We start from the raw sequence: 113,756 nt of genomic DNA on the forward strand, positions 1-113,756 counted from the left end.
TTAGTCGGCTCTTTCACAGGGAGCTCTTAGGAAAAGCGGGGCTCCGGGTGTGCTCCAGAGAGGCACCTGACGCAAGCGGCCTGCCTGGCCTTGTGAAGCAGCCTCAGTGCATGGGCCCCCCGACGGCCCAGGTGGTGTGGCGGAGCCTGCTGGGCCGGCAGCGCAGAGCAAGTCTCCGTGGTCCGCTTAGACCCTTTGGATGGAGGGTGTGGCTGTCCCCACACTGTCCGAGGTCGTCACTTGCCAGGCTGCTGCGCCCGCCCTTCGCAGGCCTTTGGCTGGGTCTCCGCACGCTCTTACCACCGCCTCGGGTGCACGTCCTGCCCACTAAACTCAAGTCCTCGGTCCCCCCTGGGCATCTCCAGTTATCTTCAGAGATGTGACGAGATCCTCCCAAGAGAAGGCGTCACTCTTACGTGCTCCTTTCTGTCTTTTCCTCTGGAGGAACCTAAACCCAGGACTGAGCGGAAGCTGAGGCCGCCCCGCACCCCCGCCTCCCAGCCCGGTCCAGGCCCTGCACGCAGGGTCTTGAAAGTACAGGTCTGGGGCCCTGAGAGCAAACGTTCCTCTAAACATGTGCTTGTGCCCAGAGCTGCTTCTGAGTTGGGGGAGTTCCCTGGAGCCCGGGAGAGCCCGCGTGCACGTTCCTCGGAAGCCCGGCGCTCTGGTGAAGTCCGCGTGTGAGAGCAGCGCCGTAACCACGCAGGAATTTACCACAGGAAGAATCCCAGCTGTTGCTTATTAGCATTAGGACAAATTACACAAAGCAAATTGTTAGCAGACATGTTTCCGTAATATTTGACTGGTGGCCATAAATAAGAGAGATTCTCTTTCGAGTGAATGTTAGATTCCCCAAAATCCAGCTTCCAATTGTCCATGAAGGAATCGTCTTCCATTGGGGGAGCCACGGGGGGCGAGGCCTCCCTGGAGGCCGAGGCTCCCAGTGCTCTTCCCTCGACAGCTCGGCCGGCGCGCGGTGGCTTTGGAAGGCGCTGGAAGGCCTGGGGTGTGTGAGGGCAGCGGGCGTCGCCCCTGAGGTGACATCACCAGACGGAAACAGGAATGACGGCATCTCGGGACGTCTGACCAGCGGCTGGATTCACCTCCGGGGGCTCTCAAGTGGCCTTCTCATGCCACCGGGCCTAGGACACGCAGTGCTTGGAGTGTGTTCATGACAGAAAATAAGCCGCCGTCAGGTTTTCGCCGCTCTCCTCAACAAAACATGGCAGCTCTGCAGAGGTCATCTCATCTACTCCCTCACAATCCCATGTCTGAGGTTTAAAAAAAAAAAAAAAAAAAAAGGTGAGGCCCACCCCTCCGTCCTGGTACCCCGCTAGGGAAGCGCTGAGGAAGGGCCCCGTCGGAGAACCTTCTCCGTGGGCCCTCACCTGCTCACAGGTGGGAAAACTGGGAAAACCTGGCCAGTTAGAAATAAAGCGGGATCTTCCCACCTGCTGAGACCTTCTGACAATGACTAAACTCAAGTCCCTGGTCACCCCTGGGCATCTCCAATTATCTTCAGAGATGTGACGAAATTCTCCTAAGACAATCTCAAGAAACAATTTAAAAAAAATGATTTTAATCGAAAAAAAAAAAAAAAAACTGTTCCACACAGCCCAGAAATACAAAAAATAGGTTATTGCCACTTCCAGGCTTGGGGCTGTTAGGCGAGGTGCTCTTTTATGGTTTTCCTAAGAAGTTTATAGTTGCGCCTTCCCTCTCCCTGGGTTCCTTCTCCAGCAAACCAACCTCAGCTCAGGACTCCTTCCCAATACATCGACTTAAATAGCCTATTTGGTTCTCCTGAGGAGCTCTTCGTTCCTTTTTCCTGGAGAAAGGAAAAAGAAAAAAAGAAAGCTTGGCAGCCCGGCTGAAGGGAAATGATGGGGGCCTGGTGGACGCTCTGGTGGGCGCTAGACAAGGCGCTCCAGACGTCGGGTCCCTGCCCCGGGGGGCTCCCAGGCTAGGTGTGCCACCTCGGCACAGAGAGCCCGGGATGGGCTGGGTGGGGGCAGGTCAGCGCCAGAAGGAGGCGGGCCCAGAACCCCCAGAACCATCCCCGGCTGCCTCTAGGGCACCCCCTGCTCACAGTAGAGGGGGGCTTCCTCGTCCTAAGAGCCCAAAGCGGGTGCTGGGGAGGCGTCTACACCAGATGGAAGAGCTGATAGGCTCTCAGCCTCTTCCTTAGGCTCTTCCAGCTCTTCCAACCACTGTTGGACACACACACACACACACACACACACACACACCCTCTTTTACCCGAAGCCTTCACAAAGGGATTCAGGTACTTATGAAATATTTAAAACGATTCAGGCAATAGAATTGCCTCTACAATTTTTTTTTTCCTTCCCAGTGTTTAACAGACACGGGTGATTGGAAATGTCTGGACATGAACACACACACACACACACACTCTAATTTGGAATTATGCAAAACTATATCATTATTCACCACAACCTGAAGCAAAGCTACCGCCACGGAATGACAAGTACCCTATCTGCACAAGTGTGAGGCTCCCCAAATCAGCTCACATTTGGACGAAAGTGACACACATGGCCTGACTCTTTAAGGTCCATTTAGAGGAAATGGCCTGGCATGTTTTACATTTGCTAAGCTATTTAGCTGCCTGGTTTGACAAGATTTTTGAAAGGGGTGAAAATTAATTATAATTGCAATATTGCTACAATAATTTGGTTGGCTAATTGCATTTCAGTGCAAAAAACAGGCAAGGAGGCATTTCCTCCCTGGGTTATTTTCTGATATGGCAGCGTTCATTTTAAGAGTAATGAGATTTTTAAAAAGTCAAACCTTAAATATCATGGCTCCAGCAATCTGTCCTCCTGCTTCAAGTTTCACGCAAAATGAGATCGCACCTCGGTGACAGCAGTTACACGTGAACATGGATCCAGTTTTCTCCCAGACTTGAGATGAGAAAATCTCTCTCCCCCAAACACTACTCCAAGTATCTCCTTGACCTTGTTTGGGGGTGATTTTCATTCGTGGGCGGGGGCACCAACGTTCATGCTTTGTAGTGAGGGAGGCACTCGTGAGGGTGGGTAGGAAGCTTCGAAGGTCTCTCCAAGAGGTATATGTTGATGGAAGAGGCAGGAGCTTCAGAGGCCTGAGCAAAAACGCCACAGGTGGAGACAGTGAGGATGGGTTGTCGGGGGGGCTTTCTGGATCTCACCATTTTCACACTGGCGGTGCTGAACACGTAACCTAGCCACGGCCTTTTGAGGGAACTTATCTAACTCCGGACCAGCCATGAGCACTTACAATGAACAAATATTTTATCACTTTAAAATCTTGGAGGGGATCCCTGGGTGGCGCAGCGGTTTGGTGCCTGCCTTTGGCCCAGGGCGCGATCCTGGAGACCCGGGATCGAGTCCCACGTCGGGCTCCCGGTGCATGGAGCCTGCTTCTCCCTCTGCCTGTGTCTCTGCCTCTCTCTCTCTCTCTCTCTCTCTCTGTGTGACTATCATAAATAAAAATTAAAAAAAAATCTTGGAGGACTCTGTCTGGGGCCTGATTCAGGGTAGTTTTGTCAGGTGTTGAAAGCAACAGACACCAAGCTCTTGCACAGCCTGATGACTCAAGCTCTAGTAGTGAGCACATTTAGGACATTGTCCTCCTTCCTGTCTCTGTCATGCTTTAGGTCCAGCCACCGTTTGTGTGTCCAAAAAAGTTATTTTGCTATGATGCGCTTTCTCAAATACTGCTCATCAGAGCGGGTCTGACGGCATGGCATGGACTCTTTCTTCTGATCTTCCTCTAAGTTCTAACTGACTTCTAGAAGATCCCTATGCAAATCTCTCCTGGCTGCCCTCAAGGCTGTACAGCTCCTGTCCGGCACCTGGTTGAGGGGTGAGGGGGGTGAAAGCCCACCCTGCTCCATAGAGGAAGGTGTGCTTCTCATCTGCATTTGGGCCAAGGGAGGCCCTGCATTTTCTTTGATTGTCACCCTCCCAGAGATTGCAAGGCCTAGTTTTCATCCCCTCCCCTCCAGCACTGCAAATGTTTTTAAGGAAGAGGATATGCCCGCGTCAAAGGTGAATTCGTTTTGAAGATATGTTTCCTCTTCAGCAAGGGAAGATGAATAAAAGAGGGAAAGAGAGAAAGGAGAAGGATAAAAAGAGGAATGAGAAAAAAAAAAAAGAGGAATGAGAGATGAGGATGCCCTCTGCCTAGTAACTCGGGGATTCATCGTCCTTCCTTAAACACAACTGTGAAGGGGTAAAAAAAATCAATTTTTTTCCTATTATTCACGGTGAAGAAGGAAAACCTATTTGTAAATGGAATTAAACGCACTGATAGCATATCTGTGTATTTGTTGAGAGCTAGAAAAAATAGCCAGCGATACAACTACATAATCCAGCAATGTCACTAGAAATCACTCTCTCATTTCGAAGCTTATCTCAAACATTTTTTCCTTCTTCTTCTTCCTCTTTTTTTTTTTTTTTTTAAAGAAACACCCGTGGCTAAATGTCACCAGGACTCTTTAGCGTGCCAACACATCCACACCCCAGTTAGGACTCTGAAAGGGAAGGAACTCCCTTCAGGAAGAACAGACTTCCAAATTCTTGCCTTTGCTGCTTGTGCATCTCAGGTCAGTCGATAAGGACTGGCTATGAGCTAGAACGTTCTAGAAGAGTGTTTCTTCCCAAGTTGCAATCTGTGGTACTGACTGTGGAAGAAACTCCCCGTCTGCGTAGGTTAGATCTTACTCACCGAGACCCTAACCCGGCCACCGAGAGCCAAAGCAGCAGCTACTGCTGCAGGGAGGGTCCTGAAACTTCATTTGCAGTCTGCCCTCTAGCGAGACAACACAGTACTTCAAATAACAAGGAATAGAAAAGATTTTTTTTTTTTCCCTTTCTCTTTCAGAGAGCAAAAAAATTCAAGTTTTCCAGATAGTGCAAGGTGAGGCATGTTTCCTCAGAAGACAGCTTCCAGAGCTGAATTAAGCAAGGCTCACAGGGATAGGTCCCCGGGGCTGAGTTAAAGACAGGTGGTGCTGTGGTAGTGTCCCTGTAGAGACAAAGATCTTTCTTCTCACATCGTTGGAACCCTCCAGGGTTCTCCTTGGGCGGTGGCATTGGGTTTCCTGACCTCTCATCATAAAAATAGGACCCATTCTAAGAGCAACCAACCTATCAGAAACGCTCAAATAATAGGCTTTCCATTATTATTATTTTTTTTTTTGGCAAATCATTAACACAGAGGAGCCTTTCAGAAGGGCCACGTTGAATTTTTAAAAAGGCAGAGATGCACACGTTTAATAAAAAGACCAAGTCTTTGTGGCTGTGATTTTTCAGGTGAAAATCCATCTTGTGGAGGTGGCTTGGATGTTGGTAAGGCAGATGATCTTGAGACCGGTTGTCTGGACTTTGCTTCTGTCCTTTTAAAAACCTTCAGAATTTGGCTTGCTTCAGTTTATCAATATGGTAACAGAGTTTCAGTGCGGGTCCCAGTTTCAGACCCAAGTACTTCATGATCATATCACTCTTCAGCAACAAGAGAGCATTGCCATCGATCTCCTGGTGGAACAGGATCAGAAAAAAAGAAAATCCAGAAGATGGTCAGATTAATCCAACAGTGGCTATGGTTAACTCGTGGTTGGGGGATGAGGTGATGGAATATGGATTCACTCGGGCACACATTCTCTTAGTCCCAGGGCTGTATCTTCTTTAAGAAAATAAATTAAAGCAGGCCAATACCATGTGCCCCTCTTCCCATAATCTCCCTGAGGTCATATGACACACTGGATATTTCATATTCCTGCTCCCTCGATTGAAGGAACCAAACCTAAACCCAGTTATGCTCCCAATGTCCCCCATGTGATCCTTCTCTCCTCATCTCCTCTAGGGCTAAAGGAGCAAAACATCTGCAATGGACTGAATGTGTCCTCCACCCAAATTCAAATGTTGAAATCCTAACCACCCCCCTCTGCCCCAACCCCCGAGTGATGGTATTTGGAGACGGGGACTTTGGGAGGTAATGAGGTCATGAAGGTGGAGCCCTCAGGAATAGGATTAGTATCCTAATACAGCAAGATGGTGGTCTGCAACCCAGAAGAGGGCTCTCACCCATCTTGGACTTCCAGCCTCTGGAGCTGAGAAGTACATTGCTCTTGCTCAGGAGCCAGCCAGTCTATGGTACTTTGTTACAGTAGCCTGAACGGACTAGACCAAGTGTCATCCGTCAGACCCCAAAAGTAGCTGTTACTCTTCCACTTCAGGTGCTGGTGTGAGGCCCTGGTATTCCATCCATCACCCTAGTCTCTTGTTTCTTTTCTTGGTAAGCCCACCGACCTTGAGCTGATTACCGAATTGCTAATTACACAATGACGGGGGAGTTCAGGGGTTTAATAATACCAGGTGGCATACAACTAACTCATGCACCTGCTTCATCCCAGGGTTTAGCACAAAGAACTACTAAGGGGATGCCAACCCCTCAAGGTCGTGGTCGAGGTCATTCCCATTTGTCTGAACATGGTAAGTCTCCAGAATGCTTGTTGAATTCATGAACCTAGTAAGGCTGGGTTTCCTCGATCACCTATACTGTTATTTTCAGGTCACAAGAGACAAAAGGTAGATAGTTTGGGTTCTCAGGTAGCAGGAAGAGGCAGTTACAGGACTACTACAACTGTGCGAGGGCCATCAGCCCCTCTCATGTGTCTAGCCAGCCAGCCGGAAGCACCTACTCCGTATCACTCACTCTCTGCGTCGTTGGCAAAATAGCAGAGTGGACAAATCTCATTTGCGGACCTCATCTTCTCTCTTTACCCCACCCCTCCTGGTCTCCCACCGTCCCCTACCACTCTGGAAGAGGGCCAGATCTGTCTCAACAGAACCCACTCTGTGCTCCTTGCTTGCAAGGCCCCACTGTCCAGCGATGTCAGATATATCCCTAATGAAATGTGAGTGTCGGGTTAGAGGAGGAGTCTCCCCAGATCTGAGAATATGGTTTCTATGACAGAAGCACCAAATAAAGACAGGACAGACGAGAAAATATCGTGGTAACTGTGCTAGGCCAGAATAATGCTCCCATCCTTCCCTGCAACGTGTCTATGTCCTACTCCCCGAACCTGTGAGTATGTTAGCTTCCCTGGCAAAAGGGAATTATGGTTGCTAATGAGCTAGCTTTATTTATTTTTTTAAAAAATTTTATTTATTTATACATGAGAGACAGAGAGAGAGAGAGAGAGAGGGAGAGAGACACAGGCAGAGGGAGAAGCAGGTCCATGCAGGGAGCCTGACGTGGGACTCGGTCCTGGGTCTCTAGGAACAGACCCTGGGCTGGAGGCGGTGCTAAACCGCTGAGCCACCCCAGCTGCCCTGAGCTGGCTTTAAAATCAGGGAAGTATCCTGGGTTACTGGGTGGGAGAGACCGTGTAACCACGGGGATCCTGAAAAGTGGAAGAAGAAATCAGAAGAGAGAATCGGAGTTGGCAGCCTGGGAAGGCCTCGCCTGCTGCTGCTGGACCAGAGGCCCAAGGCCAAGGCACAAGGGCCAAGAAATGAGGGTGGATCCAGATGTTGGAAAAGGCAAGGAAACGAATTCTCCCTGGAGTTTCTAGAAAGGAATTGTCAGCCCTGCAGAGGCCTTGATCTCAGCCCCACAGAGATCCCTGTCAGACCCGTGACCCCCCTGAACTGGAAGATAATAAAGCTGTGTTGGTCTAAGCTAGATGTTGGTGGGAACTGGTTAGAGCAGCCATAGCAGCAGATGGGCAGAGTAATCCTGGCAGGTGAGGTCTTAATTATTACCTGTTTGTTTTGTTTTGTTTTCATTGACTGTCTTTATTTCAGAATCTCCGAAATAGTTTTAAGACTACGTGCCTACACGCACTGCTGGTAAAGGCCAAAACGGAGGAATAGATGGGACAAAGCTCCCTTCCTAAAAGCCAAACCAAGTGGCTGGCCTGGCGAGGGGCGCCCCCAGGACCCTGCTCCCACCCCCCTCCTGCAGCCCCGGCCCTCCCGCCCCCCAGGCCCGGCCCCCACCCCGCGCCTACGTGCTTTCTGAAGAGCTCCACGTGAGGGCCCAGGGCCTGCGGGTCAGCGTCTTTCACGAACCGGACCACATCCTCCACGGTCCAGGTGGAAGGGTTCCTGCTCCTCGGCCGCCTGGCGTCCTGCCCGGCCGGGGAAGGGTTCGAGGCTGGATGGGTAGGCACAGAGGAGGACGTGAGACACAGGACGAGGCCTTGCGGCCTACCTGGTGCTGCCTGCCCCCCACCCCCGGCCCCAGGCCAGGGCAGCGGCCTGAGCCACCTCCTGTGACAGGCCCCTGACACCCCGTGACACAGAAAGGCTGGGAGCGGCTGCTCTGGCCAGGAGCCTGGAGCGCACAGCTAGGCCCCTTCTGGAGGCAGGGCCTCCCGTCCAGGCCTAAGTCCTCTGTTCTCCCAGGGAGGGAAGTGTTAGAAAATGGATCTCCTTCCACAGGCTGGGATCCTCCGGGTCCACGTTGGAGATCTGCAAACCCTTCCTGCCCAGCTCTACCTCAGTGAGCCCCGGGCCTCCTGGAAGCGGGTACTTGGTGACCAGAGAAAGCTTGCCAGGATCGATGTCCACTGGGCCCCTAAAGTGCTGGGAGGCCAAAATGAATGCAGATCCTCTCGGCCTCCCCTGGTGACACTGAGACAATACAGCCATGGCAGGATTGAGGTGCATTCTGGTCCCTGTGCTGGGTCCCTGTCCGTGAGGGGCCGTCCTCTGCTCTGCGCGTGTGACTGCTGCAGGCAGGCACCGAGCACCTTCACGGCCCCCTGCTCTCCCGCGCCTTTGCTCCAATCTACCCCACTAGGCTGGGACGTCCTTGACAGCGAAGGGCCTAGTCCTGTGCCTGGTGCGGAGCTGGCCTTGACGAACGGTGGCTGCGTGAGGTGCACTGTTGCACATGTAGGTCTCCCACATGGCAGATTAAAAGGTGCAGGGCAAGTGAAGGAGGAGGAAAATAAGGAATCAGATGTCCAGCACTTTTTAGGCATTGACTTTTTTTTTGTATGTCCCAAACTACCTCATCCTTTTCCCCCAGGCTCAGCATCTCCTCCTACCCCTCAGGTTTCTGAAACCGCAGTGACATCTCTATTTCCACTCTATCTCTCCCACCCCTATCTGCTCCCCACATTGAATTATTCTAAAGCTCTTAGAAGGATGCCTCTGATCCCTCCCTTCCACCTGGCTTCCCCTATCTGGGAACCTCTTACCCAATCCCCTGCAATGGTTTTCTATGGACATCCTTGCCCTGGGATCTCTTCCTTCTACAGAAAAACTGTCTACTGGCTCAGTGCGTTCCCTAGACCCAGCTCTGTCCGTGCCTTGCCTCGGCATGGATTCCGGAGTCCCCTCTCTAGGTCAAGGTCAAGGATTCTTTTTGATCTAAATCATATCTCTCCTTCTGGGACAAGGGGAAGAGTTTTGGTGCCAAGAGAGACCTAGGAACAATCCCGCCGCCCTCATTGTTAGCAATTTAACCACGACTCAGCTCATTAGCTGTAAAATGCAACGCTGTCCTCCAGGAAGGGCAAGTGTCAGGACTGAAATGGGATCAGGCCTAGCCCTGGAGCAACCATGCATCAGATGCTCCAGAGAGGGAAGGAGGCTCCCTGCCTGCCTCCACTGCCCTCCTGCACCCTCCCTGCCCCCACCCAGGCACACAGACCAAGTGTCTCCCCAGCTTCCCTTCTCCATCTCTAGCCGATGCTTTTGGCTTTTCTCTAAAAGCATTTACCCTGCCGCTTTTCCACAGATGTTCCACCAGCCATCAAAGCCCAGGTGGGCTCCTTTAGAGGCAGCATGTCTGTGTCCTGCCACCTGGATATCACTTTCCTCTGCTTTTAACCCCCACAACTTTGTGCCAAGATGCTGTCCACGATGGCCTTATACTGCAAATAGGCATGCCTGTAACCTCCAGTTCGGTTTACATTTCTTGAGGATGATCATTCTCATCCCCCCACCCCTACCCCATTCATTCCATAAACATCCACAGAGGGTCTCTTCTGTACCAGGTCCTGGGCAAAGTGTTTGGTGAAAAACAGGATCCTCTTGTTACTGGGTTTATAATCACTGACTCCTCCACAGTTCTAAGTAGATGTGTTTGTAAATATGGGCTCGAGAAGTGTAAAATGAATCAATATATTTTTTAGAAACACTGTACATAACTCCTACAAAAACCTTGAGCAGATAATCCTTCATTCTGTCTTTGGACCAGAAGAAAGCAGAGGCTCGAACAACGAAGCAGTTTCCCTACAGAATCATCCTATGGCCAGAAGCTTCAGTTTCCCTTTGCCTCCTCCAGCCTCAAACTGCAGTGATTCCCTGATGTCTCCTACTTGCTCCTCTTCTTAATGAGCCCGAGAAGGGCACGCTTCTCCTTCAGTGCTGAGCAGTACAGCATCGTGTTTCCAAATCTGCCCTAAACTCACCACGGTTTGGCTGAGAATTGCATCTATTTGGAGGTTTCCCCCCGCCTCTTCCTTGCTGGGCCTGGAAGGGTCCCCGAAGGTGGGTTGGCATGGGGCATTTGGCCGGGCACCTGTTAATGCCCCCTGGATGCTGATGCATGCTAATTAGAGAGATTTCACCGCATTTAAAGGCATCTGCACTCAACATGGGGACGGAGGTCCTATTCGCCTTGGATCTCACCCCATGGGAGCTCTGGCCCTAATCGGGGTGACAATAAAGGCTCTGATGACAGAGGTCTTGGGTGCCGAGAATGATTCTAGAGGGATCAGAGCAGAGGTCAGAGGGAGGTTCCTGTATCATACAGGAAGGAAGTGTACCAGACCGATTCTGCATCGTCCCGGGGAGCCCAGGCCCCTTGTGCAAGGTCAGGGTGCTACTTTGCTAGGGGGCCAGAGCGGGGGCTGAGAAGGAGGGGCGGGCTTGCCCTCAGTGAGGATGGCTTGTCTTTGCAGTCCAGGTGATGGCCGTGAAGGGAGGCAGCGCCGTTGGAGGCGGCTCCGCTCCTGGAGCCCGGGGCCCGCTGTGGGCATCACTGGCCCTTGCTGGATGCAAGGCAGCAGCCCAGCCGGCATGGAGCCTGTCTCGGGGCCCTCTGAGTCGTGCAGGGCAGAGAGCAGCGGGAAGCCTGGCACACCTTGGGAGTTGCTCAACATCCAAAGCACATAATGTCACTGTAGAAGGAAGAGAAATGGAACTTTCCAGTGGCAGGTTTGTAAAGCCTCTGCAGTGGCGTGTGCTCTCAAAGATAATAAATATGCCAGCACCCCCTCCGGTGGCGGGGAAGGTGTCAGGAAGACGGATGGGTCGGGCCTGACACCGCCAGGCCAGGCAGGGGTGATTGGACAGCAATAAGGCATGATGGATGTGAAAAGAATCCTGCTCGTGGAGCACCAGGGCGTGCGAAGCGCTCACCGAACGCCTTTATGGGGAGGCAGCGGCGTTCTCCAGCTCAGGGAACTTTGTGCACGGCGTGTCCCTTTACTGGAGCTGCCGTGAAGAGTGAAACCCGGTTGTGAGTGGATGTGTAGTGGAAGATGGGGTGGTTGTTTCTAAAGTCGATCTCACACGTGCCAGGAACGGAGTGCCCATGAGTCAGTGTTCAGTGCAACCCCAGGCGTTGCCGCGGCCCAGGTACTTGCACTGCTGTGCGTGAGTCCCTGTGTCTCACACATGCCCGCAACCACACACATCATGTCCTTTTGCTCATCCATAATTCAAAGAAAGCTTGTTAGCTAACCGTAGCATCATGTGGGAAAATGGAATGAGCAATGGGCTGGGGGTCAAAAAATCCCCACCACCCACCAGCTGTGTAAGAACCTTTGTGCTTCTGGGTGTGAAATGAGGGAGGTGGGAAGAATGTCTAAGGCTCCTTCCCTCTCTGCCGTTGTTTTGGGCCCTTTATGCCACAGGCTGTCCCGCATGACACTGAGAGAGTCACCTTCTCATGCATCAGAAAGCCTCATGGTTGTGTCCATGTGCAGAACACACTTAACCAGGTGCCAACAACCCCTTCCTGGCCCTGATCATTCTCAGTGGGCTTCGGTTCCTTCATCTTGTTTCTCAAAAGTATTGTAGGACTCAAGTGAGTGTGTGGCTTTGGGTTGGAGCCTGATGACAAGCATCTTGAAGCACATCAGTCTCCAAAAGGACCCCTTGGCCCTCTCAACCCCTCTAGCAGCTGGATCTGGTTGGGAGGGATGGGGGTGAAGGCAAGAAAAGGGTAGATCCGTTCTCAGCAACTCCTAGCCACCTGGTCCCTGTAGAATGCGTCCTTCCTAGAAACGAGGCCATGCAGAGTGTGAGAGGGGCCCAGGCTAGCTGGGCAACATAGTAGTTTAAAACAATGTTGTTTTTCATTATTTCTATCATAAGAATTTTCAAGACTCCGTGAGGTGAGAAAGATAGGAGATGGGAGAGAGTCTGACCAATCCTCAAATTTTAATCAGGTTTTTCTTTTTCCCCCTAAAGATTTATTTATTTTAGAGAGAAAGAGAGCATGTGAGCTAGGGGAGGGGCAGAGGAGAAGCAGACATGGGGCTCTATCTCCTGACCCTGACCCGGAGATCAGGACCTGAGCCGAAACCAAGAATCCGATGCTTAATCAACTGAGCCACTCAGGAGCCCCTCAGATTTTTCTTTTTTTCCTTCAAGAGCAGCAGATAAGAGAGAGAGGATGCCCCTAGAGGCAAGGAGAGTCCACAGGTCTGAAATGAGGCCAAATTGGGCTGGATCCTTCTCTACCACCATAGACACTGGACAAGCAATTTGACCTCTGCTGAGAAGCTTCCAGCCACTCCTTCTCCCCACTGCCCCTGCCCAGTCAACACCGGCTTCCCTGGTCCAGCGGCTCTGCCGTCACTCCTCAGGGAAGCCTTTCTCACCTCCCTGGAGTAGGCTCAGTGACCCTCCCTAGCTGATTCTCTCATAGCATCCATACTTCTCCTTTGGAGCGATAGTCTCAGCTGTCATTAAGTTGGTGCGATCCTGCCATTGCACATGGTCCGAGAGCAGGGCCCACGTGTGTCTTGCTCACAGCAACATCCCTGGACCTGAGAGAAGCCCCGGCATAGTATCTGCTGGCTGAAACTGAGCAAAGCCTCCTTGAGTCTCCATTGCCTCACCTATCAAACACCTGCCACGTTATGAGGATTAAATGGGATAATGTGAGGCATTAAACAGTAAGAATTCATCAAAAGGTAGTTGCTATTCTTCTAATCGCTATTATATGTCATTCTCCAATGGCCAATAGATTTGTCTTCCTAAAGTCCATGGCCATCAACTTACCTCCCTCTTCAGAAATGTCTGGTTCCCACAGACTAAAGCCCAATTTGCCTGACCTGGACCCCAAGTCTCCCAGCGTGCTTTCCCTCAGCATTTCTGTACAAACTCTCTTCTTGCCCTGGAATGAATAAGCTCTTGCCCTGCCTTTGCTCACTTCAGCCCCTGCGCATTGAGCAGGGGCCCCATTCTCCTTTCTTTTTTCTGACTGAGTGGTCTCTCTGTCTATCCACCCAACACCTCACCTGATGAAGCCAACTCTAATCCGTGGGAAGCATTTGGGGGGTCCTACCAATGTCATATTTACTTCATTTCTTGATTCTGAAACTTGGACCTAATTGTGGTTGGGAATCCTACAGCATGCAAAAGTTAGGAAGCTTTTGTTATTTGAAAACTTTATAGCTCTTGGTGCTATAACATCTTGGATGAGAGACGGGGAAGAGCTCTCAAATTTTTATCCAAGTATCAGCACAAATGAGGGAAATGTGTCCTGTGACGACATCCCCTCAGAGTCCACTGGCAGAGGTCATAGGTACGATACGTCGAGACAGCAGGAGGCCAGGGTAAGCACTCCTCAGAAGGCTGAGAAGTTTGTCGTGTCATCTATACCCACTCTCCTGCCTGCAGCTCGTGCAGTTTTCTGGCTTCCATGGTTTTAAACTATTTTGATTAGCACCACAGGAGAAAATCCATTTTTAGGTCCCTTCTAGGGTTTATGACTTGGGTCAAAGTCAAACCCTCTTAAAGAAGTACAGTTTCTTTACATCAACTACTTTCACTTGGGATGGAATTCCAGAGCAAGACAGAACAGTTCCTTGGGTGAGGGAAAACTTAATAACCCTCCAGAGGGCCCACAGTAAGCGTCCACACTGTCAGCCAGGTGACAAATGGGCAAGGAAGCCAATGGTTTTCTCTCCTACTTTAATATACTGCCACTCAGTTGAGCATGGCTTATCTCCATGGGTTCCAAATGTGTTTAGCTGTGCAAACTTGGTTCGAGCAAAGCATATGCAAAACCCCACTCTGCAAATGTGAAGAGGCCCTGGTTAAAGACGGTGGGGTGTTGGAGTCCTATCTGTTCCCATCCCCTCTTCCTTAGCCCCCAGAACCTCAGTGAGACCCCCTGCAGCCCACTGACTATAGCTTGGAAATCCTTGGGGTAATTTTGAAAGACGCAGGCTTTGGAGCCAGTTAAAGTCAAATCTTGGCTCAACATGTGAATGACCTTATCTGGATCTTCGCTTTCTTTACCTGTGCGCTGTATACGATAATACCCACTATAATAATTATATGTACTGTAATAGTAAGTTATAAAATTAACTGATAAAAGTCATAAATGATGTATGGCAAGTGTCTGGCTCATCGTAGGTGCTCAATAAGTAGCTATTTAGTATAGACCTCAAATAAGCAGGCCCCTTTTCTGGGGCTGTGGAGGATTCAGGGATGAGCAAGGGACCTCACAAAGCTGAGGGGCTGCGTCCTACCATGGGACAGGAAAGAGGAAATGCTAGAGATGAGGGAACAAAGTGCTACAGAAGGAAATCGAGGGAATGAACATTTCTAATCTGAAGGTGTGGTTGGGACTGTTGTTGCCTCCCCAATATCTTTTTTCCACTTCTTCCTTTGTAACGGAATCCCTGATTTCCAGCTGGGATCGTGGCTGCTTAGAATGAAACCGTATTTGCAGGTTCTCTTGCAGCTGGTGGCCATGTGACGACTTCTGGCCAACGAGATGTAAGCAGAGTGGAGACCTCTTTCAGAGAGGTCAGCACTGCCCTCGGTCCTCATATTCTCCTACCACCTCCTTCCACCTTGATGCTAGAATGATAACTGGGTGGCTTTCTGGTATCAGTGGTTCCATCTAGTGTACTGGTTAAAGGAACTGTTGGAGCATTTGAGAGGTAATGTACCTACAAAGGGTGAATAATTTTCTTTTTCTTCAGTGTAACATAGAGGCTTAACAATGGCCTTCAGCTGCTACATCCTGCAGCAGCTTTACTCTGAGGAAGCTGGGTGGCTGTGTGATTTTTTAAACATCCTACAGCCCAGAGGGGTCTTGCTAATTGTTCATAATTTACTCTGATTTGCTGGGTATCAAAGTTCTCACTAATATTTCTAAGTTGTTTAAGAGACGGTCAGTCTTCAGGAGATAGTTGGCAATTTGCTTGGAGTGGAAGTTAGCAGGCACTGGTGGGCTCCAGCTCTCTGATTTTACCCAAGATCCCAAGAGGAAGAAGTCCTGAGTGAGTGGGGCTCTCCTGGGAGCAACCAGAACTCTAATAGAGAGAGCTCTTTCAGAGCTGGTTCCCAGGGAGGGTCTGGGCCTCCCCTCAGGCAAACTCCTCAGACAGCTAATCAGGGTGTCATTCCAGAGAACAAAGGGTTGGGTTGGAGATGAAGATGAAAGATAAGAAGGTTATTAAGGCTGGGATGAGAGGACCTCCCAGGGCTCCTCTAGGAAGAGACAACAAGGGGCTGGGGAAGGGAAGCTACCTTGAGATCCCTTTGAAGGGTCCCAGATTCCCCTCATCTAGGGCCACCAGATAGACTGGGATGGAGCATATAATTCTTCAGCTAAGGATAGAAGTTCTCTTCATCCAAATCACGCCTTCTTCTTACTGCTTGAATCCTATAGTTAAGACCTAGGGCCAGATACCCCACCAACTTGAATGGAAGAGACAGTAAATATCTCTTTAAAAAGTGTTACCACTCATGGGATTATGAGTCAATTCAATCAGTCAATTCAATTGTTCCAAGAAAATGGGAACTGGGTTGAGGAGAAGGGGTTGAGAGGAAGAGACATATGAAGGCCAGAGGGACACCAAACTGAGGGTTTTGACAAGCAGGGACAACACGAGGCCACTGGCATCATGATAGGAGCACAGAGACACACGAACGCTTACTGACCAGACTCTACCAGACGTTACACAAACTTGGGGGATAAGCCTAGGAAATAACTGGGGCCCCCTCATTTACTTTAAGATGTTGATTTATGCCACATCTTGTTCTCTTTTCTTGTTCTTAAAAATCAGGTGGAACAGTGTCTCTCTTCTTTGGAAAATGTGTTTTGTCCACTCAAATCTTCCTCCTGGCCAATGGCTCTATGTGACCATGTTGGGAAGTAGTCTGTAGGGTGCCACTACACTGGGCAAGAGCCCCTGTGGCTGAGGGATCCTGTGCTCTGCTCCTCAGAACTGCCTTCCCCTCCAGGGCTTCCTGCCCACCTTTCTATCCTCAACCAGGAGAGGCATGTGTGGGACCGGGGAGGTCTTTGAGGGGAGCATATGGACGATGTTGGATCAAACAAAATAGCTCATCACTGTGGCTTCTCAGGCCTACTGGGAGAGAGATCCAAGGCTCAGAACAAAAATGTGCCTTGCCAGAGAAGACAGCCAACCCACTCAGAGGCTCCAGAGGGGCAAGACGAAGATTCCCTGACTCCTCGGCCTGGGGCCTCCTCTCTTCAGCAGTTTTCAGGTACAGAGCTACTGGGCTGTGATCTGTTGAGAGGTGTGCTCACATGATCCGTGACTAATAATGTTTAGTGAGCTCTTACCATGTCCTAGGTCTTCCTAGGTCTTGCACTAAATAGATATATAAGCTTATTTACTCCTTCCAACAAACCTATGAGATAGATGCTATTATTATCATTCCAATTTTACAGGTGAGGAAACTGAGGCACAGAGTAGTCCAGACTTCCAAAAGGTCATACAGTCAGGAAGTGGTGGGTCCAGGATTCCAGTCCCGTGCATCTGGCTCCACCGTCCATGTGATTATCCACTATGTTCTACCGCCTTTGTTCATTAATGCAATACTGAAACTTGAAAATAATTTTTTAAAAACCCATAATTCACAACGGATGCCAAGCTATCCCTGGAATGAGAGCACTTCCATGCATTGCGTCCCGACAAGGTACCTTTAATGGGTGAGCCAGAGGTGGTATTACAACCAGCACTATGGAAATGTTTAACTCCGGTATTTGTATCCTGCAAATGTCACCCACTATGGAAGAGAAGATGCTTTAACTGGTATCTGGTTCTTCTTTCTCCTGGCACAGAATTTGATCTACATCTTCCAGATTCTCTTAGAGTGAGGTGTGGCAAGATGGCCACTTCTTGCCAATGAAATGTGAGTGGAAGTCGTGGGCATCATTTCCAGGCTCTAGGGAAGAGCGTGTGCCTTCCCTGCTTACTCTTTCTTTTTTCTACCCGCTAAGTGTTGGGGGGCATGGAGGCCACAGGGAATAGCAGAGCCACTCAATGGACAAAGCTGAGCTCACAAATTGGGATGCATCTGCCAACTGAGAGCACCCACCTTGGACTCTTGAACAAAAAAATAAATTTCTGGTGCATTTGAGCCACTGTACGTTTTGGAGTCTACTTATGCCTACAGCCTAGCCTACTCTAATTTACCATTTTCTTTACTGTGTTCAAAGGTTGAAATTAGCTGCCTTTAAAAACAACAGACATCCATGAAAGGGCTTCTGATTTCCCAGTGTTCTCATGTTCAGACAGCACGGTTCCCCCCTCCACTGCCCCCCGCCCCTGTCCCCCTACATGCAGTGATCCCAGGGCAAGGGCCGAGGAGGTTCAATCGTGGGGAAGTCAGAGCATGCATTACATTACCACATCTGTTTCCTTCAAGAGAGGTCCCGTTTCTCTTGGGGCTGGAGCCTGGGGGCCTCAGCCCAGGTGCCAAGAGGCCTCCAGAGGACATGGGGCTGGAGCGGGGACCACTGGCAGTGGTGACCAGGCCTCCCCCAAGATGGCCATCTCCAGAGTTCTGCCTCTTGCAGTACAGCGAGGAGGAGGTGGGCAAGGAGCCCCTGTGGCTAAAGGCAGAGGCGGATGGGTCCACACTGTAGCGGTTCATGCCTACAGGGTTCGCCAGGCAGTCCTCAGTGGTGACTGTTTTTGCTAAGTGAGAAGGCAGGACAGAGAAGCAGAGATCAGAAAGCAAGTCAACAGGCTACTTGACAGTTTTGGCAAATGTTTCCCCCCAGCACAGCTGTCACCATCTGCCGAGATGAGAGATGAAGTAGAATGGACCCCACATCACAATCCCAAATAGTTCACCTCTCAACAGACCGAGACCCTTGCCTCACCAACAAAGCACATTATAGTAGGGATGGGAGATGTGCCTCCCTGTGTTCAGAGGAAAGTGATGATTTTGGCTATTGATGACTTGAAAGTAAAATTCAACGGTCTTTCTCCTTGCATGGTCTTGCTCTTCCAGCAGTCTCTCCCAGCTTGTCTCTGCTCTCTTTTCTCTTTGCCCACTAACACTGCCCTCCTCACCTGGCCCGGGAGGCTTTAGAGAGATCAAGCAGGAGTCACAATGTCCCTGAGTTAAAGAAACAATTTGACCTGGGTGGAGATACAGGGGCAATGGTGCTTCCTCCCCACACTTTTAGTCCCAGAACACATGAGGGTACTGTCCTTCCTCTAAAGCTAACAAATTGGAGACACAAATGCTGATCTGGTAAGCCCCATGGTCCTCCCTTTCACCTGCAGGTAAGAGGTAAAGAGCCAATCAAAAGAGCAAGAGGAGTAAAGGACCTGAAGAGTCAGCCAACCTCATCATCAGCTCCCCTTTGTCCAAGTAAATCATGACTTTCTACACTTTTAAGGCTCAATCTCAGTTTGTTGAACTCTGTCTGTGAATTCTACCTATGGTCAAAAAGTGTGGGGTGTTTTGTTTTATTTCTAAGGACAAAGTTCAAGGGCATTATGGGGATAGAAAGAGAAAGAAAAATATTCTACAAATTCCCTCCCATCCCAGACAAGATCATATATGCCTAGTCTCATCAATAATCGTCCCTATACCACATATGATCAAAACGGATCTTGACACCCACAAAGAAAATGTGCTAGAGTAACAAAAACAAATAGATCCTTCAAGGTTGGCAATGAGGAAAAACAAGATCCAGATGTCTTCTTCATGCATGGATTCCTCTCATAATGCAGATATTGAAAGATTAAGATTTGATTTTAATCAAGGAGCTAGCAATTATTCTCATAGATGGGGATAGATATGGAACTTGCCTGGAAATAAAAGCCATTGCATACAGGATGACACTAAAGTAGGGCTTAGAGCAAAATTTATAGCTGTAAATACTTACATTTAAAAAGAAGAAAGATCTCAAATTGATAACCTAAACTTTCACAATAAGATACTGGGGGAAAAAAGAACAAACTATACCTGAAGCAAGCAGAAGGAAGGAAATAAAGATTGAAGCAGAAATTAAGTAAAGACTAGAAAAACAATGGGGAAAATCAATGCAGCCAAAGCTGGCCCTTTGAAAAAAAAATCAACAAATTTGATAAACTTTAGCTAGATTGACCAAAGGAAAAAAGAAAAAAGTCAGATGACTAGAATCAGAAATGAAAGAGATGACATTATTACAAATCTTATAGGAACAAGATGGATCATTAAAGGGTACTATGGACTACCATATGCCAATAAATCAGGTAACTTAGAAGAAATGGACAAATTACCAAAACTGACTGAAAAAAATAGACAATCTAAGCAAACCTGTAACATGTAAAAAGCATGAATTAATAATCAAAAACTATTCACAAAGTAACCCCAGGCCCAGATGGTTCCATGAGTGGATTCTATCAAGCATTTAAAGAAAAACTAAAACCAATTCTTTACAAACTCTTCCAAAAAATAGAAGAGGAATGTTATGGACTGATGTGTACCTTCCAGAATTCATATTTTGAAGCCTTAACTCCCAAAGAGACTACATATAAGGAGATAATAAAGATTAAGTGAGGTCTTAAGGTTAGGAACTTAATCTTAGAGAACCAGTTAGGCAGATAGTACTCACAAGAAGATGAAGAGACATAAGACAGGGCATGCACATGCTGGCTCACGTACATGTGCTTTCTCTCTCTTTCTCCCTCTCTCCTTGTCCCCCAGCAACACAGATGCACAGAGAAGAGGCCAGGAAGGGACATAGCAAGACAGTGGCTGTCCACAAATCATGAAGAAAAGAGAGCTTTCAACAGAAACCAACCCTGATAAGATCTTGATCTTACACTTCTGGCCTCCAGAACTGTGAGAAAATAAATTCTGTTGGTTATGTCCCCTAGACTATGGTATTCTGTTATGGCAACCAACCAAACTGATAAGAAAGGGATACTTCCCAACTTATTCTATGAGGCCATTATTATTATTACCCTGACACCAAAACCAGAAAAAGACATCTCAAGAATAGAAAACTACAGATTAATATTTCTTATGAATATGGATGCAAATATCCTCAACAAAATCCTAGCAGATCAAATCCAGTTACATATAACATGACTTATACACCATGACCAAGTAGGATTTATCCCAGGAAGGCAAGGTTGGTTTAACAGTCAAAAATCAATTAATGTAATATGCCATCTAGATAGAATTTTTAAAAAAAGAGCACAATCATCCCAATAGTATGACAAAATTCAATGTCTTTTCCTGATAAAAACACTCAACACACTAGGAATAGAAGGGAACTTCCTCAACTGGGAAAGGGCATCTACAAAAAACCTACAGCTAACACCACAGTAAATGGTGAAAAGACTGGATGCTTCTCCTCCTAAGATCAAGAAAAAGACAAGGATGCTTATTCTCACTGTATCTATGCAATATTTTGCTGGAAGTTCCAGTCAGGGCAATTAGGTAAGAAAAAGAAAGCAAGGGCTTCTAGATGGGGAGGAAGAAAGAAAACTATCTCTTATATATAGAAAATCCTAAAGAATCCATTAAAAACATTATTGGAACTAATAAACAAGTTTAGCAAGGTTGCAGGATGCAAGATCAACATGCAAATATTAGCAGCTGTGTTTCAGATTAAACAGTCTGAAAATGAAGTTAAGAAAAACAACTTCACTTATAATAGCATTAAACAGAATAAAATATGGAGGAATAGATTTAAGTGTAAAACTGAAAACTACAAAACACTGTTAAAATAAAGTAAAGAAAATCTAGGGGCACCTGGGTGATTCAGTTGGTTAAGCCGCTGCCTTTGGCTCAGTCTTGATCCCGGGTTCCTGGGATCAAGCCCTATGTCGGACTCTCTGCTCAGTGGGGAGCCTGCTTCTCCTTCTCCATCTGCCTGCTGCTCCCCCTGCTTGTTCTCTCTCTCTCTCAAATAAATAAATGAAACCTTTAAAAAAATAAGTAAAGAAGATCTAAATAAATGGGGAAAAATCATGAATTCATGAATCCGAGGATTACATATTGTTAGGACGGCAATACACCCTAAATTGATCCACAGAGTCAATGTGATTCTTGTCAGTATCTCAGCTGACTTCTTCATAGAAATTGACAAGCTGATTCTAAAACTCACATGATTTTCGAGGAACCAAGATTAATCAAAACAATCATGCAAAAAGAACAAAATATAGCCTTCACACTTCCCAATTCCAGAGCGAACTACAAAGCAATGATAATAAAGACAGTGTGATACTGGAATAAGAATAGGCACGGAGATCAATGGAATAGAATCGAGAGTTCAGAAATAAACTGATGGGTCTACGTTCAGCTGATTCTCCACAAGAGTGCCAAAATCATTTAATGGAGAAAGAAAAATCCTTTCAACAACTGATGTTGGAACAACTGGATATCCACATGCAAAACGATGTCATTGGACCCTGACTTCATACCATACACAAAAATTCACTCACTACGGGCCAAAGACCTAAGCATGAGAACAAAAAGGTATAAAACTCTTAGAAGGAGACATAAGAATAAATCTTTATGACCTAGAATTTGGCAAAATAGTCTTACATTTGGCACCAAAAGCATGAGCAACACAAGAAAAAATAGGTAAACTGGACTTTAACAAAATTTAAAACGTCTTTGCATTGAAAGCACCAAGAAAGTGAAAAGATTACCCATGGAATTGGAGAAAATACTTGCAAATCATATATTTCCTGAGGGACTTGTTTCCAGAGTAACCCAATAAGAAAAAGACAACCTAATTTAAAGATGGGCAAAGGACTTGACTAGACCTTTCTCCAAAGAAGATATACAAATGGCCAATAAAGACACGAAAACATGTTCCCCATCATTAGTCATTGGGAAATGCAAATCAAAACCACAAAGAAGCGTAGCTTCACACTCACGAGGATGGTTATAATAAAAAGTCAGATAATAACAAATGTCGATGATGCTGTAAAAAAAAACTGGAACCCTCATACACTGCTGATGTGAACTGTAAAATGGTTCAGCCTCTTTGGAAAACAGTCTGGCTCTTCCTCAACTGGTTCAAACAAGAGTCACTCTACGGCCCAGCAATTCCACTCTGAGGTGGAATTCACTCAAGAGAAATGAAAACATATGTCCACACAACCATTGGTACATGAATATATACAGAAGCACTATTCTTAATAGCCCAAAGGTGGAAATAAGCCAGAAGACTAACAGCTGATGAATGGATTCACAAAATGAGCCCTATCCACACAATGGAATATTATTCAGGCATAAAAGGAAACAAATACTGATGATACTGCTACAGTGTGAATGGACCTTGAAATATTGTGCTAAGTGAAAGAAGCCAGTCACACAAAAGGCCACATATGAAGTGATTCCACTTACACGAAATGTCCAGGATAGGCAAATCTATACATCTATAAATGAGAAAAGGTAGATTAGTGGTTGCTGAGGGCATGGGGGCGGGGGGATAAGGGGTGCGAGCTAAAGGATATGTGCTTTTTGAGGTGTTGAAAGTCTTCTACCGTTGTGGCTGCACACTTCTGTGAATACACTAAAAACCACCGTGTTGTCGCACTCTTGTACGATACGTTACATCTCACTAACGCTGTTTAAAAAATTCATTGCAGAAGCCTGGTGCTAGGTGTGAACACGTCCTCGAGTGTTATATGGGCAAGTCCGACAAACGCTGCTTTGGCCGCTGCGACACGAGTAAGCTGCGTGGCCTAAGTGTGTGCATGCTCTGTGCTTTGTGTTCTGTGGCCAGTGGAGTGCTGCAGGGTGTCTTCAGGAACCTGGATGTCTACACCTTCACCTCCCACCTGAGCCGAAACCAAGAGTCAGACGCTTCCTGACTGCACCTCCTAGGGTGCCCCAGGGCCATGTTCTTTCTTAAGGCTCAACATTCGTCAGTATCCTTCCTTGCCTCTTCACCTGGATGACATCTATTGCATCTTTTCCATCTGAATCAGAAGACATCAGTGGGAAGACTCCAAAGCGGACCAGGCTATGGAGCCTATATATCAGGCTGCCTCCTAAATGGAGGGAGGAGGAGGAAAACTATACACTTACTGAGCACCTACTAGGCTAGCACCATTCTAGGCCGTAAGCAGTAAGGCTGTCATTATGCTCCCTGATGGAATGCTCTCGATATCTGAGACACCGATCCTTCTTGTGTCTCTGGTGGCAAGTGCCTTGGTACGTGTGAGGAGGCAACGTATGGTATCTGGCATAGATGGTGCGTGCACACGATAGTTATTGAGTAGGCATTTGGGCCACTGCGAGCAGTGTACACAGAATATGCATCACAATTCAGGTTATAAAGGACTAAATATAAATTCTTCATGTCGATGCATGATAAATAGTGATAAAGATGTAATGAAAACATTTATTCCGTGTATTAAATATTTTAAAGCCAAATTAAATATGTCTTCCTAGTTCTGAGAGCAGTAAGGTAGAGAATGCAGATAATTCCCCAGCCTGCACGATAGCTGGGAAATACAGATGCAGGTGGAAGATTGCTCTCCTATGATGATGTGCAGAAATGGGGAGCAAGGGAACATGGACTTTCTTGCTTTAAAAACTGCTGACGACCATGGGTGAGATCAAAGGTAATAAAAGTCAGCTTCTGGGCTATGATCCAAATGAATTCATCAAAAAATAAAACCAACTTGAGACACCATCAGGCAAGAGCCCTGTACCCAGCAAAGGATACACCAGTTACTCCAGACACAGTGGATGAACCACCGCGGAGACAGACCCATAAGCCCTCCACCCACCCCCACCACCCACCACGGCTCCGCAGAGCCTGTAACCCCCAGGAAGCCTTGGAGTGAACAGCACATTCAGGTGCACGCACTGGGGTGCCGCTCAGAATTGATGAGACACATCTGCTCAAATGTGGTTTAAACAGCCTTTTCCTCACCCTTATAAATGGGGGTGCTGACACTCACATCATACCAAAGTATGAAAATGACTGACACAATGAAGGCCATCATCATTCACCCACAGGACGGAAGAGGGCCTGCGCAGAGCAGCTAGCCCAGCATTTCCCCCAAGTGGTAGATGCCTCCCACTGGTGGGACAGGGGACGATTTTGGGTGGGACTTTGGTGTATTCGTTTCCCAAGGCTACAGAAAGTACCATAAACTTAGTGGCCTAAGATAGCAGAAATGTATTCTTTTATAGTTCTGGAAGCTAGAAATATGAAATCAAGGTGTTGGCAGGGCCAGGGCCATGTTCTTTTTTTTTTTTTTTTTTTTTTTTTTTAGATTTATTTATTATTTATTCGAGAGAGAGAGAGCAGAAGGAGGAGCAGAGGGAGAGGGGAAACTCAAGTAAACTCCATGCTGAGTGTGGAGCCCAATGTGGGGCTCGATCTCATGACCCTGAGACCACAACCTGAGCCTAAACTAAGAGTTGGACGCTTAACCAACTGAGTCACCCAGGCACCCAGGGCCATGTCCTTTCTTAAAGCTCAAGGGTAGTTTCCTTCCTTGCCTCTACCTAGTTGCTGGTGGTGGCCAACAATCCTTCACTGTAGAAATATCCTTCCAATCTACCTCTAAGCCCACACGGCATCTTTCCTGCACCTCTGTGTCTGTGTCCAAATGTCTTAGAAAGGCATCAGTCACTGGATGAGGGCCCATGATCTAGTATGACCTCATCTGGATTACATCTGCAAAGACCCTATTTCTTTTTTTTTATTTAGAGAGAGAGAGTACCAGCAGGTGTGGCAGGGGCAGAGGGAAAGGGAGAGAGAAAATCTTAAACAGGCTCCATGCCAAGCGTGGAGCTCGACATGGAGCTCGAACTCATGACCCTGAGATCACGACCTGAGCCGAAACCAAGAGTCAGATGCTTAACCAGCGGAGCCCCCCATGTGCCCCAAAAGACCCTATTTCTAAAGAAAAGTCCTAGTCACAGGCATTGAAAATTAGGACTTGAACACGTTATCTTTTTGGAAGACATGGCAACAGGTGAACGCTGTTTTTTTTGTAGGCATGTATTTTAGTGTCCAGCAATAAAATACAACTAGTCCATCAAACTATGATTTCCCTGATCCGGTATCATTGCTTAAAGCGATGAACAGCTAAAAAGTTAAAAAAGAAATGGATCTCTTTAAAGGAATATCTTGAGTAAACACTTTTTGCAATTGTTACGTGGACGTAGCAAAGATTGTGAAGGCGGTGCATTGACCCCTGGGATGCACCGAATTGGTACCAAGCCCTCTTTTCAGGTGGGTGGTAACTAAGGAAAATAAATGAGCCTCTTCTTTGAAAGCTTCCTGCAAGAGACTTTACAGTCTCCCTCACAATTAGGCCATTGTACTGCAAATCTCACTGCCCAAAAGTTCCTTGCATCTAACCCCAATTCCTCTTGCTTTAGTCAAAAAGATGACTGCTGGATACCTCGCTTTTGTACTATTCAAAACTATGAAGTTGTCAACATCCAGGGAGAGAAATTATGGGTATGCAGAGCTTCTAGGAACTAAGAATTTCACAGCATGACCCGTGGATTGTTGGTTGCCTGAAACCACTATTTCGAGTCCATAAGAAGAAGGACCAAAAAACAAAACAAAACAAAAACAAAAACAAAAACAAAAGAAGAAAGACCAAATCAGTACCTGAGGAGGGAATTACGCTTCTCAGTGGGTTTTGTGGCTTTGGGGTCAGCAGTCCTGGGACTGTGGCACACGCGTGCCCTCTGCACCTCTGCACCTCCAACTCCTGCGCACACACCCGTGGCAAGCCACGGGGCTGGCAGGTTAAGACGTTCTCTGCCCTCTTCTCCCTGATATTTATTTATTTATTTATTTATTTATTTATTTATTTATTTATTTATTTATTTATTTATTTAAAAAGATTTTATTCATTTATTCATGACACACACACACACAGAGAGAGAGAGGCAGAGACACAGGCAGAGGAAAAGCAGGCTCCACGCAGGAAGCCTGATGTGGGACTCAGTCCCGGGTTTCCAAGATCAGGCCCTGGCCTGAAGGCCAGGCTAAACCGCTGAGCCACCCGGGCTGCCCTTCTCCCCAATTTTTAAGAGAATCGCTTCTCATCTGATGTTGAGCTTATCACCCCGGAACCTCGTATTAAACAAGAGGATCCAACCCTGTCTCCGTTTAGGGCCGTTTGATCTCCATGGAGAACATCAGCTCAGCAAAGCGGGGTCAGGGAGAGGGGGTCTCGTGCACTTTCCCCAAAATCTCCCTGCCTCTACCCAAGAGGCAAAGGATGCCGCTTGTAAAATCATTAAATCTTCCCTCCAGAAAAGGGAATAATCTGCTCTTGTACGATCACAGGAGGAGGCTTCAATAGAAAGGCAAACACCCCAATGGTGCCAACCAAAGAAGGCGGCTACATTTTCAGGGTTTAATGTCTTAGGAACCGTCAGGAGGGCCTGGTGTTCCTTTTTCAGAATTGCTGATCTGTGAACTACATCCCCCCCCCCCACACCCCTGCCACTGCATATAAATCCAGCCCATGAGCAGAGCCAAAGAACACTCTAGAAGAGTTCAAACCCACTCGAGCCTCAAGGTGTACCCATTTGCTTCTGATTTTGACCTGTGTCCAAGCCTCCCTGTTTGGGAACAAACTCGGGGGCCAGGCATGTGTGGGCACCCCCCTTCCTCCCTCACCTCTGCAGAGGCTTCTGGGTCGCCCGCCCCATGCGACCCGTTCCTGCTGCAGTTCTGGACAGGTCGGGCAAGAGCACCTGGAATGTTGAGAAGGTCCAAAGGGAAGCAGGAAGAGACAGAGGGACAGGAAGGAGAAAGCCAGGAGCCAGAGAGAGAGAGAAAGTCCCGGAGCAGCAAGAGGGGCAGAGGGAGGCAAAAGGGACCCACATGTGTGAAAGTACAGACACCGCTGGCGGGGTTCTAGCTCAGGCTGCTGGTGACCCCTTGTCATTTAGGACCCAAGGCCTAGCTGCTCATAGTATGTGAACTTGGCCTCTTGTTTAATCCAAAACAGTGAAGCTGGCCCTTTACTTGGATTCTTTAAGCAAATGAAGCCCTGAAAAAGCCACAATACCACCATCTGCAAAATTATTCTCAAATAATACCTATTCATGCAATAATAACTCCCAAATTCCAGAGTCTTAGAAACTATTGTTTTTCAGTACAAACAGTTCTCCCCGCCCCGTCTCACGCATGCACACACACACACACACACACACACACACACACACTCGCCCTCCACTCCCCACCTTACTTCCCCACATCAGTCATAACTTCTCCATTGAAGGAGCAGCTGCACAGCGAGCCCCTTCTGTGACCATCACTGCCACCCTCCCCCGGGCTGGGGGGCCGCGGCCTTGCTGGGGATCCACGACCAGCCGGTCTGCCCAGGCTGGCAGGCAAGTCACCCCCCTGGAGCGGCGTCCAGAGGGCTCCGCGGGGGAGCAGCCCGGCAGCTCCAGGGATCCCAGCTCTGACACCCAGATGAGAAGGGGAAGTGGCCCAGGGGGCCCCCGGGGCCCTGCTGGGGGAGACCGGGCGACCACCTAGGGGTGCATGTAGCCTGTAAGCTATGGAATGCAGAGAAAGACGGGCAAGGAGAGAAGCAGAGACTGGAAGGGGGCCAGGGGGTGAGGAGCCCCGGAAACAAGAGCAGGGCCCTGGGGGAGCTGCTGGGCCTTTGTTTCCTACCTTGGTGGCTGCGACTGCCACTGCCACCGGCCGCCTCCCTGGCTGCTCTCAGCGCCCTGGGGCCCAGCACTCAGCGCTGCTGCTGCTGCTGCTGCTGCTGCTGCTGCTGCGGGAGCCAGGGGACCTCTAAGGACTTCTCGGTGGCACAAATCAGCACATTTCCTCTCTGCCCCCGGACTGCCTTTCACTGAGGCTCTAGGGGAGGTGTGCAGACTTTCCTTCTCCCGGGCTCAGTCCCGCCCTCGTCCTTGCTCAGATAAGCTCATCACGTTCTCCCTCAGGTCCCTCTGCGGCCTCCTGTCCCGGCCTTCCCGGTTCAAAGGGCACCAGGCCACACCACCTATGGGGCTTGGCATTTCATTCGCTTCAATTAAATTTTCCATTAACTTGGTCTCTGGCCAGTATAGATTTTTCCCTTTAAGCTCGTCTCAAAGCTCAGATCACTCAGGCCTCAGAATCAACCTTATGACTCCCCTCTGGTCCATTTAAGTACATTTATATATTTTCTCCCCTAATGAGATGCACAGAGACCAGCCATAATTTTAACGCCTGACACCTGAACTTCTGCAGCCCTCCCCAGTGTTTCTGGTTTGCCTAAGACTTTGTTCTAGGCCTATGGCTTGATTTTTGCCTGTGAAAATTTCGCCCAAAGGCAGTTCTGCCCAAAGTCAGCCGTCTGGGATAATGAATGCCCTTCCAGTCTCACGAGGAGAGGAGAGCAGGTTCCATAAGCAGCCCCCCTCAGGTCTTGCAGCTTTGCCAGGCCTCCACCCACGTTGTTATGGCCAACTCCTAAGAGGTGGGGGAGGGCGAGGGTAGGGGGCCACCTTTCGCAGGCATGCTGTTTCCTCAACAGCCCCCAGACTTTTTGGTCTTTTTAGAACTTTCGGGAAATTAAAAGCGGTCCTCAAACAAGAAGAGGTTGGAGTCACCAGGATAGAGGACAGGTTGTAAGTTCTGGTTCTAAAGGGACATCCTGACTTTCAGGGAGGCTGAGGATACCTTCCAGGATTCCTAACGCTAGTGAAGCAAGCTGCCAGGTTGGGAGATGCTCTGTGGAGAGGCCTATATATGGCAAGAAACCAACAGCTGAATCCTGCCAACAACCCCACGAATAAGCTAGGAAGTGGATCCTTTCCTAGTTGAGCTTCGAGATACAGCCTGGTGTGGGACCCAGAGCCAGGGGACCCAGTTAAGTGGCCCCTGAACTCCTGAGTCACAAGAAACTGAGATAATAAATGTTATTTTAAGCCACTAAGTTTTGGGGTAATTGGTCGTACAGCTAACTAATACAGATGAGAAAAGTGTATTTGTTTCATTTCTCTTGACTCCAAATATCAGGTTGGAAATCATAATGATTAATTCAGTTGCAGCTAGGAAGTTTCTGCCAAAGAGTACCTATTCGGTTCTCTGCCAGAAAGTTTATGGGATTTTTTTCAGCAAATGGCTTACTGCTTATGTACAAGACCCAGAAACTACCCAGGAATAGGAGAGAGTTCATGAAATTTATCTTAGAGTGGTATATAATGGCTTAATTGGAACATCCATGCATTTAACAATAATTATTGAATACTTGTCTGTGCTTCCTCAGTATCTACAGGACTCAAAAGAGAACATAAGCCTTGCAATGCAAAGAGGTTCAATGAATTACTGAACATTGAAAAAATCAGTTTTAAACTCCACAAAATTCAGGCCTTTTCCACGAGGGTATATTTTTCCCTTTTAGCTCAATATTTTTTTTTTTTTTCAGATTTTATTTTTTTAAGTACTCTCGACACCCAGGGGCTCAAACTTACAACTCTGAGATCAAGAGTCATGTGCTCTACTGATGAGCCAGCCAGGTGTCCCTAGCTCAGTGTTTTAAAATATGTACAGAGAAACACCTGGGTGGCTCAGTGGTTGAACATCTGCCTTCGGCCCAGGGTGTAATCCCGGGGTCCTGGAATCGAGTCCCCCATAGGGCTCCCTGCAGGGAGCCTGCTTCTCCCTCTGCCTATGTTTCCGCTTCTCTCTCTGTGTCCCTCATGAATAAATAAATAAAATCTTTTATAAAATTAAATAAAATATGTACAGATATTATAATTTCATAAATGACATAATCGAAAACACAATAAATAAATTTTCCGAAATGAACTCATATTGATGCCTGGGGGCAGAACTCAGATTAGAAATCCTACCCTGGTGAACACTCTGCATCTTATGCTGTAGTAGCTCCGGCGGGGCTCCCCCTGGACCTATCTGTCTGAAAATATAGGAATTCCTTTGTATTTGCTGCAGGACTTGTGGACACTCCTCTTTGAACCTTTCCATCAACACTTTCTAGAGGATTCTTAACACCTGAGTTGGATACTGATACTCCTTGCTCTCCTCCCACATGACCCTCTTTCCAACCCTTGGCTTGAGAACAGCACAGCTCATTTTGTTCACATGGGCCGGGCTGTGATGGGGCAAGCACAGCTCTGGGATATTCCAGTCACTGGCTTGCAGTGAGAGACAAGCAGCTGCAGGGAATCTGGTATAACACACCTTCCTTCTTCTTCTTCTTCTTTTTTTTCCTTTTTTTTTTGCCTCCATCGTTCCACATATTATTTAAAATACCAGGTCAAACTCTGCCTAATGTCTGGTGGAGTAGGCCACTCTGTGTGGGTTTTGTAAAGACAGGTGAGCTCTCCTGGTGTCTGGAATGATGGGCTTGGCCTATCCTGTGGCTGTCATCCAGCCAGGATGTACCCTGAGCACAGATGCATGAATGAAACACTCTTTGGAGCCAAGATAGGAAACCCAGAAGGATAAAAGAGAATTAATGTATTTGGAGTACAGTTTTGGCCTGGATTTTGCTAAATGGGGGGTTGGGGTTTGTTTTGTTCTTTTACATCGTGACGAGATGAACTGACACAGGTGCACCACAAGCCACTTGTGAACATCCATTTTGTGCAGTCAGGCTTCTGAGTTTCTGAGCCGGGGAAACAGGACGTACACCCTACCTGGCAAGTGTTGGGTCACAGGACGCTACTGACAACTGGCTTGGGAGGCAAGCGAAGGGTCAGGGAAGAGAAGACCTGGGCTCACTTTCCTCCCCATGGCGACCTTTCTGTGTGGCTCTGAACCAGTGGCCTTGACTCTGCGGGCCTCAGTGCATCCCAAATGGGAAAGCTCACTCAATGTTTGCTGACTGACTGAATGATGTTTCCACGTAATATAACTCATGGGACACTTGATAAGCTCTATTTCCTTGTAGAAATCAACAATCTTTCAGAAAGATAGGTATTCCCTGTGTAGTCATTCTCTGTAGTGCTATCATGTTAGATGAACCTGTAGTTCAACAAGGAAGCAGATTTGATTTCCAGAGGCTGGGTATATGGGTTCAGCTGTAATGGAACACACTGTGAATGTCTGTTACGCCGATGGTTTTCTGGAACCTGGCTCAAAGACCACCAAGCCCAGGAAGAAAACATCAAGCTTCAAGAACAAATGTCCTTCCTCATCTCCCACCCCTACCATCTGTGTATCGAAAAAGCTACTTGAGAAAAAGTAAACAGTTTGTTCCCATCACGTTAGAGCTTCAAAGGCAGGAAACCAATCGTGAAATTAAATCTCGCAGAAGAGTTCAGCTATCACATTTGTGGTTTCCAGAGGTCTCCCGCACTCTTGGCGAGCGGACGACGTGTTCTGTTGTGTTGCATAGAGTTCAAGTCATAAACATTTGCTGCAGACCTGTTACATCTCAGGCTCTGCCCCCCAAGTCTATCCAGCAGGGAGACGAGATCCGGACCCAGATTCTTGCAAGAGAAGGCAAAATTAAGTGTCACTGAGGATGTGTCAACAAGGGTCTGGGAGAATGGATGGCCATCTTCTCGGGATTTGGGGTGGCTTGAAGGACAGCAGGGATCCTGCTGCGGCAGGTGGCCAGGCCACACTGAGGACTTTGCCTGTCTTCTTTTCTTGAAGATCATCTCACCAGTGCAGCAAACCTGTCCTTTCTCACCTGGACTTGCACACCTGCCTCCTCCTCTCCATGGGCATTGGAGCATCTTCAGTGGCAACACTTGTACAGGGGAGGCACTGTCCTAATGCAAACAGACTTATTTTACTGCAAACCTGAAATGAAGTATACATTTCCCTAGATGAGCCCACGCTTTATCATGCAAAATGTGGTCGCTGCCCCATAGCAGCACCAATACCACTTGTGTACCTGTTAGAAATGCAGACCCCCAGGCCCCACGCCAGCCCCCCGAGGCTAGAATCTGCACTGGAACAAGATGCCAGGTGGTTCCTGAGCACAATAAAGTCTGGAAAACATTGGCTAACATTTATTTATAATTGAGGCCTTTTCTTTTCAGTATTCAAAGATTAAGGTAAAATTTCCCTGTGATCATCGCATGGCTTCTGACAGAACCACGAATGTTATCAGATCCACGTTTCTGCCTCCATTCTCCTAAAGCACCAGAGAGCTGCTCTACTTCCTAAAACACACCACGTGGGGCTGTCGGTTAAGAGAATTAAAGGGAAATAATCAGAGTTCCTGAAATCAAGCCAAGAACTCTACCGTCCAGACTGGATTCAGGTAGTCTGGTCTTCCCCTGACACAGGAGAAAGATCACAGGAGAAAGTTTAGGTATCAAAGGTCTGAGAATGCGATTTGGGAGATGCCCTCTCTCTGTTCCGATGTGAGCCGCTCTGTCTTGGTTTCCTCACTTTCATCTCTTGGGGGCCCCCCGGGGGGCACCCGCTGCTCAGAGCTAGCCTCTGTCACCTCCAGCTGTGACATCTCCTCCTACTTCTCCGCTGGGTTATTAGCGTTCCCCCTAATGGCTCCAACAGGTGGGCATCTGCACTTGTCACTGGTAATGGGGAGATCACTACCGTTCAAGCCGTCCCTTCTACTTCTGTGGCTTTGACATTTCTTTTTTAAAAAATATTTTATTTATTTATTCATTCATGAGAGACACAGGGAGAGAGAGAGAGACAGAGGGAGAAGGAGGCTCCTTGCGGGGAGCCCAATGTGGGACTCGATCCCGAGACCCCAGGATCATGACCTGAGCCCAAGGCAGATGCTCGACCACTGATCCACCCAGGCGTCCCTGGCTTTGGTGTTTCAAAGTTCCTTAGGAATACAACCTACCTGACTCCCAAGGGAGATATCTTGTAAGTGTTCCACCTGGGTCCGCAGCTGCCAAGTTCTCTACCTTAGTGGAGGGTAAGGAGAGCATCCCTTAAATCCACACTTCTCAAACTATAATGTGTCTTCAAAACACCTGGGATCTCTTGTTAATGAGTGTGGGAGGGCCTCTGAGCTTTTGCCTTTCTCAGGTGATGAGGATGCTCCTGACCAGAGTCTGAGTGGGGAGACCTTAGGTTGAATTAAATCTATCAGCAGAGCCACAGAGAGCAATCCCACATGACCTGCTGTCATATACTGGATCAGGAAATCATGTCTTCCCCCAAATCATCCAGTTTTTGACCACAAACCTTGTTTCTGGGGCACCTGGGTGGCTCAGTCGGTTAAGCGTTTGCCTTCATTCAGCTCAGGTCATGGTCCCAAGGTCCCGGAGTAGAGCCCCACATCTGTGGGCTCCCTGCTCAGCCTCTGGCTGCTTCTCCCTACCCCTCTCAAATAAATAAATAAAATCTTTAAAAACAACAACAACAACAACAACAACAACAACAACAACCTTGTTTCTTTGATAGTTCCTTATATGTCATGGTTTTGCATTTTCTTCTCATCTGATTAACCATCTTCTAGAAATGCTCTCATAAGTGTTGACAAACCCTGAAACTGTGTGGCACCAAGGCTGATAGATTAGAGCTTGGACTGAACAACACTGGGGCAGAGAGCAACCTGGTGCAAACGAGCTCAAGACTGTGCAGTCGTGTTTAGGAATGACGTGGAGGGGGATCCCTGGGTGGCGCAGCGGTTTGGAGCCTGCCTTTGGCCCAGGGCGCGATCCTGGAGACCCGGGATCGAATCCCACGTCAGGCTCCCGGTGCATGGAGCCTGCTTCTCCCTCTGCCTGTGTCTCTGCCTCTCTCTCTCTCTCTCTCTCTCTGTGACTATCATTAATAAAAAAAATCTTTAAAAAAAAAAAAAAAAAAAGGAATGACGTGGAGGGATATGGAGCCTCCATCCCTTTCCCCTTACATGTGCCCTTCTTGCCACAATAGTGGGTGATAAGCTAACTCTTCATCTGAAGTAATAATAATTTAATGTGTTACCCTTTAAGGGAAATTTGACAAGGCAATCTTAAAAAGGCGATGTCTTAATCTAAAGGCAAACTCTCTACTGGTGTCATTTTAGGCTCCACAGCAGACTGGTGGAAACGACTTGTGGCAAGGGGGCCACTTAGAGCGTACGGTGACATAGCTGCTTCTTCCACTTTCTGTTTGGTTCCCAGACACATGAGACATACTGTGCTCGGTTCTGCAACACCTATGGCATGGAAACAATTTCCCCAAGGTTGGTGGATTTGGAGCAATTCACGTTTTCAAATCAGCCATGGGCTAGGGAAGGGCTCATGAAGACAATTCGAGTCATTGCTTCTGAAGCCAAGCCAACTAGGAAGCAAAGCAGCCTTCAGGTAGAAATAACTGTCTCAGTCAAGGGAAGAAGTGAGGCAGCTGCACTGCTCCAGGAAAGAGACGGGAACTTTCTCCAGCCTGGTGAGCTTGGGAGGGAAGAGAATATCCTAGAAACCAAGGCAAGAGTTTCCTCAATAATCACTTAAGGAAAGCCGAAGGGGGGTTCCTGGAACAGGATGTTAAAACGAAACCATTTTAGTTTCAGTTTGGGCTGAGGCTGCAAGACAACAGACACCCCAAGGTAGAGTGAAGTGTGCAGGTCTTGCAAAAAAAAAAAAAAAAAAGATGGTGGAAAGCCAGTTTTATACCTATAGGTGACTACCTACATCTAACCTGCAAAAGAAATATAGAGGTTGAGAAACAGGCTGACTAGAAGATGAATTATGGAGAGAACAGTCTAGTATATTCCCAAGGGTTCCAAAGTGGCCATATGAATAGCTTGATATCTATCTCTGGAGCTCGAGATATGCAAGGGATTATTGTTTGATTCCCATGGGAAATCTAAAAGTGTGGCTACTCGGATGGACAAAGGAGAGGTGCCTGCAGGGTTCAGCCTGCATGCCCAGAGTTTGTTTGGGCAAAGGATGTGCAGTGTTTGTCAGGGGCCAGATGTAGGACATCAGAAGAGAGATCTAGGGGTGCCTAGGTGGTTCAGTTGGCTAAGCATCCTGGGATCGAGACTCAGGTCAGGCCCCCACTCAGTGGGGAGTCTACTTGTCTCTCTCCCTCTGCCCCTCCCCACACTTGTGTTCACTCTCTCACAGATAAAGAAAATCTTTAAAAAAATAAAAATTTAAAAATAAAAAGTTTGTTTTAGAACACGAAAAAAGAAGAGAGATCTAAAGTAAAGTCTTTGGGGCGTCTGGGTGGCTCAGCTGGTTGCATCTGACTCCGATTTTGGCCCAGGTCATGATCTCAAGGTTGTGAGATTGAGCTCCCTGTGGGGCTCTGCCCTGGCCTGCTGAGGATTCTCTTTCCCTCTCCTTCTCACCCTCCCCCTGCCTCTTAAAAAAGTTAGATCATCTCAGATTCTTTCTGTGGGACTGCCTGGTGGCACAAAGGGACCTCTGCAGAAAGAAGCTAGAGATTTACCTGCAGATTTGGGGCCATGGAAGGAATTGTAAGTGACCAGGTGACCAGCCAGAGAAGAGTTAGATTTGTCCATGTCAAGGAAAGTGCAGGTGAGAGATGGTAGGATCACCAAAGCACCCGTGTAAGAGCCCAGAGGATGAAGAATCAGCTTTAAACACCTGCCAGAACTAGGGAGCATGATTCCTACTCACAGCAGGATTAGTCAAGTAAAAACTCTCCTACCTCTTGCCTCTCTTCCTTCCCCTACTCTGGTCATGAAGGATTCAAAATCATTATTAGCTAGATATGAGAAGGGGCAAAAATACAAAGTTCGGTGTGAGGTGGAGAGAAGCCAACTGGCCTGAAGCACGTCTGAACTGGGAAAGGGGAGTAGTTCTAACTTTGAGTGAAATTTGAAGTTTGATTATTACACTGACCTAGATATATTAATTATTGAGTAGAGAATGTTTCATTACCTGAAAGGAGCAAGAGAAGTCATAAGATTTGTCCAAAATTTCATCCATGGACAGAATAAAGTGGTCCCACAGGATTCATTTAAAGAAGAATGGAAGACATGAATTATGGGACTTTATGATTATATCCTATGGGTCATTGCTTGTTCAACGTAACAGTGCTTCAGTGGTTTGCACAGTGAAATCAGATCATTCTGCTCTCCCCACTGCAAGATTCACTAAAAGACACATTAGCTTTAGGATATGTTCCTGAGTCAGCTAAGGCTTCCAGGAGAGGCCAGAGCCATACTGTCAGAACCAGAAAGCGTACCATGCGTGAGCAACCCCAACACCCTATTTAGGAAATGAAGGCTCAGAGAGAAGAAAAGATTTTCCCAAGCTTGCACATGTAGAGACATCAAATACAAACAAACAAAAACAATAAAGCACAAATATATATAGTATCTGCTCACATAGACCATATTTAATTAGGTAGCGTTCTTTGTAGAGGCCAAATTTCTTCCCATTTCCCAGGTCTCAGGGAGATTAATGTAAAATTGTAAACAGCCTTCTTGACAGTATCTAAAAATAAAAACCTATGCGAAGAATCTAGGTTTTTTCTTCTCTGCTGTCCTCTTAAGCTTAAGATAGAGCCACTCTTATTATAAGCATCTTTTTGTTGAAGGCTCGAAGCCTATCTGTGACCACATACGTGCGAATGTATTCATTTTGCATTATTTGTAGTAGTCACTCAATACCCCTAAAACTTTCCCAAGCTCATGCATTTGTCTTATCACAACACAAGATCTCACATGATGCTTAGACCAGAAGAGGGCTCAGTAAATGTTTGTAGAATGACATAATGCCTAGGTTCCAGTTTCACTGGCTATGCGTTCTTTATATATCAACAATACTGCTTCCAGACAAAGAAAAAAGGCAACATTTCTGCTCATCCTCGGGAACCTGGAATCTGGGCCTAGAGTCATGTTCAACTTTTTTATTATTATTATTATATATTTTTTTCATGTTCAATTTTTTACGAATCCATTACTCAAGATCACTAAGTGGAGGTTCCTAGCCCCTTGAGCAGAATGTTGTGGCCCCTACGTGCCCTTACCAACCTTCCCAGCAGCTTTCCTATGCTGAGCTACTCTGCAACAAAAGGCAGTCAGCCCCTGGATCGCTTTCCATCCTGTGATGACAGAGAAACACTGACTCTTACTGAAAAACCTATTTGACTCATGGCCTATTGATGTGGGTGGGTGGGTCCCTGTGGCCCTCAGGTAAGACCAACATAATCTATTCCTTAGCCCTAGTTTCTTCAGGATTCCTTTGTTCCTCACTGTTGTAGACTTTCAGTGACTCAGCAATGATGGATAAGTGTCCAAGAGTCTTAATTAGAGGAGAGTGAAGAAAATCATTCATTATCTGTGATGTGGTCTCATTGTCTAAGTTCTAGCACCATAGGCCTGAAAGCTCTAACATCAGCTCTCAGTAGCTGGAATAATCTCTTCCCACTACAGCCTGTATGGGGACTGTCTAGGCAGCCTTCGTCCTGGCCATTCCTGATCTTTCCCAGGGTAGGGGGTAGGCAGAGAAGCAGCCTGGGAGCCTCCAGCAGGAGAGCTCACCAGAGCTTCCAGGAGGGCAGGGACATCTGGGACCACCTGTGCGCACAGGGAAGACAGACAGACAAAGCCTACCTGACTCCATCCTGCCTTCCTTCTTCTCCTGGGCTTCTTCAGAGCCCCTGGAGCCCCTGGGGAAGGGCTGGTGGCTGAAGAGGTCATCACACAGGAGGCTTCGGCACAGCTTGGCGAGGAAGCGGAGGACATACCCGATGCTGTTCACCACAGGCAGGCTCCGCAGGTGCTGCTTCCCATCAAAGGATGCCGAGACTGGAAAGCCACAGAGACAGCAACTCACCATGGGGCACGAGGGCCATGGGTCCATGCAAGGAGGATTTTGTTTGTTAAGTTGTGCTTTGTTCTTAACTAAGCTTTATTCAGATTTCACCTGTCACTTAATGTCCTGTTTGTGTTCCAGGATCTCATCCAGAATCCCATACTGGGTTTAGTTGTCACATCTCCTTAGTCTCCTCTGGTTTGGGACTGGTTCCCAGTCTTTCCTTGTTTGGCATAACCTTGACAGTTTTGAAGAGTACCGGTCAGGTATTCTGTTAAATGTCCTTCAATATGTGGTTTTCGAATGTTTTTCTCATGATCTGACTGGGATTAAGGTTTTGGGGGAAGAATCGAAGCGCCCCTGTCATCACATCAGATCAGGGGTATGTGATGTCCACAGGACATCACTAGGATGTCAGCCTTCATCACCTGGCCAGATAGTGCTTGCTGCATTTCTCCACTGCATCCTCCCTATTCCATTCCTTGGAAACAGGTCACAAGGTCATGTTCACACTCAAGGGCAGTGAAGGGATTAAGCTCTACCTCCTGAGGAGGGGAGAGTCTCTATATCATTTGAATTCTTTATAAGAGAAAACTTCCGTTTTCCTTCCTTCCTTCCTTCCATTATTTATTAATATCAGTGTAGATGCAATATATGTATTTTGCGTTGTAGGTTATCCAATACTATACTATTTATTTTGTTGCTTAATTTGCTCCATCTTTTGTCTTTGGGACTTTTGGTGTCCTGTGTCCCTATGACATGCCCCCATTTTTTAAAGCAATTTTTGGTTACTGACACTTCAATATGCTTCAAATTCATCGTGAATTTTTCCTGCCCCTGCCCTAAATCAGCCATTTCTCCGACAGCCCTAGTTCCCTGTTACTGAAGAGTGATCTTTAGAAACCAAGATTTGGACACTGGATATGCTCATTGCTACTGGAGTGTCAGTAGCTTTGGGTCATTCCGGTGGAGAGAGCTAAGAATCATATGTATGTATACAATTCTATTATGATTATTTCTCTGGAGAGAGAGAGAGAGAGAGAGAGAGAGATGGATAGAGTGAGTTCAATCAATAGATTGATTGGGGGATCTAGATCTAGATAGATAGATAGATATATCCAAATAAACCTGAGTTCATGCTGAGGTCTCTAGCTCTAATCCAGCATCACAGAGTTCAGGGTTCTTTCTACCCTTCTGGGGAAGAACCCTTAAAAGGAACAATAATTTCTCCATGGTGATTCTAGATGAAATTCAATTTCTATAGGGTTACTAGAATTTAGAAGAAATACGTTTCTTCCAGCATGTTCCTTTCTATAATTGTCCTCGCAGCCTCTCTCACCCCATGACGCTTGAATACCAGCTCCGCTGTTCCACAGGAGCAGACCCTAAGAGGACAATTTGCTCCCACCCAGGTCTCCGCCATTCATTGTCAACACCTAGAGGGCAGCCCTGTTTTCCATATTTTATCCCAAGGCAGGCACATGGCAGGGACTGGGGCAGGGGCAACACCAGAACTAGTTTTGATTTTAGAACTAAAATAAAAACAAGATATTTTAATTAGAAATCAAAAGAATCCATTTTTGGTATGTACTGCTCTTTATAGTTTGACAAGAGCATTCACATCCATCGGCTCATTCAGGCTTCCTGACTCTCTGGTGAGGAGAGTAGACAAAAAGTTATTACCCCGTGTTACAGATGAGGAGATTGGGAAGAGGGTATAGAGTGATTTTTCCAGCTCATGTGGCCTCTAAGTGGCACTTGCCTGTCACGTTAATGCTCCAGGTGACTCTATTTGGGAGATCTGGCAAAAAGCTGTCACTAAGGAATTTATCCTAGCCACTCACACACTCTGGAGATTCCCTCTTAGTGCGAGTATTGCTGTTGACCTCCAATATTTTAGAAGACTAAGTGTGATGGAAACTGAACCCACAACAGGAGAGTCTGGGTCATCAGGTCTGTCCCTTAAATCAATGTTCATACACTCCCAGAGGTGCTTGGAAGGGCCACATCCTAGAAGCAGATGTGGCATTTGTGAGACCATAAAGTCTACCCCTCTGGGATAGTGTGGCTCAGACAGAGTGAGGGTTCCAGGGTACTGCACTACCAGTCCTTCGCCAAGGCCCACTCATGACAGTCGGTTTCCTTTAGCTCACTGTGCCAGCACCAATGTCACCATTTCCTGTGTTGTGCCATGGGAATGTTTGGAAAGCAGTGCCCTAAGGATTAGGTTCTAGGTAGAGAGTGGGAGAGTCTAGTTATTTCTCCTTGAGTCCCTCCCTGAGCCATCCTGGTGCTATCACAGTCTTGCTGAGCCTCCATAGCACATCAGTAATGTGAAAGGCCACCTTACCACTTTGCAACCTCAAGGAGGCAGCATGAAGAGTCCCCTAGTGCTACCGCCTTCTCCAAGACACTAAGACCGAGTGAGTGCTCAGCTCTGGACTCCCTGGGAATCCCTCAGCCAAGGGAAAGTTGGCAGGGCTCCGCCCAGGCTTGTGTTGGTGCCAGGCACTGCAGAACCTGCTCCCCAGTGCCAAGGCCCCTGAGGCCACAGAAGGGCTGAGCAGGGAAAATGTGATTGGCTCTCCCAGCTTAGGGAGAGGGGCCATAAAGAACTCAGGTAGAATTTGCTCAAGAGGGTGGGCGCACAGTACAGGAGAAGCTTTCTCTCAGCACCATGTCTCTGTGTCTTGGGCCCTGTTACTCAGCAGGAAAAGGACAAAGCCTTCAACCTCAGAGGGCAGCCCAGGTTTGAGAACCTGGCTCTCAGACAAAAACCAGGAGAAGAATGGCCAATGGGATCCCAGAAGGCTGACAAGACTCTCCTCCTGGCTTCTTTTGGTGCAGTATTTTTTCCTCTTGTCTCTGCTTCTGCTAAAGTTTCTTAAAAGTCATCCTGGGTCAAACACATGCACCTAGACCTTGCCAAGTTCTATTTTAATCAGTTACCAGCAAGTCAGACCCAGCTTCCTGCTCAGAAGGAACTCCAGAAGGTAGGCAGAACCAACCAGGCTGGGGAAGCTGTGTTGGACAACTTCCCCACCCCCAAGCCCTGAGGCTCTAGAGTTAAATAAAATGCCCAGTGACATTAGAGGCCCCTCTCCCCCGACCCTCTCTTAGACAGTTGGCAGGGTCATCTGCAGCTCCCCATTGCTAGGGAATCTTCTCCCTATCTCCTGGTGGTATGGAGGCCATGCCCTTGATGTTGGGCCAAAGAAGACATCAGACTGTCCCCTTGGAATCAAGACACCTTGCAAAGACCTGGTGCTCCAGGGCTTAAGGGCAGGTGGTGACAATTGTGTAGAGAGCTACAGGCAGGGCAGAAAGAGCTCTGCAGGCAAGCATTGGAAGGGGGCAGAGCTCTCAACCAGCCTCTCACCTGGGGTGACACTGCCACTACCACTGGAAGCTGCTGAGGTAGAGCTGAAACTGGAGGATGGTGGTAACAATGGGAGAAGGGACTGGCCCTGAAGCATCTTTTAAAAAAGACAACAGCCCACCTCATGAGAGGTGCTTGGGACCAAGAGCTTCCCCACTGCCCTGCATGGTGATGATATGTACCATGAAGAAAGAGTGAGGCAGAGTAAGGGACGATAGATAGTGACAAGGGCTGATATTTTAGACAGGGCGGTCAGAAAAGGGCTCCTGGATAAGGCACCATTTGAGTAGAAACCCAAAGGAAATCCAGGAGCAAGTTGCACATGGATAGCTGGGGACAGAACACTGCAGAAACAACAGCAGGTGCAAAGCCCCCAGAGATGTGATGGTTGGAGATAACGGGGGTAAGAAAAAGGCCACCATAGCTGCAGAAGAGTGAGGATTCAGGAGAAGTGACCTCGAGATCAAAGAGGTAGGCGGGCCCAGGTCACATAAGGCCTCTGGGTCCTCACAAGGAAGTGAGTTTTTCTTGGAGTAACATGAGAACCACTGAAGGTGTAGGGCAGGGGAGGAGCATGATCTGACTTTGAGTTTTAAAGAACCAGAGTGGCTGCTGTGAGGTGAAATGTGGCTGGATTCTGGATATATTTTGAATTTAGAGCAATAGGATTTCCTGATGAGCTGGAAGTGAGGGATAGTGAAACAAGATTCAGATGTTCAATCTTCTTGTCCAGGTCTAGAAGGATCTTCTCCTTGAGCTCAGAGAGAGGACCTCAGCACACAGACTCATTCAAGGCTCCTGGAGCCCAGCAGATGGAAGACAGACGCTAGCCACACTGTCCCTTAAGCCTGACTATGGCTTCTTTCCGCTTCAGAGAGATACCCACGGCCCTCCTCATACAACCTGCCCCAGGGCCTTACCTGACACCATCTCACCACCATAACCCTGTTTGACCAGGGAGAAGACCAACTTCTGCTGGTGGGCACAGTCGATGCATGCTTGCACGGCCTGCTGCAAGACCGCCGAGGGCCTCTCGGGCCCAAAGTGCTCGGGGAGCTGCTGCACCTTCCTCCTCTCCAGGTACGGCCCTGCATTGGCCTGCTTGTTGATGTAGAGACAGACTGTGGAAACAGAGACCCACAAAGCCCTCAGCATCGGTTGCATCATGCCAGGGGGCTGTTCCTGTGTGCATGGGGGATGCCTCAGCCGTGCCCCCTTGGCCCTCACCTTGGGAAAGCTGAAAAAGACAAAAGTGGTAGTGATTCTTCCCAACTTGAGAAATAAGAGAGGCCAGAGAGCCAATCACTCCGGACTTCCGGGCCTGCTCTCAAGAGAACCTCTTAGTTGGGAACAGATAGACAGGTGTGTCCCCTCTGATGTACTCAAGTCAGAATTGCAGACAATTATGGAGGCCCATGTGGACCATGTGTATAAATGTATTTCCATACCGGGCATGTACCCATACAAAATCTTCCTTCATCCTCCAAAGAATCTGTGAAGTTACACGTAATGTTTGCCAATTTTTTTTAGTTAACTTTCAATGAATGAAAAAAATTAAGACGATGCTGATTATTCCAAAGACTATAAATTCAATGAAATTCTAAAGAGAGTGTTATTTATAATCCCAGAGATGTATTACTCAGCTGCCCATTTAGGTGAGCCCGACCAATGGTCCCCACACTTTTAAAGTCATAAACCCCATCAGTATATTTGAGCACATGCCCCAAAATGTGTTTATTTATTTATAGGTTATATACATTCTTGACTGTTTTAATATATTTGCATGCATTTTAAAACATAATCAAGACATAGAGAATTTTAAAGAATGAGATAGAAATAAAAATTAATGATAGGTGTCAATATATTCTTCCCTATAGCAACGACGCCTCTTTTGTCTCCCCCTCACCCCTAGCCCAGGGTATGAGGATCTTACCTTGGGGGCCACTAGGGCAAAACGATGTCCAAAAAGGACTTAAAGAAGAGAACAACAGGATTTGGAAAGGATTAAACGGCAAAAACAAAGGGGAAGAAAGTTTTTATTCAGCACTTACTCTATTCCAGGCTCTTTGTATGTTTTATCTTGTGTGATTCTCAAGACAAGCCTGGGAGTGGGGTACGATTACTTCCTCCACTAATGAAGAAACTAATGAAGAACTGAGGCTTAATGGTCAGATGGCTGCTTTAAAGTCTAAAGTTTCATTAGTGGTGCAACAGGGATTTGGACCCAAGTCTTTGTGATGTCAAAATCTGCGTTCTTTCCCCTCCACCAGGCTGCCTTCTCTTTACTCATCCCAGATAATTATGGAAATCTAATCAATAAGGGACCTTTATGCCAGGCACTGTGCTAGGTAGGCAGATTCACAGGGTCCTTGGCTTCACGGAGCTGGGGGGCCAATTGGGAAGGCAGAGCTACTGGGAGCACTACAGGAAGCCATGCAGGACTGTCACTTCAAGACACCCTGAGGAGGTGCTAGGAGGGCCCATCCTGGGGACCCTGGCAGGAAAGTCAGTGAAGGCCTTCTGGAGCAAGGAATGCCTGAATTGAGATACACTGGAGGAGAAGGGCGACCAGAGAGAAGATTGTTCCAGATAGAGGGAAGGCAATATGTTGAAGCCCCAAGGGGAGGGGTTGGCTCTAGGGACTGAGAGAAGAGCCGTGAACTGCAGGGCTCTGTTGGCCACATAAACAAGTTTGGTTTCTTCCAAAGAGCAATGGGAGGGAAACTGATGGGGTTCACGTGAGTTAGGGGGTATGGGTGGCTTGTGATGAGGGGGAGAGTGTGTGTGAGAGAGAGAGATGTCATCCTACTGCAGGTACTCTTATAATAGAAATGTTTGCTGGCAGACATGAGAAAGACTGGACTGAACTCTATTCTGACTGGATTGGAGACAGCAGGTGGGATTAAGGGAAGTTAGGGTCCTTAGGAGACCTGGAAGCACAAACACAGGGATGGAAGTTCTCTCTAAGGTAAGCAGGCTCACTCTTGGTGCGAAGTAAACTTGGCTCTGTGAAGAGCCACCAAACTGGGCCACCAAACCCCCCTTTCTAGTCCCATCTTAAGAAAACCAGCTGAACCTGAGATGCATTGAAAACCAAGTTTCAAGTAATCCTATCTATGAGACACTTAAGCTAATGTTCTCAGAGAATTCGGTTGTCCTTCCTGCTGTCCAGCTAACACACTAAGTCCTTCATCGGAGCTATCTCAGTGGCAGCTCTCCAGTTCCAGTTCACAGAGTAACTGCTAGATGGCGTGCTGGCCATCACAGCCTTTAGAGGTCATTCAGCTGACCTACCTGTGAGAGCCTGTGGGGCCGCCAAGCTGGGTATGGTGGCTGCATCCTGAGGGATGGAACTGAGGTCGGGCTCCGGTGTGCTTCGTGGAGGCGAGAGGGCTAAAGGAGTCATAAGAACCCGAGACTTGAGCTGCAAGACAGAGCCCATTTGGTCAAGGAAAATCTGGAAATGCTCTCCACACTTGCCCCTAGTTTTTCCTGGACATCAGTTAACCATTGCTACTCTATCATTTTTCTACACCTTTCTATTGTGCAACTAAGGGGCTGAACTTCAGATTCAAGCTCATGATCAAAATTCATGAGTGTTTGGGGTCACACTCAGAGATCAGCTCTACACTCCACTCTTATGGTGGAGCCACCCAGGAAATGACTGTATCAGCCAATGAGTGTGGGAACACAAGAGGTATGAACGGTTGAGGCCTATGAGCCCTCTGAATGCAGGATGCAGGGCAGTTCCCAGGCTGCAAATCCCTAGAATCCTGTGGACAAGGCTTTCCCAACAGCAACCAGAGACTGATTCTGAAGCTCTCCTCAGTCTCTGCTCAGCTTTCTGCTCACATAGATCACTAGATCCTGCTGGGGAAAAAAGAGCAGAAACCATTTCTCCGAGAGGTTGACATACTGCTCAGTGTTTATTTCCAAAAGCAGAAACTGTCAAGGACAGCCTGAGTGTGGTCCTGAGTGTATTCTCTGGTGGTGAGAAGCAGCCGCCTTAAAGGACTCACTGGAAATCACAAAGGAGGAGCTGAGATTTGTTGTTATGGAATAAGATGGAGATGACTGGTTGGTTGATTATGTCAATGCCAACAAGTCACTCTCCGTACCAAGGTTTGACAGAAAATCGTCTAATCCTTGTTCACCATCAAAAAAATAATGAATAATTCAGTCACTTCTCCTCTTCACCACTGACCTGTCTGTCTTCTACTCCAGACCAGTTAAATCAATCTCTGGGAGTGGGACCAAGGCATCAGGAGTTTTAAAAAGTACTCAGATGATTCCAATACACAGTTAAGATTATGGGCCACTGCTCCAGTGCTTTTCAACTTTAAGATGCAATCAGTTACCTAGGGGGTCCTATGAAAATGTAGATTCTAAGTCAGAAAGTCTGGGGTGGGACCTGGGATTCAGCATTTCTAACAAGCTTCTAGGCACTGCTGATGCTGTAGTCTGTGGACCACACTTTGCGTAGCAAGGGTCTGCATTCTGTTGTTAATCATAGGCCGACCTCACCCATATCCTAACTTGCTTCCTGGATTTTTAAGATAGAATAATAGTAACAGTCATGGAAAAAAGTATTCTTACTGCTAATTATGCACTCATTCCACATTTATTCATGTCTTCACTCAACAAATATGTATTGAGTGGCTATTGCAAACCAGATACTCTTCTAGTTACTAGGGATACAACAGGAGAACAAATCAGACGAAAGTCTTTGTCCTCATGGAATTGAGGGTAAAATTGCTATTGGGGGTAATAGACAATAAGTAGAATAAATAAGTACGTGATATAGTATGTTAGAAGGTGATAATAGCTGGAGGTAAAAATAGAGAAGGGAGATGGAAGTTCAATTGAGGAGTTGTACTTTAGATTGAAATTTTTATATTGGACGGTTAGGGCACTCTTGGGCGACACTGCACAAAGATTTCAGGGAGATGAGGGAGCAAGTCATACCAGTGACTATGGGAAAAATATTCCAGTGAGTGAGACTATCAAGTGTAAACATCCTGAGACAGACGCATGCCTAGAGGGTTTATGCCTCTGTAGGGAAGCAAAAGTGATACTGGAGCGGTAACACAACCACAGGGCTTTGCAGGGCACTGTAAGTTCTTTGGCTTTTACTCTGGGTTCTTTAAAGCAGAGAAGCTACAGGATCTGACATTTTAACCATTGATTGATGTGTTGAGAAGACATGAAACGGGCAAAAATGAGAAGACCACTAATCTAGAGTAAATGAGAGATGATGGTAGGTTGGATTTTCATGACTGATAGCAGTGGAGGTGATGAGAGGTAGACAGAGGTAGAAAATCTACTTGAATAGATTTTCAAGGTAGAACAGCAGGACTTGACACACTGGTTGTGATGTGTGTGTGTGAAAGAAGTCAGATGGCTCTGAGGTTTGGGCCAGGAAAGCTGCAAGTGGAGTAAAGGGTTTTTTGGACAGAGGAGGGAGGAGTTGACTAGGGAAGACCAGAGGCTGTTTTTGGACATGTCAAAGTAGCAATGCCTATATCCAAATAGAGATGTTAAATAGGCAGGTGCATGCATGTCCTGGAGTACGGCCTTCTGAGGGAAAATCTAAAGGGAGACTTAATTTGAGAATCATCAATATAGAGCTGATATTTAAGGGCCATGATAATGGGTAAGATAATCAGAGAATAATAGAAGGAGTGTAGATGGAAAAGAGAAAAATCCAAGCACTAAGTCCTGCAAGACTCCTACATGAAGAGTCTTGGAGAGACAAGGAGGAACCAGCAAAAGAAACCAGGAAAGACATCCGGTGGGGTAGAAAGAAATCTGGGAGAGTATGGCCTTGTGGGAGCCAACTGAGAGAAAGTGTTTTACAAAGGAGAGTCAGCCATGTCAAGAGCTCTGATCACAAGGAAGACTAGATGTGTCCATTAGATGTAGCAACTTCTCAGCAAGAGTGGTAAGGCAGTGGATGGGATGAGAACCCGATTGAAATTATCTCAAAAGTAATGGGAAGAGAAGCACTGGGATCAACTTTTTCAAGAAGGCTTGTCTGGAAGGGGAGCCAAAAATTAGAGCAAGAAGGAAACGTTGGATCAAATAATGTTTGCCCCACGATGCGGTATCACCTCATACCCATTAGGATAGCTACTATCAAAACACAGATAAAAATAAAGTGTTGGCAAGGATGTGGAGAAATCAGAACACTTGTGCACTTGGTGGGAATATAAAATGGTGCAATATAGCAATTCCTCGAGAAATTTAAACTAGAATTGCCCAAGAATTCCATTTCTGGGTCTATAGCTAAAAGAATTGAAAGTGGGCTCTCCAAGAGGTATTTGTACACTCAAGTGCATAGCAGCACTAGTCACAATAGTCCATAAGGAAGCAACTACAATAGATAGATAGAGGGGGTATCTACACTCCAGGGAATACTATTTAGCCTTAAAAAGGAAGGGAATTCTGACACATGCTACATCATGGGTAAGACTTGAAGATATTTGCTAAGTGAAATAAGCCAGTCACAAAAAGTACATGATTCTACTAATTTAAGGTACCTAGAATAGTCAAATCCATTGAAACAGAAAGTAGAATAGTGTTTTCCAGGCTGGATGGGAGGAAGGAATGGGGAATTATTTGATGGGTATAGAGTTTTGGTTTTACAAGGTGAAGTTCTGGAGACTGAAAGCAGAACAATGTGAATACACTTAACATGACTGAACTGTGCTCTTAGAAATGGTTATGATGGTACATTTTATGTCATATGTCTTTTACCACAATTAAAAGATTTTAAAAAGATCCTTTAAGATTTTTTTTTGAGATGGGAAAGATGTGTTTTAATGCTGATGGAAATAATCCAATGGAGAGGGGGGAAGAAAGAATGATACAGGGGAGTGCTTGGAAAGCTGCGGGCATCAGGACTTTGAGTAGGTGAGAGGGGATGAGAGTTAGTGAATGGAGGCGGCGGGTGGGAGGGGTGTGTCAAGTCCGTGGAGAGAAACATGGACTTTTCATCTATTTTTATTATTTTATAAGTAGAGTATAATGGCCCAGATCCGGGCAGGGGGTAGGGGGGGTGGGGGGTGGGTGGATGTGGAGATGAGAACTTACAAAGGTCTCTTCTGTTGGCTTCTAGTTTCTCAGTGCAGGAGCTTGAGTGTGAGGATGGAGGAGGGCGTGTTAATGAACTAGGAGGGTGGGAGGAGTGGGGGAATAGGGTGTGGCTGCTGAGCAGCACTGAGGGTGCAGTGGGATGTGTGGAAACGAATTTAAATTCATTGAAATGAGTTTAAAATGAGATCAGTCAAAAGTGAGCATACTAGCTGCACAGGGCTGTATGGGCACAGAATCTGGGGCTCTTGCAAGGGACCCTACATTAGTCGGGAGCTATAGTCAACAACAGATTTCATCTTATCCTGTGTTTACCATTTGAAAAATTAAAGGGCTCACCACGTGGCCATCCTCTGTTAAATACTATAAAAATAATCTAAAAGAAACCTCACTGCTGGGAAGGAGTAGACCAGAAACCTGCTGTGACTCAGTCACCATGACTTTGGCACGCTTCCCTCACCCACCAAGGGTGACAAGGGCTATCATTACCCTGCCTGTTCTCACAGGTCCTGCACCAAGGGTCCCTCTGATGGTCCTTCTAGGAATGATATGCTGCCCTGCATGGCTTGTGGTAGAAAGGCTGGTGGGGGCAGTCCCCAAGGATCGTGGACAGCGGGCTCTAGAAGGACCTTGGCTAAATCCTCCTTCACAGGGTTAAAGCCCTCCCACCAATGCACAGATAATGATGTTGGTTGCGAAAAAGCAAGATTTGGCAAGTTGTCATTCCACCCCCGCTCCCCGCCCCCACGGTCTTTAAGTAAACCACACAAAGATCCTCATGATCCTTCCCTGGAAGGATGGTGATGTGACAATGGTGATGATGGTGAGGAGAGTGCTGGCAGCTAAGACAGATGACCAGATACCGCTTACCACTCATATTAAGCATTGTCACAACCCTAACATCTAATGCTTGCTCACTATTTTCATATTTACTAGAAAAGGATCTGTTCATTGAACCCACCTCCAGTGAAGTAACACAATTATAGTTGGCTGCTACCTCTGCCCCTCATTTCTGCCCAGATAAAGCAACTGAAGGAATTAGAATAAGTCAGCTGGTCGCAGGGCAAACCGTCTGCATTCATCTAACCCCTAAAACAACCATCAGGACTTTTGAACAAAGAAGACATCTCATGCAACTCTGGGTGGTATGTGCCTTTGTAAAAATCGTTCTCGGTAAGAGAATAAATCATCAGTAGGAATACTTTTGACCCAGCATTCTGAAATTTCTATCTCATTGCCTAATATAAAGGAAAAATCCTGGCTTAGGAAAGGGAGTCACATATGATTTGAGAAGGGCCTAAAGTAGAAATGAGCCCATTGGCTAGGAATGTCCCTTGGTGTGATGTGGGTCCTTCTCTGTCAGTGCCTCTTCTGTGTGTGGAATGAGGGGCTCTCTGTATGCCCCAACATATCCAAGCTATTATCCTGCAAGGCATTTGTCTTTGCAATTGCTGTTTTCTTTTATTGTTTTTTTTTTTTAATGGACAAAATAAAACAGAATGCTCCTATCTTGGTTTCTTTTCTTTTTTTTTTTTTTTAAGATTTTATTTATTCACTCATGAGAGACAGAGAGAGAGGCAGAGACATAGACAGAGGGAGAAGCAGACTCCCTGGAAGAAGCTCGAGGTGGGACTCGATCCCAGATCCCAGGATCACACCTTGAGCCAAAGGCAGACATATAACCGCGGAGCCACCCCGGCGTCCCCCTATCCTGATTTCTAATACCATGCTTCAATAAAAGGTACAAGGGCTCCCTAGAGAAATGGTTGATTTTAGGGGATCCTATGACAAGGGCAGGAAATCTACAAGATGTGCCTAGGGCATCTTGTCCCAGAAAGTAAGAAAGTACTAAACACACACACAAACACACACACACACACACACACACACACACAATGATGACGGTAGGTCATAGGAACACAGGAGTCAATTGAAAGAGCTTCCCGTGTCCAAATCTGGAGAATATGGGCAACAAGTAATGAGTAATGGGTTATGATTCCAAGTATATAATAAATATATCCATGACTCCATACTGATTTAACTGAACGAATGACTAACTAAATACCTGGAGGAGACTAGACCTCTTATGCATAAATATTCCAAACAGTTTATTGTGGAGCATAACTTCCCACTCCTTAAGTGTGGGCTGCACATGGTGACTTCCTTCCATAAAGGACAGTATGGAAATGGGGGAAAAGTAACTTTATAGTGGAGAAACCTGTCAAACGCTACCTCAAGCAGGCGCTCAAGGTCACCATCCACAGTGATAAGTCATGTTGATAGCAGGCACCCTTGATGTGGCATGATGGGAATAGCCCCTTTCCTTGGGAATCTCCTTCCCCTCAAACCCATAACCCCAGTCTAATCATTAGAAAAACATCGGACAAACTCAAGTTATACAAATTTTACAAAACGCTTGACCCATACTCTGCAAAACTGCCAATGTCATCAAAAACAAAGGAAGTCTGAGAAACTTTCACAGCCCAGAGGAGCCTAAAGAGACGAGATGACTAAATGTTAATGTGATATCATGGCTAGATCCTGGAACAGAATAGGGAAAAACTGATGAATCTGAATAAAATAGGGATATGGTTTAATAATGATGTATTATTACTGGTTCACTAGTTGAGACAAATGTATCGCAGTAACATAAAATGTTAACAATAGAGGAAACTAGGTATGGGGCAGATAAGAATTCTCTCTTTTACCTTTGCAACTCTCCTGTAAATCTAGAACTATTCTAAAATATAGTTTATTTTTAAAGTATCGAAAACAGGATCTGGCAATAAACTGGGTAAAATGGAAAGGAAGAAGGAAGGAGAAGCCTCTTTCTTGGAAGCATAAGGCTAGAGGGAGATTAGGTGCCCAGGACGCCGTGCTCTGACATATATTGGAGCTAAGCCTTGGCCTTCAAAGCCAGCAGCTCTATACAGATGCTGGCAAAAAGTTGGCACCTTCAACCCGAAATTCAAAACCTCAATCAAAAGGGTGTGATGACTCCTCATCCAGGGCGTGGTTGCCAGCAGCTGCCCGAGGGGTTGTGCTTCGCTGGGGTAGAGTATCGTGGTGGGTGACGCAGAAGAGTGAAGAGTCGGCCCCTGCCAGCTGGCGTCTCCATCAAAGGGGGTTGGGGAATGTGGGAGTAGCTCATCTTTCTTTTCCATTTACAGATCCAAAATAAGGGGCTGGAGAGTTTCTTGCTCCAGCTGTCTTTGGGGGGAGACCTTCTCTAAGATATTTGATAGAGAATCACTGGAAAGAGTTGGGGAAGGGGAGGGTTTGTTTGCAAACTGAGGTGTGTGGCCAGGGAACACTAATGGAGAAGGGGTTAGTTGATGCAAAAATTGAAGGGTTTTTCTATAAATATGCAATTGTGCCACAGAGAATGTGTTTGGGGGAGTAGGATGTGCAGACACTGCCTGTACATCGGCAGAGATGGACCAACAAAGCAAAATTTAAAAATAAGTCAGGAGTGACAGTGGGCACATACACTGGGACACTGGCTTTTGGATCTGGGCTCAAAGTCCAGCTCAGCCGTTTACCAGGAGGGGCTCTCATTACTTAGGATTTTGGAGCCTGCCTGTCCTTACCTGTGTGAGGATAATAATATCTCCTCACAGGGATGTGGCAGGATGTGAGTGTAAACATTCAGCATAGGGCTATAGCACAGAGTGAGGACTCAATAAATGTTCATCATCACTACTGCTAATAGTACTGGGGGAGGACATGACCAGAAGGAGAGGACCCACATTTCCTCCCCTGGGAAATGGACACTGAGAACCGGTATGCTAAAGAGACGAGATGACTAAATGTTAATGTGATATCATGGCTAGATCCTTTCAGTCATCAGTTACACATCACTCACGCCCTGCAGGGCAGTGGCTGCAACATGGGGCATAGAGGCAGGACTAGGGTTGGAATCCTGGGTCTGCCACCAACTCACATGGGACTCTGAGCAACTCATTCAGTGCTTCTGGGCTTCATCTTCCAAAGCCATTAGATTGGGCAGATTGTTGGTTTCTAAATTCTCTTCCAATCCAGAATGTGTATATACCCTGCATTAGACTACTTTCAGAAACATTAAAGCACTTGAGACCAAAAAAACCAGTGTCCGTGCCATATTTTGAATGTTGATTAGAAGAAATGTGGCATCCTAAATTTCTTTGGAATTCTGTTTCTGGAAATACAGAAAACCAGGTTCTTGGGATCAATTGAAAACAATCATAAATAATGGATAAAGTGTAAGATTTATAAAAGTATAGAGGAACTGACAATATATAAAGAATTATCAGGCCAGGAGCACCTGGGTGGCTCAGTCAGTTAAGTGTCCAACTCTTGATTTTAGCTCAGGTCACGATCTCAGGGTCCTGGGATCGAGCCCTGCATCAGGCTCCACGCTCAGAAGGACAAGGCTGCTTGTCCTTCTCCCTCTGCTCCTTTCCCACTCTATCTCTCTACTAAATAAATAAAATCTTTTAAAAAATTATCAGGCCAAAATATAAGTGAAATGTAGGCCTTGGGAATTGCTACGGAGCTCAGGGCTCATCCAAAGGGCTATAACCTCAGGGAAGAGCGAGACAGTTGTAAATTTGTCCCACTCGACCCGACCCTCGCTCACACCTGACAATGAAGAAAGTTGCCTTAATGTTGGGGTAGAGGAGCATGCAGATCTCCGAAAAGATACTTCCATAAGCCAAATAGTCATACAATATAAAACAGAGTGCTTAAATTTCAATGAGTAGGGAAAAAAAAATACTAAAAGAAAAAAACAGAAAAAAAATCCAAAAGAAGCCAGGAAAGATGGGTAAAAGGAACAAAGGATGAATGGACAAATTGCATACACAAAATAAGACATGCGCAAACCCAAATTTATCAGTAATCTCTTTAAACATAAATGGACTAAATGCCTAGTTAAAAGACAAAGATTATCCTGTTACTGGATATTAGGAGTTGAAATGTGTCCCCCAAAATGATGTTGAAGCCCTAACCCCCCCAGGACCTGTGAATGTGACCTTATTTGGAAATAGGATCTTTGCTGATGATCAATTTAAAATGAGGACATTGGGGTGGGCCCTCATCCAATATGACTGTGTCCTTGTAGAGGGAGAAATGTGGACAGAGACAGACAAGTGAGAGGGAAGACAACAGGAAGATGGAGGAAGGACACCATCTATGAGACCATGATCTTGGACTTCTAGCTTCCAGAACTGTGAGACAATAAATTTGTTATTTAAGCCACTTCATTTGTTGTACTTTGTGACAGCAGCCCTAGGAACGCAATAATATACCACATTAAAAAAAAAAAAAATCATGTTCGCCCTCTCTTCCTCCCCCCCCCCCCTTACTTGAGGATAGTTTTGTCCAAGTACCTGCCATAGCTTTTCTTGGGGGGACATACCTCCTTTAGACTCTTTCTCCACACAAAACTCCCTCAGGGTTCTGGGGAGATGCTGTGAGGAGCAGGCTTCGGGAAAACTGAATACCTCACTGTGTTTAACCTCAGACTTTAGTCTAAAAACTTGCCTGTTGGAAATGCAAATCAGCTCCAACAACAAGAAGCTTGTAGCCAATGACCTAATTCCATTCCTAGGAGTCAGCCTGTTTCTGGGTCCACCCATACCTTTTCCTCCCTGCACTTGGGGGAGAGATGAAACACCTAAGGGATGGAGGGGCCGCTATCCTTCGGCCTTGAGACCTGCTTTGGCAACATGTCTCTCAGTTAAATCTGAGATCCTGGCTAAGCTTTCTCTGAATTAAAACTTCCCTGGGAAAATAAAACCACCCCAATACTGCCTACATCACAACGAAGACAGAAGGGGGTGCTTGAAGGTAGGAAGGCCAGCTCTCTAATGCCTTTCAGAGGTGCAAACAGGGTGGGGATAAGGTGAGGATGCTGGAGTTTTCTCCCACCCTCTCTGTGCTGGGTTCAGATTCTCCTCTGGACCCAGAGAGCCCCTGCAACTGGTGAAGTTCTTTCCTGCTTTGTCGAGGGCAGGAAAGAATGGCTTAGTTTCCTCCTGACAGGGGGAAGCTGAGAGAGGAGACCATGAACCCAGCACTCCAGGGTACGGAGAGAGAAAGAAGTAAAGGGAAAACAAAAAACACCATCACTGGAGAAAGTGAAATTCAGAGAAGTGGCTCTATGTCTGAGGATTCTTTAATGGAATGCTGGGCACTCTGCCCTATGACCCCAGCAATTTTGAGTAGAGACCACACATTTCAAGGAATGCTTGTTGTGATTGGGTTTTTTACAGAAATTGGTGAGGAGGCCAAATTCTCTGCATCAGCGGGTGTAGGGTCGGCCCTGCAGATGGGAGAGGAAACAGGGCACATCCAGTTACAGGATTGAGTGTTTAGAGGAACTCAAGGCAGTGGCAAGCTGGGCCTGGTCCACAAAGAATGACTAAACATTTTCAGGAATATTGCACATTGTTTGTTAAACACAGTGATCGTTAAACATTAAAGTGTATACACGTACAGAGTATTAATTTAAAATATGTTAAAAACAAAGGGAATAGCTAGTCAAAACTCACCACTTTCAAAGTATTTTATTGTGGCACCCCTATGGATGTACAGACGCAGGAGTGCGGTGCCCCACTTCTCTTACCAGTGCCATGTCTGGGGATGTCATCCCAGTGCCTTGAAATGGGACATGTTGGGAATATTTACACCTTGGAAATTGTTGAATGCTACAAATTAGGGCTGAATTTACTATTTTGTTGACTTACAGACTTAAGAAAGTGATGGAGAAAATGTTAAACACACAAATTCACCTTAAAATATGCCTTGTCTGTGGCTGTTACACCATGAATAGCACAAAAAGAAAAAGAAAGAAAGAAAGAAAGAAAGAAAGAAAGAAAGAAAGAAAGAAAGAAAGAAGAGAAAAAAGCCCAACCCCAAACTGAACTCTTTTTTGTTTTCACTATCATCCAGTTCAGTGAAGAAGTCAATCACATTCTCCACAAAGGAGCAAAATTCCAACATACAACTTCACTGCTTACATTTCTTTTACTTCTTAACATAATTGAAAATATCAAGTAGCATTCATGTTGGAGTTACACTCGGGATGCTGGTGGGGAAACCTTACCCAGCTTACCAGGGCATCCCAGCCACCACTGAGCCTCAACCTTGGCTCCTGCTCCAGCCCTGCGGTGGGGGGTAGAGGGTAACAGAAAAACCACAGGAGAGACTGTCCCTACCCCGAGTGAGACAGTTCCTACCCCGAGTGCTTAAGCATTGCTGTGCTTGTGCAATGATTCTCCCCCACAGGGCACAGGTGGCTTGCCACCCCGACCGTCAGCAAGGGAGGACCTTGAAGAGAAGCACAGGAAGGCTTGGAGACATCTATCCTTCCCTTGCATGCAGTATCAAGCTACGGGCGGTATTCAGGAGGATGGCTCCAAGACAATACAAGATCTGGATAATCAAAGAACACTGAAGCCAATTCAACAGTTCTCATGAAAACACATTCGAGAAAGCGGCTTTAAGCGAGTGTTAGAACAAACAAAATCCTTTCTACTTAAGTTCGAACATTCTCTTAATTGACGCTTTTGTGAATTTGACTTCCTTGTTACACAACGCCAAGAACACACACTTTCTGGTGGGGAGGTAGGTGCAGGGGCGGGAAGGATGGCAATAAAAAAAGAAGGAAATAAAACATAATGTTACATTACTTACGCTTATTAGAAAAAGCACTCTATAGCATGAATTTTTAGTTAACAGAAGAACTTAGCAGAGGCTGCTTGTTATCCCCAAATATCCATGCTTTCTTCTTTCTTTCTTTATTAGTGGGATCCCGGAATTTTAGCTGGTCACCTGGTCACCCAGCATGGGCATTTCCTCATCTCCTTTGGTGCTAGGTGTGGCCAGGGGACTAGGTTCTGGCCAGTGAGATGCAAATGTAAGAGGTGTGTGCAGCTTTGAGGGTTGAGTCCTTAAAGGGGACAAGACATGCCTCCAATACCTCTGCCCCCCATTCCACTGGTGAGACAAGTGGAGTAGCGGGAACTGGAGGAGCCATTGTAGAGCATGAGGTCGGGACTTTGTGTTAAGGAGCGCCCGGGGGGCTCAGTCGGTTAAGTGTCCAACTCTCGATTTCAGCTCAGGTCCTGATCTCAGGGTCCTGGGATGAGCCCCACATCGTGTTGGGCCCCGAGCTCGGTGGGGACTCTGCTTCTCTCTCTCTCCCTCTGCCCCTCCCCCTGGACTCTCTCTCTCTCTCTCCAGAATAAATCTAAGAAAGAAAAAAAAAAAAAAGAGTAGCAGAGCAACAACAGAGAGGGAGCCTGAGTCCCCAACACCATGGAGGCATCATATCATCCTTAGATGGGCTTCCCAGACTTTAATCCAAGAAGAAGTTAGCTTCTATCTTCTTAAAGCCACTGTTGTTTGGCCTCTGTTACAGCAGCTGGATTTGTATTCTGAATGATACAATTACCAACATTTTAGACCATGGTAACCATTTGTTTTTAGTATTTTAGGGATGATATTCTTTTGAAACATGTTACACTTTTCGAAGCTCATTAAACAGCAGACGGAACATAATTTACCCTTTTTTGGAGAGAGTAAATGGGAAAGCATAATTAGTATTCTGAGCAATAAAACAAAGAGATTGCCAAGGTCTAGAGGACTGCTGGCCCATCAGTAAGTGGCCTCAGGCTGTGGGACTTGGTTCATTCATACCTAATTCCTGCAGGTTTTTCTGACTCCCCTCATTATCAGGGGTCAAATAAGAAACTACACACAAAGTGCTTTGGCCCAGAGCCTCAAACAAGGAATGTTACCTATGACTGTTATTGCTATTATTATTATTATTATTATTATTATTATTATGTAGGGGGACAAACAGCTATTTTTAAAACCTAGCACTTTTTTTCTTCCTATTTAAATCATAATCCCAATCATAAAGACACAGAAGCTGGAAATCCCACTGTTCGGTGACATTACAATCAGCTGCATCTACAGAATGGAAGCTAGAGTTTCTCCTTGATGTAGACCCTCTCTGTTTATCTCTTTCAAAAGACCTTAATGGTCTTTGTAGCCAAGAAATATAAGGAAAATCTATCTGTTGACCTTGTGTTGTCTCTGAACTAAACCAGCAGCAGATGCTTCAAACTGAGATGTAAATTCTGTTCCGTAATGAAGAAGTCTGTTTTCAAGGCAGTCAGCGTATGGCTTTTCAGAGAAAATATGAGGTTAAGAGGTTTTTGCTTCCTTCAACTGGGGTGAGAAGGGGGCATAAGGCCATAAAATGATGTTTTCACAGCACTGAGCATGCCCTGGCAATGTGGTCGCAGGCCTGGGCCGAGAGTCACGGGCAGATGGGCCCTGGGAGGAGGCATCACCTATGAACTCTGGAGTGCAGACACCTGACTACCAGTTGAATTTTTTCCTTTTCTGCCTGTAATTCACTCAGATTATTCTCAAGACCCAGAGAAGGGGTTAAAAATCACAGCCCGGGTTAGCTGTGCTTGGATCTTAAACGGAGAGGCTTGTGCCCATACTTGGACCAGAGAGAGTTTCCACACGTGCCGGGACACAGAGGTGATGGACAGTGCAGTTTGGGAGAGCACCAGGCAAGGAGTGGCAAATGCCAACCAGCACAGACCTGTGACACAGTCAGCACAACCAGGCGTCCTCAGAATCTCCGGGAAAAGAGCCTTCTGAAGACTCAAACACTGATTATTTTATTATGACAAGATCGTTAGCATGAGTATATCATAATAGTGTTATTATCAGCATAACAATTGTTATTCATTATTTTATAATACTGATCATGTTATTGCATTTTTCTTGTTCTGTATTATTCATAAAATACCATTTAATTACGACAAAAATTATTATTATGCTTTCCACGTCCAGCTATGTGTGCTTGCTTCTCCCCTGAAATATCTTCCCTTCAAATTGAAGACTATTACTTTGCTATAATTGAGCTTGTGAGAAATGCACCTATGATAAAGGTGAGTAGACTCTGAAGGGGGGCTTGGAAGCATTTTACTGGGAGTAAAATACAAGGTCTTTAAGGTTAGACCAAGTAATATCTTAGTTCGCTCGCTCAGGATTTCTTTTTTAACAACTTCTGTCTCCCCAGCTGTATCTCAGATAGTGAAAATTGCCAAATTAGTGGCCATTTGCTAAATGATATGAAACTGTACAGTTTCCTTGCTGGCTTCTCCACAGTTAAACCCTTTTCATTAATGGTACAATGGGGCTTCTGGGTCTCAGAAAGTGTCAGAATAAAACCGGGGAGACTTGATAGGTTGCCAAATTTATTTTGCCAAGTAAGGACATTTTTTAAATTACCAAATCCTGACAACATACAACATTCAATAAAACACTTTTCTAAATTCCCCAATCACTTAAATAAAATTACATTAATGCCAAATAGGAGGAAGCAGATATTTCAGAATAAAGGATGGTCCTTTAGGTGGGATCATTTTAACTTTATGAAGATTTTCACATGGTTCTTATTTTTGTTGTGTCGCCATGAGGGAGTCAGCACTTCCAGCAGGCTCGCACCTGGTTTGGAGGCATTCTTGAACACCAAATCCATGGCTTGGGGAGCCGTCTGGGAGCTGCTGGCCTGAGATAATTCCCACACATTTCCCCAAATACGTGGAAGGTGGACACAAGGAAGAGCTGGGGCCTGTTGTCCCTGTGAAGCATGGGCACGAGACCTGCCTACCATGTGCAAGACCCATATTGTCAGCTAACCAGCCCCAAAGCTTTCTTCCTGCCCTGACATGTATCTAAGTATTAGAGGCCCTGAGAACTGCCCCTTTTAGGACACAGGAAAATTGCCAAGTTGGGCTCATTCCACGGACTGAATTTCCATTTTTCCTGGCCCCAGAAATGCTGCGTCTGTTGGTAATTTTCATTCTTGGGTCACAGCTCCCAGGAGAGTAGGAGAAAGGCCAAATAGGAGAGAGAAGTTTTCAGTGTGTTTCCTCAGACCCTGGATTTGCTCCCTGGCTCTATCAACAGAAGGGCTGCCCTCCCTGCTCCAGCCTTCCAGATGCAATTCCCACACCTCGGCAATGGTGCAGGTAGCCGAGCTGGGAAGACCTGCCCTGGGCCCGCTTCGGAGACATCATCCTGAAGCTGATGTGCCCATGAGAAAAAAGGAGTCTGTCTTTGTTGGAAGAATAACCAGTGACAGAAGACTTTACTTCATGAGATGGCTGAGTAAAAGCTTCTTTTACGAAAGCCCATGACCCCCAAATAACTTGGAGTCACCTCCACCGCCCCCAACCTACCGTTCTGATTTTCTAGCTGTTGGAAGAACTGCAGAGAACCAAAGGGATAAAGGTTGAATTCATTACCAATTCTTCCGGATGCTTTGTCTTTCTGCTGACCTGAAATAATCTCCATACATTTTCCTAAATATATGGGACTTAATTGCCAATTTGCATTTTGGTTTGAGTGTTCAGATCTCAAGATGGAAACATAAGCTCTTTCTTTCAAGAAAAATAAATGAAGGAAGACTTCTGAAGCTCATTTTCTAATACCCAAAAGGCTCGTGGAGAACAAACTCAACAGTCTTTCTTCTCCAGTAGCCTCTTCAAAAACCTCTTGGTGGAGACGCTCTCCCTCCTCCGGTTCAGATTGCTTTATGCGATTGCAATTACATCAGAGAATTTCTTTTCCACCCCCTGCCACTCCAAACTGTTAAGTCTTCAAAGGGTCACAGGATTTTAATTCTGCCTCCAGTGCCTCCTTGGAGCCAAACTTGACGTCAGCACTCTTTATAAGCAGGAAACTATGAATTAACACCCTGAATATTTGTGATGAGTCCCCTGGCCGGGGGGCGGGGAGGGGGGCTGAGGTTTGGGGGGGGGGCTTTGTTTGGGAAAACGCTCCTATGTCCTTTGACACTAGCCTGCACACACTGATGATTTAAGTGTCTCAGGAACATCAGCTGCTTCTACTAAAATAAATGACCAAGGAGTTCTGGAAGGTGGCTTTGAGTGCCGCCCTAGTCCGCACAGTGAGGGGATCCCTTGGTGTCTGAAACACTAATTTAGGTGCAAAACTGAATAATGCGTGTTGAGCTGTGATCCTAAAATCTGCTGGCCTTACAGCTTTCCCCATCTGGTGCAATTTGCTGTCTCCACTTGTAAAAATGCACACGACGGGAAGGCGGGCATTGTGTGCTGGCCTGTAACAACGAGGCCCAGGCCACCAGGCTCCCAGCCCCTGGTTGCCCAGCGCCCAGCCCTTGCTCACGTCTGCCCAAGCACCCGGGGCCCAGCCCAACGTCACCGTGGAGAAAGGAGATGATGGAGCCGTACCTTGTACCCAGGCTTCCGCCCTCTTTTCTTTGGGATCTTCACTGCTGGCAAAGACCCAGCTGAAGCGGAATAAAGGTTATGGACTGCCATCTTCATGGGTGTTGAGTGAAGTGGGGGCCGGCCTCGCTTCCTCCCCGGGGTCCTCTGAGACTGCATGTCTGCTGGTGCCAGGCTTACAGAAGGAAGTGACAAATCGCTCACAGGCAGAAGAGGTGCTAAGAATGAGTCCAGACACAAAGCAAAACAAAAACAGAAGGGTTTGTTGGGTTTGCAAGGCAAACGTGTATCCAGTTTGGTGTTCTGGGCCATGCCCATCCTTTACTGGGGGGCAAGACCAAATAGGAGACAGAGCCAGGCAGCACACGGAGTTTTTACAGGGCTGTTAGGCTTCTGGTAGAACTTTCCACAGGGCTATCATGAAGTAGGGAAGATACTGGCAACGGGGAGAGGGCAGTAGTTTCCCAGCTCCAAACACAACCAAAGAGTGTCACCAGCAATGAGACGACTTCGTCAATGTGTGTCTCAGTTTCCCCAGTCAGTTCAACTTTGAGGTGATATAATAAAAGTATTAAATAAATATGATCATTCTCTCACAATCGCTCCTGTCCCTTTGGTTGGGTTATAAATGGTTAGGACCTTTATTTTTCCTGTGAAAGAAACTTAGCAATACAAATTGATTGTATTAAAGTTATGTCCCTGGGGCCGCCTGGGTGGCTCAGTCGGTTAAAGGTTGGACTCTTGATTTCAGCTCTGGTCATGTTCTCAGGGTTGTGAGATTGAGCCCCACAAGGGGTCCTGGTCCCTGGCATGGGGCCTGCTTAAGATTCTCTCTCTCTCCCCCCCCAAAAAAAGATTCTCTCTCCCTCTCTGTCTGCCCCTCCTCCCATCATCAATCTCTCTCTCTCTCCCTCTCTAAAAAGAAAAGTTATGTTCTTTGATCAAAATGTGGATAGAGATTTACATACAGACATGTTTATTTTAACATAATTTAGAATGGCAAATATATAATGGATAGAGCGCAAATAACAAGCAACAGGGGAATAGTTCACATATCTATGGGATAAAACAATCAACTAGTTAAAAGCCTTTAACCCTACTGTTTCAATAACATGAAGCTGAGTGAAAAAGCATCTCATAAACTGCACATAAAAATTATCTCCACTACGCAAAAATTCATGTGGTGAAACAGCGAAAGGAAACATGTTAAAATGTCACCAATGGCAAAGATGTGCGATTGTGGGTGATTGTTCACTATGGACACATCCTTTCCTTCAAGCAGATACTCCACAAACAATAATATTCATAGCACTAAAGATACTAATAATGAGCTCCTACAAGTAGAGTTGCCTAAATCTTGCAGCAAGAGGTAGTTGACCAACTCCAACCCAGAGAACACAATGCTATCATGAGCTCAGGGGTCAGATTTCCTTGAATGTTCAGGAATGTGACAAGTGGGACAGAACGTTAGACTCTAAATCAGGAGTGATGTTAGGTGATCAAATTTATTTCTGAGGATTAGTGTAGCCAACAGTGGAAATGAGAAGCTTTCGATCAAAAGGCTACAGAAAGAGTCAGGAAAGGTGATGGAAGCAATCCCTATCCTGTGGTCTGGGCAACACCGCAGGAACCAGATTGCTTTGCTGAGGAAGGAAAATATCAAATAGCAGATATTTGATATCTGAAAACATGATGGGAAATTTGGGGCATCTTTTACCAATATCAGTTCACTTTGTTAATTCTCTGAATATTAAATAGCATTCTTTCAATAATCCTGATTGCTCTTGGAAATAGCACATCTAGTACATAGAATTTTAAAACATCAATTTATTGGTAAATATTTCAGGTAGATGGACAAGCTGTTGAAGGTGTCCATTTTGCCTGGTTTTGTGTAAGAAAAATACCACCTGTCTTTGATTCTAAGATGCATGCTTTATCACTCATTAACATCTGTGAAATCACAATGCACCTTCAAGCGCGGTAAGCACATCAGAATTCCATAAGAAGCAATTTTTCTTTCTTATGGTACATGGAACAGTGAGGTGCGCTATTATCAAGAGTATCTTACAGTCAATGAATCATGAGCAATGAGGATAAACCCAACGTGTGAACAAAAACTATCATTCCATTTCTAGACTTAGCATCAGGACTCCACCGTGCCAATAAATACCCCCAAACACTCATTTTCACAAAAGAAGCTTCCTAAAATATTAAAAATCCACCGAAATTTATTCAATAGTATTTTTGTGGTGCGAAAATGAGAACTTGATCTGAGCCCCATTCTGAACTATCATGATCAAGTTCCTGCTGCTGCATTATTAGATTATCTTTCCAGATTTTGGAAATAGGATTTTTTTTCCCTAGCTTAGGACCTATTTTTCTACCTCTCTACTTTGCTTCTAGTGAGGAGGTCAGCAACGTAGCTAACATTAAGATCAAAAATCAGTAAGAGAAAACCCAGGACCAGAGAAGGCATTGAATCTCTTTGCTCCTATGGGTGAAGGTTCAATGGGCTGCAGTCCTGCTCTGGTGAATCGTGATTCTCTGCTAACTTAGATACTCCCTTGAAAAAGTCTTCTTGATGAACAGGTTTTGGGGAATAAAAGAAGGGTAACAAATTAATTAGCATATTGTCCTAAGAGTTGGTGTCACTCAAAATTATACTGAACTATCCCCATGTTTCTCAGTATGTAAGAAAAAAAATTTCCTAGAAAAAAAATCATCTTTTAAGCTGGCCTTTTCCGTTCTTCTACTTCTCTTTCTTGACTGGGAGGGAAAAACCGGACTTGTTCTACTTTCTACTTCCTTACTTCTGTAGAAGTACATCTATCTTAGGATATGAAGGACTTTTCCTGAAAACGAAATCTAATGAATGAATTTCATGCTAGTGGAGCAACAATGAACCACTATTGGTGCATACAAAGCACCACAGCTATTGGAGAGACACTTGGAGATGGTTTACCACTGGTCAAGAATGCTATTTTCCCATTCCTTCTCACACACCAATACAATTTTAATACACAAGTAAATGCAATTTTAAGTAACCGGACAGAGACTTAAAGACGGAAGAGGGTTTTTTTTTAAATTATGGGAGATACTCTGAAAGTCTCCTTGGAATAATTTTAAAGAGATGGGGCGGGGGGAAACATTTACAAAGTGGCAGTTAATAACAGACCCAGACACTTTGGAAATGTGTGATAAATGGTGACAAGAGTTTAGCATCCCCAAATATCTCCCTTTCCAAAACTAAGATATGAACTAAAAAAAAAAAAGGAAAAATAGCAAAGAATAATACTGAAAATAAGGAAGAGTCCCAATCTTGTAATGCAATGGAAACAAGACAGATGGAATTTTTTTTAAAGGGAGAATAACCACTGAAGATAGACAATGACAATTTATCAGATGTTTAATGAAAAAATCAACACTAATAGAAAAGGAAAGATATACTAAGATATCAAAGATATACTAAGAGGCCGTCTTCCATAATGAAGAGGTTCTCTGTATCTTAAAAAAAAAGTTCACACAACAGCACCAAATCCTAATGAAAACGATACACTTGAAAGCAAAAGGAAAAAAATCTCTAAACACTTTGGCAGAACAAATAGATCATTTATAATGGGAAAAATAAACAGGCTAGCTCTCTATAGCACCATTAGCCAGAAAAATAATGGAGTCACCATAGTGACTTTTTTTCTAGGTGTTTATAGTTGCCACAATGCCTCCCACCACAGGGCCTTTGCACATGTAGTTCCCTTTGCCTGGAATGCTGTCTTCTCCCTTGGTCCTCTCATTCTTCATCAGTTAGGTCACAGAAGTCATCAAATGACCTCTCATTTGATTTCCTAAGCCTAGAGTGCCTCAGCTGTGACAGGAACCCACTGCATATGCAGCATCCGCCATGGAACTTGGACAAGGGAAGAAGGTGGGAACGTGAAGTCAATACCACCTGCTGTGCCTCTGGCCTAGGAGCCACTTTCTCCTACTGTATCCATAATATTGTAGTAGGCTGACTTGTTTGCTAGCAGAGGAGAAAACTGCAGACCCTTCATAGTTCCTTATGAAATTTAACCAGAAGTAGAAGGACTTACACAAAGAAAATAATATTTAAAAAAATTCTACTTATGCCCTAAAATAAGACTCAAATAAATAAAAAAGATTATTCTGTTATCCGAATACTAAAATATATAAAATATATATAAAAATATATATAACATATAAAATATATATAATATATAAAATATATTTTATATCTAAAATATAATTTTCACCTAAATAATTCTATAAATTAAGTACAATCACATCAAAAATCCAAATGGACTTAGAAAAGAAGGACAAAACAAAGGTCAATGGGGGACATTTGCCTTCCCAATTTCTCAAATGCATTATAAAGCTATAACAAGGGCAGCTGTATGGTAAGCAATCAGATCAATGGAAAAGTTAGTCCAGAAATTAAGCATATATTAAGTTTCCATTTGTTTTAAATTTGTATCAGGAACACTCAATAAATGAGTTGTGGAAAACAGACATTTAGAAATAAAATTTCAGCTATATTGAGCAAAATTAATTCTAGAGATATGTAAGACTAAAATATATCTTAAAGAAACAAGAAGTACCAAAGACAATAGAGGTCAACATTTTTATTTATTATTTATTTATTTATTTATTTATTTATTTATTTATTTATTTATTATTTTAAAGATTTTATTTATTTATTCATGAGAGACACACAGAGAGAGGCAGAGACATAGGCAGAGGGAGAAGCAGGCTCTCTGCCGGGAGCCTGATGTGGGACTCGATCCCAGGACCGAGGATCATGCCCTGAGCCAAAGGCAGTTGCTCAACCGCTGAGCCACACAGGCATCCCTATTTATTTATTTTTAAAGATTTTATTTATTGATTGATTTGAGAGAGAGGGAGAGCGGGGGAGAGGAGCAGAGGGAGAGGGACAAGCAGACTCTGCGCTAAGCTTCGAGCCCCATCTCATGGCCCTGAAACGATGACCTGAGTCTAAGTAAAGAGTCAGAGGCTTAACCGACTCAGGCCCTCAGGTGCCTCAAAGGTCAACATTTTAATACTCTTTCGGTCGGACTTTCTAAATGCATTGAAATACTCAGGAAGCAGAAAAAGAAAGACTAATACACATGACTACATAAAACTCAAATGCTTTTGTACAGTGAAGGTAAAATTATGAAGGAGGGTAAAAATAAATGAAAATCTGAAGAAACTATTTGCTACATACAGGACCAAGAAAAGGTTAGTACAAAAATAAAAACAAAAACTCCTTCAAAAGGTGCCTGGATGGCTCAGTTGGTTAAGCATCTGACTCTTGGTTTCGGCTCAGGTGGTGATCTCCGGGTCCTGGCATGAAGCCCTGTGTTGGGTCCTGCGCTCAGAGAGGAAATTGCTTGTCCTTCTCCCTCTGTTCCTTCCCCTGCTCTCTGTCTCTCTCTCTTTGTCTGTCTCTAAAACAAATAAATAAAATATTTTTTTAAAACTCTAAAAACTGTAAAAAAAAAACTTTTTAAAAAACTTCATATTATTTTTTAAGAGATTTTATTTATTTATATGAGAGAGAGAGAGCACAAGCAGGGGGAGCGGCAGAGGGAGAGGGAGAAGCAGACTCCCTGCTGAGTGTGGCACAGGGTGAGAGGCTCCAACCCAGGACACTGGGATCATGACCCGAGCCAGAGGCAGACGCCTAACTGTTGGAGCCTCCCAGGTGCCCTTTCAAATTGTTAAAATACAAACACTGTAATAGAAAAATGGGCAAAAGACACAGAAAATTCAGAGAGAGAGAGAGAGAGGGAAAGGAAGCATGGAAGGAAGAAAGAAAGGGAGGGAGGGAGGGAGGAAGGAAGCAAGGAAGGGAGGGAAATAGATCATCAATTATCAAAAGAAAAGATTCTAAACTTTACTCGTAACCTCCCCCCAAAGGTACATGGAGATTTCACTAATCACTGATTGGGCCGATCAATGTGAATAACCGGATCGATAGTTCCTTGTTGGTGAGGGGTAGAGGAACAAGCATTCCATTCACCGCCGGTAGGGGTGGAAACTGGCTTTCCTTCCTGGAGGACAATTTGAAAATCACTTGAAAACCTTCACATGCACACTTCCTAATCCAGCTGTTTTACTCCTAAGGATTCATCCTAAGAAGATAATCTGAGAAGAACACGATATATGGCCAAGGATATTCTTGGCACGTTGTTTCAAATAGTGAAATACCGAAAGCAATCAAAATGCCTCTCAAACCATTTTAGTTAGGTAAATTATTTCACATTCATAAAATGGATATTTTATAAATAAAATATTTCACACTCATAAATTGTAAATCTAAATATGTGTGTGTGTATATACATATGCTTCTAGCATACGAAGTATGATTCTATTCATATCTTTTTTAAGTGTATAGATATAGACAAGTCTGCATGCATTAGGTACAGAAAGAAATCTTGGAAAGATAATCATCAAAAGGCTGATGGTAGTTGCCTCTGGACAGAAAGATATTGAAAGATGTTTCTGCTGTCTTTGTACCATTATGTGAATTTTTAAAACTATAGGCACAAAAAAAAAATTAGAAAAATAAACAATGAGTGGATAATTCTCACTGTTTGGAGGGTTTTTTGTTTTTTAATTTGTGCTTCTTTAGATGGCTTTTTGCTTTCCTGTTTTCTAATGGTTTTGTCTCCTGAGCTACAGAACTTCACTGGCCACTGCTTTAACATCCTAAACAAATTGCGAACCGCCCCCCAACCCCCCCGCAAAAAAAAAAAAGGACTTAATCACCAAAAATAATGGAGAAGTTATTTCAGAGCTAATAAGAATGCCATAAATAAGGGGCACCTGGCTGGCTCATTCGGTAGAGCATGCAGCCCTTGATCTCAGGGCTCTAAGTTCAACTCCTCGCTGAGTGTAGAGATTACTTAGAATGTCACAAACAGGGGATCTCTGGGTGGCTCAGCGGTTAAGCGTCTGCCTTCAGCCCAGGGCCTGATCCTGGAGACCCGGGATCGAGTCCCATGTCGGGCTCCCTGCATGGAGCCTGCTTCTCCCTCTGCCTGTGTCTCTGCCTCTCTCTCTCTCTCTGTCTCTCATGAATAAATAAATAAAATATATTAAAAAAAAAAAAAGAATGTCACAAACAGATAGTGGACAGGGAGAGAGAACCAGCTCTCAAGAGAGAAACAGCTCACTGTCTGCACCCTCCTTCATACCACCTCCCTCCAGGTCCTTCCACTGGAGGGACCAGGGGTCGGTTGGGTTACTGACCTCCCCCAATGATTTCCCTCATCTCCAAAGACCTTAAAAGACTTCAAAGACTGTCCAAAGACATCCATTCCATGGACACTTGATTTGATACAACCAAACATATACATCACTTGAGAACTCTCAAAATCCTGGGGCTAGGTTGTATGATACCTCTGAATTTCTCTGCTTTCAATTGCAGACTTCAGCAAATAGAGGCTGCTCTAGCTCAGGTCAGATTTGGAAGCCACCTTGGAGCAAAGAGCTCTAGTAAACATAAAAGATTCTGTCTCTAGAACAGCCTCATCATCAAGTCTATAAATCTTCAAGTTATAAACCTTTCAGCAGTTGTCAAATCCTGGCTTGACATATTAAATCAAGTTATTTACTGCTGGTTTCCTAAATCTCCCTCTTCTTATCAAAACAAGGCTTGGCTGGAAATATCACAACTGAACCAAGAGAAACTAAGACCTGGTCTATGAATTTGAGGCTGACATTTTACCTGTTAGCGTGGAAAATCCAATACATATAAACCCCTGTCCAGGCTAACAGTACTCCATCAAGGTAGAGAACAAGGAATGACTAAATCCAAAGCAGACACCAAACTGCATGGCACCACTGAGTCACCTAACTCAATCCCGAGGCATGTTTTCAACGCGTTCACTCTTTCATTCACTCCTCTGTTTATTAATTCATCCAACAAATCGCTGTCAAATACTGTGTGAGGCACTTGGATTACAGATGAGAATAAGTAAAACACACCTCCTAAGATGCTCACTATGGAGAGCAGGTGAGTAGAGAGGTGATAATAACATGTGGGATAGATGGTATAACAGAGGTTCCACGTGAAATGCTATAAGGAGAAAAGAAATCAGTTCTTTTAACAGGGTTGGAAGGAGTGAGAGGTGGCAGGCGAGGCCCCAACAGGTAACATCAGACCTAGAATTTTCTTTTTTTTTAGTTTATTTATTTTATTTATTTATTTATTTTTCAGACCTAGGATTTTCCCAGACAGATTAAGCTAAATGCACCGAGTTGGCAATAGAGCAGGTACATGCAGGGCTGTTTGGTGGTGCACGGCGGGTGGGCCAGCCAGACTGGAAGCACAATCAGTGGCTTTCTGTTGTTTCTAAGAGCTTCGAGAGGAGCCCGTTAGAAAGATGTCTAAACTTTTAACGGACTCAATTTCCTTCTGGTAACTATATGGCATGGGTTCCTATCCTTGGTGTGATGTCCTTTCTGTCATTTCAAAAGTACAACTGCAATCCTGTTTTCTCGCACTCTGAGGCACCCTACTGAATCCACTATAAGCTGGTGTGGCCAGCAGCCTCGTACACACCCTCCTACCCATGGCTTCACAGGCGGCCTAGGTCTGTATGTGCGTGAGATTGTTTCCAGGGAGAAGGACGTGTCTGGGCATCTATCTAAAATTCAACCATTTCCCAGGTGGCCCATCCTCTCCTGCTACAGAGACCTTTCCTTCTCCACACACCGACCTCTACTCTCAACGCCTTCACCAGGCCCCGCCTGCACCACCAGTCGCAGTGCGCACCAATGAAATGATGGCTTACACAGTTTTCTCATTGTTTCAGGCACATAAATGACCTCTGTGCATTCCTGGACGCTTGGGGCCATGTCTCATATGTCGCCCTGCTCTTTGCAGCGCCTAGTGCAGTACTGCACCCTGTGGGTGTACCTGACACCTGCGGCAGTACCATTCACCATGGAGCTTACCATCTTACCTAGGCTAACAACCCACAGCTGAACTCAGAGGTGTGCTTTCATATTTTTAAACTTTGGATGGAAGTGTATCAATATAGTAGAATACTTTGATGTTCAATGAAACCTTCATACCATAAAGAAGAGGGACAGTAAAATAATCTCTTAAATGGAGAAAAGGAACTTTTTAAAAAAGATTTTATTTATTTATTCATGAGACACACACAGAGAGAGAAGCAGAGACATAAAAGAGGGAGAAGCAGGCCCCCCTCTCAGGGACCCCGATGTGGGACTCGATCCCTGGATCTGGAGATCACGCCCTGAGCCGAAGGCAGACCCTCAACCACTGAGCAACACAGGTGCCCCAGAAAAGGAACTCCTTAATACATTTTCTCCAATTCTGACGCAAAAAAATTGGGCCAAGAAAAGCCAAAGCCAATGCTCATGTGTACTCATGAGAAGTTGAGCGCTCACGTTTTGCTTTTTGATACTATTCTCCACTTCAAATAAAACCAAAACGCCTTAAAGATAGCCAATTCCATATCTTGGGGAAGAGAAAGGTTAGGATCAGCTTGAAATGTCTTATTATTACCAGAACAAGAATGATTTTAAGAACATCAGCGAGGGTGCTAAGAGGACAATGAAGCAAGTTATAACAATTTATGAGTCAATGACAGCAGCAATGGTAATATGAGTTGAAATAACTGTTTGTTAAAAGCTATGAGCTCTTTGTGATACTCAGAAACCTAAGATAAAGTGCACCAAACTCTAGCTGCAATCATTTTACTCCAATAAAAGGATGAATAGGATAACATGTAATCAATTTTTGTTGATTTTTTAAAATATGGGAGAGCTTATCTATAGGTATTTTATTCCATTAATTACGTACCGATATGCCCTTATCTCTCTACCTGTTTAAATAGACAAGGGTGAGTGCAAAGAAATGTAAACAAGCCAACTTGTCCTGGAAAAATAGGAACTGGCTCAAGAACAAAAGGGACTGGTTAGTCCCAGTTGTCTCACAAAATAACCAGATAGAAAGCAGGTTCAACAGAATGTTCAAAGGTGATGAACCTATTAAATGTCTTGACAGTAGTTGCAACATGGTCAGCAGAATCAAGGCTATGTAAATTGAGAGCAAACAGTCTTCATCCACATATGCTTCTACGTGCATAAAACATCTCTAGAAATGGTTAAAGATGGTAGCCGTCATCTCTCGGAGCTAGGGGTGTGGGAGGGACTGGAGAGAGAAAGAGACTTCCCTGCACACTGTTTTCCACCTTTTGTGTATATTCAAAAATATAAAGGCAAACAAGTAAACTCAATCTACGACCTCTTACACTAGAGAAGGAGAGTGCCTCTGCCATCTGCAGATACTGATCCGCCAGGGCCAGCTGCACCAGCACGTGGGAGGCAGGACGGGCCAGGTGCTCCGACACGTGGGTGCTGCACGCGTCACACGCCATGGCTGTGTGCATTTGCCCTGGACACCAGAACACCAAATAACCCCAGAGACTTGACTGATCAGATCAACGACCACTTCAGGGGGCACTCATGGCACATAAAGCGAACATTAGGTCCTAGTGGCAATGACTCCAGATCTAGAAGGCTGTCCTCCAGTCCTGGCCCTGCGCCTAATCAGCTGAGTGTCAGGGACAAGTCACTCAGCCTCTCAGGGCCTCTGCACGGGTTTAGCTCTCTAAAACTGCCTGTTGAGCGAAACTGAGATTCAATCAGTCAGGAAGCAACAAGCCCTGGTTTGATTCAGTGTCTTACTGGCATAGACAGCAAAAGCAAGGGGAGTGTCAACTCTGGGGTGGCCCTTGTCCCCTAGGGCAGCACAGAAACAAAAGGGGCCGGATGACCACATTGTGAGAGTGTGGCACCTGCTGCTGAGGAGCCACGAGGCTGCAGAGAAGAAGTCTTAGAGTCTGTAGCTGTGCCTTGAAGGAGAGCCAAGCAAAGGCCCCATGGCTCCTCAGCACCCGGGAGGCAGTGACAAGCTGTCCTCCAAAGCCTCCGGGGGAGATGGGGAGGTGAGTGGCGGGTGACCTGGAAGTCTCTCATGCAGCCATGCTCTGGGAGGGATCCTTCTTGGCGTCACAGGGGTCCCGCCAAGACTCGGATCAGCTGCGGTCAAGCCTTGGCTGCGTGGCCTGGGTGGAGATGGGGCAAAGTCTCCAAGGTGCCACAGGGGGGCCTCTACAGTCCCCTTCTGCCCTGAGAAGCTTACCACTTAGAAGAGCAGAAGAGAGAGCTGTACATGATCTGCCGGGAGGACAGCTCTGAAGCAATGCATATCCTCAGGAATAAGGACCGAAGAGCCCAGAATGTTCAGAGACGAAAAGTCCTGTGGGGCTGAGGTTCTCGGGGCCACAGGATGATGAAGGGAAGGCCAGAGCTCAGGGTGGGCTGGCTCCTCTCCACCCTACCCTCACCAGGTTCTTGCAGCCTGGCACTCCCTGGGGGATCTTGTGCACCCTCCCTCTTAGCCACTGACCCTAGAGGACATCCAAGCTGAAGGGCTCCCCTGCGTGCAGCCCCTGGAGATGACTCCCATTACCTACCTCATTCCAGAAGGCTTTTGGGGGCTTGAACATAATAATGAAGGTGGCCTGCCTCCAGCTTGAATGAAAAGTAGAAGGAGAACTGCAGGTAAGTCAGTCACAAAGGTCCTCCTTGGACACCTCTACTTTGGTGCCTCCAATCACAGTCGCTCTCCTCTACGGCTGGAGTCAGGAAAGTGATATGACCTGATCTTCGCCCACCTTTTTAAGAGAGCTCTATCTCTATCCTCTTTTCAAAAAACATCAGCTTCTGCCTGAAACGTGAAGCTTTTCCCCTTGGCTATATAAAAAGAATCACCTGCAAAGACTTGTGTGCCTCAAGGAGGTGGCATCCCAGGGGTCCTTCCCTGCTCTCTGCCTGGACAGAATGTTTCTGTTCTTCATCCTCCTCTGTGGCTGTGACTGAACACTTCTACCAGAGCACCTCCAACGTGCCATTCCACTTATTTGTACACTAGCCTATCTCTCCCAATATACTCAAGCGCCTTGAAGGAGATGCTATGTCTTGACCAATGCAGCCCGCCTGTTTCAGCGTCCGGCACATCTTAGGGATTCAACAAATGTTCATCAAATAAACAATGAATGAATGAATGAATGAATGAATGATCAGTAACCCAACTCGTCTTCACAGACTCCTCCCACCCCCCAGCACTGAGGCATCAGGATCCAGTCCAGGGCACTTGCCTCCACCAGGCTCAGCCCAAGAGCCACTTTCCAATGGAGCCAGTCCTGCAAGACATAGTGGGCTGTGCTGCCAAGATGGGTCTTCATCTGCTTCATCTCTATTAATTTTCCCAACAACTCTGTGAGATAAGCATGACTGTCCTTGGTGTAGGGATGAGGCTCTGAGGCCCAGAGAGGTTGTAGCAGATGGCCCATTAGTGGGCAGAACTCAGATTCCACCCCAGGGCTTCTTGCACAAATCCCTGCAGCTGCCTCCCAGGGTCAGCCTTGGGTAGCAGGTAAGAGGCTGGCAGTGGGGCTGGCTAGGGGGACAGGAGGGAAATCTGACCCTTCAAGCCACACTTCTACGTCTTACAAGACAGAAAGAGAAGGTATTGATACGAAGTCAAAACCTAGGTGGTTAAGACAGCCCAATCCACTTGCTGACCCCTGATGACTGGGTGGAGAGAAGAGCACCCTTACTGAATCAGCACCTGCGTCATAGAGACCCACCCAAATATTTCCAAAGGCTGGTTAAAGAGTAGTCGCAGGCAGCAGTAGGGCAGTGCTTGCTGGAAGACGTTTGTCTCTACGAGGAGCTGGAGCCAGCGGCTCCTCTTAGTCTCCGAACTCACTTTTTAGGGCAGCTACAAGTATTTCTTTCTTTTTTTTTTTCTTTTGCAAACCACTATTTCCTGTTTTGTTCTCTATTTATACTTTACGTTTAGTTTTGAGAAAGCACTGGTGGTTTGGTGTTTTGGTTGTTTCTAGTTCGGTCTTTATCTACAAAGCCAATGCTCTTTTCGAAATGATTTTCTGTAATGTAAGCCCACGGTAGACCTAGATCCTCTTCAAATACTTTGCTAAGGAAAATTCTCAAAGCTTGAACAATGAAACAATACCATTCAAACAGCACAAATCACGCCTCTCCGAGTCAATGCCTCATGGAGTGGGAATCCACTCGCCAGCTTTGAGGATTTACAGATTTCCCCAAGCCTTCTTGGGCCATTGACCTTTCCAATGCAAACATTTTCACCCAAAATTCCAGGCACGTGGTTGTTCATCCGGAAGCACAGAAATGTGTAACTAGGATATATCTTCATTGTGATACTCTCTGCAAAACTTTGAAGTGTCTCAGACACACTGTTAGTGCTATGGAATGAGTGTAGCAACCTGGTGTTTGCCCTCGAAGAATTCACTGTCTAAGAACATTGCACACCTTGGATGGATGTACGCAAGATACAGTGGTCAGCAGAAAACACGTATGAAAACCATCCATGAACTAACACCCTCACCCCTTGTGCAAGCCAGAGAGATGCCTTTTAGACGTGAAAGGCAAGAGCAAGTGCAGATTATGGAAACTGCTTTTACTCCTCCGTGTTTGATAACTGAGAACCTTGCTTCCCCAGTAGGAAGGACCAGGTTCCTGTGGTTGAGGGATCAGTGAGGGGAGCAGGTGGTCGGGGCCAGCAGGCAAACATCAGGAGAGCCGGCTTTGAGTTTATGGTGGGAAGGAAGTCGAGTGGCAGTGTGACTCTTGAGCCTCAGTGTCCTGACCTGGCAAACGGAGACACCAGGACTTGCCAGGATCACACCACCAGGCTGCCGTGAGGATCCGTTGAGAAAATGACCAAGAGAATCCATAAACTGCGAAGCCTTATATGACATAAATTACTGCTGGGGCCAGACAAGTAATTCTTTTCTTTTGTTCGCTCTGCAAAGAATGGGTTTTCAATGGGAACTCTGTTTCCCAACCAACTTGGTTGCAGGGTCCCCAAAGTCAGCACACAACAAAGGCTTTCAATTGTATCCACCACACTGAAGAAAGACACCCAGATGCATCCAGACAACACCACACTCTGCCTGCAGGGCATCCTACCGTCCTGTCCCCCGTCTAGATTGCACCCACTCATGGGGGTGCAGCTGCTGCCGACAGCCTGGCATTGGGACGTTCCATGGCTCTCTAGAAAGCCAGGAGGCTGAGAGGTGGGGAGGGTCACCAGCCGTCACCTGCACAGGCGGTCACTGTGCGCCGGTTCACTCTCCCCCTTTATTTCACAAAGAAAAATCCCAGGGTCTTCAAATATTAGGAGTGCAAACTCTCACCAGGGCTGTGAAGGGAAGGGATAAAGGGAGGGCAAGGCTGGAATCAGGAGTCCAGAAAACTGGCCCCAGATGGTTTTTCTCTAACTCAAAGGCAGGAAAACGAACTGCAGTCCTAATTTGCTTCTGAGCACCAAGGATCACGAAGTCTTCTCAGTTATCCTGTTAACTGTGGTCACAGCATCATCCTGTCACGGACACGGTAGGCAGGTCACTACTTCTCTGACCAGCAACCCCGGGTGGCTACACTTCCACGGACTGGTGGTCCCATGGGCCGAAAGGAAACTTCTTAAGCCCCCCAAAGGGAACCGCTGGCCAGGAATGGACTCTTCCCACCTGTCTCAACACTTCAATTATTTGACAAATGTTTTCTGGGCACCTACTATGTCCCAGGCCCTGTGCAGAGCCCACTGGGCCCACGAAGATGAGCCCACAACAATCCCTTCCCCAGACAGTCTCAGGAGGAGGGAAGGGACGCAGAGCATATAGGTCGCCGGGTCTCCTTGACTTCCAGCCCTCTCCCCCTTCCAGCCCCTCTCCCCCCTCGGGCATGTGCACACACATACATCCCCTTCCAGGGAGCCCCACTGACACATTGTCCAGCCCAATCCTCCATGCCTGTGCTGTCAACACACAGCTTCTCGGTCTCAGTTCCCCACGATGGCTCTGAGGCTCTGAGCCTGGTCACACTCACAGGTCACCCGAGAAGGTGAAGCAGTCACAACACACACTCAGTTCAGACAAGGAGGGGTGGGCGATGACCACAAAGACAGAGCCTCCGTGGACCAGGCCTACCAGCCGGTGGCAAAACAGCCAAGTTATCTTTCAGGTCTTCCTTGGGCAACCCCTTCCCCCGCGCCCCCCCCCCCCCCCAGAGCATTCCACCCTTGGACACACAGGCTACCCAGTCACTCCAGCCCACGTCGGCTACTTTCCTCACACCTGCACCCCCCACCCCTTGCTTCCAGTACTGTCTCTGGTGGACACGGTTATGCACAGGGCCCTGCTGACAGGACCAACAAGGCAATAAATAGTATATGAACAGATGAACCAATAAAGCACATTTCCATGCATACATTATTTTGTTACTTCTCACTACAAGCCTTTAAGGCAAGTAAGTATATTAGGTACCCCCCATTATACAGATGAAGAATCTACACTGATGATGGCTCAGAAAGGCTCCATGTCTTGTTAGAGGCCACACAGCCAATGCCCAGCCCAGCCTGTCTCCAGCGGGCACCCACTTAATAAGAAGTTAGCTGCTGGGACCCAAGGAGTGTTATCTCCAAAGGTTATTGCTTCTAGCTGGGCGATGCTGTAGTTTAAAAAGCTGACTCCTCCAGACCAGAAGCCTTGTACACACCCTGAGACGAGTCAATGAGGTTCTCAGCGCTGTAACTAGGCTGGGTAAAAGCTTCTGTGACCTCTGGGGGCCTTGCACACGGTGAAACCTCAGGAAATAGGATTTGATTGATAAGAAGGAAGGGAGGGAGGGGCGCATTACAACAATGCAATTGTGGTCCCCCACTTCTTGGTTGCTAAAGGAAAGGACAAAAAAGGAAAAACTAACCACTCCTTTGTCCTGTCCTCTCCAGTGGCTTAGCAGTAGGCAAAACAGGGGCTTCCTGGATAATTTTCCAAACCCTCTCCCCTCTTCAAAAGTCTCCTGAGGCCATGTAACAACAGTTAAATCAATTCGTAATTAGCTTTCAAAGTTTACTTTTTGAAAATCCATATATATGAATATTTATTGAACACTTATTAGGTACAAAGCATTTGTGCCAGGCCCTGGAGATACAATGGGGCAGTGGGGCAAGCATGCAAACAGAAAAATGCTTGCAGCCGACAGGCCTGCCTAACCTAGGACAAGCCTTCCATACTTAACTGGAGGAAGTCAGGAAGAGAAGTCTTAACAGAAGTCAAAACACGGAAGGTGCTGACAGTTACAACATCACTAAAGAATACAGGGATGTGTCACTGGGTTAATTTTTATTTTTTATTTTTTTTTAATTTTTATTTTTCAAAGCAAGAACAAGGACAGAATTACCCTACCACTCAGAAAATATTTGGGAAGTTCACAAGTGGCAGTGGGAAGCCAGACACTATTTGTTTCTCTTTAGTTTAGCACAGAAAAGCAAAGGATCTCAAACCAGAAGCCAGGGAAGCCAAGGATGGAGAGGTGAGGCAGGGATACTGACAAGCTGCTTATCACTTCAACAAGCTCAACTCTCTCCAGGCTCAGACCAAACAACCCCCTGAATGCAGCAGGAGCATACACTGGGGCTCCCAGAGCTGTGGTTGGGAATTCCCAAGAGTCATGGATGGGAGAGGAGTTCTAGAGGAGCGGAGAGACATATTTTAATCCCAATTTCGAAAGACATTGGATTCTGGATGTGGAAATTCATACACTCTCATGGAAAAAAAAAAAAGTGATCATCAGTAATATTGGAACATTCGCTTTCTAAGAGCAAATTCCCTTTACATTTAAGGTTTAACCTAGTTCGACGGACTTTTGAGAGGGGGTGGTAATCAGGTTGGAATTCAGAGGAACGCCATAACCATGGCCTGTGTTGATTATCACAAAGCATTTGACCTAATTTCCCAAGATTATTTCGTGGGTCAAACAGTTCACATGAGCAGAATCATGATACTTTTGTGTAAGATCCTAAGGGAGTCTCCACGTTGCATGACCAATGATAGTACCGACCTGCTGGTTGTCTCTGATGGTGCACCACAGGTCTCTAGTTTCTGTTATATTCCCCTGGTGACGTAGCTGAAGATTTAGAAGACAGGCCTACCAAGTAAGCAGATGACAGATACCTAGGAGGGACAGCTAATGTCGCAGATTACAGAGTTCAGGTTCAAACTGTCTTAATTGGATGGACCGAATCAAGTAAATGGCAGTTTAAGAAGACAAATGGTTGACACCTTATTCATAGGTGTACAGGAGAAAGTTGGCAGGAAAGGTTGGCTGCGTGGAAAAGGTCTAGGGATTTTAGTTAAGACCAAGTCTTATTTAGACTACGGGGTGACCCATTTTATCAACAACAACAACAACAACAACAAAACAAAACAAAACAAAAACCCTCATGGGAATATAGGTGGCATCGTGTCCAGATCCAGGGGGACAATAACACTGCTGTCTGCAGAATATCTGGAGTTTTACACTCATTTCCAGAGCAAGGGTTAAAGGAAACATTGTCTCCGAAAGGGTGGGAGCGGGGAGTGGGGCATCTGGAAACTTTCTTTTGTGGAGCAGTTGAAATAACAGAGGACACATAGCCCAGAGAAGAGACAGATTAGCCCATGTGGCACCGCAAGGCAGAAGCAGGATGTGATATGCAGCCTCCTAGATGGTGCCCGGTGATCCCCATCCCCTGGGGAATGCATTCTCACCCTGAGCCAAGAATTTAAATTGTTAATTAAAAAGATGATTACTCAGAATTCTCATTATGCAAGACCCAGTCTAATTCAAAAGCAAGAAGGCAACGCTCACCAGGCTTCCTTACATGAGCAGCAAGAACTGAATGAGATACCATGTTATAGCCAGGGGCTATTTCACAGGCCGGGAAGCCCCTGCACGCACACGAAACAGGACTAGAAAATGCTGGATAATTGCAAGACAAAACATTTGGGTTTCTCCTCACTGCTTCTAGGATCGTGTCTTTCTCTCTGTGTCTCAGATGGAACCCGTTCTCTGTGCGTTCAGCAGTTTTATCACTTCTTACAGGTTGAGTTGCACCTTTATATTGGGACAAATTCCAAATCCTAAGAAGCCCAATTAAGTAAGGACATTAGAGCCTATTAACATAAGGAGGTAAGCATGGGAAAAGAGAAATACTTTCTCCATCTCAAACATCAATCCCTTTTACTATGGTCTTATTATCAGTCTCCCGTGTTGGAGTTCAAAATAGATTTTCAAGAAGTAGGGCAGCCCGGGTGGCTCAGTGGTTTAGCGCCGCCTTCGGCCCAGGGCCTGATCCTGGAGACTGAGGATTGAGTCCCACATGGGGCTCCCTGCATGGAGCCTACTTCTCCCTCTGCCTGTGTCTCTGCCTCTCTCTCTTTCTCTGTCTCTCATGAATAAATAAGTAAAATCCAAAAAAAAATTTTTTTTTCAAGAAGTATCTTGAATTTTCAAGAAGGACATGAAGGGGAGAGATAGTCAATCAAGAGTAAACCCAAATGTGATCGTAGCATAGTGGTTGGCACAAAGACGGAGCTCAGTAGATGCTTACTGAATTGGTTTGCATGAGATTGAATTGTATTGAACAGATTTAAACTGAAGCACTCAGGATGAGGCTTTTAATAAACCTTCATCTAACTGAGCTGGCTGGCAAAGTAAATCATGGTAAATCCACATCCTGGAATACAGTTCAGTCTTTAGAAAGATGAATTCTCTGGTCCCAGAGCAGGCCAGAGGAGCATGTTCAGGCTTCTCTCTGTGTGCTAACAAGGAAATGTCTTCAGGATTTATTGCCCCTTTAGAAAACAACAATATGAAATAGCCAAAGAGTCTGTACACTTACCTTAATTGTGTGTTATCTGATTGTATACTAAAAATATAAGGACGTGTATTTTTCATAGCATATTTTATTTAGTTTATTGATGAAAGTCTACTCAAGTACACCAAACAGATTGTTGCATACTTCAAACTTTCCCCTTTGATAATTTAGGTATATTTGAGTAGTATATTTGCTTCCTAGTGCTATCATAATTAATGTGGTGAATTAGAAAAAAAAAAACAGCAATTTATTCTCTCACAGTTCAGGTGGCTAGAAAACTAGAAAATCAAGATTTCAAGCAGTGTTGATTCTTTCTTGGGACCATGAGGGAGAATCTGAGAATCTGTTTCATGCCTTTTTCTAGATTCTGGTGGTTGCCAGAAATTCCTGGCATTCTGTAGTAGCAGTTCGACATCAACCCAAATCCTTCTTCCATTGTCACATGGCCTTCATCTCTCTCTAGGGTTCTCTGTATCTCTATATGGCCTTCTTATAATGACTCGAGTCATTGGACTTAGGGCCTACCCTAATCCAGGATGACCTCATCCTACCAATTACATGTGCAAAAATCCTAATTCCAAATAAAGTCATATTCTGGGGTTCCAAAGGACATGCATTTTGAGGGGACACTACTCAATCTAGTACAAGCACTATACATCATCCTTTCAAATAGGGGAAATACTATATTTCACCTTATCAACTATGGTGGTATGTTAACTCAAATATGAATTTCTATAGAAGTCTTTTGCTATCATTTAAAGGCATTTTGCCGGGCACCCAAGTAGCTCAATCGGTTAAGTGGCACTCATGGTTTTGGATCAGGTCATAATTTCAGGGTCCATGGATTAAGCCTGGTGTCAGGCTCCCAGCAGGGAGTCTGCTGGAGGATTCTCTCTCCCTGTCCCCTCGGCCCCTCCTACAGCTTGCATGCCTGTGTGGGCTCTCCCCCTCTCTCTCTCAAATAAAAATAAATAAATCTTTAAAAAATAATGGTAAAATGAAGGCATTTTTCTTCCTACATCCTCTGGGAAGATGAAGAAAATTTGATAGCCCTTCTTGTAATATTATTATAAGTGTTGTACCCCCAGGCTAATTTGTGCAAATCAAGTTTTCCAATTAAATTTACATTTTCCAAATAAAAATATTTGTTTTAATTGAGGAATAATTTGCATACAGTGAAATGCACAGGTCTTATGGGTACAATTAAATGAGCTTTGATAAATGTATACGCTAATGTAACTCATACCCTAGTCAAATATAGATTATTTTCATCACCCTAGAAAATTCCTTTATGCTTCTTTGCAGTCAACTCCAATCCTTCAAAGGCAACCTCTATTCTGATTTCTATCACCATACATTAGTTTTCTCTGTCCTTGAGTTTAATATAATGGAATCATACAGTTTGTACTTTTTTGCAGCTGGCTTCATTAGTTCACAAAACAATTTTTGTATATCTCTCTTTATTGATGAGTAGTATTTCATTGGATGATTATACCACAGTCTGTTTGTTCATTCACCTGTTGATAACCATTTGGATTGTTTCCAGTTTTAAGCTATTTTGAATAAATCTGCTAGTAACATTCATGTATGAGTCCTTTGCAGATATTTGTTTTCATTTTCTGGAGTAAATCCCTAGGAGTGGTTGGGTCATAGGATAGGTTTCTGTTAAACATTGTAAGGAACTGACAATTTCCCAGTGGTTGCACCGTCTACACTGCACCAGCAGTGTGGAAGAAAAGCAGGGGTTCCGTATCGTCACCAACACGGGTGCTGTTGATCTTTCATTTTAGCTGTTCTATCAGGTGGAATTTAATTTGCATTTCCTAGATGAGTAAAGACATTGAACAAATTTTTATGAGTATATTGGCCATTCATATATCTTCTGTTTAAAGTGCTTGTTCAAGTCCTTTGCCCAAATATTTATTATTGGGTTGTTAGCCCTTTTTAAGCTAACAAAGAAGCCTAAAGAAGCCTGTAGAAGTTCTTTATCTATTTTGGATCCAATTTCTTTGTCAAATATATGCACCACAAAATTTCCCCAGTCCATGGCTTGCCTATTCACTCTTAAATAGTGTCCTCTAGTAAGCAGAAGGTTTTTCTAAAGATTCCACCAAAAAATTAGTATAACTAATACAGGGATTCAGCAAAGTCATAGGATATAAAATCGATGTACAGAAATCTGTTGTATTTCAAGACAGCAATAATGAAGCAGCAGAAAGAGAAATCAAGGAATTGATCCTATTTACAACTGCATCAAAACCCGTAAGATATCTAGGAATAAACCTAACCAAAGAGATTTATTCTGGTCTCTGAACACTATGGAACTATGGAACACTATGGAACACTTACGAGAGAAATTGAAGAAGATACAAGGAAGTAGGAAAACATTCCATGCTTATGGATTGGAAGAACAAATATTGTTAAAATGTCTATACTACCCAGAGCAATCTACACATTCAATGCAATCCTGATCAAAATAACACCAGCATTTTTTTCACAGAACTAGAACAAATAATCCTAAAATTTGAATGGAACCAGAAAAGATCCTGAATAGCCAAAGCAATATTGAAAAAGAAAAACAAAATGTGAGGCATCAAAATCCCAGACTTCAAACTATAATACAAAGCTGTAATCATCAAGACAATATGGTACTGGCATAAAAACAGACACATAGATTAATGGAACAGAATAGAGAACCCAGCTTTATGGTCAACTAATTTTGACCAAGCAGGAGAGAATGTCCACTGGAAAAAAGATCTCTTCAACAAGTGGTGCTGGGAAACCTGGACAGAGACATACAGAAGAATGAAACTGGACCACTTAATTACAACATATCCAAAAATAAATTCAAAATGGATGAAAAGCCTAAATGTAAGACAGGAAACCATTAAAATCCCAGAGGAGAACACAGACAGCAACTTCCTACTAGATACGTCTCCGGAGGCAAGGGAAACAAAAGCAAAAGTGAACTATTGGGACCTCAACAAGATAAAAAGCTTCTGCACAGTGAAGGAAACAATGAAGCTAAAAGGTAACCTATAGAATAGAAGATATTTGCAGTGACATATCAGATAAAGGGCTAGTATTCTGAGTCTATAAAGAACTTACCAAACTCAACATCCCTCAAATAAATAATACTTACCAAACTCAACATCCCTCAAATAAATAATAATAATCCCTCAAAAAAATAATAATACTCATACGCGGAATTTAAGAAACAAAACAGTTGAACATAGGGGAAAGGAAGGAAAAAATAAAATAAGGTAAAAAACAGAGAGGGAGGCAAACCATAAAGACTCGTAACTATAGAGACCAAACCCAGGGTTGTTGGAGAGGAAGTGGGTGGGGGTGGGCTAAATGGGTGATGGGCATTAAGCAGGGCACATGCTGTGATGAGCTCTGGGTGTTATATGTAAGTGATCAATCACTAACTTCTACTCCTAAAATCTATACAGCTCTCTATATTAACTAACTTGAATTTAAATAACATAACTTAAAATCCCATCATGTAAAAATCAGAAAAAAATAGTCTACAATTGATCTCAAATTAACTATTGTATTTGGTGCAAGATAAGGTTCAGGATTCATTCTTCCCACACACACAGATATCCAGTCACTCAGCACAATTATTTGTTGAAAAGACTTTTCTCTCTCCATTGAATTACTCTGGTGCCTTCATCAAAACCAATTAACTGTATGAATTTTAGTTTCTTTCTGGACCATTTATTCATCGACATATTTGTCAATCTTTATGTCAATACCAAACTCTTGCGGTTATAGTAAGTCTTAAAATCAGGTAATGTGAGTTCTCCAACTTTATTTTTCCTTTTTCATAATCACTTCACAATTTACATTTCAATTTCTATTTAAATGCCAAGAACCGGGCAGCCTGGGTGGTTTAGCACCTGCCTTCAGCCCAGGGTGTGACCCTGGAGACCCTGGATCGAGTCCCACATCGGGCTCCCTCCATGGAGCCTGCTTCTCCCTCTGCCTGTGTCTCTGCCTCTCTCTCTCTTTCTCTCTCTCTCTCATGAATAAATAAATAAATAATCTTTAAAAATAAGTGCCAAGAACCCACTGACACTCAATTTGCCAAGAACTGAAATTTGAGCCTTATAGTCCATAGACATGTGTATCTCTCTATTTCTTTATGACTTTGGTTTTTCTCAGAAACATTTTGTAGTTTTTGGTGTAAATATCACGCACACATTTTGTTAAATTTATTACTAAGTATATTTCATTTTCATTTTTTGACACTATTGGAATGGCACTTTTACTTTTTTTTTCCAATTGTTGCTTGTACATAGAAATACATTTATACTTGGACTTTGTCCTGCTACGAAACTACTTCTAAATGACCAGATCTAGTGAGCCGTTTTGTATACACCTTTTCTATATACACAATCCGATCTGTGAATTAAAAATTCTATTTCTTTCCAATCTTTTTGCCTTTTAATTTTTTTAAATTTCTTTTTCTTGTCCTTCTATAGTGGCTTGAACCTCTGGAATAATGTTGAACATAAATGATGAAAGAGAATATCCTGGCTTGTTCCTGATCTTAGGGGGAAATTTTCCAATATTTTATTTTTTCTTTTTTAAAAATTTTATTTTATTTATTTATTTGACAGAGACACTGAGAGATAGAGAGCACAAGCAGGGGGAGGGGCAGAAGGAGAGGGAGAAGTAGGCTCCCCACTTTAGCAGGGAGCCCTACATGGGGCTCAATCCAAGGACCTGTGGATCATGACCTGAGCCTTAGGCAGATGCTTAACCAATTCAGTCACTCAGGTGCGCCAATACTTTATCTAAGTGTGGTATTATCTTTAGGTATTTACACGATGCCCTTTATCAGATTGAGAAAGTTTCTTCTATTTTTGGTTTCCTAACAGTTGTTGTTTTGTTTTGTTTTGTTTTGTTGTCATGAATGGACGTTGAATTTTGTAAAATGCTTTGTCTCCATCTATTGAAATGATCGTATAATTTCTATCTTTTATCCGTTATTGTGAATAATATTGTTTTGGGTTTTTTTAGATTTTTATTTTATCTTATTTATTCATGAGAGACACAGAGAGAGAGGCAGAGACACAGGCAGAGGGAGAAGCAGGCTGCCCATGGGGAGCCCATTGCAGGACTCGATCCCCGGACTCCAGGATCACGCCCTGAGCCAAAGGCAGATGCTCAACCACTGAGCCACCCAGGCGTCCCTGCTTGTTTTTTTTTTTTTTTTTTTTAAGATTTTATTTATTTGAGACAGAGAGAGTGAGCAAGCGAGCGTGCACAAGCTGGGGAAGAGGCAGAGGAAGGAGAACAGACTCCCCGCTGAGCAGGGAGCCTGATGCAGGGCTCCATCCCAGGACCCTGGGATCATGACCTGAGCAGAAGGCAGCTGCTTAACTGACTGAGCCACCCAGGTGCCCCACAATATTGGTTTATAATGTTCTTTTCTTATACTATCTTTGTCAAGGTTGGAAACAGGTATCATGAATGGCCTCAAAAAACAAGTTGGGAAGTCAGCTCTCCTTTTCTATTTTCTCAAAGAACTTGTGTGAGAGTGGTATTATTTCTTAATTAAATATTTGATAGAATTCACCAGTAAAGTCATTTAAGTCTGAAGCTCTAAGGTTGTTAATTATAAATTCAATTTATTTAAAAGCTAGAGAACTATTTTGGTTTTCTATGTCATCTCACATCCGATTTGATAAGTTGTGTTTCTCAAAGATTTTGTTGAATCTATTAACATAAATTGTTCTTAATACTTTTGTATTATCATTTTAATATTTTTAATATCTGTAAAGATGTCCTCTATTGATAATCCACAATTTTCTTTCTTTTTCTTAATCAATCCTCCTAGAGAGTATCAATTGTATTAACCTTTTTAAAAGATCAACTTTTGCTTTTGCTAATATTTTCCCACTATCTGGTTTTAGTCCATCGATTTTTGCTTTTAACTTGATTGTTTCCTTCATTCTACTTACTATGGGCTTAATTTGCTCTTCTTATTCTAGCTTCTTAAGGTGGAAATTTAAGTGATTTATTTTACCTTTCTTCTTTTTCTGATGTAAATATTTAAAAAGATAAATTCCTGTCTAAGCACTCCTTTCACAACATCCAACAACTTTGAGCAAGTTAGGTTTCTTCCTTTCATTTTCCATCAGTTTAAAGTATTTTCTAATCTCCTTGGTAATTTCTTTTTTAAACCAAGGGTTATTTGCAGGTTTGTTTTTAATTTTCATGTATTTGACATTTTCCTGATATATTTCTGCTATTGGCTTTTAGAACATTCTGTATGCTCTCAATCCTTTGAAATTTATTGAGATTTGTTTTATGGACCACCTTTTGGTCTATCTTGGTGAATGACCCACATATATTTGGAAAGAATGAGTATGCTGCAGTTGTAGGAAGCAGTGTTCTAGAAATACTCATTAGGTTAAGTTGGTTGATAAGTGCTGTTTAAATCCTCTGTATTCTTATATATTTTTGTCAAGTTGTTCTATCAATTGCTGAAAGTGTGGCATTAAAATCTGCAACTCTAATTGAGAATCTGTCTAATGATAAAATTGTGAATTTGTCCATTTATCCCTTTAGTTCTGATGGCTTTTGCTACATGTATTTCGAAGCTTTGTTATTATGGTGAAAATACATTTAAGATTTTAATACTTTCTTGATGATTCGACTCTCTTACCATTATGAATGTCCCTCTTTATATCAGATAAAAGTCTACTTCATATGGTATTAATATAGCCACTCCATCTTTCTCATGATTGTTTGCATGGTTTCTCTTTTATTGATCTTTTACTTGTAATCTATTTTCAATTTTTATGCTTAAAATGTGTCTCCTGTAGCCAGCATAGTTAAATTTTTTGTTCTTATGCAGTCCATCAGATACTGCCTTTAAATTGAAGTGTTTGGTTCATTCATATTGAACGTAATTATTGAAGGAGTTGATGTTGAGCCTACCATTTCACTATTGGATTACTCTTGTCTTTTATTTCTCTTTTCTTGCCTTCTTTTGTATTAATTGAGAGGGTTTTTTCAAGAATCCCATTTTTTTTTTTAAGAATCCCATTTTATCTCTGCTTTTGGCTTCTTGGCTTCTTGTTGTCTTCCTTAGTTGTGTTCTTAGCTGTGTTTCTTAGTTTCTTAGTTGTTTCTTTTTTAGTTGTGCTCAGGTTCACGTATCCATTGCTCTTCAATGGCTACTCTGTTAAGTTACTTAAGTCTATCATCCAGTGATTTATTTTTATATCTTGTATTTTATTTTTCAGTTCTAGAATTTCAGTTTCCCCTTGTTTTTATCATTAGTTTCTATTTCTCTTCTGCAATATCCATCCCTTTTCCTTAAATTATTTAACATGTTTATAATAGTTAATTTAAAGTACTTAACTGATAATTCCAACGCCTAGGCTATCGTGGATATTTTCCTTTGGTCTGCATTTTTTCTTGATCATGAGTACTATTTCCCTGTTCCTTTATGTGTGTCTCTTTTTAAAAATTCTACTCCTGGGGCTGAGATGCAGCTTTATTTTAAACCGAGTTTACTTTCGATTTGCCGAACTCCTAACCAGTGTCCTAATCCCTGTAAGAGTTGAATTCAATTCTCACAGGGCCCCCAGAATTCAAAGACCAGGAGAATGTTTGTAGCTACATGATTTTTCTCTGCCCACCAGCCCTTCTTCCACTGGTGCTGTCTCGGTAAAATTCAGAAAGAAGGAGATGAATTTGTGGTGGTTTTGTGTATTTTTTATGAATGTATTTTTGTGCCACTTAGTAATTTATTGTTTCTCAGCAACATACACATTTTTCTTTGCTCTACTCTGTGATCCTGGGGTGATTCTACAGATTACATTTCTTCCTTGCCAGTTGGCTTAATGTTAGGTCCTGTCAACAGAGGGCATTGGAGAGACATCGCAAATCTGGAAGGGAATAAAGGGACTTTTTCTTCCTCCAGTGTTTCGTTTCTATTTGGTGGCAAATGGATCAGCATGCAGGGGCCCTGGCAGTGTTTCCCAGAGAGGAGGATAGTCCTTGGTTCACGTGCGTCACCAAAGGTCTTTCCTTTGTGTCTAAGTTTCTTAATTACTTACTCTTCTGTCAGCTTTAGGGCTAGTTACTACTTTCTGCAGTTACTACTTTAGGGTGCTCCTTTCTTTGCCTTCTCAGTAGTTGACCACTTTTCATGTAGTTAGCAGTTCTTTCTTTTTTTTTTTTTTTTTATTTTTTAGCAATTCTTTATATTAAGTCTTTGTTATTGAAATTTCTCCTGTGGCTAATGTCTTCTGACTGAACCCAAGGGTCTTTCAGATTCTAATCCCTCCTACCAGCACATGCTGTGTACAAAGCCCGATGGATTTCTCCTTGTAGGGTTCTCTGTGTTTTGCAGGTCCACTCCTCCATTCCAGATGCAGGTCACACTTTCAATGGTCCCAGGCAGCACTATCTTTGCACATACTAATCCCAACTTCCTGCCATCCCTTCCCCATCTCCCTTACATAAAGTTACCCTTCCAGATGGGCATCTCCTTCTAGAAAACTCCTCACACCTGTATCTACCTGGATCCGTCCATTCCCCAAGGTGTAGAGTTTTCTGCTATACTTGGGAAGGGCTCATTTCTCTCTGGAATGTAGTTCATCAGGATTTCTTTGCATCCATCACTTTTTGCTAGCACCAGTGAAAAGTGCTGTTGCTTCCCATGACCAAAAGTTTTTCACATCCTTCTACATCCTAATTAGAAGCAGAAACCTCTAGGTATACTTTCACATGCAAAGAAAATTTCTAGAAGGATACACTGTTACAGTGCTAAGAACTGAGAAGCGTGGAAAGGGAGTGAGCACATAAGAGAGAGAAATTCTTACTTTCTACTATAATCTTCATGAATTCATTCATTTAGTCAATGAATATTTATTGGGCACTTACTGTGTGCCACTGTTTCAGGCACTAAGAATATAGTAGAAACAACAACATAAAGTCGTGGAATTTGCATTCTCTCATAGAACTTATGTTCTAGTAGGGAGAGGCAGGCAACAAACAAATACATAACAAGCCAGGTGATAATAAATGCTATAAGACAAAATCAGGTGAAGGGAGCTAAAGCATGACAGCAGTGATGGTGCTATTTCATAGTGATGGTCTGGGAAGACTTCTGTCATCAAAAAATATTTGAGCAGAGACCTTAAGGAGCCTGAAGAGTGCGCAGCAGGGAAATGCAGGTGAAGGCCATTCCAGGTAGAGAAGAAAGCAAATACAAGAGCTCTGTGGTGGGTGTGCACTGGGTGTGTTACAAGAGAGCAAGGATATGAGATTCAGTGTGACTGAGGGGAGAAGGGAAGGGACATGAGTGCCCTATAGGCCTCTTAGCATCACTAACTAGTTCTTTTTCTGAACCTGGCAGAGAAATGATGTGACTCACATTTTAAAAGACTCACTCTAGATGCTATGAGAACATGACTTTCATAGATTCTGTACTGATTTACTAATTTTCATTGTAAACATGAATATATGTGTGTACAACTTGTATAACTTGAAAATATAATTTTAAAATAAATAGATAACCCCAGCTGCCTGCTCCAAAATTGAGTCCCAACAGAATGCCCATAGTTGCCTGAGGCCAGGTCCCATGAGAAAGCTGGATAGGGTAGGGCTCCACTTCTCAAAGTTCATTTTAACCTTTTCAGATTCAGTGTACCCAAAGGGTACCTGAGGACATAGGAGATGATGCGGGCACATACAAATTGTGATTTCTTAAAGCATTCCCAACAGACCTGATATTTGGAATAATAGTAATTACTATTATATAATTAATTAATTTAATTATATAATTAAATATAAAATAATAACAGGTAAGTACATAAAAATAAATTATATTATAATAATTATAAAGATGGTTACTATTATTGGAATAATAACATTTGGAATGAAATCACAGTACTCTATACCATGCCTACACACACACTTATGCACATACACATCCGTTTCATTTTAAACATTGGCTAGCTCTGTAAAATCCTGCTACCAGAAGGTATTATCCAATTGTTCCCCCCCGCCCTTTTTTTTCTTATCCCTTAAAGGGAAAAAGCATGGCAAAACTGGAATTCTTGAGGCAGCCGTGAACTAAGTTGGAGACACAGCCCTTTTGGGGGAGGGGACCTTGAGGTGTGAGAGGCAGCATCAGCCCTCTGCATGGGGTGAGGTAGGGGGAGCATGACCTGGGCATGGGCTGGGAACAAGTTCATCTCTCCCGCCCATCACATTTAATTCCCCCCACTCTCTGCACCCCCCTCACCCCCAAGCCTTGGTTCCTGCTTGCACATGTCTGCTCCACTGCTGAGATGACTGATGGCAAACTCTTCCTAATCTTGAGTTGAACTCTGCCTCCCAGAAACTTCTCTCCTCTTACCCTCTGGATGGGGAAGTCCACTCTTCCCTTCCTATGGTAGAATAAGTCTTCATGTGTCTAGAGGAGGATCAAGACAAGGCTTACACTTCCAGCTTGCCTTGCTCACCTCACCTCTCTGTGATCTAGGCTGAGGGCAGGCTCTTTGTACCCCCAGTCAGACTGAGAGCTTCTCTCGGGCAGGGACCGCCGGGCCTTTCACAGGGGTAAACATCTAGCTGATGCTGAATAAATATATATCGAGTAGAGTGATTAAGTAACAAATGAAATCAACCTGGGTGCTTACCCATCTTTACATGACTAGAATCCCACATTACTTTTTTTGCAAGTCTTATCAAAGATGAAGAAAAAAGAAAAGAAAATGTCTAGGCATGTCTCCCCAACTTGATGGACCGTAGTAGATACTTTTTGGAATAAAAAACAGTCCCTATCCATTTCCTCCCCATTTCCCCAAGGACAGAGACCCCTGCCTTTCCTTAAACAGCTGGTAGAGGGGAAAGAGAACAGAATTCTTTAAGTGTCACCTGTCACATGCTGAGCCCTGACAAGGTGCCTTTCACCAATCACCTCACTTGATTTCTCATAATCCCCTCATGGAGTCAGCCTCCCTGTTCCCACTTCACAGATGAGTAACTGGGTGCCATGTAAGCTGCCCAGGGCCTGTGACACCACAAACAGGACTGTGGAGATGCGTGCTTGACCCTAAAGCACTCCTTTTCCACAGCCCAGTATGTCTCTGGGAAGGAAAAAACAGAAAGAAGGAACAGAAATGAACAAAGAGAAATAATAAGAAAGTGAGGCAGTTGGAGATACTGGGTAAAAGAGAAAAAGAATGGTAGCTGGAGGAGGATGTAAGGTCAGATAGAGATTTCTTCTTCCCCTTCACATTCTTCCTCCTCCTCCTCCTTCTTTAAATCTATCTTTGTACAGAAGAGACCTAAGTGTGTTGCAGGCAAAGTGGAGCAAGACAGAGGGGTAGGGTGGGTGTTTGAGAGAAAGAGCTGAGTAGGTGAAGGTCTTGGAGAAGAGGTCTGAGCTGGGGTTGGGGCATGGCTAGATGGTTTCACCTGGAAGAGACAAGAGGGATTTTGCTGTCTCAGATTCATCTGGAAGGACAAGAGGGACGCAGACTAACATTTTTAAGTGACAGCTAGAGCCTGAGCAAGGGCTTTGCACACATCAACTCAGTTTGTCCTTGCAATCTGCTTGTGCTATAGCTATTGGTGTCTGTCTTACAGGTGTTCTGTTATTGGGAACAGAAGAGAGGGCCCAGCAGGCATGAGGGAAAGGAAGGGGAATGGAGAGGTGAGGACTGTGGGAAACACATGGAGTTGCTGATGTGGGCCTCACCATCAAAACCATGTGGTCCCCCAACATAGAATAGTTGCTCTGTGGCCCTTTACAGAAAATGTTTGCTGAGCCCTCTAGTACTCCATCGGCTCCCTGAAGACTAAGACCATGTCTTACTCTTTTGTCTATTACAGGAAAGTGCCTAAAATGCAGGGATATCAATAAATATTAAGAAAACATCAGCACCTTTTTCAACAGTCTGCTCTTCACTCATTGTGAGGAAGATTGGGATTGTGGCCTTTTTAAAGCAGTATGCTCTGCCATTTTGATACCCTCATTTAAAAAAAAAAAAGGATGAGGGATGAAGGCACTGCAGGAATATTTAGTATAGCACCTTGAAACTCTGACACTGGACTGATTTTATGGGCCTTGATGTTTCTGTTAGATGCAAGCTGCCAAACTACACCTGAAAACCCCAATTATGCCCAGATCCAGCCAAAGCCACATTTTCAACTTGATTCCATTCTTCTAAACTATAAATTTTCCAACTCAGCTCAGTGAAGAGTGACATAAAGTTGCACATATGTGGTGAGCTATTTTATAGGCCCTCAGATCTAAGAGCACATGGCAGTGCTCTTAATGAGCAATGAGACCCAATGAGAAATTGGCCTAGTTCTGAAATATCATATTCCTAATTAGAATAAGGACAATAGCATTGAACTGGACAGACACGATCTCCGGGGAGAACCAGGCCTGGTGGGGGCGGGGGGATCAGAGAGCATGAGAGCCCAGGGATGCATATGGAGAAGGCCACGGTTATTTGATAGATAATCATGTATATTCCCATCAGCTTCAAAGGAATGGCTAAGGATGGGCTCCTTTTCTGTCTTTTCCTCCTGGAATAAAATAGGTTTATCACAGGACCAAGTGACACAACCAAGGGTGCTATGCCTACCACCTTCTCTACTTTTCCCAGACAGCTTTTAACTTGGAGGGCCCCTTCTCAACTCAAGAAGGAAAGACAGTCAAATAAGATCTGTTCCTACTAGACAATGAACAGAGGCTCAGTTGACCATCCACGTGCTAAATGACACAGTCATATTAGCTTCAATTTATTGTGTATTCCCTGTGAGCCAGGCAATATACAAAGTGTTGGAAACAGCTCATTTGCTCCTCATGGCAACCTGTGATCAGGTGCTAATGTCTGCATTTTCACAGTGGGAGGGTTGAAACTCAGGTGAAAAGAGGCAACGTAACCACTGAGGCAGTGACAGGGCTGGGAGGCAAGGACTAGGCTGCCTGGACACCAGTGGTATACCACAGAGTCTCATGTGCAAGGTAGTAGCAGTCCTCAGGGTTTGCCCTAATTGAGAAGAAAACACAACTACACACACACACACACACACACACACACCAGTGAAAATCCAACCTAAGGACGCAAGGGACTGAGGTACAGACCTGAATGGCCCTCCAATAGTCAATACAGGAACTGGAGGAAGGCTAGGAGGCTCTCTGGAAGAGCTGATCCTTGGAGGACTGCAGACCCACTCCTGGCCCTGGTGGACACTTGCTGCCTTTACCTGCTTGGCCAGAGGGGCTCAATTATTATTTGTCAAGTTGACTAATAAATGGAAGTAATGCCACTAATCAGTGTCTACTTCTCCATGAACACAGTGAGACTCAGTACCCACCATCCAGGGCATAACTGGGTGGCTCTGTCCCCTCAGGCTGGCCTCTGATGGGCCCACTGCTCTGCACCTTGCCTGCCTGGCCTTAGCGCTGGCACTCACTTCCCTGAGCCGTCACAGAAGAGGCTGGCTTCACTGTTAAGTCCCCATCCTGGCCTGGCCGTGGGCCCTTTACCTACTCTTAGGCCCACTGTCTCCCACTGAAGCTCCCCTGCTCCAGCCCCAGGGCTAAAGGTGAAAGAAATGGCAAGGAGGGCAGCACAGAGAGACCCTGCCATTTCCAAGGCTGCACAACCAACCGGAGGGCATTGGCCATGGCTTTCTTGTGCTTCTTGGCTCTTTGCCCATGTGGCCTTGTGCCCGGCTGCGCTTTGCGCTCAACCTCGTAAAAATCAACCAGCCTGTCTGATGGCAAAGAGGGGGCTCCTTCCACCCTGGGGCTCAGATGCTCCTGTGCAGTAAATGTGCATCAGCAACAGGGGATGGAGACGAGGGAAATTTAAACGAGGCTTAGGGGATTGGAAAATTATTTGGTGAAATGTTCCTAAGCTTTCTCTGCTTAATACCCATAAATTTCAGGGGTCGTGTATGCTAACAGCTTTTGATTTATGATGTGCTTATTCTCGCCTCGTGTCTCAGCCAAATCATGAAAGAGGAGCAAGAGTAAAAAGAGCCTTTTAAAAATGCTTCGGGATCCATCATGGGGGCAAGCCATTTCTGCCCATCTTTGCCCACCACTTTGTTCAAACAAGGGCTGTGGGTGCTGACAGCCCAGGAGCTAATTGGTGTTGGACGCTAGCCCACCAGGAGCCCTCCTCCTCTTAGAAACTTCTCCTCGCCCCTCCCAGGTCCCTGCTACTGGTGAGGCCTTTTCATGGCTGCTGAGGGCAAGGAAGCAAAGCAGGCCCTGGGTAGACTCTGTGCGGCCGGGTCCCACACGGATATTCCCAAGGCCTCTAATTAAAATGCCTGCAAGCCCACCAGCGCGCTCCTGTTTCAGGGCCCAGGGGTTGCAAAGTTCCCTGCTAATGCAGAACACAAATTAGCAAAATGCCACGTCAGCCTTTCTTGTCGCAGTAGGGCGTCATTGTCATATTTATCAGCACAGTTCCCTGTAGGACGCTGGCGGGGTATCTACAGAGCCAGGGGAGCAGGCCCGGGGCCACTGCCCACCTGCCCACCTGCCCACCTGCCTCCTCACCTGCGCTCCGGGGTCCCATCTGCGCTCCGGGGTCCCACCTGCGCCCCCGCTCCGACTGCAAGCTAATGCCTCCCGCTCTGCTCCTGCACCATGACCAGGGCCTTCGTGCTAGTTTTCAAGGTCTTTTTTGCCTTCTTAATGGAAATTCAGGGTTTGTTTTTGGTTTTGTTTTGCTTTCTCATTAAAAAAGAAAAAAGGTATACCTTTTATTTTTTTTATAAAAAATATATTTCAAAGAACAGTTATTCTTTTATTTCAAAGAACAGTTAGTTCTTTATTCGTCGACCAAAATGCAACAGCCGGGGACATGGCCGCGAACTAATTACAGACCGAGGGGGACATAAGCATCCTTGGTCCCCAGCACCTTAGCCTCGTGCTTCCCGTGCAGAATTAAGGTTACTTTGGCACATCTCCCTCCACTCCTCTCCTTCTGCTCTGGGTCTGTCTGGCTTCTGCCCTCAGGGCCCTAGAAGGCGTATTTTACCCCCCAGACACTCAACCACTGAGCCACCCAGGTGCCCTCTATCTGAGATTTCTAAGCAATTGAGTGGCTAGAGCGTATGGGTGTCCTACAAAGATAACCTCATGTGATGCTTGGGGTGGGGGGTGGGGTGCTGCAGGCAGAGAAGTGGATCTGGAAGCCATGGCTCTGGTCCAGATGGAAAGTGTTCGTGAGAATCTGAGCAAGGGCAATGGAGGGGGGAGGGGGGGAAGTACAGGCAACTCTTTTGGAAAAGCATCATCAATTAGGATTTCCAACTGGAAGGCACGGGGTAAGGCAAGTTTGGGATTCTGAAACTGTTATCTTGGAGAAGTTGTAGTGATAGCTTCTGTGGAGACAGAATAAAGGAGAAGATGTGGGGAAGGAGACAAATGAGACGTCCAGCTTTGGAAATGTTGAGGGTGCCTGTGGAACATGTGGGTGGAGACGGTCATTAAAATAGTTGAAATTCCAACCTGGAAGCCATGGAGCTAGCCGAGCAAGCCTTCGGGTACATAACCCCCTCACGTAGGGATCCATCTCCTTTTCTGTCCATATATCTTCAGTCCATCTAGAAAATACGCAAGGAGTGCTCTCTATGCGAGGCCCATGCTCAGGTGGTCAGCAGGCAAGGGCAGTTCACAAGCAGAGGCTATTTCTGGGCTGATAGGGCTGAGCCCTGCCACTAGCTACTTGGCCGTTGGCCTCCGCGCTGGAGGCTCACACAGCAATCTTGATGCCATCACTACTATCAGGTGAGGAACCCAAACCAAGGGCAGTCGGTTAATCATCCAACTCTTGGTTTCAGCTCAGGTTATGATCTTGGGGTCGTGAGGTCGAGCCCTCGTCGAGCCCTGTGTCAAGTTCTGTGCTCAGTGCAGAGTCTGCTTGGGTTTCTGTCTCCCTCTGCCTGTCCACAACCCCCCCCCCACCTCCTTGCTCATGCTTGCACTCTGTCCCTCTCTCTCAAATAAATAAATCTTAAAAAGGTAATGAAGTCATAAGGGTGGGGTCCCAATCCAACAGAACTGGTGTCCTTATAAGGAGAGACACCAGGGGTGCAAACACACAGAGGAAAGACCATGTAAAGACACAGCAAGTAGGTAAGCATTTACAAGCCAAGGAGAGAGGCCTCAAGAAAAACCAAATGGCCAGCACCTTGAACTTGTACTTCTAGACTCCAGAATGATAAGAAAATAAATCTCTGTTGTTTAAGCCACCCAGCATCTGGTATTTTATTATGGCAGCCCTACCAAACTAATGCAGACACTATGAATACCTTCTCTTCTTTAGCATGGGAAATAGATCACCTGTTTTCATCCTACAAATACATAATCCAAATAAATACAACTTGTTTTTATAAACTTTTTGTTTTTATTGTATTTTGTGCTTCTTCTTCATATTACTTCTGAATCAGCCTACCCTACTCCTCTCTCTAGTCCTACCATGGATCATCATTATGGCATGGAAGCTTCGACCCCTCTCTCAGACAGCTAAAGATAGCTGAGGGCAAGAACTAGTTGCACTGATTTGTAGCCCTTTGTGTAAGCTGAGGGCTGCCCAGAATGTTCTCATCAAAAGGCACCCACTTAAAGAAAAACATGTGTCGTCTTCCATTCCACTGAGGTGCCGACACTTGAAGCCAAAGAAGCCAGAGATAAAACTGTTGACCTCAAGATTTTTTGTCCTGCTCCTTGAGGGCAGTTTGGACACAAATTCACTGAGAGTGGACAGTGGGTAAGTGAAATTAATGGTGCCACATAGTATCATCTAAACGAGCATGGCCCAGAGGGGGACATAAAATGTCTAGCTGCCTTCGTGGCCATGAGACATGGACCTATCATAGCTCCTATGATGTCATATCATATACATCACATCTGAGCTCCTTGTCACCACTGAGCCATACTTAACATTAACTAGGGAGACAGGATATCAGTGACCCTGACTTTCAGGGCAGACATTCTCTCACTGGAGGACTGGGCCTGCTGTGACATATGATCCTGCATGGGAGCCAGCAGGAAGCCTGAACTGCAGCTACAGAACTGACAATAAACATGGTGGCCAGCTGTGGGATGCTGGGAGATGGCCACTCTGGAGAGGGCAGCCAGAAGTCTAAAGGATAGCACAACTTCCTCAGAATTAGCTTCACCAACAGGGACATTCTCAAAGGCTGCTCTGCCAACCAAAGGATAACTTCAAGAGACACTATGGGAAGGACTCAGAGGATCACGTCTCTATGGATGAATGAGGAATGCCACCTGGGATTTTAGCTCCAAACCCTTGGATTAAAGATGTGGACAGCCTAGGGCTCAAAACAGCACTTACCAAACTTCAGATCCCTTAGGTACAACCTTTGCAAAATTTGTAATATCTGAATACCTCCTATGATGACTGATTTTATGTGTCAACTTGACTAGACCATGAGGTGCTCGGATATTTGGTCCAACATCATTCTGAGTGTATCTGTGAAGGTATTTTTGGATGACACTAACACTTGTGGACTAAGTAAAGCAGTAAAGTACCCTAATGTGGGTGGGCCTCATCCAATGAATTCAAAACCTATGAGTAGGATAAAAAAAAAAAAAAAAGCTGAGTAAGAGGGAACTCCTCCTGCCTGATGGCCTTTGAGCTAGACATCCACTTTTTCCTGCCTTTGGAGTCAAACTGAAACATTAGCTTCTCTTGGGTCTCAAGCCTGTGACTGGAACTACACCACTGGTTCTCCTGGGTTTCCAGCTTGCTGACTACACATTAGGTCTTTTAAGCTTCCATAATCATATGAGCCAATTCCTTACAATAAATTTCTATCTATCTGTCTATCCATCCATCTAACCCATTGGTCCTGGTTCTCTAATACACCTAATAACCCTAAAACACCTCCTATACTGCATTTACTTAATACTTTTTATTTTTTTTTTCTTTTTTTTTTTTTTTAATTTTATTTATTTATGATAGTCACATAGAGAGAGAGAGAGAGAGGCAGAGACACAGGCAGAGGGAGAAGCAGGCTCCATGCACCGGGAGCCCGATGTGGGATTCGATCCCGGGTCTCCAGGATCGCGCCCTGGGCCAAAGGCAGGCGCCAAACCGCTGCGCCACCCAGGGATCCCAACTTAATACTTTTTAAATGGCTTATTGAAATAAATACATTTTGAATCCAACTTCATGTCATATTCATAAATTCAAATCAAGTATTTGTTGTTAACAACATAAATATATAAACTAACTGTAAAATTAAATGTGCACTTATTAAAAAAAATAGTCCTGAAAACACATACTTCTGACAGTAACTGTATATGGAATGAAACTATCTCTCATTTCAATTCCTAGCAAATGGAGATCAACTATATATCTTTTTAAAGATGTATTTATTCATTAGAGAGAGAGAGTGTGTGGGGAGGGGCAGAGGGAGAGAGTGAATCTCAAGCAGACTCCCCTGCTGAGCACGCAGCCAGATGTGGAGCTGGATCCCAGGATCCTGAGATCATGACCTGAGCTGAAATCAAGAGTCAGGCGCTAAACCTCCCAAGCCACCCAGGTGCCCAGAGATCAATTATATTTTATAGTGAATCTCACCTCCTTTTAAAGTAGAAAATCCTTCTCTCTTAGGCATCAAAAATAATGCACAATACACAATACAAGGGAAAGAGTGCCATTAATGTGTGTTTTGGTTATCAGTTGCTGCTACACTCAGAACTATTCCAAAATGTGTGGCTTGTTACGTCTCACCATTTTGTGTGTCAGGCATTCAGGGAAGGTTGGACTGAACAGTTTTTCTCTGATCTGTGTAGCATCAGCTGGGGAGGCTGGGATGGGAGGATCCCCTTCCAAGGTGGATTCTGGACCCACAAATCTAGCAGCTCCATGTTTCCTGTTTCTTTGTCTCCCCACCCCATCCCTACTCTGTTGTCTTTTTGTCCAGGGGCTTCCACAGAGCTTTGGCTCTCAGCAGCATGGGGCAGCCCTGGGGCAATCTATGTCTTACGTGGTGGCTCCAGGGCTCCAAGAGTGAGCATTCGGAGTCCCAAGTGGAACTGGAAGACTCCTGATGTCAGTCCTGGAACATTCCTTTGGCCACATCCTAGAAGCCAAGCAAGTCACTTAGAACAGCCCAGAATCAAGGAGAAGGGAATCAGACCCCACAGCCTCGTGGAAGGGATGCCAAAGAATCTGTGGCCATGTTTATTCCTCTACTCCATTTTTATGTGCTCAACAAGAAAAAAAGTTCTTAGACATGAGATTTCCGCATCACGGGTAAAAGTGCATACCATATATCCAGAACTGTCACAGGGGACAGGCACACTGGAGTGAAGGCATGGGTTTGACTTCGAGATCAGTTGTAGAACTTACCGGATGACCTTGAGCCACTGAAACTCTCTGCTTAAATTGACCGAATCTTGAGGTTTTTACCTGTGAAGTAGAATAATGATACAGTCCAGGACTACTGTATGGATAACTAGTACCAAGCCTACATCATCATGGTCCCTTGGTAACCGGTAATGCTTTGAAGCAAACCCAGAGAACAGTGGGGGTTTTACAAAAGTGTTTTTAAAATACTATAGTTAGGATAAAAACCTAAGCCTAATCCGAAGGAGAATGAAACACGATAGGAAAGGTCTTCTCAGGCTCAAAGCCACCGTTTTTAGAGGAAACCCACCACGGGCATCTTTAGAGAATGTGAAGGTTACCCCCTGAAATTGCTGCCACAATATATTTGAAATGCCTCTACTTAGCAATCATGGCAAAATAGCACCATTTTTTAAAAACTCTAATTAATCAGGTGTTTGGGGAGGTAGGAGAAAGTGAAATTCCTGGCGGGTTGGCACGCTCCGATCCGCAGGTGCGCAGCGGCGGTGGCGGCCCTGCCTGCAGAGGAGCGTTCTGGAAACCGGCCCATATGGTCTCACCTGGCGTGATGCTGGGGGCAGGGTGAGCGTTACCATAATTCCCTCCACCGAGGGCAGAGACCAGGGATGCTGGGCCCACGGGCTACCCCGCATAATGAAGCGCTGTCTCACCAGATGGTCACAGGAGTGAAAACCTTGTTTTTGTGAAACCTAGACCTAACTCCATTTGAACTACATAGTGCTGCTCAGCTATAATATCTGCTTTATTTTCCAAGAATGCAAATAATACAGAAATCGAAGGCAGACTGTTTTGCTCAGAATACTCAGAGTGGTTTTACCCTTTTGGGAAAATCATGTCACTGGCAGCAGGACCCGCTTGTGTCATCCGAGCCACCAGACAGCACTGGGGGAGGCCGCACTTTGGGTAGCGGATGTCAAGCACCTGACCCCTCATTCTGGCATCCAGAGCAGGGGGCCTGCGCCCGAAGTAATTATAAGTTACTTTGCCTTTATTCCTCTTTTCATTTCAACTGTGACATTACACTGGTTTTTCTTAGATTGTGGGTGTGGGTGGGCTGTATTTTCTGGGACTGTAAACAGGGCATCAGAAATGCTGGTCATAAAAATGAGGGTTGAGTCTGATGGGACTGAAAGCCCACTGCTTTAAAAGAAGTTTGCTGTGGATTGAAAAAAAAAAAAAAAAAAAAGCCTTTCCAAGTGGAAACACCGGGGGAATCATTTCCTTTCTGGAACCTGCTGGACCTGGGAGCAGCCGGGCCGGGGCTGAGCAGGAGCAGCTGGCTCTGAGGCATGAAAGAGCTCTTTCTCTTCGGCCCTCACAGGTGAAAAGACAGGGACGCCCCACTGGCTTCTCAAAAATGAAGGCAAGACTTCACATGGCCATGTGACCCTCCACAAGTTATCTAACGTAAGCCTCAATTTCCCTACTTGTGTAATGGAGATAAAAATAGTCCTCATTTTGACTTCCTGTGTGGTTTAAGTCAGATAAATAAGATAAAGCACGATTAGTGCTTCTCTCAGCTTCCCTGAGCATATGACACTCAAAAAATGGGAACATGTATTTCTTACCACTTGTACAGCACTTTACAGTTTACAAAGCCCTTTTCCATATACTGTTTCCTTTGACCTTTATATACACTAACCCAAATAACCTTTGGGGTGTTATAAAACTTATAAAACATTATATGCCGTGATCTAATAAAGTTGGGGTGACACCAAAGATTAGGCATGTTCTTTCCACGACACTGCGCTGCCTCCACCCATCCTGACATTATCATTCGTGCAATCGCTCATTCAGCAAATATTTATTGAGCACTTGCCCCATTCCGAGCACTGGAGCTTGGCAGTGGGGACTGACAGGGAAGAGCATCCTTGGGGAGGAAGGGAGGCCCAGGTCTGCCACCATAGACACCCTGGGTCACACTGGTGACCATTCAACTGGCTTTCCCTGCTCAGAATCCATGCTGCTCCATTTATATTTATTCCATACATCGCTGAGGTCAAAAGTAGCCCCCAGGAAGAAGTGGAGGAAGCTGGGGGAAGTTCTGGAGGGAAAAGTGCCCCTGCTAACTATTGAAGTCCTCAGCAAGGCAAGAGGGAGAGCATCTTGAGAATGGGGGCTGGGCTGTCTGCATCCTTTGCAGACACCAGGGAAGAAGAGGCTGAGGCTTGCCCTGGGAGGAAGACCTTTACGATCCATTTAATCTAAAGAATCTAGGAATCACTCCAAGACCACTGCTCGGAGAACAGGTCTTTGCTTTTAACGTGTCCCTTCAAATGTCAGATGTTTTTCCCTCAAGTTCATTATTCTGGTTATATTGTAACCTTGCAGCTTACACAGGAGGGGTGAACTGGCTTGAAAATGGTCTGGAACTTAAGAGATGCCATGGTCCCAATGGAAACTCCGCTTATCCTGTCCTAAATCTGTATTCTTGGGGAAAAGAAAGAACACTTCCTGGAAACTGATAATCTACCAAGTGCACAAGCAGAACACGGGAAATCTTGGCCAAAGGAGGCCTTGGGTTTGCTTGACTTTGTCCGAGAAGCAGTATAACCCACGCTCTCCGCTGTCAGAAACCTACAAGGACCAGCCAGGTCTTTGGTCCCACGGAATTTTTTTTCTTCAGGTATGAAAATGTTAAATATAGTCCATAAAAACAGTGACCTAATCTGTGCCCAGGAATATATATTTTTAAGTGATTATAGTTCCAGTTTATTCCACATTACTCTGATCTCAAACCAATTAGTAGAAACTCAGTACTTGACCTTAGCAGAGATCAGGGGCTGATTTGGAAACATAAGTTTGTAAGACAAACTTTTCTGAGTGTCTTTTTTCCTGATTCTGCTAACAGAGAATTTCGGTCCCTTTATTTGTTCCTGGGTTCATGACAAATGACTCCTAACTGAAAGGACGGGCAATAGAAAGAAAAGACCAGTCCTCTATACCATTACAGATCACTGGCTTCCACACATTGTCACACACATCACACCCAACCTGGCTTTATAACTTCAGTTCCCTGGAGAGAGTTTATATTCACTTGGTCTCATTAAGGCATCACGCAATTGTTACAGGTCTCACTGTGGGACCAATTAACCATTTCCATATCAGGCACCGGTATAACCGCACCATACAGTTTGCCCTCATTATTTATGTCAAGTATTTAATATTAATCATGTTACAAACACTCAAAACAAGTGCTATATTTTCATACTGTGGGTAGTATCCACTTGAAGCATTTTTACAAATGAGCTCTTACGAGGGATACAATCAAATATGCTGGAGCATCTCACGGCATCTGAAAGGGATTATATTATGTTATGTTCACAACATGAGGGGAAGTGCACAGACAGTCACGAACTGTATTGACCTCCAAACCTCATGGCAAATTCCCCCAGTACAGGCAACAACGGCAAGATACAACTCTCAAGACTGAAAAATGACAGAAATCTTTTCCCAGGGTGGCGTTCTTTACTCATCAATAAGCCCCGTGCCTCACATGACATTTTCGAGTTATTCTCTTTGGGATGAACAGCATATTTTAATAGCTAATTGTTAGATTAAGTCCTGATTTCACCATAATTTCCTAATAGCAAGGGAATTGGGAATCCCAAAGGACGGTGAAGAAAGGTAGTCAGGCTCTTTTTCAAAAGGCCATAAAGAAGGAGAATGAACCCTATCAGCTTGTAATAGTTCAGAAACAGGGCCAAAGGAATTCTTTGCATTACATGACCTCCAAATCCTGTTCTCCAAAACAAAAAGCATCAATGCCCCAACGCTGGCTTTCACTTTGTGGTGTCCTCTTCGGTTCTTCCTGTCCTTGTTCACAGTTACCTGTCACACAGGATTAGTCCTGACACCAGCCGCAGGCCAGCTCGAAGGCTGCGTCCAGGGCACACCCTATACCCTCAGGTATGGCCTTTGCGCTGTTAACATGGGTCACGCGGCGGGGCCCAGGCCCAGCTCCAGACACCAGGGAAAAACAGACCTCTTGGTGTTGGACCCTGGTTTTCTCATCAGAATGATAATGTCCCAGGATGACTTGTGGACAAATGTGAAAGAGGAAAGAGGAAACCTTTCCTTCCATCCAAAAGGAAACAACCCAGCAGGTCTATAAGCTGACAGCCATATGCTCCTGTTGGCCCTACAGTCCCTTCTGAGGGGCACCAGCAGATGTGGGAGGGAGAGAGATGGCCAAGCACTCATGGGAAGGGGCATGGAACAGGCTCTCTCCTGTGGGTTTTATCCCAGCACCTCTTTGTTTCGTGCCATTTTCCGACGGCTGGACTGCAACCCGGTGAGGGTAATCCTTTGCTCGGCCAGCCCCGTGTTTGTTCCCAAGGTTAGCACCCAGCCTCCCGAAAAGCTGCATGTTCCTTTGGGATTAATCTCCAGCCGTATGTTTCTGTTTTGAAACGATGACGGCTTTCTGCTCTGTAATGATCAGCACAGAGACAGAAAAAAGGGCAAAGGCTTTTGTTACCAAATATTTAGCTCCCAAAAGTTGAGTCACTATCACGGGGCTAACCAGACAACGTCACCACCTTGCACAGCACAGCACTGACACTATTTTTCCCTGGCACATCAATTTTCTCGTGACGGCCAGCTCCACTCCGTTTCTGTATCGTGCGCCTCATGGAGAAAGTAAAGCCGACACTCCTCAGCCAAGCCCCTTCCTCAAAGGGCTGGCACCGTGTGTGCAGGAGTCCGCGATCGTTCCCGAACATGAGCGACACCGGGAAACAAGGTCCGCTTACGTGATCGACCAGTGCGGCTGCTGAAAAAGGAATGCACACCTGCTTCCCCACAAATAAAAAGTCAGGTGGACCATGCCTGAGTTGGTGGGAGAGCAAAGAGGAGAGGGCGCAGGGTTCTGTGCCACCAGATTCTCTCTGAAACACAACTGGCCACGAGTAACAACAGCCACCGCAGGGAAGCCTATGGTGTGGATCCCAGAATATGCTCCCATTACTCCGGGGTGTCACACAGACTCAGTGGAGTGATTTTCAGCTTAACACAAAGTGAGAACTGCCGGTGGGTAATAAATTCCTTTCTGTTCTAAAATAGTCCACAAGGTAATCATTGCAAGAAGCAAGAGGTGTTTTATCTCCTTGGTGGTGGCAAAGTGCCTCTTTTGATTGCAAAGCGCTGATTTATCCCCAAATGCACAAATCCTGCTTGCTCGTCTCCTGTCTCACCCCTCGTCCCACCCTCCTGAAGGATGTTCTTGACTGTGTCAACACTGCCAGCGGAACCCAGCAGCAAAGTTTGTCACCAGCGTGCCATCCTGGCCAGGCTCTTGGCTGAAAGAAGCAGGAGCCCCACTAATGGTAACATTTGAAGGATGGGGGGGGGGGGGACTGACCTCTGGAGGGGTGATTTGCACTTGACGCCACTTGCCTTCTGGCCACTGTGGCCAAACAGCAGCATCCCTCATCAGGCTGCCCCTGAATGTCGCCCACCAGTGCCTAGCAGCTCGGTGGTGGTGGTGGGGCGGGGGGGGGGGGGGGGGTTGGGGTCACTGTGGAGCCAGCTGCTCTGAAATCCCCAACGTGCATATGTGTAGGTCAGAACAAGCCAAATTTCAATCAGCCGCGAGCATAACCGAAATGGCCCTTGCGCCTGCAGCTCCTCTTCTCTGAGTTTCAATCTAAATCTCAACATCTGACAAACCGCGGGTGAGGGTTTGCAGAAATATTAGGGAAGAACCGTTGCCAGAACTGAAACCGAGATGAATACAACAATGAAAAACACTTAGAACCCCGTGGGCTTGCGGCCAGGACATCGGGACCCAGTGCTGCGCAAACCAGCAAATGCAGGCAGCGCCACAGCGGTTCACACAGAGGTGCCAGCAGAGGTTTACAGCCGAGACTGGAGTGTGGCGCTCGTGCAAATGCTGGGGGGGGGGGGGGGGGGGGGGGGCGGGGGGACCATGAAGAAAGAGAAAGTGACAGATCCTCCCCCACCCCAAACCTTGAGAGCCACTCCTTCCATCTCGGAAATTTTTCCGCGGTTTGGGTGATCCTGAGGGTCTCTGAACCACACTGGAAGAATGTCACAATGGATGTTTGAATTAAAATCCGGTAGATCTGCCAAAAGACCAATTGTTTAAAATTGGCAGCATTCCAGAGAACTTCCTAGGCTGCCTGCTGCCCGTGGGGGCTGAGAGAATTGCTAATTCCAGAGAAAGTTAATTATCACCTTATTGATAAAGGGGTAATTTTTTAAAGCTTATGGTGTGGCTTTTGTGACTCATTAATTAAAATTTAGAGTAATTTACTAGACACAGTGGCGGCTTCTGTTACGTTATATACGGCATCAAACCATTTGATTTTTCGCCCAGGGGCTGTTATTAATCCCCCTCCTCTCTCCTCACCTGTCTGCCTCGGGAGGCAATAAATAAATAAATAAATAAATAAATAAATAAATAAATAAATAAATAAATAAAATTTAAAGCGTGTAAACCTCCCAGCAGCCTTGTGGGAGCCGGCTGAACGAAGACGTCCAGGGAGGCTCTCCAACAAAGCTCCCTCCCAGCCCTGTCAAGGTGCCCACCCAGACGGGGGAGCACGGATGCTCACGCCAAAAAAAAAAGGGGGGGGCGTTTGGGGGGGCTACTGCTTGCACAAACTTCAGCTGCAAATCGGTGGATGTCGCGCCCCTTGGGCAGGGAGCTGGGCAGGGAGCTGGGCAGAGGCTAACCTCGTCCTCCCTCCTCTTCTCTCGCTCGCCCCCCCCCCCCCCCCACGGGAAGCAGAGGGCTGGGTGGAGGGTGGAGGGTGGAGGGTGGAGGGTGGAGGGTGGAGGAGGAGCGTAGGGCCCCCGACCGCCGGGTGCTGGGACTCTGATGCCGCCTCCCCCGGGGGCCGCGGATGGGGGGGGCGGGGGGGGGAGCCGAAGCCGAGCTTCTGCCCGCCTCCCCTCTGCGGGGACCCAGCGCAGCCCGAGGGCCCGAGAGTGTGCGTGCGCAGGTGCGGGTGTGCACGTGTGTGCGCGCGCGTGTGCACGTGTGCATGTGTGTGCACGGTGCGTGTGTGCATGTGTGCACGTGTGCGCGCGTGTGCGTGTGTGCATGTGTGTGCGCGTGTGTGTGTGATGCATCCTCCGGGGCCGCGCCGCCCGGTCCCCACTTCTGCAGAACCCCTTGCACGGGAACTCCCCCCGCAAACGCCCCGAGGGCCAGGCTCTCCGAGCATCCCTTCTTCGCGTCCCGGGGAGCCTCAGTGCCGCCGCCTTAAGCCTGTTGCAGCCTGTTGCAGCCCGGTTGGAAGTACTTGGGACCCAACAGTGAAGATTTGAAAATGCATCGCCCCACCACCCCGGGGAGAGCTGGGAGGCCATCTGCTCGTCACTGTCCCCTCATCTAAAGTTTCCACCAAAAAAAAAAAAAAAAAAGAAAAAAAGTTTAAATTGGATCTTTGTGCTTTGAGGGCACCGCTTGCATTTTTAGAAGCAGCAAATACTGCCTAACACTGAAGAAGTCGTTCCTGGTTTTGAGTTTGCCACATAGAAGTTCTCGCACCCCCCCACCCACCCCGTGAGTGTGACTTGTGTTCCAGCCCTGGTGGGCCGGAGTCACCTGCTGCTGGGACCCGGCGACCCCAGCCCCCAGGGCCCGAGGACCAGAAAGTGAAACTGCCTCTGCGGGTTTCACTTGCCTTGAAAACACACCACCAAAAGCAAACCAATGACCCCAAGCGATGTACTCCCCGTTTCTCTTGCTGCTTTCTTTTCTTTCTATTATCATTCATTTACTTTTTTTCTTCCGTTTTTCTTTTTCTTTTTTTTTCTTTTTTTTTTTTGCAGCAACATAAAAGTGATTTTGGTGACACAAAGAAATGTAAACATGTTACACACGGAAGAACTGTTTTTTTTTTGTGGGATTTGCCCTTGTAATTCCACAAAGCAAGCAGACTGACCGATTCTCCAAAACGTTACAGAGGCTGTCCACACACACAACGTAGAGAGCTAAAGAAAACCTATTCACATTAAATATATATATATATCCATTTAAACACATAGGTTTAAAAGGTCAAGATCTGGAGCCACCGATCCACTTCCCTAAAACTGAAGCGTCTATGTCAACGTTTTATTTGAGTTCAGATGATCACCAGCGGCTTTCTAGGTAATCTCCACCCAGGGGCTCCTGCCAGGGCCCCCCTCATTTCTTCAGGCAGGTCCTACCCAGCAACACGAAAAACGCTCCACACAAATATCGTGCCCCTTGCTAGTTTACTTTACCACACTGTAAATTCCTTTGTAGTTATTTTTATGCTTTTGCTCCAAATATTCTATTTTATTTTTTTAAGTCTTGAGAAAAAAAAAAAAAAACAACTCTGCCTCTCACTCTTCAAAAATGGTTCCTCTGGTTGAAAAGAAAGAAAACCACAAGAGTGTACAACATCTCAATTTCGAAGCACCTGGGTGGCTTTCTCAAGTTGGGCTCTGTGCCCAACCAAGGGCCACCGTCTCAGAAGGCTACTGGTGTCTAACCCTCTTGAGGACCATCACAGACTCTGAAGACAGCCCCATGAGGTCTCTGCCCATTACTATGACAGGGAGCAGAGGAACCTGGACTCAGCCCCTCAGCAGCTGTGGGTCAGAGGACCTAGACACAGCTGACACCACCCTCATCCACTGTCCTGTTCCACTCCGCAAGCTCCTGGAGACCAAGCTTCATGCCACTGGGGTCCCGGTCATGCAACGCCCTACCCGGGAGGGAGGTGACTCTGTATTCGAACTTGGGAAAAGCTGCTCCTGACACTCCCATAGCCACCTGGGTATATTTTTCCTCCCAAACCAACCAGTGCCAGCTCCTAGCGGTAAATAGTAGTCTCATCTATCTTGGTGAATCAAGAAAAAGCAGCACAAAGGCATATAAAACATTCCAGCTGGGTTATAAATAATGCAATCCAGTTCTAAAAAGTCCTCTTGCGTGTTCACAACACGTCAATTTTGATAATTAGGGTTTAGTAAATATGCATAGCCCGGGACCTAGAACACTGTCTAAATTCACAGAACAAAACAAAAGCAAAGCAAAGTCATCATGCGAAAAAGCAAAAACAGTTATTCGACATCCCACGTGGGTGGGGGGAACCCAACTTTCCACGTACTCCACCGCGGAGTTGAAGGGCAGGGAATGTGTCTGGGCCCCAAACCGAGACACCCTGTCCTTCTAGACTATGGCCTCGTCTCTGAGATCCCGTTAAGAGACCAGGCTTCGTGTCTGGAGCAGGAGGAAGGGAAGTTTACCTGCTGGTCCGGGACACTCGCCGTGGCACCGGGCCCAGGCGGCCGCAGCCAACGCGTCACCTGTCGTGGCGACAGCAGAAGGAGCAGGATCCCAAGTCAGTGGCACCCCCTCTGCCTGTGCATCTCCCTCACCTCCGGCTCGTTCGCCAGAGCCCCGCTCGGGCTCTCCGCGGGGCCGGGAGGGCTGGCTCAGGAGGCCCAGGCGCTCTTGGTACCTGCGGCCACCGGCCACCGGCCACCGGCCACCGTTACAAAAGCTGCTCCCGCAGCCGCGCTAGGAGCTCACAGTCGGTCCCCAGCAGCCCCGCTCTCCGGCTGCAAACATCTCATTAGACTAATGCATTCAGCACGGGCAGAGAACTCGATTTACCATAGCTACAGCAATGAATTTCCATTACGATGACAGCTTCGACCACATCATGTCCGGAAAGCCAGCCAACCACTGGCTTTTAAAGAACACACACATTTTACATGCAGAAAACGAGGCGCGCCCGCGTGTGTGTGTGTGTGTGTGTGTGTGTGTGTGTGTGTTTCGTGTTTCCTTCCTCTTAGCAGCCCAACTAAGAGAAATGTGCAGTGGAGCTTTTTGCCGACATGAGCTGCAAGGTAATGACACCTCGGCGTCTTTGGTAGTTACGTCCTTGTAATAACCTGAATTATGTCACAATTGTCAGAATGGGTGTTTCCAACATTTCGGTTTTCATTACCCCTCCTCTGTTGCCATAGAAACCAGACTGTAACATCATCTCTTTGTCCCAGTCCTGTAGCAGTGGGGGCCAGCACCAGTCTTGTCGGATACCGGTGATCTGAAGGAGCGACTGTTGGACTTTGCACAAATAAAACAACCACAACAGAAAAAATCCTAGTAACACCAACTGTGCAGGAGAGACTGTGTGTTTTGGCATAAGAAGAGGGCTGCCTACACAGGTGAACACACCATGATCGCACGTGTTGACCGTACAGCTGTGTACGACACGCACGGTCAGCGGATGGAGCCTGGACTTGGGCTCCCGGTGTGTGTGTCAGGACAGAAGCATTTCTCCACTTGTGACCATGACCAGGGCCTGCATGGGACAGGATGGTCCCCACCCGGGAAAAAGACTACTATTCATCCTCCATACCCCATTGTGTTCTCTGTGTATAACATTATACAATGTTAATCAATTAATACCTGTAAAGGGACTTTTTCTCCATTTTTTTTTTTTTTTTTTTTTTTTTTTTTAGTAAAGTGGAGCAAGACTCCCCATCACTCTTTTCACTCAGCCCATCCTGGAGTATTATTCCCAAGTATTTCCTATGAGATGAAACATCTACTCAACAAATATGTGGCCACCCGCAGGCTTACCTCTGGGGATGAGCAACAAGCAAATTTAGCAAATGTTTAGGACTCACATGAACTAGGGCTGACTAAGGCTCAGGGCACAGCTTGCACAGTTACTGAGAGTGACAAAAAAGAAATTACAATTTGAGGTTTTTCTGACTGTATTTGCAGAGTCACATCAGAAAGAAATAAGAAATCTGTCTCCCCGAATGGTGAACATAGGAAAGAAATAAATTTCTTTGAAGTCCAAGCGTTGTACTTACTGAGCAAGAAATGAATGTGCTACTTGAATTCATTCAATCATCTAATTTTGTTATTTTGTTTTGGGTGGGAGAAGGCAAGTATGGGAGTTCTTCATTTTGGTCATTTAATATAAGCTGATTTCAGTAAAGGAGGGGGAAGACGAGGTGGAAGGAAGGAGAGGAGGAGGAAAGAAAATAGGACCGACTGGGTGATTTCAATCGGCAACATCTCTGTCGCGGGGGCGGCGTGTATTGTTCCCACAGCCTCCAGCACAACCCCGAGGTGTGCAGATCAGCAAAGCGCCCCGGTGTCTGGGACGCTAGACCAGTGTTTGCTTTACAATGCTTCTTTGGGTGAATAAGATAAATCCTTCTTAAATCATCAAGATATTTCTCAGATCCTGTAAAAGGAAGGAAGAAAGGAGAGAGGGAGGGTGGGAGGAAGGAAGGAAGGAGAGAGGGAAGAAAGGAGGAAGGAAGGAAGGAACGAATGAATGAACAAACGAACGAACGAATGAACGAATGAACGAACTTTGGCAGAATCTGGCCCAGAGAAAGGCGTTTCCAGTTTTCCTATCCAGCTCTGTGAGAATCTGCGATTCTGATCCTTGAACTCCGCACTGCCTCACCTCCTCCCAGAAGTGCTGTTGTGGCCTGTCCTTAAGTCGAGTGTTTCTGGGATACAGGCATTGGCATCACACGTCAACTGCGCAGTGAGGCTTAAAATGGAAGTTAACTAAGATGTCTTGCTTAAAAAATGATAGAGATAATTGATAGATGATAGATGATAGATGATGATAGATAGATAGATAGATAGATAGATAGATAGATAGATAGATATCTACTAGAATTTCTTTTTTCATGCACCAGGACTTTGGCCTTAAGAAATTAAATCCAGGGGTGTCTGAGTGGGGCAGTGGGTCAAGTATCCGACTCTTGGTTTCAGCCCAGCTCATGATCTCAGGGTCCTGGGATCGAGCCCAGCAGCAGGCACTGTGCTCAGCATGGAGTCTGCTTGAGATTCTCTCCCTCTCCCTCTGCCCCTCCCACTCGTTCAGTCTTTCTCTCTCAAATAAATAAATAAAATCTTATAAAAAAATTAAAATCCATGTTTTTAAAAATCCTAAATTCCAAGAAAAAAATAAGTTAAAAAACACGTAAGGGAAAAGCAATTTGGTGGGATGGCTGCATCCAAGCTAAGGGGTATGTTAAGCAGCAAAGGGACCCTTCCCAGCTAACGTACCTCTCAGTCTTATACACCCCTGGGCTGCAATCAGGATGCTTAGCTGTGCCATGTTGTTAATTTTCTTTGGCGCTGTGGTTACATTTCTGTCTCAGACCACAGCAGCATGTTCCACTCTTGCCTCACAAATGCTACTGGGTTGGTGGTTAGGGAGAGGCGGCCAGCGGGAGCAGGTTAATTTGGGGGCATCCCAAATGCAAACCTACTCAGAGTGGTATCCATTTGAAGAGTAATCCCTGTCAGCTGCTGGTAAAGAGCTGTGGCTCCAACACAAGCATCAGGTGGAGAGGGCTGTGTCCTGGACAGGGGGGTTGGTGCTACTGCAAAAACCGCCCATATTATCATAATAACAGCTAACATTTGCCGGGGAAATACTACGCAGGAGCCCTATTCACATGCAGCCTTTTTTGGTAACAATCCTATGAAGTAAGTATTATGACACCATCCCCATTTTATAGATAAGGAAACTGAGACAGGGATGCTAATAAGTTGCCCAAGTTCACACGGCTCAGAAGCGCTGGATAGAGGATTGACCCTCAGTCTGTCCCCAAAGACACATAATTAATCATTGGGCCACATGGCCTCCTGGCACTGCACCTGTTCCAGCTCTGTCATTAACCCAAAGACATTGATCAAATCACTCCTTAAACAGCACAGGGGGACGGGGTGGGGGTGGTGGGGGGAGGAGGATAGGGATTAGATCATCTTTGTAGTCCCTTATGGTGCTGACGTTCTACAGTCCAAGGCTTTGGGTTGGAGGAGAGCTCAGTTTTTGTTGTGGCCTTGGCCGTGGCACCTAAGGGACAAAACGCACCCTCTCTCTCCATAGAATAAGACCAGAGCTTTGGAATGCCAATTTGGGATGGAGGCAGGGGAAGAGGGCATGTGGAAAGAACAGGCTGAGATTCCATTTCTGAAGTAGCAACGGGGGACCAGTCTCCCACATTCATGTGGCCACAAGGCTTTGCTTCCCATCATTCATCTCCAACTTTTCCTTAAGTATTCAAGAGCTTGAGAGTTTCAGGATTATGGAAGTAATGAGACTTATGTCACCATTTTGCCAAAGTGGAAATCGAGGCAGCCAATGATTAACCTGATGGGTCAGATGAGAGAGGCAAAACAGAAAGGGGATGCCAGACTCCTTGGCTCCTCCAATCTGAGTCTTTTTCGGCCCAAAGCCCTGCCTGCCACAGGGTCAGATTTTTGTATAAACAAAGCAGGGAAGCAAGCAGGGATCTTTTGAAATTAAAAACAAAACTATTTTCAGTAGTGAAGGTAAATGGGAAATAGCCTCAAAGTCCAATAAAAAGAGATTACTTATTGGGGGCGCCTGGCTGGGGGGCCTGGCTGGCTTAGTCGTAGAGCATGTGACTCCATCTCAGGATTGTGAGTTCAAGCCCCACGTTGGGTACAGAGATTACTTAAAAATAAAATCTTTTTTAAAAAAGAGAGATTACATAAGTAAGTGGATCATGGGTCCACACCATAGATTATACAATGTTAAACTACCAAAAAAGATGTCACAGAAGATCATTTAACAACATGAAAAAATGTTCTCAATAGAGAAAAACTGAAGGTTACAAAGTATATGCAGAAGAGAATCTTACTTAGAAAAAAATAATAATTTGCAAAATGCTGGAGTTATATTAACAGTCATGTTCTCTTGGTGATAGGACTACGAGTACTTAGTATCTTAATCTTTCTTTTTAATATTTTCTACAAAGAAAGACCCACTTTTTGGTGATAATAAAAAGTTATCTGAATCAATTGATTGGTATCCAAATTTTTCCTATCACATCTGCAAACATCTACTTATAATTCTCATAAATCAGGATCCCTGGGTGGCGCAGCGGTTTAACGCCTGCCTTTGGCCCAGGGCGCGATCCTGGAAACCCGGGATCGAATCCCACGTTGGGCTCCCGGTGCACGGAGCCTGCTTCTCCCTCTGCCTATGTCTCTGCCTCTCTCTCTCTCTGTGTGTGACTATCATAAATAAATAAAAATTTTTAAAAAAATAATTCTCATAAATCGTAAGTCTCAAATTTCTTTTTTAATCAATGGAATCAAAATAAAATCCTTGCCTACTGGCTGTAGGCCTCATTCGGCCATGGCCTTAGCCAGTGTTTCAAGCATGAAGGCTGCCCCTAACTCACTCAAGCTTGTCTTTGCTGCCCTTCACTCTGGGCTTTACCACCTCCTAATACCTTTAAGCCATACTGGGTACTCAGCACAGCCAATACAAAATCAGGGACAGACTCCCTACCCTTTCCCACGCAAGGGCTCCCACAGTCTGTAGGGTCCTCAAGCTGGTAATAGTCTTGTCCGAGTAAAGCCATGTGCTAAAGACACCAGAGGTTGAAGAGGGGGGGAAGGTGATGGAATAAAGTGAAAAATCACTCCTGTCCAAGGAAAGAGTGACTCATTCAAGTTCTCTGGGGCCTAAAACATGGTTCCTTTCAGGTGGGGCCTCCTTTCTTTGTGGCTCTGGGCCTGTGGCCTTGGCTGATATTCAGGGATTGACTTAGTGGAAATATTTGTCTCAAGGTCTGGCAGTTTGGGTAGTAGCAAGCCCAGAGACCCTCATCCCAGGGGCAGCGTCTGCTAACACA

The 113,756-nt window shown here is 45.5% G+C and overlaps 1 protein-coding gene across 5 annotated transcripts; it reads right to left on the minus strand.

Moving 5' to 3' along the window:
• Positions 1 to 2,807: 2,807 nt before the first annotated feature.
• Positions 2,808 to 108,733, minus strand: SCML4 (Scm polycomb group protein like 4). Of its 5 annotated transcripts, XM_038554870.1 has the most exons (9): positions 108,342 to 108,733; positions 99,075 to 99,134; positions 60,876 to 61,090; positions 44,788 to 44,917; positions 42,414 to 42,614; positions 37,913 to 38,107; positions 17,876 to 18,166; positions 8,018 to 8,163; positions 2,808 to 5,537 (listed from the first exon to the last, which is right to left on the minus strand). In XM_038554870.1, exons 3-9 carry the CDS (start codon positions 61,029 to 61,031, stop codon positions 5,412 to 5,414), a joined length of 1,245 nt encoding a protein of 414 aa, XP_038410798.1. In that variant the 5' UTR covers positions 61,032 to 61,090; positions 99,075 to 99,134; positions 108,342 to 108,733; the 3' UTR covers positions 2,808 to 5,411. The 5 variants fall into 5 exon arrangements, with proteins under 5 accessions (XP_038410798.1, XP_038410797.1, XP_038410796.1 ...); XM_038554869.1 differs by lacking the exon at positions 99,075 to 99,134 and having other exon boundaries at positions 4,839 to 5,537; XM_038554868.1 differs by lacking the exons at positions 99,075 to 99,134; positions 108,342 to 108,733 and adding an exon at positions 90,589 to 90,704 and having other exon boundaries at positions 4,839 to 5,537.
• Between the last annotated feature and the right edge of the window lie 5,023 nt (positions 108,734 to 113,756).

Source organism: Canis lupus, chromosome 12, assembly GCF_011100685.1.
Source record: "Canis lupus familiaris isolate Mischka breed German Shepherd chromosome 12, alternate assembly UU_Cfam_GSD_1.0, whole genome shotgun sequence".
Classification (NCBI taxonomy): Eukaryota; Metazoa; Chordata; class Mammalia; order Carnivora; family Canidae; genus Canis; species Canis lupus.

What these genes read in the sequence shown, in the direction of transcription:
- SCML4 (XM_038554870.1), bottom strand. Translation starts at nt 61,031, where the DNA reads ATGCAGTCTCAGAGGACCCCGGGGAGGAAGCGAGGCCGGCCCCCACTT. An exon ending in GGCCCCACAGGCTCTCACAG is followed by an intron (nt 42,615 to 44,787) that starts GTAGGTCAGCTG and finishes CTGTTTCCACAG; the next exon opens with TCTGTCTCTACATCAACAAG. An exon ending in TCTTGAAGGAAACAGATGTG is followed by an intron (nt 8,164 to 17,875) that starts GTAATGTAATGC and finishes CTACCCATCCAG; the next exon opens with CCTCGAACCCTTCCCCGGCC.